Source organism: Camellia sinensis, chromosome 2 (assembly GCF_055761805.1).
Source record: "Camellia sinensis isolate YWXY chromosome 2, ASM5576180v1, whole genome shotgun sequence".
Lineage (NCBI taxonomy): Eukaryota > Viridiplantae > Streptophyta > Magnoliopsida > Ericales > Theaceae > Camellia > Camellia sinensis.
This window is the reverse complement of record NC_138962.1, coordinates 116283893-116428071: the sequence shown is the minus strand read 5'-3', so window position 1 is coordinate 116428071 and position 144179 is coordinate 116283893. Positions and strand designations below refer to the sequence as shown.

The following is a 144179-nucleotide window of genomic DNA, read 5'->3' as shown; positions in this document are numbered from 1 at the left end:
AAGGATCCTCCACCAATGTTTTTTTTTTATTTAATATTTTAGATTTAATTTGTATAACTCAATCGAGGCATACACAAATGGTATTTTCAATCGAAAGACAACAATGATTATTTTATATAAAAATTAATTCCAAATGACCGATTACATCATAAAAATCTAGTTATTTGTGTAACGCCTCTAAGTTATTAATATATGATAATTCTAATTAACTCATCAATAATCCTCAATCCTCATTAATTGTGAATCCTTTACAATTTAACAATCATATATGCATATTCAAGACATTTATTCTAGAGATGTAAAGGTTTCGCATGCCTTCATACATTCATAACTTCCAAGACAATAATTTACAGCATGTAACGAGAATTTAACAGAAATTAAAACACAAAATAATGTCCCTACGAGCCACACATTCCGAGGCTTAAACCTGGTTATAGAGTAATGGTTTTCTAACCCATACAAATATAGCCCTTGACTTATCAAAATAAAACAATAAAAGATAAGAGCCTCATGCTCCCAAAACAATTCTCCACGCCTCTACCATGACAAGATCACAACATCTTTTTTTGTAACAATTCCACTAGGGTGAGCACAAAGCTAATAGAGAATTCTTAAGAAAATATATACATTTTATACGGTCTCATGAGACGAACGCACATGCCATGTCATGCTCAAATAGTTTTTCTCTTGAAAAAAAAAAAAAAAACTCATGCACAATACTCATTTGAAAACATAATCAATCAAATGAGCTCACAGGGGTGGTAAATACAACTCAGGCAAATCTCCAAGGCTAGTGTCTGCAAGTAGACGTATCAAGCACTACCAAATCCTACTTTACCGACTACTAACCGAAAGGCCTAGGCATCGACACGCGCGAGTTTCTGGTCTTCCACTATGGACACTCAAGCTAACTTAGTTCTCAAACTACACCCCCTAACCGGATTTACCCCAAACGATTCAATAACAACATTTGTTCCACAAAACCATTTATGTTTCAAAAGTGATCTCAACAATGCCAGTTCAAAAGAAAACAATGATAATGAAACTAAATGCCAATGCAATATATATCCATGTTGATGCCTTGGACTTTCTCAAATTTCTTAATACTTTCTTATTTCATCCTCACAACCTTCTATTGTGATCAAGTTTTACATCTCTACTGAATATATATACACAATACATAGTCCAAGAGATAAATAAAAACACCTCATCAAATACATTTCTTTTCTCTTTTAATCAAATAAATCTCAACATGATAATCATCATTCCCAATCTTCATCTTTTAAAGATAAGTATAACGATATACTATTCATTATTTTCTAAATATCAATTTCTGTCTTACATGGAATTTCAACAATAGGGATGAATATATCAATTTTCTCATTATTTCTAAAAAATGAATCCCAACAATTTGTGATTTCACAAAATTTCAACTTTTTCCTAAATTTCCAAAATCTAAGGTTTTCACAAAAAATATATAGAGAGAGAGTTTTTCATTTTGAAAGATTTTAAGCAATCAGAAACCCCAACTATCATACAGCTCATATTTTTCACCAATACAACATTTTCCTCAACTTCCTCAAGTCTAGGGTTTTCACAAAATTATTTCCTCATGTTTGAAAAGATTTTTGCTCATAAAACTCCCAAAACATTCTCATAGTTCATAAATTAAAAGATTTGGTGAAAGTTTGAGAAAAAACCCTCTTTGAACAAAACACAAATCTCATAAAAATCAAACCCTAACTCAATACACTCCAAACAACATCAAAATTACTATAGACTTGCAAATATATATATATATATATATATATAACTTAAAGAAAATCTATACCTCAAGTTTTAGAAGAGGAGAAGGAAGAAAACCCCAAAAATTGACATTGTTGGATTTCGATCTCTACCGCCCAAAACATTCCTCTCGAGATGCTCGTCAATTTGGCCTCAAGAACTATGGCCAAAAAGTCTATAGATTTTGCTAGATCAAGAGAGAAAAGAGAGAGGATTTAGCTTTCTATTAAAATAAATGAAATGAACTGAGGGGGGCTACCACGTAGGTTGCCTCTATCTTTTATTTATTTATTTATTAGGTAAATTACAATTACCTCCCCTGAGGTTTCTGACAAATACAGAGACCTCCCCTGTAGTTTCAATAATTATAGAAACCTTCCATACTTTAACTGACAATATCAAGATTTCCTCAATTTGTCAATTTTGCACAAACAACATTACTTGCCTATAGAGAATAACCATATTACCCCTTCATTTGAGGGTGAAAAGATGAAAATACCCTTTGTTCCATCAGAGTCATCTTCATCAGAGCCTGAGTTTTGAAGCAAAGAGATGACCCTGAAGATGTCCCATTTAGGGAACCCATGATGGAATTAATTTTTTTAATCAAAATAAGCAAGACCCAGATGATAAAAAGCACTAATTTAGATATATAGATGTAGAGATTAATATATAGTAATATAGATATATATATATATATATATACATATACGTATATAGATTTTTACAGATTGTAATATATATATATATATATATATCTATATATAGATATATAGATGTAGAGATTTATACATCTGTAACAAAGAGTTCAATAAGTATTTGAGACCAAGGAATAAAGAATAGGGGTTCTTTTCTTTTCCTTTCTCCTTTTTTTTTTTTTTTTTGTGGGTTTCATCCTCTGCCATTTCTCATAGATGAAACAAAAGATTTTTTACTCCATTTTTTGTTACCATTGCTACAACAGCAGGCAATAGTAGCAAACCCATAACAATCTTTACATATACCATATTTTACAAAAATAGCCATAAAATTAACAATTAGAAAACCCATAACAATCTTTATAGATACCATGTTTTATAAAAATAACCATAAAATTAACAATTAAATATTACCTTTATAGTTATATATATATATATATATATGTTGGAAAAATAGTATCAAACTATATGGAAAATATAATTTTAAAATATGTAAACGGTCTTTAGGCAAAACCAAAATTGAAATAAATTGACAAATAACATAACAAAACTTACAGTACATAAATAGATAAAACCTAATCGAGTTAAGTGTGTGACACTCTTTCCTTAAGACAGATTCATCCTCCCATCGGTGCTTAGGATTCAATGGACGTCTATCTCCCAGGATACAACGATCAATGTCTTACACTAGCAGCACTACTACGCAAGCTTAGCGAACTTCACTGTGCATGTACTCTTTTTATAGGAAAATTAGGCTCAGGAAATATGAAGAATAAATGCAAAGTGAAGAAGAAATGGCAATTCTCTATCCAAATTGAAGTGAAGGAGATGGAATTTATAGATTCGTCCCTGAAATGTTGTGACCCTTCAAAAGGACACACCCTTTCATCTCAAGAGACACAACCATTGGAGTAAATTTTAATTCAAATTTTCTAACAATCCCCTACATGAATGAAATTTACAGAAAGGACATGCAACAACATGTAGACAAAGAGAAAGTACATTAAAGAAATACCCTGCATCGAGATAGGTAGCTTTTGGTTTTGAACATTCCCTAGTGAAAGCCTATCGAACTTACTAGCTAAACAGTGGACGTGATGCCTTCAACTGTTCAACCGTTTGTGTAAGCTAAGATAATAGAATTCACACAGAATATCTCCAAACACAGTTTAGTTCTTAAGGTTGTGCCCGTTTTGGCCTTGGGCATCTCCTGGTATTTCATGAGTGCTTTAGAGAAATTTGCCTTATCAATTCTCATAGAAGCGGCCCCTTCACACTTATATAGGTGATCCTTATTTCGAGTCTCTTAAACACTCCACTTGAAAGATATTCGTCTAGAGTTTTCAAGATATAAGTGATCATTAAAAGCATAGCTTACCCTAAGTTCCCTGCATACAACACATGTTGCAGATATCACTCTCATCATAGGAATGGAAAGCAGTTAGACTCCTTTAGTGATTTCTGGCGAGCCACACATAACTTAGTTGTCCCTTTGAACTTAGTTCTTGGGATCTCCAGTCATCTAAGTAGGGTTACCATTATGATGACTTTGATGTAATAGGCTTTAATCACATTCCCCTCGATGAACTTTCCCTCATTTGCTCTCTGGTCAAACTTTTTGTTTAGCGGCCGCTATTATTTGTTTGACCTTCTCAGTTATATATCATTGAGTAGTTAGTGGATCCATTATATTATCCTTAGACAATATTCACAACTGAAAGCAAATGTCCTACGGTGTTTAAGTCTTTGATTACATTGAGACTTACCGCTACTCTATGTCATTCTTATTTTCAAATAATAAACATAGAGTTGTTCCCTAGGAGTTAATGAAACCCTTCTTTTTGCTTTTACTCCAACTTTGTCCTATAGAAAGAATTTGAGATTCATATTATCGGAATCGTTACTTTGGTAAAATCCTCCAAGCACCCCCACATTTGAAGTATTCTAAGGAAACTTAATTTCTCTTGCTGATGTATAATTACACAAAAATATTAATACACGCCCACAATTATGAGGTAAATCAGAATATATCATTAATTGGTGTGCTTAAACAAGATGTAAATTGCTTTGTGAATATAATCACAATACTATTTTGTCTAAAATACAATTAGACTTCATAACTTTCTTTTGCAGTACAAAAGAAAAATGGCTAATACCGGTTGTGGCCACAACACTTTGTCAAATAACTTTTCTTTAGCCATGCATTATTTCTTTTTGTTTACTGCAACCTTTAATTCCAATCTCAACATGGAATATAAATATCACTGTATAATTACATTTATATCTTATTTGTCTTATCCAGTATTGGTGACTACGTCGACAATTACCAAAAGCGTCTTTCACCCATGAAATATTTTAACTCATATAATATTTCATTACGGAGTTATCGGTCACCACACCAATTTCACAGTCATTATTCCAAAAAATAGTTAGAATTCCTCTTATGTCAAAACACATAAGTTCACATTTTTATCAACACTTAGATAAAAAAATTTGGCATCCATATATAATACACCACATACCAAATCGATATATCAAATATATCAATTAATGACATCATATCACAAAGAATTGTAAACATTAATTATCAACTCTATAACAATGTAGGCATGGACACAAATAAATTTTAAATTTTCAACACTGAAAACCAGTCAAAACTGTTAAAAACAATTTCTAAAAACAATTCCAGAATTAAAAATCAGAAAACAAATTTAAACAAAAATTTCCAGAGCTGGAAATATAGAAAAACAGTTTATATATCAATTTACATAAATTAGAAATTCTAATAATTTTTTTTTTATTCAAAAAATATACCATGTACATAACAAATACTTTATATTTTCTTAGGTTTCAAGAATTCACAAAAAAATCATACCTAATTTTTATGATTTTAAAAATACATTCTTAAAATTTTCATAGAATAACTATTCCTTAAATCCAAAACAGGATTTTAAACTTAGTTTTTGAGTCTGATCCTGAATCCATTTAATGAATTTATTAGATTCAGAATACTATCTAGCCCTTATAAATAAATAAACCATTAGATTTGATATTTGGATGATTATCCAAACTCAATTCAACATTTAAGGACCCTACTTTAAGTTCCAAACAATTTGGGTTGTAACCATTATTAAATGAAAACGTCACCTTTGTATGATAGGTTGGTACCCAGTTTTGGAAGACTAGCTTTCATTTCCTCAAAAGTAATTGTTCCACTGTTATCCGTGTCCATGGATTAGAACATTTCCTTCAAGCCAACAATTTCTTCTTCAGAAAGATTTTCTACAATTACCTTTAGAGCTACTTTTTTTGAGTTTGTTCATTGCACGGAATTGCTTCATTCTAGTTAAGACAGCAATATCAAGAGGCTTATCAAATGCTTGCCGATTGGTTTCTCCGTTTCCAACGACGGATTCAAAGGCATTAACACATCATTGGCCAATGCTCTCATTAAGTACATTGACCCGCCAAAAACAAAAACTGAACCAATTATAGCATGCAAAATGTAATAAAGAGAGACAAAGAAGCGGTGGACTCAATCTCCAAGTCGGCGTTCCGAAACTCGTAGTTAGACTCCATCGAGTCCAAGTAAATACGCCGGCGTCCCCTTCTTCTTCTCATCATCATTCATCTTTATCAGATTGCTATCAATTGTTGTAAATCATATCTCAAAAACTTCTCAGGGTTTGGTATTGCAGTCATACAAAATCTACATCTAAATTCGTCGAAATCCGATACCTTTGCCGAGATCTGACACCATTGCTGGAAGAACACAAAGCCTTTTTCCTACAAAAGATTATAAATCAAAGAACCAACCTATAATCGATCGATGTTCAGAGATCATCGACTTTAGACATGATCGAGAGCCCACTCGGTCTCGGCTGAAAATCATCTCTTCGTTTCTACTGATGCGATGATGGCTTAATCAAATGCGCCAACGCTCGCTTCACTAGATCGTCTTCAACTGTTCCAATCCGAAAGAGTGAGTTCGCCATCGCCGATTTGATTGAGTGTTTAACTTAGGCGAGTACGAAATGGAGTAGCTAGTGTTGCAATTCTTATAAAGACTATACCGGAACTATCTCGGATGATTCATCGGCAAAAACACAGAAACAAATTCTATCTAAACCAAATGTGGTTTGGACTGAAACAACAATTTATGTAAGCCAAACCAAACAAATAGAAATTTGTAATTTGTAATTATTCATATGAAGGCAAGATTTTGCTTTTACAAAGACAAACAAGAAGATTCTCAAACCAGTAAAATAAATCTATTGATTTAATATTTGACAAGAAAATCAACCACTTATCGGAAACAACAGTTTTTTTTTTTCTTGATACAAAAAATCATATTTAGAAAAACACATTCAATTTCTCAAAATCTGAATAACGCCAAATTTGTTTTGTTGTGTCTAAACAATTATGGTATACAAACTTTTCAATAATAATCGGATCTTGTTTAATAATAGTTCCAATTCTGTTTAATCAAAATTTTGAGTGTATAAAATAATACGAAATCTATATAATATAATTGCACGGTATAATTACCCAAACACATACAAAAACAAATAATTATATTTTCCCAAAAACCATAAACAAGATCAAAATCTGTCTTAAGATTGTTGAAAAATAGTACCAAACTATATGGAAAATATAATTTAAAAATATTTAAACGGTTTTTGGGCAAAACCAAAACTGAAATAAATTAACTAAATAACATAACAAAACTTACAATACATAAATAGATAAAACCTAATCGAGTCGAGTGTGTGACACTCTTTCCTTAAGACAGATTCATCATCCCACCGATGCTTAGGATTCAATGGACGTCTATCTCCCAGGATACAACGATCAATGTCTTGCACTAGCAGCATTACTATTGTAAACCTAGCGAACTTCGCTGTGCATGTACTTTCTTTATAGGAAAATTAGACTGAAGAAATATGAAGAATAAATGCAAAGTGAAGAAGAAATGGCAATTCTCTATCCAAATTGAAGTGAGGGGGATGGAATTTATAGATTCTTTCATGCCTCTTAAGAAAGGTTGTGACCCTTCAAAAGGACACACACTTCCATCTCAAGAGACACAACCATTGGAGTAAATTTTAATTCAAATTTTCCAACAATATATATGTAAATCTGAGATAAATTAAATAATTTTAATCGAATATAACGTACACACACACACACACACACACATATATATATATATATATATGTTGCATATATACAAATTAGATAATACTTGAGGGTTGTATTAAAGAATATGGGCTTTTGATCTTTGAAATGTCCATCGATCCAACTATTTTCTATTTCTGAGCATGGGCGGTGGTGCATCAAAGGCAACCGAATCGAACAACAAAGCTGCCATAAGCGAAGGTGATAGTGGTAGTGGTGATGTGATTGTCTACATCCAATGCTCTATTGGCTAAAGTTCTTAGTGCAGATCAGCCTCTACTCCATCGTTGGATCCTTCAAGTCCATCACCGCCTAGAACTGCGGCATCCCCGTTGAACAACAACGCCTCGATGACGACGATAGAGAAGAAGCCTCCTCGGAAGTTTCCACCGCCTTGGACCCAAGAGGAAACCCATTTTGAAAGAACTTGGAAGCCTCTCAAATGATGCGGCCGCCGGAGTAGCTATAGATTCAACTTTCTTGGCTTCTCCTTCTCCCATTATTATATGTGTATACATATTTATATATATGTGCTAAAATTAGTAGTATTCGAAAGAACTTAGAGGCAAAAATAGAGGGACGAGAGAGAGAGAGAGACCCAAATCAAAAACTTGAGGGCATTATAGAAATTTCAATTTTTATCTTTGATGACATCAGTAACTTTTGTTAGTTGCATGAATGACAGTCAAAAAATCGAGAAATCTTGATATTGTCAGTTAAAGTAGGACAGGTTTCTATAATTATTGAAACCATAGGGGAGGTCCATGTATTTGTCAGAAACCTCATGGGAGATAAGTGTAATTTACCCTATTTTATTTTATTTTTTTAAAATCCATATATATATATATATATATATATACGTGTACACTTATATATAATTCAAGGTGCATTGTACTAATAATATTATAAGAGTTTGTAACATAGATTATAAAATGGTATAATTTTTTTCTTATCACAAAATATATATTCATTTAATAATAGACACCATAAATATTTGTAACTCTCATGGTAATAAAATAACTAATAACCATAACGATAATAATAACAACAATAATAGATGGTTATAAACAAGTCATGATTCAATCAATTGAGTCCAAAATGATGAAATTTAATAATCCAGAATAAATCTCCAATTGAGATTAAAGTATAAAGTAATTTAAATAGACTCGAGGTGGTCCCACCATTAACAAATTAAAGATAAACTAAAACAATATAGTTTGGGCTAATTAAATAAAATCCCAAAAATTAAATTTATATCCACATTTAACACTCAAGACCCAAGAATAATTAAAACTGAAAAAAAAATTTGCCGAGCGAGCCTTACAAAGTCGAAATTGAAGAGTAATATAATTTGTTTTCACCAATTTAAATAGAATGGTCCATGCAGACATCCATTTTGACTAGCCTTAAGGCTTGTGCACTCTTTTCTGAATACCTAATGATGAAAACTGAGATGTGATAATCTTATGAGTTCTTCAGTAGGAAACCCGAGAGTTAAGCTTTAAATCCCGACCAAGTACATGTTTTGGCCAAAATGCTTTTCAACTAATTAAAAACCTTTTTCAAGGTGTGTTTGGTTGCGCAGTTCTAGACATTTTCACAATGTCCCGAGGCTCACATTTTCAAAACTCAAAGTGTTGTCTTTTTTCAAATAGACCGAGCAAATGATAGAGTGGGAATAAATGGAAATGGTAGAATCCCCTGAAATACCTGTTTCTCTTTTCAAATTATGATAACTTTACCTTATGGATCCAACGATGTATTTTCCATTTGGCCAGACAACAATTCATGGCCGGGTGAAAATGTAGTTGGCCGAATATATAATGGTATAACCAGCTGAATTGTCCAGGAATAGAGCATTTTCAGAAATTTCGGTCTTTTTTGCGAGGTTTCCACAAATATCTGAGATATTTATGTCCAAAACTCTATAAATAGAGGATGAAACCTCATTTCAGCAGGTCAAAACTTTTGCCCAAGGCTTAGAGAGAGATTTGAGAGCTCTCTTCCCATACTTCATCTTCAACCTTCACTTTCCTAACTTCAATCATCAAAACTCCATTAAAGCTTCACTCCAAGCTTTTTGCTGAGGATTTAAGACACTCTAAGCTACATCTAAAGGACCTTGAGGTTACCAAGAAAGAGTTTGGGAACCAAGAAGTACATCCTCTTTAAGAAGTGAAACTTTTGAACTTTTTATCACTTTCTCTGTCTTGTTCTTCATTTCTAAGCTCTGAATTTCATTGTTTGCTTGTTGTAATCGTGTGATAAGTCCCCATGGATGTGGTTGGATGTAGAAAGTAGCCACCTATCTATTGAGTTGATATTTTCAATACTTTTCTTTAGCTTTGCTCTCTTTTTCTTGTTTTCTAGAGATATAATCCATTATTGTTGTATTTATTGGAACCTTGTGGATGTGGTTAAGAATTAAATAGTAGCCATCCATCCACAAGTTTCACTATGTAGAATAAATTTTTTCATTTTTTACACTTTCTCATCACGTATCTCATTATTCTAACATATTGGTCCATCTGTTTCAACCCATGCTCAATCTAAATGAGTAGAGGTGGTTGTTTCATGGAGCTAGATGGATGATCATTGAGATTTGATGTTGAGAAAGTTGTTATTTTTCATATTCGTTGATTTTTTTCTTAGAAGTTAAGTAAGAGGTTTTGGGTCAAAGATGTTGAAAACTCTCTTCTTAATTGTTTGTGAACATGGAAACGGGTGGAACATCCTTGTTCCATGAATAGAAGAAGAGTCTTCAATAGCCTTTGATGAATCTCTCACTTTAGATACAAAGCTTCCACTAAGAAATGGTAGGCAATAACCTACTCTCTCCAATTGATAACATAGATTTGGATACTAACCTGCCCTTATTCACAAAGAGATGATTGTAGGTTCCTATCTATTTCTTAGGTTTGAATTTCTTCTTGTTTAATTCATTTAATTTGATGAATTGTTGTAGAATATCTATTGTATATAGACATAGTTGTATTGTTAAGGATTGAGGCCTATCTACCTTCTCCTTAAGTGTTCTCTGCAATAGGGAGAGGTAGAAGAGATGAGCACCCCTTAGAAAACATACTTTGTTTCTGTTTTGGACCTTTGGCACCAAATAAAGTTTTTCCCAAAGGATATGCCTGCCTGGACATCTTTTTAATCGACCAAATGAATTTGTGTATGGCCAGATGGTTTCTCAGAGCAGGACAAGACAGTTTCTGGAGAGTGTTCTCCTGCCGTTTTAGAGCTGCTGTGTATAATTCTTTGCTTATTTTAGTATGATTTGTTAGATTCAATAGTAGTTTGGCTAAATCAATTAATTTGTTGTAAATAATCTCCAACCCCACGTCTTTTATTCAATTCATTTGTTGTAATAATCTCCAATCCCACGTCTTATTCATTTATTTGTTGTAATAACTTCTAATCCCTCGTCTTTTTATCCCTTTCATTTATATGCTCTTCACATATGTTGTAAAGCATCACGTTTTATTTATCATACTTATGATTTGCATCAATTTTTCATGTATTTATGTACTGTTCATTTGCATTTGTGGGATTTATCATTTCCAAAATGACAATATGCATTATCTCATGCCTTGGATGATATACATGTCATATGTTAGTAACAGAATCTCTAGATACATTTTGTGTATGTATTGCATTAGCTATCTGTATATAAGATCATGCATATATTTCTAAGACATTCTTTTACTTATCATGGAGTACTATGTGAGCACTTTTGCCTTTAGCATATTGTATGTCCATGTTATTTATCATATCTATTGCCATACCATGATGTTAGATGCCTAAGTGGAATATCTGTATGAATGCCAGTGGATGAATGTTGTGTTGCTTGTGTTGGAATGCAGCTGAGTTTTATCCTGTTGAGTTCTTCTTTTTTTATTCTGAGTTGCACAAAAGTCTTTTCCAAAATGCATAAAATCAAAGCATAACCAGAACAAGCAACGCAGTCTATATTTATTTTCCTCAAATAGTAATGTTAGCATTATTAAAATCAGAACATGGATATATGAAAACTATAAAAATCACATCATGACTTAGTAGAGGCTGATCTTTTAATTGGGTGAGTAGGGGTACTTAATTCATGATCTTCCTCCCTCATACCTAAGTTCTTGAGCCGAAACATTTTGGTTATGACGGACGGTGACCTTTAGCACGAGACATGGGTTTCCTAGTTTTTTCAAAAGATTAGGTAGCGATTCTGAGATCTGATGATGTAATCCATTTGTGGACAAAGGTTTTGTAATAAAATGGATTTTCTGCACAAATTGTCAAATCTGGACTCTCATTTATGTTTCACATGGCACTTGTGAAACTAGATCAGGAGATCGGGAGTCCACACTGTTACGTGCACTCGGCAACCCTGAAAAGGCATCCCACAATCCATCACACATCAACTATAATCATAATGACAATGTAGTTGAACAAATTTAGAAATTCATATCACTCCAACTCCAACCAATATTTGAACCCACAAACATATTAAAATGTTACTAAACAAGTACCCAAAAAAAATTAATTAATTAAATAAATCAAATTTGCTTTAACTCATTACAATTTGATTCGCAAGAAATATCAAGCTTTTATCGTGTCCGGAGTCTACGATAGAACAAGAGATTATACAAAACAAAAACTTTTCTCAAATAAATAGACCAAATAATCAAAATAATCTGACATTAAAAGCCATGATTCAATCATAAAATATTTATAAAGAAACTATTATGGTTACACCCCTAACCTTAGCAAAGAAAATTAGAACACCATAGAAAAAAAAAAAAAAAAAAAAAAAAAAAAAAATCTGTCTTGTAAAACAATTTGTGGAATGATCCCCTCATTAATGGATTTACATCTATTTGTAGGGAATCTTGAGGTGGTAAATTCGGACAGGTTCCTGCATCAATTTGATTAGCATCATGCATCTAATAACATTTCTACATGCCATCATCCATCAAATAAGATTTGCTTCATCCATCAAATTGAATTTTCCTTATGCACCATCCATCATCATCCATCCATCCAATAACATTTTTTCATGCACATGATTCACCTCCTTTAACTAGCCATGTGACGCTAGTTGTTGCTAAGAAATTACTAGATCAATTTGACTTCTATCTCTTCATTTCATTTTCTTTAATTGTCAATTAGCCTCAATCTTTTTCCTAATTACAAATTATTTTGCAAAAAGTAAAATTAAATTATTAAACTCTCAATTAAAAATAAAATGAGGGATTTAGTTTAATAAAAGTGTATTAATGATTAAAAAGAATAGAAGAATTTTATACTTTTAACCATTTATCATTTCTAAGTGGTGGGTTTCTCATTCTTTAATTAGATATCGATTGTACCATTCAATTTCGATCCAGACCAACTGGTAACGATGCATATATTTTAATAATAGTTTACTTATTGTTGTTGGCAAACATTAATAAGTCAAGTTGAATAATGTATATGCAAATGTAATGTACAATGTGTAGCAGCATGACAAGTTGCTTACGTGTCTAATTCCACATTACAAAAATAATATCATAGTTTGTACAAACTAACAAATGGGGAGAAAAAAAAAAAACTAAAACGTGTCAGTGGTGTGTGTTTGGGATTAGGTGCCTCAAATAGATTGTTACAGTATATATCATCTAAAGAAAATCAAAGATCCGAAATATGATATGTAATGCCCCGATATTTTAATTTATATTATAATTACCACCCCTTCATTATTGTCCAATTACATGATATAAAGTTGGGATTAGAGAAATAAAGTAAAGTACAACAATCTCATGAATCAAAAGTATTTCTCCTTCTCATTATAACGGTACGAGTCAGACCCAACCCTTTCATGTTCTTGGATTTGGGATCCGATACTTTTTATTGTTGTAAATACTCATTCTTATCTTGTTGTTATTCGGATTTAGTTGTTTGGAGTTGTTGGTTGTCTGGCGAACAGGTTGGGAGTTAGTTTTCAAGAGAGTTACCGTCTGTTTTTTTTCTTATTCGCTCAAGCAATGCTTTTGTCACTCAAGCGGTCTTTGAGTTCTCTTAGCACTTTTGCAGGCTTGCAAAACTACTAGGAGTAGGGTGATCTTCGTTCGAGTGGTCTTCTACAGTTTGCAAAACTTCTAGGAGGGGATCATTGTGCGTTTGAGCCGTGTTTTGGTGCTCCAGCGATCTGTACATATCAAGTCAGGAAAAGGTCCTTTTTCTCACTTTTTATTTTTTTTCCTCTCTCTCTAAAACACCCCAAAACCTAATTTCTTCACTTTCTCTTTAGTTCTTGTCTAAACACATCAAATACACCCAAATCCCTCGTCGCCCTAGTGCTTTGGAAAAAAGTGTAGAGTGCGTAGATGTGGTCGTTTTAATTGAAGAAAATTCAAGTTTCAGGTTTGTCAAATCTTGTATCTTGTTTGTCAACTCATCTAGTCTTGAGGTATGGATTTCTTCAACTTTCCATATGATTCTTAGCTTCATTATGTGTTCCTTGTAAAATATTGTGATTAGGAGTTGGGGTTTTGATTTAGGGTTTGGTTTTTGAAATGTAAAAAAAGGATTTTAAAATGGGTTCTTGAGAAATGTTGTGGGAGTGAGAATATTGTTGAAATTTTGGTAATTCCTTCTTAAATATGTTTTTGAAAGCAAAAGATATTTTATTTGAAAAATCGTTAATGTTTGATCTATGAAAGAAAAAGGGAAGATGTTGAGTTTTGAAAAGGTAAAATGAATGTATTTGTTGATGATGGGAGTGTAGTTGAATATATATTATCACTCCCATTTTTAAATTTATGAGATTATACTTGTTGGAAATTTATCTGTTGAGTAGAGATATCTATTTTGGGCTATCGGTGGAAGATAGTTTTAATTGTTGTAGAAATTGCATGAAGATTAGGTTAATTGAAATCAATTACTTATACATGTTGCATTGAGCATTGTTTCATACTCAAACATTGAAAATTTATTGTTTCAAGAAAAAGAGGTGTATACCTTGGTGAATCTGGTTAGAAAGTGTGGTTGTGGTTTATTATGTTGGTGTGTGTATCCTTAGTGAAAGTCCAAAAACCCGCACGGTTAGGTATCGATCCTTCCGATTAGTACTGGTAAAATGGTTTTGGTAGTGCATATATAGCCTACTAGTAGATACATACTTAGACATTCCTAATGTTATGTATCCACTGCCCTGTTTCTGATGTAAAACGTATTACTTTTATGAATTGAAATATAACTACGGCATTACATTATTTTGAAAGAGGAAACGTAACGTTTTGGTAAATAGCATGCATATACATTCACTATATGACTTTGTTAAGCTTCATACATTGTGTTCAAGAACCTCTATTGGGTTTTAGCTCACCCTATGTGGAAACACAATTTTCAAGTGCTGATGATATGCCTCTACCAAGGACGTGGCTTGGGAGGACCTTGGAGCCGAGAGTTTCTTTTTGTTTCTTTTATGTAAATATTCATTGTACAAGCCTTGGGCTTTATATGTATGGAGTTTAACTCATTTTTATTGTTCCTAAGCATCGACTTGGAAAGATGTAGCCTATAAGGCATTAACTTATCTGTATTTTCTTTTGTTCCAGTTCCTTCATATGCTATGGATTCAGGATATAGGATTTATGAATGTATACATGCATATGTCATCTTTTGTATGGTAAAAGAGAATCAATGAAAGATTAATATCACGTAAGTTCTGCTTTTTCTATTGAATATTATGAGGTAGGTAGTTGTTATTATTTTGGGCCATTACACTCATTAAACTTCCATAAGAATTGCATTATGGTGTTACATCATAGTTTCTCAAAATGGAAATAATACAATAGTACTTCAAGAAGTGAGAGAAATATAACAAAATGCCTTAAGGGCTTACACTTTTCAAGACTAAGGCCTTGATTACACAAAAGAATGGAACACTATCTCAAAATAGTCAAGCTCGGTAGCTGTAGCACATAACATCAAAGTGAGCCTTCGTGCTCCATAAAAAATCTCCACTAGGTTCTTAATGGGGTGGTGGCACATTATCATGACATGTTGAATGTTTGTCCATGATATATAATGAGCAATGACTCCTAGTAGAAACATATTTAACATTGTATGTAAATGTTTGATATGAATATGATCATGCCAATGCAAGTGCCATGCCAAAATCCATCATTTTCCCTTTTAAAACATGATGCTTAATGCACATTTGTTAAACCAAATCCAACATAAATCATGGGGTAGTAAATATGCGCTAGAATTCCAAGGTAAGAGCCAAATACACATATATAGATTTATATTTCAAAATAGTCCCACATTTATCGGCCTCAGCACAAAATGACAGTTGAGCACCTAAAACAAACATTTTCCCACATTTACCGGCATCAAGCACAGAAGGGCAATTGGATACCTAGAAAACATTTTTCGCATTTATCCGGCATCAAGCATGCAATAGGGAAATTAGGCACCTAACTCCCCATGAGGGTACAAATAAAATACTTAACTCACTTTTCAAAACTGACTCAACTGCCCTGATTACTACGCCATTTACCTCCTTTGAAAGTTCCATCACCTAACAATCAACTATTCCAAATTTAAAACCAAGCGATATGAATGTGATGCATGAGTTGCAAATGTTTCAATTTACCTAAGGTTCAATTTATTTCCACTAGAATAATTAATGTAGTAGATAATCACAATAAACTCTACAATTTCCATAATCATCAATAGCGCATCATCATAATTTGAAATTAATAAAACTCCAATATTTCCATGTATTTCCATACCAAATCAGCTTCAGTTTCACCAAACAACATCAATTAATTTCAAAATCTCATAAATACATTTTCCAAAACCTAGGGTTTCATAAAAATTGGGGGTTTTCTCTCATTTCTTCACCAAATCTTCAAAACATCAACTATTACCATTTTACATGCAAGTATATTAAAAACCTTTTGAAAACTTGAGTGAAAATCCCATCATTATTTTACTATAGTATCTTTTAAATCAAAAATCTCTAACTCATGCATCATTATAACTAGAAAATTACCAAATAACCATATCAAAACATAGATATACAAAGCTAAAAGTATTCCCACCTCAAAAGTTAATGACAATGAAAACACGATCCAATCGGCTCAAAACGTTGCTATCGATGCACTCTACAATCCACTTCAAATGAGCAAGGCGAGGAAACGATACAAAGTGAGGTAGATCGAAGGATTTGTGAAGTTTTGGACAAGTTTTAGAGAGAAATAGAGAGAATATTAGAGCAAGAGGGAGAGAAGAGAGACAGAGAAAGAGTGCGTGAAAAAGTGAGGAGAGAGAGAGAGAGAGAGAAAGGCTCTATTTATAGTGCAAGGACAAAAAGTGGGTTTTGGGCCCACAAATATGACCTAAAAGGTAACTTTTAAGCACAGATTTTGAACAGGCTGCTCGAGCGCTCAATTCTACTTTAGAGCGGTTAAGGAAAATTGAACAAACTGCTCGAGCACTTATTCTTGCGCCAAAATGGTGAAAGAAGGTTTGCAAAATCTCAAACTTTTGCAGAGTAAACTGCTTAAGTTCTCATTCTTGCGCTAGAGCAGTAAATTTAAGCTCTCGCTATCTCGAGCCTCGAAATTCAAACCTAGAAGGGTCAAAAGACCACTTGATCGCTCAAACCTGTGCTTGAGTGAACTATGTAAATTAGTCTAGGTGTTGAATCTTCAAATAGACATAACTTTCTCATCCAAACTTTTTTTTGGACAATTCAAGAGTATAAAATGAAGCCCCAACAACAAGCCACCTTATGGCTCTATTCTTACACCAAAATTCAAAATGTGTAAAGAGAAGGAGTCAAAATAATGAAGATTCAATAACCAAACAATGAAATTAAGCGCATCCCATTAACTTATAGAACACAAGTGTTACATGATATGAGAATGTTAACTACATTAACTATAATTTTGGTATGTCGTTAATGTTTGCAATGTAGACATGCGACAAATAATCATCATGTACGTATATATCATTACTCTTTGATGTTGGTATGCCATTGCGTGTATTAAATGGAGTGATTTTTCTTGTCATGAATACCACATTGTATGTTGTTCAATTGCATCATGCGTATGTGATTATATTAACATCTTCTTACTTGTTTGTTAATGTGATTACAGATGTTGTAAGGAAAACAAACTTGTGAAAGAGGTCGAATAACAGAAAATGAAATGTTGGACTAACTACATTGCTATTGAAGATGATTGGAATAAATAGGCAAGGTCGGATCCTATTCAAGTCGATAAAAAAAACGATTCGTGATGTTAAGACCCTAGTAATCGACCCGCTAAAGTTGTACTACCGATCGAACATTGCAGGCATGGTCAAAGCAGTGACCGCATTAGGATGAGGTTTGAACACCTCCAACATCTAAAAAAGACACCATTTTGGCTTATGTTCAATGCCATGTTGACAACTGTGATAACCCAACCCGTACTCTATTTAGTTATACATGTGATTATGTGTTTGATTTTTAGGGGCAGGTTCGAGTCATGACAGAAATAGAATTGAGGCAACATGATTTCAAAAAATGTGACAAGGTGGTTATGAGGATTGTTGTCACAACCCCATCCCGCCCCTAGTAGAATGGTGCCGTGATGGCCAGTAATCCGAGATTACCAAAGGCCAACTTATAAAAATTCACATACAATCAGAGTATACATATGGGGCTTACATGTGCGGAAGCAAATTTAAATCTAAGTAGTCCATAAGAGCTGTGCATAGATCAAATGAAATGACATACATCTTAACATGGTTTACAACTTGGAAACAAATAAAACAAAGTACATGTTACATCTTGATCAAAAAGCTTCTCAAGCCGAAATATACAAAAGATATGAATTACAAACTAAGAAGCATAATCTTCAAGATGCTAACAAAACATGAATCCAAAACATCTTGCAAATAACATCTTAGGCGACACCGCCTTCTTGCTCGTCACCTACATATATATAAAGGGGAGGGTGAGCTTGGATACTCAATGAATGATATAATTAATAAAGGTTTGAATGAATGATATCCGAGATCTTTATCAAAACAATACATATCATAGCTTGTAACAAAACATGGGATGAATCAAGTTCATCAATCAAAGTCTTTCAAAGCTTCTTGGATGTTTAATAACATCTACATAATACAAAGGATGACATTCCTGACAAAACAAAGGAATAACTGACCCGAAATCGGAGCACACCCATTCACGACCGTTGGTGGCCGACCCGAAATCGGTTAGACAACCCACTCGGAAAACCGTCAGTGGCAAAACGAGGGAATAATCGTCTCAGAATCGAAGCACACCCGTTCACGACCGTCGGTGGCTGACCTGAAATCGATTAGACAAACCCACCCGTACAAGACCGTCGGTGGCAAAAGAGATATCTCAAACAAGGGTACTAGTTGCATTATAGTCCCCTAGCACTAAGGACTTTCCAAGAATGTCATCAAAACAAACATAATACTTAATACAAAAACTAAAGAATAATCTTTCATGCTTGATCAAATACTTTTCCAAAACGAAGCAAAGCTTTATCAAAACTTTATAACATAGCTTTATCAAAAATACCACTCATTTAGCTCTTCGGGTGTAGGGATTAAGGCAAGGATCTAAGACCTACAAATACATAATAAAAGTCCACTGAATGCATTTCAAGAAGACAAGAAGGAATGCTCAAAGATGGTTATGAAATGCACTTTCAAAACAAAGCAAAACATGTGTTGGGAGTTAAAACACTGTTTTTCTTCTAGGGAAAACATGCTGGGAGTCAAAACACTGTTTTTCTTCTAAGGAAAACATGCCGGGTACCAACCAGGTCTTAGAATAAATGCACAGAGATGATCTAGGCAAAAATGGCCTAGCTGGGTGAACTCAGGAGGTCTTGGCCGAGGTTCCACACCTCTTGGCCGAGGTGTGGTCTCCTAGGCCTAGGTGTGCGGTTGCCTGCCGAGATGTTACAAGGTGCCGGCAAGGGTGTACCATGGTCGGTCTAGGTGTGTGGTGGTTGGCCTAGGTGTGTGGTGGTCGGCCTAGCTGTGCATGCAAGATAGGCTAAGGTGCAAGTGATCATGCAAGGTAGGCCAAGGTGAGATACGATGCTTGGCCTAGGTGTGAGATCTAGGCAAGAGTGGGTCTCAGTGACCACACTTAGGCAAATGAAGTCTAGAAATCTGGGTTTCCTCTTAAAGAACATGAAGAACATGAATGCTAAAATCATAAATTTTATTCCAAAATTTGAGATTTCATGAGATGAGTTCAAAAACATGGACCTAAGTACTCGTACTTGGAGATTTCATGAAAACAAACATGAAAACATGGATCTTGATACAAACTTTTGGATCAAAACATGGTTTTTCTTCAAGAACACATGAACATCACTTTCTTTTTCTAAAACAAACTTTAAAGCGATGCATGGCTCATGAATCATGCTAGATCATGCAATTTGATCAGATTAACATAAAGAACAACAAGAGTAGATCAAGAATCTAACCTCAAAACACGGATCTAACGGTTCAAGGTGTGAAGATTAAGCTTGGAATCTAGCTCTCTCACTCTAAGAACTTCTTCCTCCATCCTAGAGCTTCTCTCTCTTCTAGGGCAAAGATATAGCAAATGATATGTTTTCTCTATTGCTAGCTGACTTAACCCTCTGCTGGGACACGTGGCAATGTCTAGTTGGATGTCCTCAAAAAGGTGCCAGAATGACAAGACAAGAGTATGACAAAGTGTGTATAACAAGTAAGGTGGCATGGGCACTCTGACAAGGCAATGATCTCTGATTAGGACATAGGCTTCGGCAAGTAAGGTCTCATTAATCTCGGCCAGGAAGGATAACACTTGGCCTAGCTATGCCATACCTCGGCCTAGATGTGCCACATCTCGGTCTAGGTTATACCAGTCCAGGAACAAGATCACTAGGTACAAGGATCAAAGATCTAGGACACCTAGATGATAGCATCTCGGCCTAGGTGATGCACACCTCGGCCTAGATGATGACATCTCGGCCAATATGCCTAGGTGATGGTAGAGGTCAACCAAAGTGGTTCCAGGATGGTCCTAGGTGTGAGAGGTTCAAAGGTGTGACCTAGGCTTAAGACAGCAAGGATAGATGACCTCGGCTTGAGATGACCTAGGCTTAACATGACCTAGGCTTGACATGACCTAGGCTTGAGATAGCAAGCAAGGAACAAAGCATGCATATAACACTTAGGCAAAACACATAAGCACAAAACAAGATAGGGACCTTTACTTAGGCAAAACAAGTCAAAGTCTACAAATGCAAACTTAACAAGACAAAATCATGCAAATGCACATGAACGTGGCTAAGACAAGAATGAGGGTTATTACAATTGTCCAATCATATGATCCAGTAAATGATTCATTCCATATCAGCGGAACATGTGAAAATGAGAAAAAAGTGACATATGGTTGATTTATGGACTGCAATGTAGAACTCAAAAGCTAGACCTCTCATTTGGTTGAAAACAGACATTCGATTTCATACATCGAAGGTATCCCAACATGAGCCGCATAAACTCAAAGACTATAAAGACATTGTTGCACAATGCATTAAGGGGGCACAACAAAGAGGATGCAAAAGATGTTGCAAAATTGTTAAGCTTGTACACATGCGTGAAGCTATTCTTCTCAACATCTAGCGAAATAATTGGATGGGCATTCATCCACATCATTAACGATTTGGACACAGTGAAGGCATATGATTGGACTGGGCTTATCCACAGCTACTTGATGAGGTCGATAAAAGATTTTCATCAGAAGTCAGATAAAATGATAGGATGCATCACTGCATTGTTTATAAGTATTACTACATTTAGTCCTTACGTTTATTTATTATGTACATATGTACATATGTGACTTTAACATTGGGCCAAATTTGACTTGCAAATTATATTTATGATACTTAATTTTGGCTTTGCGAGCACACAAATCTAGTGGTGGCAAAATGAAAACATGTATTAACATTGGCCAAAGGTTTCAAGGTATTCATGTTGCATGAAAGTTGTTACTATAACCACCAGTTATGGTCTAACATGCTTTGATTTATGTTGCTAACGCTGGTGATACACATGTGGTTTGTTAATAGGTGCACACTAATAGGTTATGGGCAACCACCCATGAAAGGGACTAATTGGTTGGGGATATATATGACGTGTTAATGTGAACCCAACTAGTGTCACTAATTTGGAGAGCAGCAGTTTGAGGGTAACTAATAGAGAAGGTATACACATTGAACCAGAAGTCCACATTAAGAATACAAATGTGAATTTTGATGGCAGTGAGAAGCACTTTGGCTTGAACAATGATGTATGTCACACAGATCGACTTGAACATCCGCCTATGGTATTGAAAACTACAATTGATAATAGTAGTAGACACCCAATTTTGACTGATCCTAAGATTTTGGGCGCTTGCAAGCTTCCCGATGATGAAATAGTAATTACTTCATCTTTAGTATGTTTGATGTTGTTTCGAGTTTCTAATTAAACCTATTTTGGCCAAAAATTAACTATTTGTGAAAATGACCATTTTACCCCGACAACCATTTTTAGCCAAAAACCAACTTTTTAATCTTAAGGAAGAAAGGAAAGCCCGGTTGTGCTTTGATCATAAACATTTTCCAAAATTAGTTGCTGATTTTATTAAAAACATTAATCGAAAAAAAAATCGGGTTTACTTGGGCTACAAGCAAGCTACGAGCATGGGACCCCACACTTGTCCATGCATGGATGGCACGTGTACCAAGGCAAGAGGTACGCACACACGTGCTTTTGTGCATGCGCACAAGCATTGTGCATGCGCACTTCCAAGCATGGCAGAGCCTCAATCTTGGTGCGTTCTGGAAGGAGGCGGCAAGAATGGGAAGCCCTAATGTGCTTTACAAGCTCCCCCTTTGTCTATATAATGAGCCCCTCCCCCTCCCTTTCAAAGGGTTGGAATTCTTAAAACTTTTTAGTGAATTTGATAGGAAAAGCAACCATATTCTCCCCTTATTGCCTTAGCTCCTAAAATAACACACCTAAATCAACTCCAAACACTGAAAATCATTCAAAGTCTTGAAGGACTTGAACTATAATCAGAACTTAAGCTTGATGGAGGCTTAGAAGTAAGAAAACCCTTATTTTCTTGCACTTTTCTTTGTGTGCTCTTCAGTTCTTGAAAACCAACAAGTAATTCCTTCTTTATTTTCAATTCCAGTACCTCTTTCTTTCTCTTTTCTCAATATATAAGCATGTAGGGTAGTGCTCATAGCATGATCATCATGTAACTCATGTAGTTTATCCGTTTTATTTACTTTTTTGTGTTATCTTGCATGTCTTCTTTCTTTATATTAGAATAGCATGTTTAGGGTTATTTAAACATATAGAAATCATGCATTAAGCCCGGTTTGATCATAATGTAGTTTTAGGGTATTTTTCTCTCTTTTAGTTATTAGTTGCTCTTTGTGCATAAGCATCACATTAGTAGCTTCAAAACGGTCTTAGGGTCATTATTTGCATGTATATTTGTATATTAGGTTCATATTTATTTTGTGTATTGCATGTAACACGCTGAAAGTGGGCATCCGGGTAAATTTCTCTCATCTTCATAGCATATGCTTGGTATTTGCATTGTGTTTTTCAATGAATCAAATTTTATGCCTTTTCTATGCAAAATTGATTGTTTTTGGTGTTTTAATAAATATTATTCATTTTAGTTCATGTTTATGGCCGTGGAACATTTAAAAATCTCTTTTATGGAGAAATAATCATTTTGTGGAAAATTTCTTTATTCACTGAATCTAGGGTAAATTATGCAAATGGTCCTTGTAGTTTACACGATGGGTCAATTGGGTCCTTGCTGTTTCAATTTGCTTGATTTTGCCCCTTGATTTAATGGATTGTGTCATTTTAGTCCAATAAATAATGGTTATTAAGTTTGGTGGATGGAAAGTCTACACAATGTTTCAATTTGGTCAATATAGTTTACACAATGTGTCAATTTGGTCCCTGTTGTTTTAAGTTGCTCGATTTTGACAGGGACCAAATTGACACATTGTGTAAACTATAGGGACCAAATTGACACATAGTTTGACTTTCCATCTACCAAACTTAACAATCATTATTTATTGGACTAAAATGACACAATCCGTTAAATTAAGGGGCAAAATCAAGCAAATTGAAACAACATGGGCCAAAATGGCACATCGTAAAAACTACAGGGACTATTTGTATAATTTACCCTTGAATCTAAAAGGAATGGTATTTATTCTTTATTCAAATCAATTAGTTTTAGGTTAGGTAAAGGTTTTTAGGTTCAAAATGATTTGTATGAATAATTAACCACTAAAATCATAAAATAGAGAATTAGTAAAGGCTAATCTTTGAATTGAGCAAAGGGGGTGTTTTCATTCAATGATCTTCCCTTTTTGTACCTTAGCTCTCGAACCTAAAAATCTTTGGTTATGACAGATCAGGTGTTTAGATTAGTTTTCATTATTAAAGATTTCTTAATTCCCTATTAAAAATTAAGTGGCAACTTTATGTTGGTTAAAGCAAGTTGACATAGCATTTGGGTGGAAACGTGCCTAATAACCAAAAAGGCATGGTGCCCACAATGGCCACACTAAGTGTAACGAATAATATTCTGACATTGGGATAAAACTAAGAAAGGCCTAACATTCAATTATCAAATTGGAGCTTCAAAACAAGAAAATGAGTGATCTTACATCAAGGTTACAAGAACAAGTAGGAGTTTTGAAAAATGCAAATAAGAAACAGAAGACAGACCTATTTGTCAATTTCAACAAATGCATTGAGATGAAAGATGTTAAGATAACCCACCTTAACTGGATTAATGCTAACCTGAGGGTGACAATCGACGGTCTTGAAGAACAACTAGACTACTATGTTGTCCGCAATGTTACCCAGACAATGTGTATTGTGAACATGGATGTGAACCCGTCATACTTTTGCAATGTTAATGACATGGTGGAGCAGAACATCCACAATGTCACCTAAGTAGTTATTGCTTACAGTGATGATGAACAAATTAATGGTTATAATGGATCACACCAATGCATGACAACAACATTGTTGAAGATGTATTATGGCATGGGAATGTAGAAGTCATTAAAAGTGCATGACAAAGTGTAAAATAATTGACGAGCTGTAGACATCCTTGATAAGAACATCAAAGGTAAGGCTGAAAAGAACGAAAACTAGGCGTGTAAAAGGATCGGATTGGTCCGATTTTAGAGTAAACCAAGGCTGGTTCCTATAGTTCGAGAAAAATTGGAATCGTAACCTAACTGTTAAACTTGTAGAACCAGTCCAAAACCGAACCATAAAAATTGATTTGGTTTGGTTCGATTTTGTAGTTCTAGAAATTTTATATAAGAATAAATATAATAAATATTTTATATTAGTAAACAACCTAACAATAATTAGTTTAGTTAAGTTGGTCATAGTTTATCAATTTTACAAGGAAGATTAGTGTTCAAATCTTATAAGAACTATTTTTTAATATTAAAATGTAAAAAAATAATAAACAAATATGTCATGGTCTGGTTCAATTTGGAACCATAACCAAAACCTTAGAACTGAGGTTCCACCATTTTAGAACCAAAATCGAAACTAATAAAAACTAGACCAAAATTAGCGGTTTGGATCGGTCTACTGGTTCAATTGCTTATTTTGAACACCCTTAACAAAAAATGTTAGAATATGACTAGCTTGTTGTACGTGGGAGGATGAAGAAGTTGATTTATGGTAGAAGTAACCACGTCAATTGATGAAGGTGATTGTAGGGACAAATCAATTGCGTTTGAAGACATAATTAATGTTGATGATGTTGTAAAAAATGCAAAGACGTGGTCAGGTTTTGAATTGAACAACTGATGGGCAATGTGAAAATTACTATCAGAGCAAAAGAAAGACAAGATAACAAATGCATACTACAAAGACGGGGATAGGTATATATCTTGTAATGTTACATTTTTAAACATAGGAATGAGGTAATTGATGATATGTTTCGTTGATATGTTATTAATTGTTAGGGACGTACTATAGGTTAGGAGTATAAGTGATATTTTCATCTATTTCATGAATGTGAAAGTGATAGTGATAGTTCGTCAAATGGCCATTAGACACAATGTAAGTGATTTGAAAAAAGTGATCCGGATTGTGTTTTGAAGCGTTTTAGATCTTAGACCCGACTTGCCTATGTAAATTGGAATCCATTACATTATACTTGTATTACTTTTTGAACCTTGGGAATGATAGGTTAACCTTGACACACAAGAATGATAAAAAATAGAGCATGGATGAAAGAGTTATGTCTGTTTGAAGTTCGGGTACCAAAGTTATCAGCTTAGTTTGCTCAAGTGCACTTTGGACTGCTCGAGTGATCCGTGGATCTGGACAGCTTAGTGTGAATTCTTTATTTACAAACTTATTCATAATCAATTGTACATTTCCTTTCTCCCTCCACCTCTCCCTATTGCTTCTTCCTCTCTTCCTTCCATAATCGCAACCCCTTTTCCCTTCCTGCATGGCTCAGTTCCTCACATGTGTATGAGGTTCTTGGTTGCCTATCTCACATCCCTAACAAAGCAACAATGGGCTTACTATTTTCTACACCATGGAAAGTTTATAGAAATTTGAAACTTTTATTAGTTGATCATGACCTTGCTTTCAATTAATGAAACTCTTTAGGCGTATATGTTATGTTTGGAAACTAGCCACCACATGGCATTTCCATCACAATTATATTTTGCATGAAGATAGAAATTTGGTGAAGCAGATACACAGATAGACTTGATTGCAACTTATCTTTTTCTTTGTGCTCTTTTATGTGTCTCTCAACTAGATGAAGTGATGGGGAGCGATCATGATGGGAGGAGAGAGCTGACGAGGTGAAAGTGGGATGCAATTGTTGAAGGATTAGAGGGATAGGATTTGCGATGGTGGCGATTGTGGGCACCGTGCCTTTTTCAAGTTTAAGGCACATTTTCCACACCAATTCGCTTTGATCAACAAAGAACCACCACTTAATTTTTAAAGGGGAATTACGAAACTTTTAACAACAAAAATTAAGTTAGGGATCAGTCCATCACAACTAAGAAAAATTCCGGATTCAGAAGTTTAGGTACAAAAGAGGAAAGTCATTGAATGAGAGCACTCCTTTTTGCCTAATTCGAAGATTGGTCTCTACTAACTTTCTATTTTATGATTTTAGTGGTTAATTATTCATACAAATTCATTTTAAGCCCTAAAACCCTTAACTAACCTAAAACTATGTGATTTAAGAAAGTGAGAATCACCTAACTTAGATTCTATAAATAAAATCACATCCTTTCCAAAACTAGAGATTTGTTACCAAAAATGGAATTTTTAAGGATATGATATACTTATGAACTAAGCCAAGCAATATTTATGAAAGCACACAATTTTGCAAAGAAAAGAATAGAAATTTACATTATTAAAACGACAATACAAATGGCAAGCACATGCAAAGGAGAAAGAGAGAAACTTACCCGGATGCCCACTTTCAGCCTGTTACCTGCATGCATAAAATAAACACGACCTAAACATATAACTAACCATACAAAAATGATCCTAGACCCAGCTTGAGGCTACTAAAATGATGAACATGCACAAAATACAACTAACAAATAAAAGCGAAAATGTAAACCAACTACATGATGATTCAAACTAGGCCTAAAACATGATTCCTATATGATTACATGGTCCTTAATATGATGCTCTAATAAAATAAATAAAGCATGCAAGGGAAAGGCATAAAAGCAAGCATACTAAATAATTACATGATGAGATAATGGTCTAACACCCTAGCATGAAGGAATACTGAAAAATAAAGCTAAAAGATACCAAAATATAATAGGTAAAAGTGTTTTTACCTACTGGTTTGCTTAGACCGAAGATATACGCAAAGAGAATAGCAAGAAAAGTCGATTTCCTTGCTTGCAAGCCTCCCTCAAGCTTAGGTTCTGAGTTTGGTTATTTAGAGTTGCTTTGGGGTGTAGGAATTTTGGAGCTAAGGGGAAATGAGGGAGAAGCGTGGTGTTTCTCTCTTGAAATCTCACAAAAATGGCTCAATATCTTAACCCTTTGAAAAGAAGGGGGAGAGGCTTTATTTATAGGCTTGAAGAGGCGTGGGGGGCAAGCTAGGGCAACCATCATCGTTTCCTCTACCGCCTTCCACTAAAAATGCACCAAGATTGAGTTTTCATATTTGTCTCTACTACGATTGGATGTGCGCACCAACAACTAATGTGCACACTCACAACTAACGTGTGCACACACATTTTGCCTTGGTACACATGACATGCATGCATGCATGCACAAGTGCAGGGTACTACGCCCTTGGTTTGCTTGTAGCTCAAGTAAACTTGAATTGCTTTCTAATTGATATTTTTGATAAAATCAGTCACTAATTTTGGAAAATATATTTAATCAAAGTACAACCGGGCCTCTCTCTCTTTCTCAGGCTTAAAAAGTTAGCTTTTGGCTAAAAACGAGTCTAGGGGTAAAATGGTCATTTTTTGCAAAAAAAAATGATTTTGGCCAAAACGGGTTTATACAACAACTCCAAGCAACTTTAAATATTTCAAAGATGAAGCAATTACCATTTCATCATCGGGAGGCTTGCAAGCGTCCGAAATCTTAGGGTTAATTAAAATGGGATGTCCATAGCGATAAAAAGAGAAGTGTCTACAACATTAGCAGGGAAAGAGAATTACCAATAATTTTAACTAACCAATAAATAAGTTTTTAAATAAAGATTTTAAAAGGACTTTTTTCCATTTATTGGATTTACTTATAAATAGTTTGTCATTTATTAACTTACCCATAAAAATCCTTCTAAAAAAAGAAAATTCGATTATGGTTATCTTACGGGTAAGGGAAACAATTACTGTATTTTCTCACTATTATGTTTAGATATATAAGAAAGCAAAAAATATGAAAGATGAATATAGGTGAGATTTTATTTCGGGACTTGGAAGATGATACTAACATTATATGGAACTCGATGACCAATTGTATGAGGAGAATTTCAAAGGAAGTCCTTAGAGAGTCGAAAGAAAAGGGACCCAACTCTAAGGAAACTTGGTGGTGGAGGGAGAAGGTTCAAGCAGTAGTAAAGACGAAAAAAAAGTGCTTTAAAAAATGGCAGAATGATAGAATTGAAGAAAACCTTAAGAGCTACAGATTGGCTAATAAGAAGGTCAAAAAAAATAGTGAAAGAGGCTAAGTTGAAAGCCTATGATAACCTATACACTAGACTAGATAGCAAGGAGGAAGAGAAGAGAATACACAAACTTACTAAGATGAGAGAGAGGAAAACAAGAGATTTTAATCAAGTTAAGTGCATTAAGAGTGAGAACTCTAAAGTGTTGGTAAAGGATAAAGAGATTAAGGAGATATGGAAGAACTATTTTGAGAAGGTATTAAATGAAGAATATGGAGCAAGGTCAAAAGGAGAGGAAGTAACCAGTAATAATAAAAACCAAGACTATAGGTTATATCGAAAGATTAGGAACTTTGAAGTGGAGATTGCACTTACGAAGATGAAATCAAATAAAGCTTTAGGACCTAATGATATTCCTATTGAAACTTGAAAATGTTTAGCTAAAAAGGGGGTTGCTTGGTTGTAGGTTATTTACCAATATTTTGTTGTCCAAAAAAATTCTAGGGGAGTGGAGGAAGAGTCTTTTAGTGCCAATCTATAAGAATAAAAGAGATGTCCAAAATTGCAAGAACTATACAGAAATCAAACTAATGTGCCATATAATGAAAGTGTGGGAGAGAGTGATGGAACGTCGATTGCGAGATATAACAGAAGTGTTAGAGAATCAATTTAGATTTATGCCGGGTAGGTCAACAATGGAAGCGATCTATCTTTTGAGAAGAATAACAGAAAAGTATAGAGAAAAGAAAAGAGACATTCATATAGTTTTTATCGATCTTGATAAAGCATATGATAAAGTGTCTCGAGATATAATTTGGTGGGTGTTAGAGAAAAAAAAGGGTGAGAAAAGGGTATATTGATGTAATTAGAGACATGTATGAAGGTGTGGTGACTACTATTAGATTACATGCTAGAGAGACAAGTGAATTTCTAATTACTGTGGGGTTACACCAAGGATCAACCTTAAGTCTTTATCTTTTTGCTTTAGTTATGGATAAGCTGACGAGAAATATTCAGGATGATGTGCCATAGTGTATGCATTTTGCATATGATATCGTGCTAATAAATAAGACTAGAGAAGGAGTTAACACTAAATTGGAGACGTGCAGAGAAACACTTGAATATAAAAAATTTATGATAAGTAAAACTAAAGCAGAGTACATGAAATGTAATTTTAGTAACAATAATAATAAAAGTAGAGAATAAGTGAAGATTGAGAACCAAGAACTACCTAAGAGTGAATATTTTCATTATTTAGGATCAATTATCACAACGGTTGGTGAGATTGGAGCGGATGTGATCCATAAAATTAAGGCTGGGTGGTTAGTAAAGGAGTGCTGTGTGTCTAGGGTATTATGTGATAAACGAGTACCTACTAGACTAAAAGGAATGTTCTATAAAATGGCTATTAGACCAACAATGTTGTATGGGGCAACATGTTGTGCAACTAAGAAACAACATGTAGATAAGATGAATGTTGCTAAGATGAGAATGCTAAGGTAGATATGTGGCAAGATTAGAAAAGATAGAATTAGGAATGAGTATATTCGTGAATGGTAAGAGTAGCACTGATAAAAGATAAGTTGAGAGAGAATAGATTGAGATGGTTTGGTCTTATATAACGGAGGCCAACAAAGGCAATAGTGAAGAGATGTGATACAGTGACGGTAGATGGAAGTGTTAAGGGAAGGGGTAGACCTAAATTGACGTGGGTAAGTGTAGTAAATAGAGATATGAATCTCCTTAATTTGACTAACCAAATGGCTGTTGATAGAGTTGAGTGGAGAAAAAGGATTCCTGTAGCCAACCCCGTTTGATAGGACTTAAGACTTGGTTTGGTTTGGTTTTTTGTTTCTTAATGGACAATATTCTTAATATTATATAAATTTTTAGGGCATTCGGGCAATAAAATCCACTTTTGGGATAAAAGCCTCAAGCTCTAATCTTTTGGGGTCATATGGACAATAAATTTTATTTCATAAATAAGCATCGGCAACCCATAATCAATAACACAAGAAATTTAATTCCAACTTCATAATAAAGCAACAACTAGCAATATTCTATTTATATATACAGATATCCTTTGTATTTTGTTTACAGACGTAAAACCCACTGGATTTGATGGGAATATTGCACTTTTATTTTTGTATTATGCTAAACACGTAGCATAACAGGTAATCCCTAACACTGTGTTTGGAAACCTAGGTGAGAGAAGAAAATAAATGATTACCTAAGTTATAAGAGAAAATAAAAGAAAAGAAATTATTGTGATTTCTCTCATTCTTGTTTGGATAAGTAAGAAATAAAAGAAAAGAAATGATTGTGATTTCTCTCCTTCTTATTTGGTTAGATTTCATAGGAGAAAATAAAAGAAACTACTTTATGTTATATTACCAAAATAACCTTTTTATATTTTGTTAATAATTTTATTTTTTTTATTTTTACAGGGACAAAATTGGTATTATGAAAATATAAGAATCTCTTGGTTTCTTTTCTCTCCCAATCTCTCCATTTTTGAGAAGATTGAAAATGAGGGTTATAAGATAAATGGGTTTCTCTCTGTTTCTCTCAATTTCTCCCAATTTATCTCCACTTAAGTTATCCAAACAAATAAGAGAAATGCATATCTCTCCACTTGTTTTATTTTCTGTCCAAATCACTCAATCCAAACATAGTGTAAATATGAGCTTCACAAACCACAGAGATAATACTTTACGAAATTGATGTTTAAGTTCATCTATCAAGTTCACGAGACAGTGATTAAACATCACATGAAGTGAACTATAGACTTGATATAGTTGTCAAGTGCTAATAAACAAGCCAAAACAAACAATAGGCAGACGTAGAAATGATTGGATAACACAAATATTTTCTGGAATATGAGACTTACAGGTTGGTGTGGAGGAGGTTCGATTAGAATTTTGGTTGTCAATTGTCGTCATCAGTGCTGATTTGGAGAGAAGAGAGAGAGTCTCTATTTTATAAGAGAGAAGAAAATGCGATGTTTGTGTGGTGAAGAAAAGAAAGAAACCCTAAAGACAGATGATGTACTTATACATTTACCAAGATATTATATTAAATATAATAAATTAAATATTAATCGAGTCGGGCCATAAACATAAATCCCAAATCCAGCCTATTAATTTTGTGGGCTTATATTATTAGCCTAGCATAGCCCTATGGGCTAAAAAATTATTCCCAAACCCTAAAAAAAGAGGGCTGGACTAGGCGGGTCGGCGAACCAATATCCATCCCTACCCACACCTATCTATCTATTTGTCCACATTACATATTTGTTAACCTGTCTATTCAATGTCACCTATTTGTCCAATTATATGTTCACATGTCATTTATTTGTCTAGTGCCACCTATCTGTCCACTTATTCTATCAATTTGTCCATATCATCACCACCACCAACCACCATCTCCAGTGGCTTGTCCAACAGTCCAATGATGATGGGTAAAAATAAAAAAAAATTATCCTTCAAAATTATAATTTGTCATTCTCACTAAACAATTTCATTAATCATATCTTGACAACCAAAATAAAACAATTATTGAACCTAATGCCATACACCTCTCTAAACTAGATTTATTTACAATTTTTTTTATTTTTTTATTTTATTTTTTATAATCCAGTCGGCTTGTTTCTTACCAATTTTCACTACTTTTAAATTTGGTAAAATCTTTCTCATAATTTCTAACCTAATTTATAAACTAAACATGAGAAATAATTATTTTTGTAATTAGAGAAATAATTATTTTTGTCATTATTTCTTGGGAAAATTAGTCTAAGGTCCCTTTCCCATTTTTAGTAATGGAAAAGATTCACAATATTATTTTATGATGTCTAAGGTCCTTCAGATAAATTTGATATATCTCACACCTTCAAACCCTCACCCCCTCTCTCTCTTTCTCTCTCTCTTCTCGCTGCTCTTTCTTTTTTCTTTCTCTCTCACTCTCTCGTCGATCCAGCTCGCCGGCCAATCTCACTTCGTCAAAGACGTCGTCCTCTCTTTCGACGGCTAGTTCGCTCTCTCTGACAGCTGGGACTCCGAGCTCCGCCTCTCGGACCTCTCCACCGGTATCACTGCTCGCCGCTTCATCAGCCACTCCAAAGATGTCCTCTTCGTCACTTTCTCCGTCGATAATCGCCAACATGTTGGAATGCTAAACCTGGTTCTAAGCACTACTCAACGTTAAAATGGTCGACGCTAGCATTGAAACAGTTGGATGATAATGCTTAAACAGAAGGTTGAGTTCCCAAAGAACTGAAGCTAGGGCACTGCTAAGATTTGGGTCTGAGGCATAAGGTTGATACTTTTGCAAGTAATTAAATTAGTCATTAGTAAAAGGTCTGGGAAATTCAAATGAAGAGCCCACCAGTTCAATAGAAGGTTAACTACATAACATGAATAGAACAGGTATATAATCATACGTTTTGGGGAATACACTCGCTACAAGTATAAATTATGCATATACAAGTATGATTATATATATACACATGTGTGTGTGTGTGTGTATAAACTGATGTAGTGTATGATTATATATTTTGATAGGTATATATATTTGGTTGTTCAAATTTCTCCTATGGACCAAGCCAGGGAATTTCTCTGGACTAACCCAGAGAAAATTCAATTCAAACTAGAGAATTTCTCTGGACCAACCCAGAGAAAATTCAGTCCAAACCAGAGAATTTCTCTAGACCTACCCAGAGAAAATTTAGTTCAAACCAAAGAAAATTCAGTCTAAACCAAAGAATTTCTCTGGACCAACACAGATAAAATTTAGTTCAAACCAAAGAAAATTCAGTCTAAACCAAAGAATTTCTCTGGACCAACCCAGAGAAAATTCAGTTCAAACTAGAGAATTTCTCTTGTCCAAACCAAAGAAATTCATTCCAATACACGAAGTAGAAGTAGCGATGTTATACATGATGAGCTCTTGATTCGTACTTCGGAGTCGTTTTCTGGGTTGCTTTTGTTTGCCATTAGGTTTCTTCTGTTCATGGTGGCATTTGTTAAGGATAGAGAGTTTCAGATCTTCTTTGCTAAAGAGTATGTGCTTCTTCATGTTACCATGGCGATTTGGAGAGTTTACTTTGAGAGGAAGCTTGAAATACTCGGCCATGATTGGCTGATACAGGTTGTTGGAGACATTCCATTGGCACGTTCATGGGTATTCTTCCTTGTGTACTCTTGGAGGGAAAAGTATAATTAATTTCAGTAGAATTGAAATGTCTCTTTGATAGAAATAGAAACTTAATGTTTAGCTTTGTACTTTTTGAGGCATTTTAACTAAATCGAAATTTTTCTAGAGAGAAATAGAGAATTTCTCTACGTTCGATTTCTACTTTTCAACTCCAAATTGATTGTTCTTATTGCATTTATAGTTCTGACCTTAGATTTTTTCTGCGTTAGTGATTTTTTCAACAAAATCGAAATTTCTCTAGAGAGAAACATAGAATTTTTCTAGGTTTGAGAGAATTTCTCTGGATAGAATTTCTCTGGGAAGTTCAGAGAAATTCTCTAGATGAAATTTCTCTCAATCAAATTGAGAGACCTTAGACATTATGAAAATATTGGATGTCCTCTATGTTATAAAATCTTAATACTAAGGACCCTAAAAAAAAAATCCCTTATTTCTTAACAAATCACTCTATTCAATCATATTGTCTAATAATGAATGATAAATTATACTCAACTCTCACGAGATTTGAAAAAAGACAACAAGTCTCACTGTTTTAACATAATTATATTAGATTTCCTTCAAAAAGCTTTATTAACATAACACATAACACTTAACTCACTGTTCATAAATAATTGATTAGTTATATGGACAAATATATATATATATATATATATTAGTGTGATGCTAATATATATATATATATATATATATTTATTTATCCGGAGATCTTTGCGTCATCACCATTAATTATGATCACACTAATTTTACTAAAATTATTATAATTTCTATATTTCCTCCAAACTTGATGGAATGTAAATGTAATTTACCCAATAATAAAATTAAGGTAAATTACATTGATCTTCCTTGAAATTTGAATAAAATACAATAAGCTCCATAAATTTGGCATAATTATACTTAGCTACCATAAGATTTTATTTCTTATAACACTTGTCTCCATTTTCATAAAAAAATTGTTAATCATATGAATGAAAAAATAATATCGTCACATCTTTCACACTAAAGTATATATTTTATCTTGTCTATTATTGTATTTTCATACCATTTGCATTAATTTAAGTTTTTTTAACCTTACTAGAAGGAAAGTCAGTATAATTATATCAAAATTGTGAGATTTATTATATATATTTTTTTCAAACCTCAAAGGAGGTCAGTGTAATTTACCATAAAATCAATAAATCAAAAACTATTAGAGTAAATTATACTAACCTCCCCTAAGGTTTAGAAAAAATACAATAAACTCTATAATTTTGACATAATTACATTAATCTCTTTTTTAGTTAGGTTAAATGAATCATATCAATGCAAATATTGTGAAAATACAAAAATAAGTAGCATAAAGTGGGCGTTTGTTTGGGGTTCGCTTATTTGGTGTTTTTTTTTTAGGCTTATTTTCATTTTTAGTAATTTTTTTTTAAAAAGAAAAAAGTTGTAAGTTTTTTAGATTCAACTCGATGAGACAAATCAAAAATAAATAAAAAATAGTGGTTTTTTTGGCTTTTTCAATATTTTTTTGGAATTTTTTCATTTTGTAAAACTTTTTAGATTTGTCTACATAAGACAGACTGAAAAAAAAAATTGATTTAATTTTGAAAAAAAAGTCACTAAAGATAAAAGAATTTGAAAAAAGATATGATTTAAAGGTCATAAAGTTATTAAAAAAATTAAAAAGCTTATAACTTATACAAAAAAATAAAAATTATTTTTTCTCTTTACTTTTTACACATCTTTTTATAAAAAATTAAAAATTTATTTCAAACGTATTAATTTTTTTACCTTATATTTTAGTTAAAAAATCAAAAAATTACTAAAATAATATGTTTCCAAACAAGACCTAAGAAAAGACATATAAAAAAATAAAAATAAAGAAACGATATAACCAAAATATGTCAATAAATTAATAAACTTGCTTTTTTAAATGTTAAATTAAACCTTATAAAGTACAATGACCTTGTCTAAAAAATTGACTATTTTAATAAATTAAAATTTTTATGTTTAAAAAAATGGTTAAATTTTTTTATAATTAAATATAATATTTATAATAAAAAAATAAAATAATTATAAATTTAATATGACATTTTATCTTATTAACTATTTTAATATATTTTATCTTTTCATAAAATTTAACTTAAAAACAAAATTTTAACTTTTACCAAAGCAAGGCCAAATATATTTTACGCAAACTATTATCCACTGCAGAGGAACCGTATCTATTTCTCACCAGGCATAGTAGCCAGCCATACATGTATGCCTCACATTTGGGTGTGGAAGCAGGGATGGCGATAGCTATGGTTGCATTTTCCCACTCTTCTCCATCACTCTCCTCTCCTAATCCGCCTCCTCGTCCTTCTCTTTGCTCCACCAAAACCCATTACATCTTCTCTACTCCACCACATGCATCTCTCCATCAATTTCACCGTTGCCGCCTCTATTCCAGTGTTACTCCCATTTCAATTTCAAATTCAAATTCAAATTCAAATTCTCCACCACTCATAAGGGCTTCTTCTTCTTCTTCTTCTTTGTCAGTTATCAGAGACCCGATGGTTCCTCCTTACAATGTACTCATCACTGGCTCCACCAAAGGTTCGCTTCTCTTGATTTGCGTAGAAATCTGACCACTTTTAACTAAATTCTACAGTTTTTTTTTTTTAATATTTTTTTGTTCTTTCTTTTTTATTTTTCCAACTGTAATGTAAGGACTGTTCATTTCCTCAAATTGAAATTCTTTTGAATTCAACTTTTATTGGTAGTAGGAGTTCTCCTATTGAATTTTACTTCATAGCATAAAATGAAATTGCTTTTGATATTTTGCTTTCATGAAAATCAGTCAGTTGTGGGGAACCAAAAAAAAAAAAAAAACTGAAAAATTTATCTTTAAGGCTGTGTTTGGTTTGTGAATTTGACAAGGGAAATGGAAAGAGAAAGGGAAATAGAAAGAAAACAAGAAAGAATGGATAGGATTCAAATTCCAAGCTATATTTCTGGTTGAGTTGGGAAATGGAGAAAGAAAACAGTATAATGCGGTGTTTGGTTGGGTTATTTGGGAAGGGATTTGGAAAGAGAAAGGGAAAATGTAGGCGAAATATAAATAAACATACTTACATTTCACCTAGTTTCACACACTTTTCACTTTTCTATTTCCAAATCCCTTCCTAAATCCCCCAACCAAACACAACCTAAGTGAACTCAAAAGACAAAACGTGAGATTGCATTTCTCTCTCACTTTCTTTTCCCTCGTTTTTTTTATTATAACCAAACAAAAAGTGGGATTGGATTTCCTTTTTCTCTTTCCATTTCTCTTATCAAATCCTTCAACCAAAATCTGATTTAGTTGTACAAGGGCTGTTTGAGAATGTTAAAAAGTGTGACAGTGTTCATACCAACTTGGGTGCCCAATGGGTGTGTTGTTAAAAAATGTTATGATAAAGTTAAAAATTGTGATCAGATGTAGGCTTTATATAATGGCATAGATAATGTATATTGTTAACCATACCCACAAAGAAATGGACAAAACAAAATGTTGATATATGTTCCCACATTAAAATGATAATAATTAAGAATTTTGCAACTTAATTGAGCAATAAAAAAAATAAGAGTTTCAATAGTTACAGTTTATAACTTGGTTGCCAAATGTTACAGTTGTAATTTATATGTATTTTTGTTAGAAAGTAGTAAAAAAATGTGCTCAAAACACTTGTTACAAGAAGCCACGTGTAACATAGTTATTTAAGGAATTTAAAGCACTTATTGTAGTAAATTATTGCCAAGGTGTGGAACCAAATTTGATGTCCTTGAAAAGAATTTCCCTTAAGATATGTCAGGGCTGAAATTTATTATTTCAGTTATGTGGAAGCTAAATATTTCACATCCATTAAAAAATAGACTAAGAGCAAATCTTTAGTTTCTTGTGTTTGAAATTTCCCATACCATGCGGTGTCCTGTTGAGTTTAAAAGCAGATTAACAGATGAACTTTTAGTTACATGTGGGGCAAAATATGGGAAATTTCTCTACCAAGCATAGATATGGAGTCAATTACATGGGCTGGGCTGTTTACTGGTACGCAAAGTTTTTAGAGAATGAGACCAACATTAGAGAGGTTATTGACAGTTTGGAAACATTTTGGATCATGTAGATTATGAATGTGTGGTGTACCAAAAAAACAAAAGATTATGAATGTGGGGCACTTTAGGTCCAATGAAAAATTAGTGGGATAAAGCTTTGGGATCTTACACTTTTGGTGTTATGACCACGGCTTTCTACAAGAGCACCAGGGGTTGAATCAAAATGACAGCAAGGCACTGGTGATGAGCCTAGAAAGAAGAAAAGGACAAATATGGAATTTCACATGGAGCACATCTAAGGATTTATTTGATTATGTTTAGGTTTAGTTTGAGTCTAACTTTTATGTGTTTTATACATCGAATGCTTAGTCATATAGTGTATATAAATTGAGTCAAAGTAATGTTATTTTAATATTATCTAGAGTTCTAGTTGGTCTAGAATTCTTAGTTGCTAAGCTAGATTGCTAGTCCTTATAGAAGTAGGAGAGTCCTTCAGTCTATAAAATATGTGTAATCCCATTGATTCAATAGAGTTGATATTGTGGGTGTTTGGGAAGTTGCTATTTTAGTAGCCTATTTTAATAGGCTAAAATTTGAACTCGTAGTTGGAGGTGATGTTTGTGAGAGAAGAAAGTAAAATGATTATGGATTTGATGTGACATTTTGTCTTATTAGCTATTTTAGTCTATTTTGTCTTTTTGTGGATTTTAGCCTAAAAAAAGCTAAAACTTTCTTGCCAAACACCCCCATTATGAAGAATTGATATTGTATGTGTGAGATTTGCTTAACCCTTGCAAGGAAAAGCTCGTGGTTTCTTTCTTTCTTCATCATCATCTTCTTCTTCTTCATGAACAGACCCGGTTACTATTTCCATGTTCAAAGTCATAAAACAACTCCTTTTCAACCCCTAAACCCTAGCCAATCAAGTTCAAATTGTCCCCAATCTTTTCCATACCCTTTGGCCTCACCCTATAACACCATAAAATTGTTGTTGTCCAGAAAATATTGCGACTTGCAACAAGTCCGGAAATCCTGCAATTTGCAACTTTTTGAAAATCAAATTCAAACAAACCTTTTCCAGCTAACTTTATTCTCCCTCTTAGAACCCTAAACATAGAAGTTATCTATAACCAAAACCCTTATAAAGTCCACTCTTGAGCAGCCCTGGGCTAAGTTTCTTTAACATCAGGCAGTGATTGCAAATTATTTCAGAATTACTATAATTGAAATAAGCTGATGATATATCACCATTGTCTAATAAAAAGGAACATCAGTAGTGTAGTTGTCATCTCATTCGGGCGGATAAGAATAAACTCTTACGCATCATGCTTGATGTTGAAGAACTCAGAATTTTGCATTCCAAAGATCAATTTTGTTCAAATAACAGATTCTTTGTGTAATGTTTGTGAAGTCACCAATTGTCCCAAAAGCTAGCTATTAGGTAATGGGCCCGATGGGCCCAATAATATGTGTCAAGTTATTCAATACCCTCCCTCACGTGCAACCCTGCCTTGTATGTGGAGAGACAAAGTGAGAACCTAACAGAAGTAGAAGCAAACAATCAAACAGAGAAAAATCCAAACGGGGACAAGATACCAAATGCTGATGGAGAGACTAGAACCCAAGACCTCTCTTAACCAATGCAATGGTACCATGTTAAGTCATTAATTTTTTCAAAAACTTAAGATATTAGGAAATGGCCCCAACAATGTATATCAAGCTATTCAGCAATGTTATAGAAGTCCTAGTTATAGTAATAGCTGTTATGTGGATGCGGAATTTACCCCGCACATTAGTACGTTGTGATCAATTGTTAATCTCTGCGAATGGCGTCGTATGACTTGAAACAAAAGAACAGTGAGCTCGCCGACGGGTGTGTGCCGGAAAACCCCTCCGATGCCTAAGTTAGAATTAGGGATCAAATTTGGGAAAAGCTCTCTAGAGTAGTCAAGTGTTTAGAATTGCATTACCTCTCTTAGGTCAAACTTTGAGTCTTTTGTATCTAGAGCTGCAAACGAGCTGAGCTGAGTATCAACTTGTTCGAGCTTGGCTCGAGCTCGAATTGAGCTTCAAACAACTAAGCTCGCGCTTGAGTTGTTGGACTAAAACAAAACTCGAGCTCGGTTCATGTGGACTTTACAATATTTATGCTCTTTTAACAACCGTAGCAAAGATGGCCTACTGGCTTCCCTCAATTATATAGAGCTTCTTGTGCCTATTGAATGTATGAAGAAAAGATGTGGGACTCTTGAACCATCGCAAACTTGCACACGTCATTTGCAATTTTTTTATTTTATTTATTTATTATTTTTTCTGTGAAGTTCATTCAATGGCTGTCCCCAGCTCTAAGGATAAGGAAAATTGAACTAATCTCACTCTGTATAAATTGTTTTCCATTATGTTACCTTTCCATGAACAGTGGATTATTTGTTTATTATTATATATTTCTTGTTGACTTGAAGTATGTAAAATGATTAACTTCATTGGCATTTTCAAATTTAAATTTTTTTGTTACAATATATATAATATAATATAATCGAGCCGAGCCGAGCTTAATCGAGTTGAGCTCACATTAGATTGAGCTCAACTCGTTTAATAATTGAGCTTGATAATAAGGCTTGAGCTCGACTCGGTTGGTAATCGAACGAGCTTGATAGTTCGGTTCGTTTATAGCCCTATTTGTATCCTTTCGCACAATAGAGTCCTAGTGGGGACTCTAATTCCCTTTAACAACTCCCACTAGGGGTCTATCTCTTAGGCCCCGTTTGTTTTGGGGTATAGAGGGAGGGATGAGATTAGGATAGAGGTAGGATTCATTTAATGTTGTATTTGTTTGTAAATTTGGGGAAGGGATTGAGATGGAGGAGGGGATTAGATTGGACCTTTGAAAGGGTATTGGGATGGAGGAGGTGGAGGTGGTATTAGAAAAATAGTCCGCTGGACTAGAAATTTTTTATTATTATTTTTATTTATTTTTTAATTTTTTACATGTTAGGCATTTTTTTGAACATTAATGTTTAATTTTTTGTATTTTTTCTTAAGTAACAATCATTGTTTTATTTATTTTTTATTTTTTTTGAATTTATTTATTTATTTATTAATTTTTTACATGTTGGGTATTTTTTTTTGAACATTAATGTTTAATTTTTTTTTTATTTTATATTTATTTTGTATAAAAATAATTTAACAATCCCTACACTAACGACTATCATCAAAAAAAATATAATTTTATTTAACCCCCTCACTATCAATCCCCTCTCTAACAAGCCCCTCACTATTAATCCCTTCACTATGAATTCTCTCCATTCTACCTCTGAAAGCAAACGGGGCCTCAAAGGGTATCCTTAGACACCCTGACCTGACAGGCCTCTGTGAAGCTTACCCGCCTCTAAGTCGTCAACCGGGCCGAGCAAACCATCTGCCCGGTTGCTCTCCATTTAAATAGCTCCTTAGTCGTCCTCCTACTCATTCCGGCCTAAAGGCAACCGAGTATAAACTAAGCCTAAAACTGTGCAACTATGTCCGGCTAGGATCTTCAACCTAGCATACATTGATCGGTCAACTTCCATCACACAAAACACCAATTGCGAATGCCAAGTTTGCTAGGTTCTATCACATGCCACGCCCAATAGCTAGGCTTCGTTTGCCCGGCCAAACGTGGGATATGACTCATGAGTATTGCCCAACCCAATCCATTAGGCCAACATAACCGTTGCCCGGTCCAAGCTCAAGCTTTGTCTGTCTAACCGGCCCAAGTACGTGCTATGTTTGTCTGACCAGCCTATAACTCAAAGCTTCACTGTGATTAGCCTAGCCCAATACTCACAATTTGCCCTCTCAGCTGTCATGGCTAATGTAGGTCAGAGCTTCTAGGATGGTAGGTCTTTCTAGTTATTAGTGAAATTTAATTTTCAGCTATTCCCATGGTGTTGATTTTTCCCAGTTGAACAACTGTCAACATGTACCTCCGCATAAATTGATTAGCTATTTTTTTTTTTTAATGAAAAAATGCTATGGATATCTTACATTTTCTTTTGAAATTTTCAAATTGTTGTTTTTTCTCAAAAATATGTGTTGATTGCTTAGTAGAAATCCTTTATGTCATTTTATCTGTATGGGAATTCAGGACTTTGATTTTCTTGTTTTGGGATAATGGAGCCTAAATAGTCACGTGAGATATGGCTAATGACTCCCCAGTGTGAAGGAGTTTGGGGTAACATACGCATTTCTTTGAATAATTTTTTCCCACTGATTCAGTTAGATGAAGTGTTTCATTGATTTACTAACAGAAAATATGTGAAGAAGAAAATTATGTTCAGACTCTCTCTCTCTCTCTCTATTTTATGTGTGTATGCACATATGCATGTACTAGAAGTGGTGCACCTCACATTGCGTGTGTGTGTGATGTACTGCTGCAGTTACATAAATGGTTGATTTTGAATGGTGAATTTTACGACTTTACCTTTACAGTTGAGACAAACAAAAGTAAGTTTTTCTACCAGTTTTTCTACCAGTTGAAAAGTGGTTTTTGTTGGACAATTTTGAAAACGAAAAAAGTGTCAACATCAAGCTGATCTGACCTGACCTGACCTGTTCACTTTATGATGTAGTATAGATATAAATTCAGTTTTTTTGTTTAGTTGGTAGTTTTTTTTCCTACTTTATGTACTTATTTTCACTTAATTCAGGAATAGGGTATGCACTAGCTAAAGAGTTTCTAAAGGCAGGTGACAACGTCATAATTTGCTCAAGAGCAAGTAAGGACTGACTTATCAGGCTTGTGATCAAATTTTTTCTTCCATAAATTTGATTGTATTTTCTATTATTTGTATTGTTGTATGTTTTTCAAAATGTTGGTTTGATAGTAGGAATGGCAACGGGCCGGGGCGGGGCGAGGATCACACTCCCTATCCCCGATCCACGATCCCGATGGTAGAAATTTCCCCATCTCCGGTCCCAATCCCCGATGGGGAGCCTATCACCACCCCCGCCCCCGTCCCCCAACGGGGATCGGGTTTCCCCGACCCCGATAATTCCCCAGCTAAAGTACAAAAAAAAAAAAAAACAACAACATAAACATCCAACAACAACAGATCTGAGCACACACGCTCATCAACATTGTTTTCTTCATCAAATGTAAAAAATGTAAAAAATAAAAAATCAAATGTAAAAAATAAAAATAAAAAATAAAAGAGGCTTCGGAGATCTGAGATCTGAGGAGAGAGAGAGAGAAGGCTTCGGAGAAGAGAGACGAGAGGCTTTCCATGGACGTGATGAAGTCTTCAGTGAGCCTTTCCACCGGCGTTACTTACGACCGATCTAGCATCCAGACCTGGCTCGACAACGGCCACAACACTTGCCCCGCCACCATGCAGGTCCTCCCTTCCACTAATTTTGTCCCTAATCTCACCCTCCGCAACCTCATCCATCTCTGGTCTCACCAGTGGTGGAGATCGGAGGAAGGAAGGCAATGATGGAGATTGGCGTGAGACAGTGAGGTCGGAAGGAGGGAGATCGGCGTGAGGCAGTGATGGAGATCGGAGGGAGGGACATCGGAGGAGGGGAGGGTTTTACACAGAGAGAGAGAGAGAGAGAGAGAAAGAGAGAGACTAAATTGGGTCAAAACAAAATAGGAAACATATATATAGGGAGGGGTATAATTGTAATTTCAGATCGGGGGTAAATGGGGAGGGGGCCGGGGCAGGGCCGGGTATCACCGTCCCCGGCCCGTGGGGAGTTTTTTTGGGGGGAAAACCGTTCCATTCTGGGTCGGGTCCCCGTCGGGCCGGTTTCAAATTGCCATCCCTATTTGATAGAGCTCTTGAACTTTTGAATTTAGTTGGTATTATTTATAGCAACTTGCATGAGCTCTAGAACTTTGACAAATTCTTAAGTTCATTGAGGTAAATTGCCATTTGATCGTGGAGAGACATGTTGAGAAGTTAGAGAATAGTCAGTTCCCTCTCATGTAAAAAAAGAAAAAAGAAAAAAAAGATGAAAGAAAGAGAAGGGAACAGTTAGTTTCCATGTAAACTCTTTAAGGACATTTTGGATATGTTTTCAAAAGCATTAGTGAAGTCAATATCAAGTGATTTGCATCTTAAGAAGCTGACCACTGGTGATACTCAGGCTCTAACTTGAGGAATTTGCATATAGTTTATGAATATTGTGTACTACATGGGTCTTTTTTGTTCTTCTTCTATGTTAGGGTACTTCAAGTACATGGTCAACATGTGTCAGCCACTACATGTCCTGTTTGGGACTATGAGTTCAGGATTTTTTCTCCTCTCTCTAGAATTTATTTTTCACTTTTATGTAAGAAAGCAAGGAGTGCATATCCACTTACAAGCACGGATACAAACACATGACACTTTGATTTTCAAAAAAAATTAGGATGTGGACACGATGGGGATATGACAAATTTTTATATATACTCCCTCTGTTCCAAATTGTTTGTTCGGCACAGAAACCAACTTAACACATAGTAGCTTTACTAACGACAACGTCGTTACAAATCAGTTCCTCTTCATAACCATAATCATCAAATTCTTTATAGTCCAACTTTTCACTTGTTGATGCATCAAAAGGAAAAGCACCTTGGTTATCTTCTGGTTGTATCTCTTTGTCAAAGATAGGAACGTCTTGATCCCAACCTTGTCCATGGTCAGTATTTTCTTTCATTTCTTCTTCACCAAAGATGTACACTTCATGATCCAAGATGGAAACATCTTGATCGTAGCCTTGTTCCATGGCTTCTTCATTAATGATGGAAACTTCATCATAAAAGCTTGGTACAATCACCTCCACACCAAAGAGCACCCTATGTTGTTCAACATCACAATCTTTGTACCAGCACTAGTCAAATAACCACCTTGGACATGATTATAGAATGGTTGTCCAATTGCAAAGATGCCTTGGCATCGATGTCCAGAACTTGAAACACTCTTCCTTTGTTCATGTGATTGGAAGGTAAGAATTGCTCCACATGATTCTTCTTCATTTTCTCCCAACTCCTAATCTTTTCTTTGCCTCGTTGCCTACAAATTGTAGTTGTTTCCAACAATCAGAGGCACAACCTTTGAGTCTTTGAGACACCAACTTCACCATCTTTCCTTCTGGCATATCATAATACTCGAAAAGACTCTCAATTGTATTCAACCACTCCACAAGCACAAACAGATTACAGTTCCCATGGAACTCGGGAAACAAATCATCTTTGATGTTGTTCTCTTGTTTAGAGCCAAATTCATACGAACACACTCGACGCCAATGCAAAGCACCAAGATGATTCTTGGAACCATCATTACCATCGATTGGAAGTTGCAAACGTTGCACTTTTCCAATCAAAGTAGTAACTTGTTCACTCAATTCTTCAATCTCATTCATTTGATCTTGGTTTTACTGTAGTTCTATTCAATTGAGAAATTCGTCTCGGTTTCTTTACCCAAATTCAGAGCAAAGACCCTACCATGACCACCTATTCTTCTTCTACCTTTTTGAGCCATAGTACCCAATCAAATAAGGAGACAGAAAAACCAGTAAACAGCAACTAAAAACCAGAATTTCAGAGCAACTAGGACCAGCACAAGAAGTTGAAAACCAGTCAAACAGAACTCAGCACAGAAACGTAGAATCTCACAAAATCCAATCGGGCAGGTCAAACCAAGACCCAAGCAGATGTTGTGTTTGTTTGTCTTTCTGGGGTTTGCCCTGGTTCGTTGTAATTGTGTTTTTTCTTGAAAATTTCTTGGCTTACAGCAAAAACATAATGATCAGTGTTTGGAGCAGCTTGACTAAATTGTTTTTGCAGCTGAACGGGTGGAGTCTGCTCTTCAGGACTTGAGAGGGGAATTTGGGGAGCAGCATGTGTGGGTACCTCCCTCATGTCTTCTTAAGCTTTTTAGTTATTTATTGTTTTTTTCTTTTTGTTGCAAAAGATGCTGCGTCCTTTCTTTTTTTCTGAATTTTTTTCCTTCTGTTCTTTGTTAATTTTCCTGTAATTTCTTTTCGAGGTTCCAGCTCTTTACTTCAACCCTAGTTCTGATTCAGTTCTTCCATCTACAGGGTACAAAATGTGATGTAAGGCAGGGGGATGATGTGAAGAATTTAGTTGCATTTGCAAAAGAAAAACTGAAATACATCGATATATGGGTACTTGATTTTGATCATTCGTTGTTATTTTGTGTTAATTGTTAGATATGTGTAATATAGTAACAAAAAGTACTGCTGTGCAAACAAATTTTTATTTTGATAGAATTTTCATACATAATGATTTGGCTCTTTATGGTCATCTCATTTCCAAACTAAATACCCATCATCGTGGCTTATAAAAGAATGTCACTGCCGCATCTTTCTGGGTGAAACTTTTGCAACATTTTTGGTGACACATATCTTTGTGATACTTTTTTTACTTTATTTTATTGTAGACAGTTACCTCTTCTTCTAAAGTCAGTTTTAGGATTACCACGAGACAGGAAATTTATTGGTTGTACTCATTACTCAAAGACTATGACCATGCATGTCCTTTCTAGCTAGGCGATTATAGGTTTTACTTTTTATGGAACGTAGAGTAGCTTGATCTCATAATTCAACTAACTGATTTTGCTAACTTGGGAAACAAAGATATGTCAGTGACAGCGGGCAAAAAATCTTTAAAACATTTGTGGTGATGTAAGTTTTCAGATGGTCATAAAAACGAATTGGGTTGAGTAAGTAGTTTGGTATTACCGGGATATTTGATCAATGGAGTTTTGAATTGGCAATACTCATAATAATTTTCTTGCTTGTGGACCCTGAATGTACTCCTTTATTCACACACAGACCGTATGTGATTTTGTTCGGCTTATTCCTTCTTCATATGTAATTATTGAATAAGTAGGAAAGGGTGGAACTTAGGCCATTCCTACTTGTTTAAATTATCCTTTTTTTCCCTTCTCCCACTTCTGCTGATCTTATGCTGTCTTGAGTTTCGTTTTCTTTTTTTCCTCGTTAACCAACAGGCCAATAGTCTAGTACCCTCTGTTGAAACTCCAGCATTGACTTGGTGATCTACTAGTTCCTATCTTGGTGTTATCTATCATCACTTGAAATGTTTTTTTATTACCTATTGTTTACTTTTTAACTTTTGACCATTGACTTTTTGCAATTCCATTTTTGCTACCTTCTTACAAAATCTTGAGAATGATGCAGATTAATAATGCAGGATCAAATGCTTATAGCTATAAACCACTGTCAGAAGCTTCAGATGAAGATCTAATGTAAGATGTTGAGCTTTTTTTTCTTTTTTCTTTTTTTCTTTTACCTGATTCGATGCAATGTCTTTTTTTTTTTATTTATATATATAATATATATATATATTTATTATAAAATAAATGATTTGGACACAATTTTATGTACAGTGAAGTTGTCACCACAAACACTCTTGGTTTGATGATATGTTGTCGAGAGGTAAAAAGCTTTCTGAAGTTCTCAAGAGTGGCATTTGTCAGGACTATGCTCATGAGTTATTCTTATATAGGCAATAAAGATGATGTTGGACCAGCCTCGAGGGGGTCATATTTTCAATATTGATGGAGCCGGTTCAGATGGAAGGCCAACGCCCAGGTAGTTTTGTTTCTCTTCATTGTCCAACAACTAGTTCAATTATCATTCTGTTGAATGGGGTGTTGTAGACATACTGCAAAATTAATCTAACTGGGATCATGGGGAACTTGTACCCATTATGGCCCATAAAGGGATGGGTCTACGTTTTAATTGTCTGTTTCTTGGGGGTCTCTTGTATTACAAACTTTTGATCATTGGAAAATGATTATTCTACTGCTTCCTTTGGACTTTCAATAAGGCCATTAATAGAATCATAGAGAATTGAACTTTACTTGCATTATGATATGCTTTGTCTTTTGTGTAACGGTTATATATTGCTTATAATATTAAAGAGGTGAAGCCAAAGTACATCTACATTGATTGCAAATGTGTAATAGGCTATATTCAGTAACAATGGAATACAAATATATTTACTGCATCTGACACCTCCCTCAAGTTCACGATGGATATTTGAAGCATGTGTTATTTAGTGGAGATTCAGCAAGTTAAAGCAAACGATTGAAAGATGAGCAGTAAGACTATCCCAGCAAGGAGTAATGACCATTTTATATTGTTGGTCTGATTGTGAATACTGTAGTAATAGATAATGATCACCCTTGTTAATCACACAAAGGGGTTGGGGGGAGGTGCGTAATGTGGAATGGTTACTCCCAAGCAAGACAAATGTTGCAGCAAAAGTATCACGACCCAAACCCGCCCCTATAGGTTTAGTGCCATGATCGGCCAGTAATCATAGATTACTTATCCCCTCTAAACAAAAATCCATTTAAAATAAAGTACAAGGCTTAGCGGAAGTATAATACAACATATATAAGTTATCCATCGAGCCGTGCATACATGGAGAAAGCAAACTTTGTATCATAAGCAAACGTTCGTACATTATGCACAAACATCACATAAGTTCAAACAACCAAATTTTATAGTTATACAAACCCCAAAATATACACAAACTCAAAATCATTTATCAAGCAAAAGGGGGTTCAACTAGCATGGCTCCACTTGAGCCTGATTACTTCACTTGGAAGCTCCTCAAAAGGCTAACCCGGGTAGACTCGAGGCTTTCTTAACTTTGATGTTCAGCTTGCCCACCTATATATATATAAATAAATAGTGAGCTAATGCCCAATGAGTAATAACAGGATAAAGAGGTTATATGAATGAAGTTCAATACCATTACAAATATCAATCTTAGCATCAATAACCATTTCATTCAAACATGTGGCACATCCAATAGAGTAACAATGTTTTAATAACAATAGGACCTCAAGGGTCAATCAATATATCATATCCAATGTGACCATTAAGGTTTGATAGCAGAGGGCGAGGGGCAATGGGCCATGGTATTAATCCCCCAGGCAAGGGTCAATCGGCCATGGTATTAGTCTCCCCCAAGCAAGGGTCTCTAAAGGATGCAATGAATACATTTTTAAGAGGGAACTTCATTCATTCATAAGAAACTAGAGTTTCAATAAACCATTCGATGAACAATAATAGTTTTGATAAATCGTCATAACGTTTCAATAAACCAATCGTTTCAATAAGCCATTCAATCATTCATATATCAATTTCGCTAACAGTAACATTTTCGAAAATAAACATTACTTGAACATATCTTTATAAAGTTATTACTCACTATGGGTTATGTAGTCACGAGGTCTCGGATGTCCACCTATACAAAACACATAACAAAAGTACAATTGGAATACCGTTCGATAGCCGTTCCGCTTTAATTAAATTTTCCTCATGTGTTTCTAACTCATTCCATGTTTATATGAGTTCAATTGGTGTCTACGAGTACTTGAAATGACATGAGGATGCAGGTATGCACTTAAAAGTGTTAGTCAAACTTTGCTGAAAATAGGGTCTTTGCTCGAGCAGGGTTTCAAAAATAAGGGTGGTTGCTCGAGCGCAACTTTTGTCGCTCGAGCAGTCTGCAAACTTGGCAAAAGTACTAGTTGCATGAAATTTCCGCTCGACGATCACTCGAGCTAAAGACTGAGTAAAAGGTGTCCTCGCTCGAGTGCCACTTTGGCCACTCGAGCGGTCTGTAAAATTCATAAAACTTCTGGGAGCTCGATTTTTACGCTCGAGCGACACTTTCTTCGCTCAAGCGAATAGGCCGAATTCTGGAATTTCCAGAACTGTGTTTGAAGTTCAAATTTGGTATTCAAAGGTTTCAAACTCGTGTTTTAGGTACAAAAATATGAGAAAATATTATAAAACATAGTTAATTTGGAACCAATTGCTCAAAATCATGGCAAATTCTTAACCAAAAACTTCAACTTCAAATTATGAGGCAAGTTGACTCAAAGTGAGTTTATATTTCTTCCAAACATAATCAAGTGACATGAGAAGTATGAAAACATGGAGGACTCGTCAAATTGAGGTGTAAATGTGCCATGCATGTAGGAATTTCATGAATTCTAACTCAAATTATGCATGCATGTACATGATTAACTCTTATCTTCCAAATTCAAGGTGATTGAAGCATCAACTTAACAATTTCATGCAAATGAACTCAAAACTTAGATGAATTAAATTCCTACATGCTTCTTCTTCAAAGAATAAGGTTAGAGATCATGCCTAGGGCTTGACTTCAAGTATGTACTAGCTTAAATCCCGAAATCATCCACAATTTCCTTCAAATTCTCCTTTCTCTCTCTCTAGATGTTGAGTTCCCTCTTGATCTTTTTCTCTAATCTCAGCCAAAGGATGTATATATGAGCATATAAGCCTATTTGACCTATTTATATGGTGTGATTAGCTAGCCTAATCAAGTATGATTAAGGTTAAGTAATTACGCTCAATTCTAACTAATTTCAATTAGTTTATTCTAATTATTTTGATCTAAATCAATTTTCAATTAAAGTTTTCATAAAATTCTAAATATTCTAATTAGTCTATTAAGTTATTCAATTTCAGTTTTTGAAGCCGTCTTGACTCTCAATTTTTGTCTTTAAGTTGCCAATTCGAATAGATATTCCATGTAATAACAGATAACTATAGAATTAAGCATGCAATCACACAATTAAACACATAATCATGCAATTAGACTTATTGAAATAATGTAATTGTCACGACCCCATTCCGCCCCTAGTAGAATGGTGTCGTGATGGCCAGTAATCCGAGATAACCAAAGGCCAACTTATAAGATTCACATACAATCAGAGTATACATATGGGGCCTACATGTGCGGAAGCAATAAATTTAAATCCAATTAGTCCATAAGAGCTGTGCATAGATTAAATGAAATGACATACAACTTATCAAGGTCTAACGACTTGAATACAATTAAAATAAAGTACAAAATACATTTTGATCAAAAGGCTTCTCAAGCCAGCATAAACAAAATACATAAAATACAAGGCCAAGAAGCATGATCTTCAAGACGCTACAAAAATGCGAATCCAAAACAAGTTGCAATTAATCATCTAGGCGTCGCCGCCTTCCTGCTCATCACCTACATATATATATATAGAGAGAGGGTGAGCTTGGATACTCAGTGAATGATATAAGTAATAAAGGTTTTGCATGAATGATATCTGAGATCTTTTTCCAAAACGATACATATCATAACTTTACAATCAAAATGATGAATCAAGTTCATCTATCAAATTTTCAAAGTTTCTTGGATGTTAATAACATCTACATAATATCAAAGGATGACATTTCGGACAAACAAACCCACGCGAAAAACCGTCAGTGGCAAAACAAAGGTGCAGTTGCATTATAGTCCCCTGGCACTAAGGACTTTCCCAGAATGTCATCAAAACAAATATGATACGTGATACAAAACTGGGGACAATCATTCATGCTTGATCAAATACTTTTCCAAAACAAAGCAAAGCAAAGCTAAGCTTTTATCAAAACATTATAATATAGCTTTATTAAAAATACTACTCACATAGTTCTTTGGGTGTAGGGATTACAAGCAAGGGCCTAAGTCCTACAAACACATAATAAAGTCTACTGAATGCACTTCAAGAAGACAAGAAGAGATGCTCAAAGATGGATATGAAATGCATTCTCAAAACAAGCTTTACATGACAGGAAAGGATCTCGGCATTTCTTTCAAAACTAGGTCAAGTCAAAGCAGAACATGCTAGGAAGTTAAAACACTGCCTTTTCATCTCGGGAAAACATGCTGGGTACTAACTAGGTCTAGGCCGAGGTCCCACGCCCCTTGGCCGAGGTGTGTTCCCGACGACCACATTCAAGGAAATGAAGTCTGGAAAAATCTGGGTTTTCCTCTTGAAGAACATGAAGAACAAGAGCATGAAATGCTAAAATCATAACTTCATTCGAAATCTGAGTTTTCATGAGATGAGTTTGAAAACATGGACCTAGGTACCCATACTTGAAGATTTCATGGAAACAAACACAAAATCATGGAACTTGTTACAAACTTTCGGATCAAAACATGGTTTTATCTTAAGAACATAAGAACATCGTTTTCTCTTTCTAAAGCAAGCTTTAAATCAATGCATCGCTCATGAATCATGCTAGATCATGCAATGCAATCGGATCAACATAAAGAATAACAAGAGTAAATCAAGATTCTAACCTCAAAACACGGATTAACGGCTCAAACTCTAAAGATCAAGCTTGGGAACTAGCTCTCTCTCACTCCAACTTCCTCTCCTCTTCCTAGAGCTTCTCTTTCTATCATGCAAAGGATATGACACAAAATGATATGTTTCTAACACTGCCGGCTGACTTAACCCTCTGCTGGGACACGTGGCAACGGCTGATTGGATCTCCTCAAAAAGGTGATAGATTGATAAGACAAGAGCATGACAAAGTGTAAGCAACAAGTAAGGTGACAGGGCACTTCGGCGGGTACTGATCTCGGCTAGGACAAAGCTTCGGCAAGTAACGTCTCAATGATCTCGGTTAGGAAAGACAACACTTGGCCTAACTGTGCCACACCTCGGTCTAGGTCGTACCAGTCCAGGGACAAGATCACTTTGGTATAACATCTTGGCCTAGACAATACACATCTCGGCCTTGGCGATGAACACCTCGACCTAGATAATGACATCTCGGCCAACATGTCAGGGTGAGAGTGGAGGTCAACCAAAGGGGTTCCAAGATGGTCCTAGGTGTAAGAAGTTCAAAGGTGTAACTTAGGCTTAAGATGACCTCGGCTAAACTCACACCAAGTAAGGAACAAGGCATGCAAGCAACACTTATGCGAAACAAATCAAGGTTTGAAAATGCAACTTAACAAGACAAGATCATGTAAATACATGCAAGCATGATTAGAGTAAAGTGAGGGTTGCTACAGTAATATATTAGTTCGGAGGTCGGGGTCATCACAAAAAGTATAGCAGCAGTTAACTGCTAATACTAGCTAACAATATGATAATCTACTCCAACACCATTAACTCAACACTCTTGTCCATCCTAATAATCCCTAGTCATGTTGCTCTTGTGCATTATAGAGTTCAGTAGTATGCCAGAAATGTATGTATGCCAAATGCAGATTGCTGTCTTCATGACCTCTTTATGCCACTTGTTATAGATTAATAGTTTCTTTCTTTTTTTCAATTTTTGTTTTATTTTTCTTTTGTGTGTGTATATATATATATATATATATTTGTGGTTAGAAAGAAAAATATTGTGGTATGTTGCACATAATTGTTGGTTACAGGCTGTAACGATGGACACTTGTGAAATTCATATACCTGGACCTGGTAACTTGAATAATGCCTTTACCTAGTAGAACTTGCAGTTTTGGGGGTCATATTTTTATATGATTGTTACCTTTTTATTTTTTAGATTTGCTGCATATGGGGCTACAAAGCGCAGTGTGGTGCATCTGACAAAATCATTACAGGTATATGCTGACCTTGTTTTATGAAGTCATATCTTTTGTGTTACTTGGAAGATAAGATAATCTTAGGCATCCTTTGGCAGTTAAATAAAAGGTTAGCTTATTGGCTAAAAATAAGTATAAAAACAACAAAAAAACTAATGCTAAAAATGCTAGTTTGTCTGGTAGATTTCTAACTTTTTTGGATCTTCTAATGCCTTTTTAGCATAAGTAAATTTGACTAATTTGGGCATTTTGGTGGGAAATGGTTTTAGCAAATGAGCTAAGGCTTGTTTATTTATTATTTATTTTTTTAGCTAATAAATTGGCTTTTTAGCCATAGCCAATTGAAGCTTGCTTTTTGACAAACATGTGCAGGAAGCTTATCACTTAATAAACCAGTCTTTTAGATTATGACTCTAGATCTTAATAGCGACTCATATCCTTTTGTTTCCAATTCACGGTTTCAATATTCACGATGTAATACAAGATACCCACTAAAATAACAAAAGAAAATGTCAAAAACTGCCATAAATTGCCACATGGCAATTTCCTCGTTGATTGAATGCCACGTGGTGATAGGAAGGTGATGAGTTGGTGATTTGGTGGGCCTAACGAAGTGGAATGGCGGCTGAACATGAGAATGTGATTTTATTAATAAATTGTAAGAAATAATGTATAGAGAAAGAGAGAGAATAAATTGTATGTATTATTATTGATTGATATATTGATATCTATTACAATGATTCATGATTCCTATATATAGAAGAGGGTGAGTGTGTAGTAGGTAAGGAGTAGGTGAAGTGGAGGTGGTAGTGGTGTAGTGGGTTAGGTTTAGTGGAGTAGGTGAGGTGGTAGTGGTGTAGTGGGTTAGGTTTAGTGGAGTAGGTTTAAGTGGGTGAAGTAGGTGGAGGTGGTAGTGGTGTAGTGGGTTAGGTTTAGAAGAGGGTGAGTGTGTAGTAGGTAAGGAGTAGGTGAAGTGGAGGTGGTAGTGGTGTAGTGGGTGGATTTTAACAGCCCCCCGCAAACTCAAGGGGGATAGGAACTAACCAACTTGAGTTTGGAGAGAGTAACAAAACAAGAAAATACATAAAAATAAAAAAGGATAGGAGACACTGTATGGTCGTGCAGACCATTGGTGAAGACACTGGATGGTGGTGTCATAACGTTGTAGAGGACACTGTATGGGGGTGTCATAACGTTGTAGAGGACACTGTATGGTGGTGTCATAACGGTGTAGAAGACAGTTTATGGGGTCATGTCGGACCGTTGGAGAAGACAGTTTATGGGGTCATGTCGGACCGTTGGAGAAGACAGTTTATGGGGTCATGTCGGACCGTTGTAGCAGACAATGTTGTGACAGTTTACGGAGTCTTGCTGGACCCTTGTAGAAACTAACCGGAATCAATGTCGGGACAGTTTATAGAGTCTTGTCGGACCCTTGTAGAAACTAACCGGAATCTATGTCGGGACAGTTTACAGAGTCTTGTCGGACCCATAAAGGAGCTAACCGGAATCAATGTCGGGACAGTTTACAGAGTCTTGTCGGACCCTTGTAGAAACTAACCGGAATCCATGTCGGGACAGTTTACAGAGTCTTGTCGGACCCATGAAGGAGCTAACCGGAATCAATGTCGGGACAGTTTACAGAGTCTTGTCGGACCCTTAAAAAGTCGCACCCTCAAAAGGTGTGCCCAATCTATCAAAAGGCGTGCCATCAAAAGGCGTGCCCAATCCATAAAAAGGCGTGCCCAATTCATCAAAAGGTGTGCCGGACATGATGGCGAGGCACGTGGGCGCCTTGGCTTGCGCGCCCGTTTGTCGTCTGGCAGCAAGTGGCGCGCGATACGCGTGGCTGCCTCGGCTATTTAACCAAGACGAAGGCTGAGGCTGAGGCATACCATTCTGAAACCTCTGAAACCAACCCTTCGCTGAAAAACTCTGCCTCTTCGGAGAGAGAAAATCTGTAACACTCTGTTGCCCAGAAAAATGGCCTCTTCTTCCCGGAGTCTGCTCACTCTCTTTCCCGACCTGAACGAGTCAACAAGAGAGATAACTGGTGCGGTGGCCAGTGAACCTCAACCAAACACCGCTGGTTTTGCTCCGTTGAACTTTCCGATGCGGTCTGTGGAGCAAAAAATGGCAGGGCAAACAGATATTGAAGCCAATCAATATACACTGAAGTCATGTGTGGAAACCATGACTGCGGTTACAAATTTGTCGAACCGGCTGCAGAGTAGGACAAATGAGGTGCAGCATTTGAACGGCCAACTGGCTCTGCTCCAGCGCATGTATAAGGATGCGCGAGCAGAGATAAGCGTGCTAAGGGCAGAAAACAAGGAGCTGAAGCGGAAGGCCACCGTGATGTTCCGATTTGGAGGTCCGCCGTATGCTGCAGTGGAGGAGCAGGGTGTAGTGATCATGCCCAGTGGAGTGGGAAACACGGAGGCAACACCGGCAAGGGCCGCCCAAGACGGTGGCAAGAAGAAAAGACCGGCGGAATAGGCGAGAAGAAAAATCCCACTGTTCCGATTTGTGTTGGTTGTGTTTTGTTTTGTTTTGTTTTGTGTTTTTTTATTTTTATTTATTTTTATTTTTTTTATTTTTTATGGTGTAAAATGCTGATCGGGGTTGATCCCCGGCATGAAGAAATGACAAGTTTGTAAAATGTTGTTTTTTTTTTTTTTTTTTTTTTTTTTTTTTTTTTGGAAGTGTTTTGTTGAAAAAATAAAAATAAAATGAAAGAAAACAAGGGAGAAAGAAAATAGATAAAAAATATTTATAGATGGATTATATGAAAAACATCAGTGCGATTGTTTCAAAATAAAGTGGGGTATTTAAAAAAGAGGAAAAGTGACTTGGAAAAAATAAATAAAAATAAGTGATTTTTGAAATCAAATGGAGGAGAGAGAGGGACAAACCCATGTGATAAAGTGGAGAGAGAATGAGTGGAGTATGGTAAGGGTTTCATCCAAAGCCAAAATTCCTGCAGCGAATCACTTCGCAAATCCTAGCATGAGCTTTTTCTCTTTCCAGGCTTATTCATGAATTTCCTGGTGATTTCAAGAGCCTCTGGTGGCATTGTGGCAGAGAACACCCCAACTTGGATTTTGGGTGGCAGCAACTGAGAACACCCCAACCTGGATTTTGGGTGGCAGCAACTGGAAAATATCATAGATCTGATTTTTAAAAACCTCGTGACAGCATTTCATCAGCTTCATCCAAGACAAACATTTTGATGTAAACAGGGCGAAGTGATTGTCTCCGCAACATGTCAAACACACGACCAGGAGTACCAACAACAACATGAACCCCACTGGAGAGAATGCGCTGATCTTTGCGCACACTAGTCCCTCCAACACAAGCATGAACCTTCACACTTTGCTGGGCAAGTTCAAGAGTGGGTGGAAGAACCAAAGCTTGGCACTCAACCAAGCTATAATCTAGCTGCTGCAGAATTCCAGAGCAGAATGTTGCAGTGTTTCCAGTTCCAGACTGTCTCGTCATATGAGGTGAAGAATTCTTCTCCATCAGCCTCACACATGACTACAGTTGCACAAATCTTTGTTGATTTTATCAGCGGAATAGGTTGAGGTCCGGCGGGCGGCTAAGGTGAGGTTGCCGCCCGCCGGGGAAGCGAAAAATACTAGGTTTTAAACCAGCTCTGATACCATGTAAGAAATAATGTATAGAGAAAGAGAGAGAATAAATTGTATGTATTATTATTGATTGATATATTGATATCTATTACAATGATTCATGATTCCTATATATAGAAGAGGGTGAGTGTGTAGTAGGTAAGGAGTAGGTGAAGTGGAGGTGGTAGTGGTGTAGTGGGTTAGGTTTAGTGGAGTAGGTGAGGTGGTAGTGGTGTAGTGGGTTAGGTTTAGTGGAGTAGGTTTAAGTGGGTGAAGTAGGTGGAGGTGGTAGTGGTGTAGTGGGTTAGGTTTAGAAGAGGGTGAGTGTGTAGTAGGTAAGGAGTAGGTGAAGTGGAGGTGGTAGTGGTGTAGTGGGTGGATTTTAACATAAATTGACTAAGTCAATTAATTATTTATTGAGGATAAAGAGGCCTCAACCGTTTCCTACGAGATAAGAGTTGGTTGAAGCCCACAAGATGCCCATTTCCTTAAATCAAGCAAGGTGGTTGATCCATGATTTGATGAGTGGATCACACGAGGGGATTAAGAGATTTAGTGGACCAACAAAAGGTACAAAAGGGGCAAGCTAGTTGTTAGTGGTCAAAGTGACTGCTATTTTTGAGGCTCAAGTCAAGAAACATGGGACAAGTGGCAAGACCTAGAGCTGCCACATCATGGTGGTTGGAACAGAAAAGGGAGCCCTTTCAACACTACAAAAGGACTCCAAGCATGACATTTGAAAGGGTCCAACACCAAACACTCAACCAAGAGTTCATTCACACATTATCTTAGCAATTTTTCAACCAATTGTCTTTTACTTAAGTAATTCATATCTAGCAATTAGTTGTTTAGCTAAGTTAGCCTTAGATTAGTCAATTGTACTTCATTTTCCATTAATGCAAGTACAATTCTAGTTTAGTTTATTTGTACCTAGAAAATTTGTTAAAAGTCCTCTTCATTGGGGCAAGATCCGAACCAGTGGCAGTTCCTCTTAGCCACACACAATCCTAACCCTGTGTGAAGTCAGAAATTTCCAAAACATTCCTAACCTTGGACCAGGTTCATAGGTCCTAGCACCCTCGCAATCCATTCATAGTAAACACAAGCCAACGTGTTTGCTCTTAGTTTCTGAATGACAAACAATTTTGGCACGCCCGGTGGGACGCTAGGTGTCTATTTTACTAACGTCATTATGGTTGGTAGAGGTAGAGGAAAGAATGTTGCAGGTCAATCAGGAGTGTCACCCCCTAAAAGTTCAGGATCTGAGCAATTTAGGCCTTCAGAAGTGCAGTGCAATCCTGAGGGAGTCTGGAGTCTTAGATGTGACAGAAGCCAACTGAGAACTTTCCCTGAAAATTTCTCATTCCTTGGCCACTCCCCTCCAGGAAATAAGGCATTCCTAGACCGATTTGGTGAAAGCTATCACCAATATGATGGCTACTTTTGGTGTCAGGGTTTCTCCGGCCCCTACACCAGCTCCAGTTTTGCCTGCAACAAGACCGACCAATACCTTTGCAAAGCAGAATCCTCAGAGCAGGCCAGTTGCCACTTTTCAAGCACCCACCGAAGTTGTTCAAGCCTCTTCCTTCAATAACCTCACACTTGGGGGCAAGGGGGGCAAGGTGTTGAACTTTGGGACAACTTCCAAGATTTCGCTAGTAAGAAATTAAGACTGCCAGAATTTTCAAAACCCCCAGAAGCCTCAGAATCCACAACATGAAGATCCTCAGAACCAGAGCTTCCAGAATCAGAACCAGAACCAGAACCTTCAGAATCATAATCTGTAGAATGCCTAAGGAGTTGGTCCTAGGCCCATGCTAAATGGTCTGCCTCAACCCTAAGGAGCTTCGTTAGAATTCAACCCATTGTTCGGTGCTCATTCTTGAGCAGAAGGGACAAAATTATGCTGTAGTTCTTGAACTAAGGGGGCACAATTTCTATAATCAACCACCATGTGGAGCCTATCAAGGGCCATACCAACCAAATCTAGCCATGAATTGGGATTAGGTCATGGAACTTATCCTGGAACAATTTGGTTTTGCTCTCAGACATGTCAACAGGCCCATTTATGAAGGATATAGTTTCTAATTTTGTCACCAAATTATTTATTTGATTTTTTGCTTTTTTGTTTAAGTCAATATTTAGGCCTCGTTTGGGAACAGGCTAATTTAGTAACTTTTTGGCTATTTGGCTAAAAAGGTAGGTAAAAAAAACTTGTATGTTTGGGATGACTTTTTGGCTAATTACGAAAAGATGTGCAAAAAGTAGAGAGAAAAGAGAATCTTTGACTTTTTTGTATAGGTTGTTGGCTTTTTGGCTAATTTAGTAACTTTTTGGCTAATTGGCTAAAATAGCCTCTTGCCAAACGAGGCCTAACCCAAATTGTTTATTTTAGATTCTATAGACTCAACTTTGGTTTCTAGATAATTTTGATTTATTTTTTAATTTTTGTCTAATTTAGAAAACCAAGAACACTTAATATCCGTAATATTATTTAAACTGAAACACACACAATTTATATTTGCAGACTCTTTAGTAATATGCAAACTATGGTCATATTTATTATTAACATTATTTTTTGTATTTCCAAAGCATGTTATATCTTCACGGTTAATTGCCATTATAGATTGTTGTTGGTACCTAAGACCCTCCTAGTGTATATATCCGGTGCCTAAAACCTCTCTTTATGATCTTAAAGACTTAGGCCTGGTTTGGGGTGTATCAAAAAAGTCAAAAAGTTACAAAAAAAGCAAAAAAGTTATCACTATTCACAAATTAAATATATTAAAAAATTAAAATACATAATATTTTAATCAAACAAAATTTACACAATTTTCGGGGCTGAAATGACCTTGTACTACTGTGAGAGGGAAAAAAAAAGAATTACATATATAAAATCACTAAGTTTGACGGAAATGTTGGGCCCGTGGGAGCCCACCATAGGTCTCGTTTTGATAATCCGAACCGTTCAATGTGTAGAACTCGTCCAAAACTATATGCCTGTAAAAAATCACTTTGATCGGAAATCGGTAACTACATAATCAAATAAGTTTTGTATAAAAAATGGATGGTGTTATAGTTAACAGTTGACAAGAAAAACTAGCACGATTAGATAGCTATTGATATCCAATCAATATGATTTTTTACAAGCATATATTACTCGACGAATTCTACATATTGAACGGTTCCGATTAGTAAAACGGGACCCGTGGTGGGCCCTCATGGGCCGAACAACACCGTCCAATTTATGCCCAAAAATGAGAGAATCAATCTCCTACACTATACCCTCTTCCGCGTTGCCCTTTACAGTTGACCGTACGGGTTATTCTATCTATAACTTCCCCTATACACTTATTTATACACATTTTTTCATAAAAAGTTACCTAAACATCTATATTTTTTCCCTCAACTTTTCAGTCCAAAAAGACAAAAAGTGCACGTATTTAGGACATCCCAAACAACCCCTTAATTATGGCCAATAGTCAAAAGATCGTAATGAGTATATAGGCTTTGATATACACTAAGCATATAGGTTTTACAATAACTATAAATGAAACAAATAATTATGAAAATATAAAATACAAAGGATACACAATTAAATACTAAACTTGACTAAATAATTTTTATTTTTATTTTTATTTTTTTAACATAAAGCACACCATACACATTTATATATATCAAAAATTTAGATGTAGAGAGAAATACTTACATAGCTTGATCTTGCTTTCAAAAGTTCTTCACCAAGCTCGGATACCAATTACAAAACAAAAAGGAAAAAAGTTTTTTACTATTTTTATTATGGAATTATGATGGAGTTATGGTGTTAAGAGAAGTTAGAACTAAGTAGGCAACCAAAGATGGAGAGAATTTACATACATTATTATGTTGGTTTGAAAGCCAATTTATAGACTGTATCTTACATATACAAACAAAAAAGTCATCAAGCCTAACCGTAGGCTTTTTTGATTTTCCAAAGGCTAGAGAAAAAAAAGTCCTCACATAATAAATACATTGGATAAAAAGTTTGAACAACAATAATGATAATGACTTTTTAGTTCACATCTTCTGACAATCTTCTACAGTTTCTACAATTATATACATTGGTCTAAAATTACAGGAACATATTTTGTCCAAAGTACGAGATTTTCCTGATACTCTTGAAAATATAACACAATTACAGAGTTTATCAGGCATTTTAAATTATGGACGAAATTTTATCAAAAATCTTTCAAAAATAGAAATTCTTTGGTTAACTAAATTAAAGAAAAATGCTATTTTTGAATGGACAGCAGAAGATGTTGCTTTAATTAAACAAATTAAAGAAAATGTTAAAACTTTACCACATGCTTATCTTCCTAAAAAAGATGATAAATTAATTTTAGAAACAGATGCCTCAGAAGCATACTGGGGATGTGTTTTTAAAGCAATACCAAGTAATTTATGGCATGATAAAGAGAGACCTTTATAAGAAGAATTAATTTGTGGATATAATTCTGGAACATTTAAATCAAATGAACAGAAATATATTATTTTTGAAAAAGAATTACTTGTAATAAAATTAGCAATAAAAAGTTTTCATATTTACTTAGCCCCAGAAAATTTTATTGTACGCACTGATAATAAGGCAGTAAGAGATTTCTTAATCAATAAAAAACCTATTGAGTAAGGAAGAAGATTAGTCTGATATAATAAAATTTCTGAATATACTTTTGAGGTAGAACATCTTAAAGGTGCTAACAATTTTCTTGTAAATTTTCTTAGTAGAAATTGTTTCAAAAAATTAAATTACTGAACAAGTAATTTTAATTTTTGCAAAAGACCTCTAGATCAAGAGGAAACAACGGACAAGGGTAAATAACCCGCTCAAGGAGATTGGGTGACAATAGCTAAAAAAGCAATCCCTAGACAAGAAAAAGTTTATGTTGTGTTTGCAAGAAGACAACTTGGAATTTACACAGAATGGAATGATTGCAAAACGCAAGTTTGGGGATTTTCGGGAGCAAGCTATAAAGCATATGATAGCATGATCAAAGCTAAAAAAGCTTTTTACAGTGCACCAACTATGCCTGTTTATCAAAAGAATTTTTGTCAAATGAGAACTAACCCAGTTCCAACCAATATTCAGACACTTAAACCACATGAATCTGAAATAAAAGATTTTTTCAACCTCGGTATATCCAGATAAATTTATACAGAACTCAATGGAGTTTGGAAAACTCACATTGTAGACAACAAAGTGAAATTTCGAAAACACATGGGAGTTCTGGCCAACAAATTAGCTGAGCAAACATCTAAATTAAAAGACTTGCAAAATCTTTGTTTCAATATCCTTAAACAAATGAATTGGAATGAAGATTTTAATTTTGAAAAAATAAACAATTTTCTTCAGCTGTCAGACCTCATATCAGATGAGTTTTCTGATTTAGTTTTTGAACAAATAAAAAGAATGTCTTTTTGAAAAAGCAAGAATTTTGCTTCTGTTAAAATTGTTGTATTATTGATTGATATTGTTGATCTCTATTACAATGATTTATGATTCCTATATATAGAAGAGGGTGAGTGTGTAGTAGGTAAGGAGTAGGTGAAGTGGAGGTGGTAGTGGTGTAGTGGGTTAGGTTTAGTGGAGTAGGTGAGGTGGTAGTGGTGTAGTGGGTTAGGTTTAGTGGAGTAGGTTTAAGTGGGTGAAGTAGGTGGAGAGTAGGTGGATTTTAACAGCCCCCCGCAAACTCAAGGGGGATAGGAACTAACCAACTTGAGTTTGGAGAGAGTAACAAAACAAGAAAATACATAAAAATAAAAGAGGATAAGAGACACTGTATGGTCGTGTCAGACCATTGGTGAAGACACTGGATGGTGGTGTCATAACGTTGTAGAGGACACTGTATGGGGGTGTCATAACCATGTAGAGGACACTGTATGGTGGTGTCATAACGGTGTAGAGGACACTGGATGGCGGTGTCAGACCGATGTAGAAGACAGTTTATGGGGTCATGTCGGACCGTTGTAGCAGACAATGTTGTGACAGTTGTGGTGACAGTTTACGGAGTCTTGCTGGACCCTTGTAGAAACTAACCGGAATCAATGTCGGGACAGTTTACAGAGTCTTGTCGGACCCATGAAGGAGCTAACCGGAATCAATGTCGGGACAGTTTACAGAGTCTTGTCGGACCCTTAAAAAGTCACACCCTCAAAAGGTGTGCCCAATCTTTCAAAAGGCGTGCCATCAAAAGGCGTGCCCAATCCATCAAAAGGCGTGCCATCAAAAGGCGCGCCCACTTCATCAAAAGACGTGCCCGACAGAAAGCGTCGAGCCATCAAAAGGGGCGCCTGACACGCGGCGATGCACGTGATTGACAGAGCGCGTGTCGGCCTCGTCGTCTCTGTCTTTATAAACCAAAGCGAAGTCTGAGGCTTGGAAGCATAACAAACCAGTTGAAACCTCTTCGTTCTCTGTAACATTCTGTAACCAACCCTTCTCTGAAACACTCAGCAACCCAAAAACATGGCTTCTTCTTCCCGTTCAGCTACCCAGAACATAGCCTCTTCTTCCCGTGGTCTGCTCACTCTCTTTCCCGACCTCAACGAGTCAACAAGAGAGATAACTGGTGCGGTGGCCTGTGAACCTCAACCAAACACCTCTGGTTTTGCTCCGTTGAACTTTCCGATGCGGTCGGTGGAGCAAAAAATGGCAGTGCAAACGGATATTGAAGCTAATCAGTATACATTGAAGTCCTGTGTTGAAACTATGACTGCGGTCACAAACTTGTCGCACCGGCTGCAGAGTAGGACAAATGAGGTGCAGCAGTTAAACGCCCAACTGGCTCTGCTCCAACGCATGTATAAGGATGCGCGAGCAGAGATAAGTGTGCTAAAGGCGGAAAATAAGGAGCTGAAGCGGAAGGCCACCGTGATGTTCCGATTTGGAGGTCCACCATATGCTGCAGTGGAGGAGTATGGGGGAGTGAACGTGCTCGGTGGACAAGGAAGCACAGAGGCAACACCGTCAAGGGCCGCTCAGGACGGAGGCAAGAAGAAGAGACCGGCGGCAGAGTAGAGAAGAAAAATCCCACCTGTGGATGTGGTTGTTTGTTTGTATTTTTTTTTTTTTTTTTTTTTTTTTTTTGGTATGGGGGAACATGGTGATCGGGGTGAGCCCCGACATGAATAAAATGAGTTTGGTGTGCAGTTCTTCTTCTGTATCTTTTGTTTGTTTGTTTTTTTTTTTGTTTTGTTTTGTTTTTTTTTTTTTTGACTCAGACCCATGTTTGCCGGATGGAAGGCTAAAAATAGAGAGGTAGAAAATAAAGTATAAAAGAAAAGAAAATTGAAGAGAAAGGTGTGAATGTGAAAGGGAAAAAAAATAAAAAATAAAAAAAAAGAAAATGTGATTCGTTTCTTTTCAAAAGATGGATTAAAATAAATATAAAAAAAAAAAGAAAAGAAAGTGGAGTGGTTCAAAAGATGGATTAAAATAAATATAAAAAAAGGAAAAGAAAATGGAGTGGGAAACAGGAGGGGAAAAGGAAGTGGAGTCCATGTTTGTTTTGTGAGTGTGTTGAGTGTCTCCATGTGTGTGATCTGTGTGGAAGGAGAGAGAGAGAGAGAGAGACCCACGTTGACTCGGATATAGGAATTGGGTTTGTGGGCATAGGCGACGATGAAGAGGAGAGAGAAGAGGCCGAGGGGTTTGTAGGCGACGGCGGTGATGAAGGCGTTTTTCAGGGAAAGAGAGCTGGAAGGTTAGTGGTTCTCTGCTCCAACAATCTTCCTATTACATTTGTTACCTTTAAGGATTCACAAGGAGCAGAGACTGCAGTCCTCCTTTCGGGAGCAACAATAGTTGATCTATCTGTCACTGTAACTCTGGATCCAGATTACCAGCTTCCACTCGGTGCTTCAGCACCACCCCTTAAAACAGGAAATAAAACTGCAGGTAGTTCTGAATTTGCATTTCGGAAAGCAGAGGATGTAGTCAGCAGCATGCTTGCAAAGGGCTTTGTCTTGGGCAAAGATGCGGTCAACAAAGCCAAGTCCTTTGACGAGAAGCACCAGTTGGCTTCCACCACCACTGCTAAGGTTGCTTCTTTTGATAAAAAAAAATTGGGCTTAGCCAGAAGATCAGCATTGGAACTTCTGCTGTTAATGACAAAGTTCGGGAAGTAGATCAGAAATTTCAAGTTTCTAAGAAAGCCAAATCAGCATATTCAGCTGCTGAGCAAAAAATCAGTACTGCAGGATCAGCCATAATGAAGAACAGGTATGTATTTACTGGTGCTTCGTGGGTGACAGGTGCATTCAATAAAGTTGCTAAGGCAGCTGGAGAAGTTGGCCAGAAGACGAAAGAGAAAGTGGGAACGGTTGAAGAGGAGGAAACAAAGAAAGAAGAGTTTCTAGTATGTGTTTGTGGTATGTGTTGAAAAATTCCAGCGGGCAGCGAAGGCAAGGTTGCCGGCCGGCTGCCCGCCGGAAAGAAAGGAGTATAGGCCTAAATCTTATAGCTCTGATACCATGTTAAAATTGTTGTATTATTGATTGATATTGTTGATCTCTATTACAATGATTTATGATTCCTATATATAGAAGAGGGTGAGTGTGTAGTAGGTAAGGAGTAGGTGAAGTGGAGGTGGTAGTGGTGTAGTGGGTTAGGTTTAGTGGAGTAGGTGAGGTGGTAGTGGTGTAGTGGGTTAGGTTTAGTGGAGTAGGTTTAAGTGGGTGAAGTAGGTGGAGAGTAGGTGGATTTTAACAGCTTCCAAAAGAAATTTTTCTGTTAATCAAAAATTAAGTTGAGGATCATCGTGATAAGATTAGACAAATCTTAGAACAATCTTATGATAAATTAAATCTTAAAGACGGAATTCCCAAAATAACTATCATGGCAAATCATGACATGTGGTATTTTGAATATATAGATTGGAGAATAACTAATCAAGTTATTTTTAAAATTTTAGATCCAATCCAATGGCCAATGATCATCAAAGCAATGCTCTCATGGGTAGTAAAAGGCTTCCGATGGAGTAAATATTTTACTTTCTCGATTTCCAGCACTGTTGGTTGGTGAGAACGAGAACATTTTTTTCAACCATACCAGATTTGGTATCTTAAAGAAACTGAAGATTTTGAATTTGAAGATAATTATTTAGATGAAGATCGCCGGAGAGAGCGATTGGAAAATATCCAAAAACTTTCTTTGACAGAATATTGGATTGACAGTCTAATATTTGTTTTATAGGCAACGTCCAATATCCATGGCTCAGCAAAATTGCCATTTATGGTCACAGATGGTAGAATACTGTCTGTAACTCATTTTCCCATAACATATCAAAGGTCTCTTACACAAATTAATGAGGCTTTTGACATGTTATTAAATATCAAAAAAAGAAATAATTTGGATCTTCCGTTGGAACTAGCCATGACCGCGGATGATGTAGAACATTTTTGAAATGAGCAATACAACTAGGATCCTGATTCCCCTCCATCAGAGACTAATGAAGAATATCACAATCTCATCAACAGGATGGAAGCATAGTGGACCCCACTATCACATGCAGTTGTCTACTGATCGACTCCAACATTATCCAGGACACGTGGAGCAACCTACATTATTAGGCAGAGAGTGGTTAGACAAATCCTTTCAGCCGACGCTACATGCCAAATTAGCTCAGCCAAAACTTATCTATAACAGTTTCTCTCTTTGAAAACCGGGGAGGGTAGACAGTGTATATAATTATGGAAGTGTATATAATTGTAGAAACTGTAGAAAATTGTCAGAAGATATGAACTAAAAAGTCATTATCATTGTAAAAATTTATGTATTATTGATTGATGTTTATTGATATTGATTACAATGATTCATGATTCCTATATATAGAAGAGGGTGAGTGTGTAGTAGGTAAGGAGTAGGTGAAGTGGAGGTGGTAGTGGTGTAGTGGGTTAGGTTTAGTGGAGTAGGTAAGGAGTAGGTGAAGTGGAGGTGGTAGTGGTGTAGTGGGTTAGGTTTAGTGGAGTAGGTGAGGTGGTAGTGGTGTAGTGGGTTAGGTTTAGTGGAGTAGGTTTAAGTGGGTGAAGTAGGTGATAGGTTTTAACAGCCCCCCGCAAACTCAAGGGGGATAGGAACTAACCAACTTGAGTTTGGAGAGAGTTACAAAACAAGAAAATACACAAAAATAAAAGAGGATAGGTGACACTGTATGGTCGTGTCAGACCATTGGTGAAGACACTGGATGGTGGTGTCATAACGTTGTAGAGGACACGGTATGGGGGTGTCATAACGTTGTAGAGGACACTGTATGGGGGTGTCATAACGTTGTAGAGGACACTGTATGGTGGTGTCAGACCGATGTAGAAGACAGTTTATGGGGTCATGTCGGACCGTTGTAGCAGACAATGTTGTGACAGTTGTTGTGACAGTTTACAGAGTCTTGCTGGACCCTTGTAGAAACTAACCGGAATCAATGTCGGGATAGTTTACAGAGTCTTGTCGGACCCATAAAGGAGCTAACCGGAATCAATGTCGGGACAGTTTACAGAGTCTTGTCGGACCCATAAAGGAGCTAACCGGAATTAATGTCGGGACAGTTTACAGAGTCTTGTCGGACCCTTAAAAAGTCGCACCCTCAAAAGGTGTGCCCAATCTTTCAAAAGGCGTGCCATCAAAAGGCGTGCCCAATCCATAAAAAGGCGTGCCATCAAAAGGCGAGCCCAAGTCATAAAAAGATGTGCCGGACATGATGGCGAGGCACGTGAGTGCCTTGGCTGGCGCGCCCGTTTGTCGTCTGGCGTCAAGTGGCGCGCGATACGCGTGGCTGCCCCGTCTATTTAACCAAGGTTGATGCTGAGGCTGAGGCAGACAAAAAACTTCTGAAAATCCTCTGAAAAAAACTCTTCCTTTACTGAGAGAGAAACTCTGTAATACTCTGTAACCAACCCGTCTCTGAAACACTCAGCAACATGGCCTCTTCTTCCCGTCCAGCTACCCAGAACATGGCCTTCTCTTCCCGTGGTCTGCTCACGCTCTTTCCAGAATTGAACGAGTCCACAAGAGAAATAACTGGTGCGGTGGCCAGTGAACCTCAACCAAACACCTCTGGTTTTGCTCCGTTGAACTTTCCGATGCGGTCGGTGGAGCAAAAAATGGCGGTGCAAACTGATATTGAGGCCAATCAGTATACTCTGAAGTCATGTGTGGAAACCATGACTGCGGTCACAAACCTGTCGCACCGGCTGCAGAGCAGGACAAATGAGGTGCAACAGTTAAACTCCCAGCTGGCTCTGCTCCAACGCATGTATAAGGATGCGCGAGCAGAGATAAGTGTGCTAAAGACAGAAAACAAGGAGCTGAAGCGGAAGGCCACCGTGATGTTCCGATTTGGAGGTCCACCATATGCTGTAGTGGAGGAGCAGGGAAGAGGCAACTTGCTTGGTGGTCTAGGAAGCACGGAGGCAACACCGGCAAGGACCACCCAGGACGGAGGCAAGAAGAAAAGACCGGCGGCTGAGTAGAGAAGAAAAATCCCACTGTGGGTGTGATAGTTTTGTTTTTGTTTGTGTGGGTTTTTTTTTTTTTTTTTGATGTAAAAGTGTGATCGGGGTTGATCCCCTGATATGAATAAAATGACAAGGTTGTGGAATGTTGTTGGTGTTATTTTGTGGTGTTGTTTTGTTTAATAAGAAAAATAAAATAAAAGAAAATAATGGATAAAGAAAATAGAGAAAAATATTTGTGGATGGGTGATAAGAAAAACAGCAGTGTGATTTTTTTTTTTTTTTTTTTTTGGTGGAATATAAAATAAATAATAATAAGAGAATGGAAAACGGGTGATGCTTACTAACAAGGGATAGGGAAAATATATTATAATAAAATATATATATATATATATTAAAATAAAAGAAAAGGGTGAAAGAACGTGGATGAAATAAATTAAGAGAAATGAGAGATATGATTAAAGTGGGTTTGAAAGTGGGAAAAGATGAGAGAGAGGGAGATAGAGTGGGTGCATGATGATGATGTTGGGTCCATGGAGAGAGAGAGAGAGGGATGTCCAAGAAGCTTGTGCTTTTGACAGTTACACATTACCCAAGCTGTATGTGAAGATGCATGTTACTGTCTTACACTTCTGCAGGCTTGGTATTCTTTGTGGGGCACTTGCAACACGTGACATTGAAAATTGTATTCGAAAATGATGACATCTCCAACATGAAACGTCTTGGAAGCAGCCCAGGCCTTGTAATCAATATTCCCAATGATGGTTCAACCAGCGGAGTCCCCAACCTTGTACACTGCTGCCATTGAAACCTTCAAGCCAGCAAACATGGCTACCAACAACAGAGCCACAGCTCTACACCCCACACCCAAATCCATGGCTAAGAGAGAGAGAGCAAATCGGGAAAAAAACAGCAGTGACGAGCAGAAAAGCAGCGCCAGAAACGCCAACGACGACGACGAGTAAGAGTACAACCACGGATATGTGAGAGGCGAGGTGAACGGCGATAGAGGCTAGACAATGATGCGGGTGCCGCCGCCGACATAGCGGAGGAGGGGTGTAAGAAAATGTTGAAGAAGTCAAGGTATGTGTAGAAAATAAGCGGAATAGGTTGAGGTCCGGCGGGCGGCCAAGGCGAGGTTGCCGCCCGCCGGTGAAGCGAGAAATACTAAGGTCTTAACCTTGCTCTGATACCATGTAAAAATTTATGTATTATTGATTGATGTTTATTGATATTGATTACAATGATTCATGATTCCTATATATAGAAGAGGGTGAGTGTGTAGTAGGTAAGGAGTAGGTGAAGTGGAGGTGGTAGTGGTGTAGTGGGTTAGGTTTAGTGGAGTAGGTGAGGTGGTAGTGGTGTAGTGGGTTAGGTTTAGTGGAGTAGGTTTAAGTGGGTGAAGTAGGTGATAGGTTTTAACAATCATTATTGTTGTTTAGACTTTTTATTCAATGTATTTATTATGTTAGGATTTTTTTTCCTCTAGCCTTTGGAAAATTAAAAAAGTGTTAAAATCCACCTACTCTCCACCTACTTCACCCACTTAAACCTACTCCACTAAACCTAACCCACTACACCACTACCACCTCCACTTCACCTACTCCTTACCTACTACACACTCACCCTCTTCTATATATAGGAATCATGAATCATTGTAATATATATCAATATAAATCAATCAATAATACAATTCTCTATTTCTCTTTATACATTAAATTTCTACATGGTATCAGAGCAAGGTTAAGCACTTAGTATTTTTCGTTTCACCGGCGGGCGGCAACCTCGCCTTGGCCGCCAGCCGGACCTCAACCTATTCCGCTTATTTTCTACACATACCTTCCCATCACTGCCTAAATCCTCTCTCTTGAGGCCAATGTGAATTCCTCTTCTTCATAATCTGCACTAACTGTGGCATCTTTTCCTGGGGCAAACTCTGCAACCCAACACTCAATCTATGCTTCTCCTCCATGCTCATTTGCCTCTTGTTAGGATCCTTCGCCTTCGGCTTTGGTTTGGGCTTCGCCACAGCCTTGAGCTTCACTGCAGCTTTCAGCTTCACGGCAGCCTTCGGTTTCACAGCAGCTTTTGGCTTCGCAGCTGGCTTGGCCTTTGCCGCTGGCTTGGGCTTCACAGCGGCTTTAGCTTTTGGCGCAGCAGCTTTTGACTTAGCCGGAGCCTTCTTTTCCTTTTTCGCTTTTACAGCCTTCGGCTTTGCAGCAGCCTTCGGCTTTGCTTCCCTCTGGTGGCTCCCCAGGTTCCACCTGAGCTGCATGATTCATTTATAGCTGCAATTGATAAGGGAAGTATTAGAACAATGCCCAATAGAAGTATGCCAGCTGCTCCTTACCCTTCTCCTGGAGCACTATTAATAGGTGATGCTTTCAACATGCGTCATCCTTTAACTGGTGGAGGAATGACTAGAGCCCTGTATAAGGTGTTTTGTGCATCTCCTGATCAAGCAAGAAAGGAAATGCGTGAAGCATGTTTTGATTATTTGAGCCTTGGAGGTGTGTGTTCAACAGGACCAGTGGCTTTACTCTCTGGTCTAAATCCTAGCCCATTGAGCTTGATACTCCATTTCTTTGCTATAGCCATATATGGTGTTGGCCGTCTCTTGCTACCATTTCCTTCCCCTAAGCACCTGTAGATAGCAGCTAGATTATTTTTGGGTGCATCGGCTATCATTTTTCCCCTCTTTCTCTCACATGGGCTTGTCCCCTCTCTCTCCTCCGTTTGATTTCAAAATCCATTATTTTTATTTATTTTCTCCAAACCACTTTCCTTATTTCCCCCATCTTTCATTTTGATTTCAAATATATTTTTATTATTTCTTTCTTTATTTTTCTTTCACATTATTTTTTAATCTTTTTCAAATTCCATTCATACCATATAGCTTTGCACACCAAACCATCTTTTATTCATCTCAGGGATCAACCCCGATCACAATTTTAACAAAAAAAAAAAAAAAAAAAAAACCACAACAACACAAACCACAACACCACAAGATTTGTTTTCTTTTCTGCAGACGGCCACCCACCGACCTCACTTTTTCGCCTATTCCGCCGGTCTTTTCTTCTTGCCTCCGTCCTGGGCGGCCCTTGACGGTGTTGCCTCCGTGTTTCCCACTCCACTGGGCACGATCACTCCACCCTGTTCCTCCACTACAGCATATGGCGGACCTCCAAATCGAAACATAACGGTGGCCTTCCGCTTCAGCTCCTTATTTTCCGCCTTTAGCACACTTATCTCTGCTCGCGCATCCTTATACATGCGTTGGAGCAGAGCCAGTTGGGCGTTTAACTGCTGCACCTCATTTGTCCTACTCTGCAGCCGGTGCGACAAGTTTGTGACCGCAGTCATAGTTTCAACACAGGACTTCAATGTATACTGATTAGCTTCAATATCCGTTTGCACTGCCATTTTTTGCTCCACCGACCGCATCGGAAAGTTCAACGGAGCAAAACCAGAGGTGTTTGGTTGAGGTTCACAGGCCACCGCACCAGTTATCTCTCTTGTTGACTCGTTGAGGTCGGGAAAGAGAGTGAGCAGACCACGGGAAGAAGAGGCTATGTTCTGGGTAGCTGAACGGGAAGAAGAAGCCATGTTTTTGGGTTGCTGAGTGTTTCAGAGAAGGGTTGGTTACAGAATGTTACAGAGAACGAAGAGGTTTCAACTGGTTTGTTATGCTTCCAAGCCTCAGACTTCGCTTTGGTTTATAAAGACAGAGACGACGAGGCCGACACGCGCTCTGTCAATCATGTGCATCGCTGCGTGTCAGGCGCCCCTTTTGATGGCTCGACGCTTTCTGTCGGGCACGTCTTTTGATGAAGTGGGCGCGCCTTTTGATGGCACGCCTTTTGATGGCACGCCTTTTTATGGATTGGGCACGCCTTTTGATGGCACGCCTTTTGAAAGATTGGGCACACCTTTTGAGGGTGCGACTTTTTAAGGGTCCGACAAGACTCTGTAAACTGTCCCGACATTGATTCCGGTTAGCTCCTTCATGGGTCCGACAAAACTCTGTAAACTGTCCCGACATTGATTCCGGTTAGCTCCTTCATGGGTCCGACAAGACTCTGTCAACTGTCCCGACATTGATTCCGGTTAGCTCCTTCATGGGTCCGACAAGACTCTGTAAACTGTCCCGACATTGATTCCGGTTAGTTTCTACAAGGGTCCAGCAAGACTCCGTAAACTGTCACCACAACTGTCACAACATTGTCTGCTACAACGGTCCGACATGACCCCATAAACTGTCTTCTACATCGGTCTGACACCGCCATCCAGTGTCCTCTACACCGTTATGACACCACCATACAGTGTCCTCTACATGGTTATGACACCCCCATACAGTGTCCTCTACAACGTTATGACACCACCATCCAGTGTCTTCACCAATGGTCTGACACGACCATACAGTGTCTCTTATCCTCTTTTATTTTTATGTATTTTCTTGTTTTGTTACTCTCTCCAAACTCAAGTTGGTTAGTTCCTATCCCCCTTGAGTTTGCGGGGGGCTGTTAAAATCCACCTACTCTCCACCTACTTCACCCACTTAAACCTACTCCACTAAACCTAATCCACTACACCACTACCACCTCCACTTCACCTACTCCTTACCTACTACACACTCACCCTCTTCTATATATAGGAATCATGAATCATTGTAATATATATCAATATAAATCAATCAATAATACAATTCTCTATTTCTCTTTATACATTAAATTTCTACAAAAAGCCTACGGTTAGGCTCGATGACTTTTTTGTTTGTATATGTAAGATGTAGTCTATAAATTGGTTTTCAAGCCAACATAATAATGTATGTAAATTCTCTCCATCTTTGGTTGCCTACTTAGTCTCTAACTTCTAACTTCTCTTAACACCATAACTCCATTATAATTCCATAATAAAAATAGTAAAAAGCTCATTTCCTTTTGGTTGGAAATTAGGTTTCTCCACGTTTTGTGTGGTTGCGTGTCTAGTCAGGTGGATCCAAACTTGTTTACCCTTTTTAGATTTTTTAGATGATGTAATTGGTTGAGTTTATTTTGTTTTCTCGTGGGTTTTGGGCCCCCCTTCCCTAGGGTGCTGCTTTGTATTTTATGCATCTCCTTGATGCTTAGTCTTCTATAAAATTTTATTCGTCACAAAAAAAAAAAAAAAAAAAATCCGTTTTTGACATGATAGGCATTGAGGGACATTTTGACGCTTGTCATCATGACGGTGTCGGCGTCACTCCAGCTGTAGACCTGACTCGGACTCCTTAATGGAGGGATTTGATTAGGATGTCATCAGCCCCTTTTTGAATTTCAAATCTCTGCTGCCAGAATCTAGCACCAGCTTCTTGAAGAAGCTTTATCTTCTCAGCACTGGACTATAAATATACCCTAAGCGTTGCCTTGATCTCACTTTTGCTCATCCATTTACTTTGATGCCTCTCTTTCTTCTCCCTACCTTCTTCCGTGGCTGCCAAGAAAGTTTTCACTTCTGAGAAAGACCCCAAAACTGTTGGGCCTTTGATTGATGACCTCCTTAAGGACAAAAAGCCCTCCATCTTTAGTAGGCCTTCCTCCATTCGATCTTCTCTCCACTGCAAACTAGGGCTTGGCCTTGCCTTCGCCACTGGTTTTCCTTCATACTTGGAGTCATATTACCCCTGCCTTGAGAAGAAATTACCCTTTGAGAACTCAATCCCTCTTGATTGGAGTCGCTACAATCTCCCTTCTCCCTTTCGGGTTTGACACTCCCCCAAACTTGAATACATGGCTTGGCTAGATCACATCGCAGCAGCGGGGAGCCGTCTTTGGAAGAATGCTGGCATTTATGACACCATCATGCTCAGTCGTGGCAACATTCGCCTCGACAGAGCTCTGTTCTTATCCATCTCTCAGTTTTGGTCCATTTCTACCAACTCCTTTCACCTTCGAAATGGTATGATGGCCCCAACTCTTCAAGATGTTGCTTTCCATACTGGATTTCACCCCCATGGCGAAGAAGTTGACAAATACGTCTATCCTAACAAGAAGAAGCTTTCCTACTCTGGCTTTCTTTTTGCTGTCCAGAAATCTTCAGTTGTTTCTGACCATGAACACATCTCCTTCCTGATCTATTGGTTGAAAAAAATTGTCTTCTGTGTGCTTTCCCAGAAGATCACAGAGGATTTTACTGAGCTGGCCAAAGCCCTGTCCCTAGGGCCGAAAGTTGGCCATTGGTCCTTTAGTGCTTGCCCATCTCTACAGAGGCATGATGGAATTGATCTCCTCTCGCCATACAAACGGTTCTGGCCCCTTCTCGCTCTTGCAGTTATGGCTCTGGTCTTACTTTCCAGAGTTTGCACCAATCATTCTTGACCCGGGGCCCAACTCAGAAAGTTTTGGCCTCTGTTACTTAGAGGCCTATCCCAAAAAACACATGTTTGAAGCCTGCTTCACCTTCTTCTTCAAGAAAATGGTCACAAGAGAAGCTTCTGACTTGCTGCCTTTCTCTCGCAGCTCTGTTCCTGCTTGCTTGACTGCTCCTCCCTCTCAAGCAACTGGCCAGCAAGATGAACAGTTTGACATTTGGGCCAGCTTACTGATTTCCAGAGACTTGCCGTTCGGCCCGAGTTATTCGCCCAATAACAGCAAGTGTGGCTTTGAGATCTATAATGCTTCTCAGTTCGCTAGCCAATTTGGCATGTCTCAAATGATTCATGTTCCTCCTTACTGCTCCCAGAACGACACTTTTCTGGACAGGTTTGTCCTAAATAACTTAGAAATTGAGGCTCTAGGCAATGTCTTCCCAAGCCTGGAAGATCTGGACTTTTGAAGATCATATTCAAATGTGATGTGTAAGTTTTTGACCATATTCATATGCAAAGTAGTCCTCTACATAAGTAGCAAAACATATGTCAAGAATGGATATTGATGTGATTCATGGATCAAGGCAAGAAGGGGGCAGGTAATCAAGGCTTAATTCAAGTACTTCCTTAAAGTCTAAAGACTATACTTGAAGGGGGCATTGTTTGTAACCTTTTTGGCAAAAATTGCCACATGGCAATTTCCTCATTGACTGAATGCCACGTGGCGATAGGAAGGTGATTTGGTAAGCCCAATGAAGTGGAATGGCAGCTGAACATGAGGATGTGATTTTACTAATTAAGTGACCAAGTCAATTGATTATTTATTAAGAATAAAGATGCCTCAACCGTTTCCTAGGAGATAAGACTTGGTTGAAGCCCACAAGATGCCCATTTCCTTAAATCAAGCAAGGTGGTTGATCCATGATTTGATGAGTGGATCACACGTGGGGATTAAGAGATTTAGTGGACCAACAAAAGCTACAAAAGGGACAAGCTAGTTGTTAGTGGTCAAAGTGACTGCTATTTTTGAGGCTCAAGTCAAGAAACATGGGACAAGTGGCAAGACCTAGGACTGCCACATCCTGGTGATTGGGGCAAAAAAAGGAGCCCTTCCAACACTATAAAAGGACTCCAAGCATGACATTTGAAGGGGTCCAGCACTGAACACTCAACCAAGAGTTCATTCATACATTATCTTAATAATTTTTCAACCAATTGTCTTTTACTTAAGCAATTCAATTCCAGCAATTAGTTGTTTAGCCAAGTTAGCCTTAGATTAGTCAATTGTACTTCATTTTCCGTTAATGTAAGTACAATTCTAGTTTAGTTTATTTGCACCTAGAAAATTTGTTAAAAGACCTCTTTAGTGGGGCAAGATTCGAACCAGTGACAGTTCCTCTTAGCCACACAGTCTTAACCCTGTGTGAAGTCAAAAATTTCCAATGCATTCCTAACATTGGACCAAGTTCATAGGTCCTGGCACGCCCCCTCAATCCATTCCTAGCAAGGTTTTGAAAAGCGGTTGCAGTCGCTGTAACGGTGGCGGTGACATGGTTGTGGTTACGAGGTGTAAAGGTCGTAGTGTAACGGTTGCGGTAATCAAAACCGTGAATTTTTTTATTTTTCGCACAATTTGAACAAAACTTACCGATACGCATATTTTTTTTCCATGATCATATTTATTGGGTTAAAAATAAATATTAATAAATTTTTGTAAATTTTTAAGTATGATTCAATATATTTCATATTTTTAAATCACTATAAACTGAGTTTTTTACATTTTATTTTAATAATTAATGACTTTATATTATACAAAAAATCAATCACTAACTATTATGTATAAGATAAACAATGATAAAAGTAAGAGAATAAATAAGAGCCTAAATATATATATACATATTTTAACCAAGCCAAATAGATAATGATCATACTTATTATTATTATTATTTTCAAACAATATATAGATAACAAAATGGTTTAGTGATAGTAGCTGAATAGAATAGCATAGGTCTTACAGCTTCAACAAATCAATAATATGTTCTTCATCTTTCCTCTTCTCTCTCTCTATCTCTTGCTCCTCCATTTTCTCTCTTTATCTTCCCTCTTCTCTCTATCTCTCTTCCTCCATTTTCAGTTTTTTTGTGTGTTTTTTCGAAAGAAACAGTTTGGAACCGTTACGTAATGGTGCGTAATAGGCCGTTACGGCTATTACGGCACCGTTACGACCGCTATAGCAGCCGCTACGGCCGACATGCCTGTGAATCTCGATCACACTACAAAAGCGGCCGTAACGGTTGGCGGTAACCGCCAAAACCGTTACGTAACGGCGTTACGTAACGGTTGCGGCTGCTTTTTGAAACCTTGATTCCTAGTAAACACAAGCCTACGTGTTTGCCCTTAGTTTCTAAGTGGCAAATAGATTATTTTGTTTTGTTTTCTTTTAATAGCTGAGTGACAAACAGATTCTATATGTTGGATCAATAAGCCATATTCAATTGTGATGTAGGACAAGATTCTTTGAGTTTCTATATTTTTATTTTTAGTATTTTGAGATTATTGTTTTATTAGGAATTTTATAATTTGGTAAGGAATAGCATATAATTATTGAAAAATGATATAGATGCCGAATTTTTTGTCGATGCCAATTGCACTGAATAGTTACCACATATGTCGGTTTCGGTCGAATAGGTTGCACCAACAGCAGGACTCATAATTATTAGGTTTTTTTATTTGAGTTGATTTAGTTTTCCTATTTTACTGCCTTCTTATTTTCCAAGTATTTGTTTTCTTTAATGCTTTCCTAAAAGAAATCCTTCCATTTTTAAATTTTATCATAAATAATCATGTAAGCTTAAAGGCCAAAATTGTTCATTATTTATCAATAAAAAGTTCAGACTTTTGTCTCTCTTTGTTGCTAGCGGATTCCAGTTCCCTATGGATTTGAATTTTCTTCAACATGCTTTCAGTTCGCCTCAACTGGTGTAAGAGTGAGGATTCCCATGCCGTGTTGAAGAAAACTCGAATCCACATAAAACTGTTCGTGTCTATGGCATTAATTGTGATGCCTACTCCAAACGTACGACATAGGCATCACCCATGCTACACCAAACACTGAGCAAAAAGCCCCATATCTTTAAGGCTACCGAGCAATCCGGTAAAAGATGATTCACTGACTCTGCTGCTCTCTTACACATGTAACGCCAATCCATCAAAAGCTTTCCCCTTTTCCTCAATTTATCAATGGTAAGAATAGTGAACTCTTCCAGGTTCTTTTATATTGTGATTCATGAAATTATTTGGTGTGGGAATTGAATGCACTTACGATGGCTTAAGGCCTCGTTTGGGAATTGGCTATTTTATTTGTCTTTTCATTTTTTAACGAAAATGTGTAGTAAAGTAGAGAGAGTGATGTGACAACTTATAGTGACTTTTTGGCTATTTTAACCAAATGCCAAACTAGGCCTAAATATTACTGGAACTCACCCAAGGGGATGTAGCCAAGGTTGTCATTGTGTTAATTGCTTCTACCTACAAATCCAAGACTCCCTGCAAACTTTTGATGTGGGACTTAACACATGCCAACACGAGTTGGGTGTTTACAATCCCCCCATGCTTTCTCATTTGTGAAGGGCCCAAACACCACACGAGTTGGGTGTTTACAATCCCCCCATGCTTTCTCATTTGTGAAGGGCCCAAACACCACAATGGTCCCGTTTGGTGTAACTGTTAAAACAGCTTATAGATTATAGCTTAACAAATTATAGATTATGACTTTAATTAGAAGTTGTTAATCTGTTTGGTGTAGCTGTTGGATTATAAATTTAAGTTGCTGAGTAGTGTTTGTCAAATATGCTGTGAAATAGCTTTTTCAATTAATTTTTATTTTTTGTTTGTCTACATTTCTCATAAAAAAAATAATAACAATAATCTATAGTCCATTTGAGTCTTTTTCTATTTTTAAAAAAATAAAAAATAAAAAAATTTAGGAGTATAACCATAAATTAACATGTCCACAGCAGAAGCTGATAATCAGAAGTAAGGGGTGAGCAGCTTCTCAGAATCAGTTTTTTTGAGTTAAAATAAGCTGTTAGAATCAGAAGCTGTTTGAAATAAGTTTAACCAAACAGTCCAAGATAATTTTTTCAAAGCTAAAAGCCATAAGTTGGCTCTGAAAAGCTGAAACAAACGCCCTCAATTAACCCTTGTGGTTACTTCAAATACTATGAACGACTAGTAGTCAGCCCCAGAACAGAGTGACTGTGTTGTAGTGTCCTTGTTAATATATCTTATTCTCATTTATTTGAATATGCATACCTTTGTACATATTTATCCATCAGTCTATTGTTTTTAAGGTTATTAATAATAGAAATGTTAATTGGTTTTCCTACAGGCAGAATTACGAATGGATGATGTTAAAAATGTGATAGTGCATAACCTGTCGGTATGTTTTGCTTATTTTTTTAAATCTTTGATTTTTGTTGTTTCCAGTTATCAATATTGGGCCTCCTTGACTTTGATTCAGCTCTGCAATATCTGATTTTTTTTATTTTTTATTTTTTATTTTTTGATTTTCAAACTTTCTAATTGTGCTGGCAGCATAATGTTCCATGTTGGTTTTGTTATATCCTTTTTTTTTTTTTTATGTTTTTTTCCCGGGTAAGTAGTATCTTTTATATTGCATATTAACCTTAATGAATCATTAAATCTCTCTTCTCTTTTTTCAATGAAAACTGTTTGCTTGATGGCTGCTTGTTGGAATGTTGACGACTTTATCTCCAGAATGGGATGTTTTAGCCACTTAATTAGCACTTCTTTAGCGAATGGCTGGGTCAATGCAGAGGCAGTTTAATGTTAAAGTCAATCAACTTGTGATTCAAATGTGTTATGGAAGGATGAAACTAAAGTATATTAGATTTTGTGACATTATTTATTTATTTGTTTCTTGGAATATATTGTTCAGGTTTTAAAATGCTTTCAGAAAGTCCTACAATTATAGAAAATTTTCAGAATGGAAGTGAAAATATTTTTTGTTTTTTTTTTCAAAGCAAGATTTAAAATGATTAAGCCTTTGCTTCCGGATTCTGATCTGCTACTCCTTCCGCATTTGCCAATGGATGTGCATGACGCTTCTCCATGATATCTTACTATACCTTGCAAGCTCTGTAACAGAGTTTTAATGTTTCTGCTTTCTTAAAAATATGTGAATAAAAATACATTGGCAACACAACATTTGGATGAGTTTCTTCTTTTTCTTCAAAAGAGAATTTTGAAAGTGATATATGACATGCTTTTCATTTTACATGCATTTGATCCTTGAGTTTAGGAAATTTTGTTGATATTATTTTTAATATATAGCATTCGTTAAATGGTACTGAAAGCATGGCCATGTTCTCACTTATATATCTAGTTATTTAATGATACAATTGTCTACAACTGGACACATATGTCATTGAGAGTACAAGTATAATGGTCTTGTAATTGATGCTTGGACCATTATGCCTCCTCACGCAAAGCTAGGATATCATTAATGTAAAGAACATTTAGTCATTTTAGCTAATTATAACAGCATTATGCACATTTACAATGAATTGTTGATACTTGTTATGAGGAGAAGAAGAGAGTGTACCCCAATTGCTAAATGCTTACATAAGTTTCTTAGTTTTAAGACCAGTTTTACAGATCAAGGGCAAGTTTGGGAAGTTTGATAATAGTCAAAAAGTCACTCAAAAAGCCAAAGAACCATACAAAAAAGTCAAAGATTCCCTCTCCTCTCTACTTTTTGCACTTGTTTTTCATAAAAAGTCAAAAAATCATTCCAAATTATATTTTAGCCAAAAAGTTACTAAAATAGTCTATTCCCAAACCAACCCTAAAGTAAACTGTTAAAGTATCTTATGGTGAAAGTTCTACAAAATAGGTCTAAAATGTTGTGATCACTACTTGGATTTCCCATTATTTTGTGTACTTTGATTCATTGCTCCCTGCAACAAGCATCAGTTGGATGATGTCACTGAATTGTGATTTGAGTTCATATCTTTGATCACATATAGATACTTGAGAGAAGTGTGATTAATATGACAAAACATGGCAGGTAGTTTCTTTTTTTTTTCCTTTTAACTTTTTCCTGGTGGGCAGTGGGTGGGGTTGACCCTTTCAATGGGGAGCAAGAAAGGAGGGAGTGCCATAGAGGCATAGGCAGAGCCATTATAGTGCGAGTCGGGGCCATTGCCCCACTGGGTTTTGGGAAATGTTTTTTATTATTTTGTTTTATGGTTTTATTGTTATTGTTATAAAGTTTCCCACTGAAATTTTGAAAATGTCATTCTTACCTATAGTTTTAAAATTATATAGATTTATCCAAACTAGAATTCTGAAATGTTTCTGCCTATGTTTTAAATTTATTTTCAATTTGCCCTTTTGAAATTTGGTTTTTGCCCCTTTGCAAATTTGTGTATGGTTTTGCTCCAACTGGACAAAAATCTTGTCTCTGCCTCTGGTGAAGGTTGTTGAGGCTGTTCACACTTAACTTGGTGTCTAGATGTTATTGGTGAGCAAAGGGAAAGATTCTTTTTTGTCAAGTTACTTGGTGAAATTGGATTCTTGGGTCAAACAAAGTAGATATTCTTACACATTAATGAGGTCATCCTAATGAAACTGTCTTATTGCTATTAGTTACATATTACTTTCTGGTGCGGCTGTAATTGTTAGATAGCTTGATATATATTGTTGGGCACATTTTCTAATAGTTTAGGCTTTTGGGAAAATTGGTAACTTGACATGGTATCAGAGCTCTGGTTGAAAGAGGTCTTGGGTTCAAGTATCTCTATTGACATTTGGTATTCGTCCCCCGTTTGAATTATTCTTCTCTATTTGGTTGTCTGCTTCTCCTTCAGTTTGGTTCTCTGTTTGTCTCTCTACATACAAGCCGGGTTGCACGTGAGGAAGGGTGTTACATAGCTTGATATACATTGTTGGGCCCATTTTCTAATAGCTTAGGCTTTTGAGAAAATTGGTAACTTGACAATAATTACTGTTTTTTTTTTTCCTTGTCTTATACCTATGTATATAAGTGTATATTCATGCACGCTAGCCACATCATTCCACTGAACTTGAGATGGTTTGGTCATACACAATGGAGACTAACAGATGCAATAGTGAAGAGATGCGATAGAGTGACAGTAGATGGTGGTGTTAGGGGAAGGGATAGACCTAAATTGACGTGGACTAGTGTAGTAAATAGAGAGATGAACCTGCATAATTTGACCATTGAAATGGCCTTAGATAGAGTCGAGTGGAGAAGAAGGATTCATGCAGCGGACCCCATTTGATGAGACTTAAGGTTTGGTTTGGTTTGGTTTATTTTGTTTACATGGATTTAAGCATGTTTATTTTTATTTTTATTTTTTTTGCTAGATATAATGTTGGAGTGTAGATTGTTCACATATTAGTCATCTATTATCTTAATAAAAATTCTCAATTAATTTTATAAAAAGTGTGTATTGGCTCTTTTATTTAATTTTTGGTTCAATTATCCCGTCAACTATATTGCAAGGTTCATTTCCTATTCCAAGCAATAGTTAGCTTAAGTTTTTTGTTGACCCTAGTGAAAAAAAATTAAAAAATCCTAGAGATGCCACTACGTGTATCTGTTATAACTTATAAGCTTAACGAGTTCAACAACTAGATATTAATGGGCTTTGCAAATTTGTAGTACTAGAGATTTTGAGATACAAGTATGACCTCCTTCAATTGTATAATGCCCTTTATGCTTGTTATGCCACATAAATGCTAAATCGTTGTTACATAATTTTCCCTCTTGTTGGCTGCAGCCAGGAATGGTAACAACTGATCTTCTGTTGTCTGGAGCTTCTACAAAGCAGGTAGAATGTGTATTGCATATTTCCTTGATTTCTTTTGTGAAACTTTTGGATCAATCAAGTGAAAGAATTTTATTTATTTCAGGCCAAGTTTTTCATTAATGTTTTGGCAGAACCGGCAGAAGTGGTAAGAGTTTATTGATGTGGTGATCTACCTAAGGGAGTGATGTACAAGCAGTGTTTTTAATTCCTTGTTTTTGAGTTTTAGGTGCTTGCTGTTAAAATCCACCTACTCTCCACCTACTTCACCCACTTAAACCTACTCCACTAAACCTAACCCACTACACCACTACCACCTCACCTACTCCACTAAACCTAACCCACTACACCACTACCACCTCCACTTCACCTACTCCTTACCTACTACACACTCACCCTCTTCTATATATAGGAATCATGAATCATTGTAATAGACATCAATATATCAATCAATAATAATACATACAATTTATTCTCTCTCTTTCTCTATACATTATTTCTTACATGGTATCAGAGCTGGTTTAAAACCTAGTATTTTCGCTTCCCCGGCGGGCGGCAACCTCACCTTAGCCGCCCGCTGGACCTCAACCTATTCCGCTGATAAAATCAACAAAGATTTGTGCAACTGTAGTCATGTGTGAGGCTGATGGAGAAGAATTCTTCACCTCATATGACGAGACAGTCTGGAACTGGAAACACTGCAACATTCTGCTCTGGAATTCTGCAGCAGCTAGATTATAGCTTGGTTGAGTGCCAAGCTTTGGTTCTTCCACCCACTCTTGAACTTGCCCAGCAAAGTGTGAAGGTTCATGCTTGTGTTGGAGGGACTAGTGTGCGCGAAGATCAGCGCATTCTCTCCAGTGGGGTTCATGTTGTTGTTGGTACTCCTGGTCGTGTGTTTGACATGTTGCGGAGACAATCACTTCGCCCTGTTTACATCAAAATGTTTGTCTTGGATGAAGCTGATGAAATGCTGTCACGAGGTTTTTAAAAAATCAGATCTATGATATTTTCCAGTTGCTGCCACCCAAAATCCAGGTTGGGGTGTTCTCTGCCACAATGCCACCAGAGGCTCTTGAAATCACCAGGAAATTCATGAATAAGCCTGGAAAGAGAAAAAGCTCATGCTAGGATTTGCGAAGTGATTCGCTGCAGGAATTTTGGCTTTGGATGAAACCCTTACCATACTCCACTCATTCTCTCCAACTGTTCTAACTTTTTATTTTTATTATTATTATTATATCAAATAATCAATGCACTCATGTTCCCCACTAACAGTGTCCACTTTTGACCCAAACCATTTTCAATCCATCATTTCTCCTTCACCTTTTACACCCCACTCACCGACTCTCTCTCCACTTTATCACATGGGTTTGTCCCTCTCTCTCCTCCATTTGATTTCAAAAATCACTTATTTTTATTTATTTTTTCCAAGTCACTTTTCCTCTTTTTTAAATACCCCACTTTATTTTGAAACAATCGCACTGATGTTTTTCATATAATCCATCTATAAATATTTTTTATCTATTTTCTTTCTCCCTTGTTTTCTTTCATTTTATTTTTATTTTTTCAACAAAACACTCCCAAAACAAAAAAAAAAAAAAAAAAAAAAAAAAAAAACAACATTTTACAAACTTGTCATTTCTTCATGCCGGGGATCAACCACGATCAGCATTTTACACCATAAAAATAAAAATAAAAATAAAAATAAAAAATAAAAATAAAAAAACACAAAACAAAACAAAACACAACCAACACAAATCGGAACAGTGGGATTTTTCTTCTCGCCTATTCCGCCGGTCTTTTCTTCTTGCCACCGTCTTGGGCGGCCCTTGCCGGTGTTGCCTCCGTGTTTCCCACTCCACTGGGCATGATCACTACTCCCTGCTCCTCCACTGCAGCATATGGCGGCCCTCCAAATCGGAACATAAAACTGGCCTTCCGCTTCAGCTCCTTGTTTTCCGCCTTTAGCACACTTATCTCTGCTCGCGCATCCTTATACATGCGTTGGAGCAGAGCCAGTTGGGCGTTTAACTGCTGCACCTCATTTGTCCTACTCTGCAGCCGGTTCGACAAATTTGTAACCGCAGTCATGGTTTCCACACATGACTTCAAGGTATACTGATTGGCCTCCACATCCGACTGCACCGCCATTTTTTGCTCCACCGACCGCATCGGAAAGTTCAACGGAGCAAAACCCGAGGTGTTTGGTTGAGGTTCACTGGCCACCGCACCAGTTATTTCTCTTGTGGACTCGTTCAGTTCTGGAAAGAGCGTGAGCAGACCACGGGAAGAGGAGGCCATGTTCTGGGTAGCTGGACGGGAAGAAGAGGCCATGTTGCTGAGTGTTTCAGAGACGGGTTGGTTACAGAGTATTACAGAGTTTCTTTCTCAGCAAAGGAAGAGTTGTTTTCAGAGGATTTTCAGAAGTTTTTTTGTCTGCCTCAGCCTCAGCATCAACCTTGGTTAAATAGCGAGGCAGCCACGCGTATCGCGCGCCACTTGACGCCAGACGACAAACGGGCGCGCCAGTCAAGGCACTCACGTGCCTCGCCATCATGTCCGGCACATCTTTTTATGACTTGGGCTCGCCTTTTGATGGCACGCCTTTTTATGAATTGGGCACGCCTTTTGATGGCACGCCTTTTGAAAGATTGGGCACACCTTTTGAGGGTGCGACTTTTTAAGGGTCCGACAAGACTCTGTAAACTGTCCCGACATTGATTCCGGTTAGCTCCTTCAAGGGTCCGACAAGACTCTGTACACTGTCCCGACATTGATTCCGGTTAGCTCCTTCATGGGTCCGACAAGACTCTGTAAAACTGTCCCGACATTGATTCCGGTTAGCTCCTTTATGGGTCCGACAAGACTCTGTAAACTGTCCCGACATTGATTCCGGTTAGCTCCTTCATGGGTCCGACAAGACTCTGTAAACTGTCCCGACATTGATTCCGGTTAGCTCCTTTATGGGTCCGACAAGACTCTGTAAACTGTCCCGACATTGATTCCGGTTAGTTTCTACAAGGGTCCAGCAAGACTCTGTAAACTGTCACAACAACTGTCACAACATTGTCTGCTACAACGGTCCGACATGACCCCATAAACTGTCTTCTACATCGGTCTGACACCGCCATCCAGTGTCCTCTACACCGTTATGACAACACCATACAGTGTCCTCTACATGGTTATGACACCCCCATACAGTGTCCTCTACAACGTTATGACACCACCATCCAGTGTCTTCACCAATGGTCTGACACGACCATACAGTGTCTCTTATCCTTTTTTATTTTTATGTATTTTCTTGTTTTGTTACTCTCTCCAAACTCAAGTTGGTTAGTTCCTATCCCCCTTGAGTTTGCGGGGGGCTGTTAAAATCCACCTACTCTCCACCTACTTCACCCACTTAAACCTACTCCACTAAACCTAACCCACTACACCACTACCACCTCACCTACTCCACTAAACCTAACCCACTACACCACTACCACCTCCACTTCACCTACTCCTTACCTACTACACACTCACCCTCTTCTATATATAGGAATCATGAATCATTGTAATAGACATCAATATATCAATCAATAATAATACATACAATTTATTCTCTCTCTTTCTCTATACATTATTTCTTACACTTGCTTTATTTCAATAGTCATCTGAATTCATGATTATGGATTGTGATGTTCGATGAAATAAATCATATGGTTAGGTTTTCCAAATAGGCAAATGCACATACAAGACTTAGAGATGGACCGTTTAGACACAACATTCTAGGCTATGATCAACTACTGACTGAATTATGTGTGAGTGCTCAAATGAATTTGGGAAGAGATAAAAGAAGAAAAAAAAGAAAACCAGACTTTTGAAGATCATATTCAAATGTGATGTGTAAGTTTTTGACCATATTCATATGCAAACTAGTTCTCTAGATAAGTAGCAAAACATATTAAAGAAACGAACACACAATTGCAAAATATGCATTGAAAATGTTATAATTTATGTATCATTTGGAACAATTATATTCTATTTTGTTGCATTTCCTTTTCTTTTTGCAACTCGCCCTGTGTGTGCATGCGCCTGTGTGTTTATGCGAGTGAGGGCATGCATGTAGGTAGCAGAGTACCTCGTCCCAAACATCAGATCTGTCCCTGCCAATGGATTGAGCAAGCCCACTTACATTCGATTCCTTACTGGCTTGAAAGCATTCTCTCAGATATTCTCAGTTAAGTGGAAGAAAAAATGGAAAGAACATTTGATTCTTGGTTTTCTATATTTAATTGTGGTTATTAATCCTTTTTTTTTTGGCCGTATTGCGTAGAGATTTGCTTTTGGTGCTAGGAGGAATCGATATCTACTTGAAGATTGATGAGGATCAGAGGTCTAATATGTCCATACAACATATTTTCTTTCACATAAAATTTGCTGCTCTCTCTCTCTCTCTCTCTCTCTAGCTTTTATTTGGCTGTGGCATAATTTTTGTTTCTCAAAATACTTTGAATTATATGTACTTAAGGAAATTGTAAAAATGATTTAGTATATTATTTTGGGTGACCTTACTTTTAGTTCATTCTGTAATAGCTTACTGTTTTTTTATGGCTGTTAGTGAACTTTAGTTGTGTTATTGTTCATTGTTAGCAAATTGATTCTCTTTGTTTCTTATAATTTGTATTAAATGTTTCCCTTTGTCTCCTCAACAGTCTTGCTACCAAACAACAACGGGCATGTTTGGTACTGTTTTAATTTTCATTGCCTTTTATTTTTGTGTTTTAGAAAACAAAAACAATGAGAAGTTCAAAAACACTGGTTGTTTTCAATTTTTTGTGTGAAGACAATTTTCAAAAACTTAGAAAACAACTTAAAAGTGTTTTCTCAAACTTGGATGTTTAAAAAACAAAATTGAAAATAGTTTCAGAAACAATTTATCAAACAAGCTTTCCATGTTAGTTTTGGCATATGTATATATATATATATATATATATGTATATTTTCAAGAATGGAAAACAAAAGAATGAAAACAACGCCAAATGCTTTGAATGCTACTTGCTTTTAGGACTGATTTTTCTATGCACTTTTTAATGATTAATTTTTTTGTGATGTATTTTACTGGTTACCGATGTGCGTGTCTTGGACCTTGATAATCGAAATTTCTTAGTTTTTACAAAGCATTTGCATGCAAATGGCACAATACCTAATACCAAAAATCAATTGGACATGGAAAGTAAATTGAAGTATGTGGTTCATATTCATCCGGAGTGTGGCTGTCACGCCATACCAGAGAAGAATTTGGATCACAAATTTCAGTCTCTGAGTGTGGACAAATTTCATCCCCCGCGTTGACAATCGCTAATATTAAGACTAGATGGTCCTCTGAAGCTCTAATAATACACAAATTTTAAAATGTGAGACACCAATTCCATCATACCAAACATTGGGAATGCACAACAAAGGCGTTTCATGTCATTTAGCGTGGTTGTGCCCCCGATCTGTAAAATGCACACAAATAAGTAGAGAGCATCATGCCCTGGAGTTTGCAAAGCAATAAAGTTGTCAGTTACAGCATGGAAAACCATTACAACAAAGATAAAAATCTTAACTGACGGATATAAACATATAGGAAAAACTTATAGTTCCATTTAGGACTTCTATATTTCATAAATAAAATACATAAATCAAAATGCACATAGAGGTCATTTTTCCTACAGTAAGTTTGCAATCTATACCCTCCAAACATGAAAGTATACTCTGTACCTACCATTTAGAGTTTGTACAATGCACAACAGACAAATTATAAAAATAAAAAATAAAAAAAGCACAAGGAGCTCAATGTTCATGCAGTTGTCCTTTAATACCATCCACCCAAATACAAGTTCATATTTGCTTACTGGTCAAAACTTGCAATCTCCAAAATTGAAACAAAACATGATGACTCAGATCTTCATGGCTATAAAACTCTCCCAAGTTCAACCAAGTGTTCCTAATACCTAATACCCAAGTTAGACACAGTGAAACTCCCCTTTAGCACTGGCATTTGATGAAGTCAGACAAAAGGACCATTTCCCAAAAAAATGACAATAAATATGAGAAATAGTGGGTTGGCCAATGGAGATCATCTCATTTGGGAGATCCGTCTTGCTTCAATATCCTGGAGTCTAAGGGTTACTGCTCTTTTGTGGGCTTCGAGCCCCTCAACTTCAGCCATGGTTGCCACATAGGGGCCAAGCTTCATCAAGCCTTCCTCTGTCAATGATTGCACAGTCATGTACTTGAGGAAAGAGTCTAGTGACACGCCACCATACATTCGTGCATAGCCGTAAGTTGGAAGGACATGGTTTGTCCCACTTGCATAATCCCCTACACTCTCAGGAGTCCACTCCCCTAAAAAAACAGAGCCTGCAAAAAGGATATCAACAACTAAATTTATACATTTTTGTTTTATGATGCCGGTAATGAAATGGCTAAGCTGAAAGTAAAAACTCAGATGGGATTAAAAGCTGGGACTTCACTGGTTCTCTCAATCATAAAGGCAGAACAGCGTAAAAATAAGTATAATATACCATATATGCTTTTGCAGATGATGTTATTATTTTTCCAAATGGTACGAAGAGATCTTTGCAGAATTTGATGCCTTTGTTGAACGAATATGAGAAGCTTTCTGGGAAGATGGTTATAAAGGAGAGGAGTTGTTTTATTCTATCTCTGAAAGCTACAGCTCAAATTATTTCATTAGTTACAGGATTCGATCCAAAATCACTTCCCATTACATATTTGGGATGTCCTTTGTATATCGGCAGGACAAAATGAGCTCTTTTTGATAGCACGGTCGATAAAATTAGACATGATGGGTGGAAATTTAAACTATATCTATGGGTGGCCATTTGGTTTTACTGAGGCATGTTCTTCAATGTATGCCAATTTTTAAGCCTATGCCTCTAGATCCTGCCATTCATGTTATCAGGCACAACCAACGTATTTTTTTTGACTTCTTTTGGGAAAGAATCAAATGCGCAACGCTCAGTGGGGAACAATGGGAGGGCTTTAGTAGCATTCAGAATATGGAGACAGCTTTTGGTATAAAAACTGTAGTAATCTTTCGGTGACTCTCTTTGGGCTAGATTCAAGGCTGTTTAATATTGTCGGACATCTCATCCTTCTAAAGCAAATGTTTCTGTTTTGCCCTCTCATGTTTAGACGTCCATGCTTTTGGTTAGATATATAGTTAAGGACCAGAGTTTTTGGCATTTGAATTCTGGTCAGTGTAGGTTTTGGTGGAATGGATGGCTCTTTGATGGGCCTTTAACTTCTTTCATTACTTCACCAGCCCAGCTAGAAGGTTTACAGGTTCAGCAAGCTTGAAGTGATGCAGTTAGTTTCCTGGGATGATAGTTTTCTGATGCAACTGCTTCCATTCGATCTTTTTCATAAGGTTAAAAAGTTAGGATTTTGTTTAGTCTGCTTCTTTGGATAAAGCTAGTAGGATGCTGTCATTGAATGGGTGCTTTACATTTCTTCAGCTTGGAATCCGATTAGAAAGGTTAAACCTAGGATGTTCTCTTTCTCAAATATTTGGCATGCTAACATTCCTTTAAGGTTCTCGGTTTTTATGTGACAACTTTAAATGATATTTTACCAGTTGATGAAGCTATTCAAAGGAAGGGTGTTTCTATTGCTTCTCATTGTGTTTGTTGTAAAAATCCTCCTGCCACAGGATCTTGTGCTCATTTGTTTTTGTCTAGTGAGTTATCTTCTTTGTGGCATTCTTTCGGTGTGATTTTTGGTATTAGAGTTGGATCATTGTCTCTTTGCTTGAGGTTGAATGATTGGTGGTTGCCAAGAACTCAGGAAGACATGAAATTCCTGCATTAGTTTGTGCAATTTGATTCGTTGGGAGATTTGGAAGGGCAGAAATAGGGTGCAATTTGATGGATCTGGGTAATAGACTATTCTTGCTTAGAGCTACAGTCAAAGGTTCTCATTTATCTGCTAATCCCTCTACAAGATTGATGTTTTGCACGTTCCTCCACTTATACAGAAAATCTACGGTGCTTGTAGTTCAATGGAAAAAGCCCATGTTTCCATTTGTGAAATTGAATTGTGATGGTTGTAGTAAAAATAAATCCTCATATGGCTAATGGTGAAGGGATTATTAGAGACGCTAAGCCTGCATACACTTTGTATATCAAATTTCATCTCTATAGCATATGCTGGAAGCTTTGAATTATAGAGTGATTCATTGTTACCAAGAGGCGAACAGTGTTGCAGATGCATTGGCATACTGGGGCATTGTGAACCAAAGCAATTTTCTTTTTCCAGATTTCAACCATTTCCCTGCTTTGGTTAAGGGTTTTGTGAATTTAAAGATGACTGGTTCTCCTGATATTAGAGTTAGGTAATTTCATTCTTCCTTCATGCATTCGTATTTTTCTTGTGCTAGTCTGACAGGTAAGGTTCATTGATATTAACCTTCTTATATAACAAAATGAAAAATAGAAGAAAGAGGGAAAAATCCTACTTCGAGGGGGGAGGGCCTCTTTTTTGGTTAACCAAACTTCCGTAACTTTAGAAGTCAACATGATATTCAGCATAACTTCACAAGGACAATATCTTTTTTGGGCAAGTACAAGAACAATATCATCACTTGAAAACTTTTTGTGTTTGACTCAGAGAAACCTTGTTGTAAAGTCATTGCCAAAAATCAATCACCAGTGATTTCATTTTGATTTTGATTTCGATTTCGATTTTGAGAACTCTCATCGACTTGAGAAACTTTGATGTTGCCTATTTGGTATAGCTTAGCATTCGTCACTGCAAATGTCTCCTGCATTTCTTTGAAAATTATTTCTTGGCCTGTAAGTAAAGAACTAACCAATGTCTCTAAACAATCTAAGTGTTGTTCGTTCCTCCATGACTGGCTCTTATACCAATTGAAATAAAAATATAAGAGAGAAAAATAAAATATCACTTCGAGTGAGATGACCTCCTGTTGGGTCAATTTGAAGAAAACCAAACCTACATGACTTCCCAATGTCTTTTTTTTTTTTTTTTTTTGGTACCCATTCTTCCCAAGAAGTAAATTCATACTATTGAACATATTTCTTTGTTGTTTGATAACTTATTTATATAAAAGAAATAAAGATTACAAACTATACCCAAGAGACCCACTACCACTACAACGCCTATAAACCTATCTATTAATCCTAAATAGATAATTCCAACTTTAAAACAAAATTAAATCTAAAACAATTACGATGGTAACATTCATTATGTCCCCTTCTCTTTCTGTACCTCTTTTCTTGGTTATTAGTAAAATTTCCCCCACGCCCCAAAGGTTTTCTTTAAAAAAACATTGGTATATATAGGTGGTGTTTGGGAAGAATTTTAGTTGGGTTTTTTCTCATTTTTTCCACTAAAAGACAAAAATCTTGCAAAATCAAAAAAAACACATCCAAACAAAATATCACATCCAACTCCATAATCATTTCACTTTTTCTCTCACAAACATCACATCCAACCACAAAAAAACCCAACTATCTTCCCAAACACACAAATTTTTTTCTTCAATAATATCCTACATCTAAAAAAACCTACATAAAAACCCACTTCCCAAACACCATCATAATGAAAAAGCCTGTCAGTAATAGATTAGGGGAAAAACTAATAATTATAGTCAAATTGAGAATCCTAATTTTGCAAATCGCGAATTGAATCATATACAAAATCTTAAGATTTGCCAAAAACAATAAGAAAAGAATATGTTAAACGATCATATGTATGAATAAATAAAATAAATTGATTTTGACAGATGCTATACAATAGTTTTAATATAAGAACATGATTACACCATTGAAAAGACAGCCTTCATAGCAAGAGATGTGGGTCCAAATCTCACCAACCTTAAAATTAATTTGTAACCATCATCTATTTTCCTTACAATAAAACGTTGGACCAAGAAACTATAAAAAGCGTAGAATAAAAAGAAAGTGTAAATGGGACTCCTTAATGCAGTAAAACCTAGAGAGAGAAATTGAGGGAAGATAGAGAAGGTTGAAGGTTAGGGAAAAGGAAATTTTGTCCCAAAAATACAAGATTCAATCTGTTTGATATTATTTTACCCTTTTCATGTGTGGGGATTACCATAAAGCTTGCACCGATTTACAATTAGTTTTCCCATTTCCCATTTATCTAATATATATTTTTTATTAAAAGTTTTTTTCTTTTGGTGGGTAATTTTTTTTTTTTTTTAATTAAAAGTTGAAACACTTTAAAAGGTGTGTATACTAATTATTCAAAAAAAAGTAGTGGAACTATTAGGTCTGACTTAACTGACATATGTCATGTTAAACCATGTTTATTTCGCCAAAATAATGAGATAACTCATAATTGCAAGTTAATTTAGCCTCAAACATCCTTAGAAATTATTTGACCCTCTTTGCAAGACAACACCACGAAAAAATAAAAAAAAATAAAAAAAGAATGTTAAAAAAATGTTGATTCTGTTTGGATTTGACTAGATTATATTAACTCTTTGATCAGGAAAATAAATAACTCATAAAAAAATATTGGTAATTTTAAATTCAAACACTCTAAGAAGTTGGATTATGAAATTTTCACCAAAAAGATGTAAAAATGGTCGGAATCTGATGAACTAATCACTGTGTTTGGTTTGAGTTTTTTGGATTAAGTTTTTTGAAAATTGAGTTTTTTGATTTTCGTATTTTTGTTTTTAGTGAATATTTTTAAAATTTTAAATATTTTTTTTACTTTTTTAGATGCACCTTACTTAGATGTGTCTAAAGAGTAAAAAAATTGTGAAAAAATATTTTAAAAAATTAAAAAATACAAAAAATGTACTAAATTCTTGTATTTTTTTGTATTTTTGGTATTTAGTGAATTTTTAAAAGATTTTTTTTACAATTTTTTTACTTTTTAGGTGTATTTATGTTAGGTGTCTAAAAAGTAAAAAATTTGTATAAAATGTAGAAATTTAATGTATAAAAAGAAATGCTTGTATTATTGATTAATATAATGTTATTGTGTATATTACAAATGGTGAGTGGCTCATTATATAAGAGAGGGTGAGTGTAGTAGGTGAGGAGTAGGTGAGGAGTAGGTGGTGGTAGGTGATGGTAAATTTTAAATGCTTGTATTATTGATTAATATAATGTTATTGTGTATATTACAAATGGTGAGTGGCTCATTATATAGGAGAGGGTGAGTGTAGTAGGTGAGGAGTAGGTGAGGAGTAGGTGGTGGTAGGTGATGGTAAATTGGTTGTAGGTGATGGTAAATTTTAACAGCCCCCCGCAAACTCAAGGACGATAGAAACTAACCAACTTGAATTTGGAGAGAGTAACAAAACAAGAAAATACATAAAAATAAAAGAGGATAGGAGACACTGTATGGTCGTGTCAGACCATTGGTGAAGACACTGGATGGTGGTGTCATAACGTTGTAGAGGACAGTTTATGGGGTCATGTCGGACCGTTGTAGAAGACAGTTTATGGGGTCATGTCGGACCGTTGTAGCAGACAATGTTGTGACAGTTGTTGTGACAGTTTACGGAGTCTTGCTGGACCCTTGTAGAAACTAACCGGAATCAATGTCGGGACAGTTTACAAAGTCTTGTCGGACCCATGAAGGAGCTAACCGGAATCAATGTCGGGACAGTTTACAGAGTCTTGTCGGACCCTTGTAGAAACTAACCGGAATCAATGTCGGGACAGTTTACAGAGTCTTGTCGGACCCTTGTAGAAACTAACCGGAATCTATGTCGGGACAGTTTACAGAGTCTTGTCGGACCCTTGTAGAAACTAACCGGAATCTATGTCGGGACAGTTGACAGAGTCTTGTCGGACCCATAAAGGAGCTAACCGGAATCAATGTCGGGACAGTTTACAGAGTCTTGTCGGACCCCTAAAAAGTCGCACCCTCAAAAGGTGTGCCCAATCTTTCAAAAGGCGTGCCATCAAAAGGCGTGCCCAATCCATAAAAAGGCGTGCCATCAAAAGGCGTGCCAAGTTGTCGGCGAGCGCCGAGCGACGCATGATGCGCGTGGCTGCCTTGGCTATTTAACCAAGGTTGATGCTGAGGCTGAGGCAGACAAAAAACTTCGGAAAATCCTCTGAAAAATAAACTCTTCCTTTGCTGAGAGAGAAACTCTGTAATACTCGGTAACCAACCCGTCTCTGAAACACTCAGCAACATGGCCTCTTCTTCCCGTCCAGCTACCCAGAACATGGCCTCCTCGTCCCGTGGTCTGCTCACGCTCTTTCCAGAACTGAACGAGTCCACAAGAGAAATAACTGGTGCGGTGGCCAGTGAACCTCAACCAAACACCTCTGGTTTTGCTCCGTTGAACTTTCCGATGCGGTCGGTGGAGCAAAAAATGGCGGTGCAAACTGATATTGAGGCCAATCAGTATACTCTGAAGTCATGTGTGGAAACCATGACTGCGGTCACAAACTTGTCGCACCGGCTGCAGAGCAGGACAAATGAGGTGCAACAGTTAAACTCCCAGCTGGCTCTGCTCCAACGCATGTATAAGGATGCGCGAGCAGAGATAAGTGTGCTGAAGGCAGAAAACAATGAGCTGAAGCGGAAGGCCACCATGATGTTCCGATTTGGAGGTCCTCCATATGCGGCAGTGGAGGAGCAGGGGGGATTGAATGTGCTCGGTGGCATGGGAAACACGGAGGCAACACCGTCAAGGACTGCACAGGACGGAGGCAAAAAGAAGAGACCGGCGGCAGAGTAGAGAAGAAAAATCCCGCCTGTGTATGTGATTGTTTGGGTTTTGTTTGTTTGTTTGTTTGTTTTTTTTTGTTTTTTTTTTTTGTTTTTTTTTTTTTTTTGTGGTGTAAAATGGTGATCGGGGTTGATCCCGAGATGAATAAAATATGGTTTGGTGTGCAAAGCTATATGGTATGAATGGAATTTGAAAAAGATTAAAAATAATGTGAAAGAAAAATAAAGAAAGAAATAATAAAAATATATTTGAAATCAAAAATGAAAGATGGGGGAAATAAGGAAAGTGGTTTGGAGAAAATAAAGAAAAAATAATAGATTTTGAAATCAAACGGAGGAGAGAGAGAGGACAAGCCCACGTGGGTGTCTTGGCCCACGGTTTTGTTAAAACCTGCGGGTTTTTTTTTTTTTTTTTTTTAAATAATAAGAATAAAGAAAAAATAAAGAAATAAAAGAAGAGTGGTGTTTGGTCAGACATGGGGGTGATCAAAGAGAATAAAAAAATAGAGGGTGAGGAACATGAGGATATGGGATAAAGACCAAAAAAAAAAAAAAGTAATAATAAAAAAAGTGAACATATTGATGATGAAAAGTGGGAATGGGAACCAACCCATGTGGGTGTGTCTGTCTTTCTCCCTGTTCAAAGCTATTCACAGGCTGGGACCTATTATGATCCCATGTATCTACTTGAGCTCCAGCTGTGGCAAAGATATTACCCTCCCATTGGTGATCAACAGCCCAGAATGCATTCTTCCAAACATAAACCGCCAATGGCTTAGCTGCTCCAGACTGGTCTGGTTTTCAGGCATATTCTCCTATGCCTCCACACGGGTTCTTGGCATCAATCCCTCAAGCCTTTTGCTATTCCTTCCCCTAATGGCATTGCTGAGGCTTCTGGGAACACGCCTAGCAGCATGGAAGCTGATGTTAAGTTATCTGAGGGGAAGGAAAAGCTACCCATCAAGAGATCTAAGGGAAGTTGGGGCAGTTTGAATATGATTACAGGAAAAAAAATAATGAACCTGGTAAAACCTCAGGAGGATCTGCTAATGGAGTCTATTCCAAAAAGTGATGACAGTGGGAGTGAAGGTTCAAGTGAAGAAGAGTGAAGGTATGTGTAGAAAATTCTAGTGGACTAGGTTGAGGTCCGGCGGGCGGCCAAGGCAAAGTTGCCGCCTGCCGGTGAAGCAAAAATACTAGATTCTAAACCTGCTCTGATACCATGTAGAAATTTAATGTATAAAGAGAAATGCTTGTATTATTGATTAATATAATGTTATTGTGTATATTACAAATGGTGAGTGGCTCATTATATAGGAGAGGGTGAGTGTAGTAGGTGAGGAGTAGGTGAGGAGTAGGTGGTGGTAGGTGATGGTAAATTGGTGGTAGGTGATGGTAAATTTTAACATAAAATATTAAAAAAATTCAATAAAAACAAAAAAACACGGAAAATAAGAGTGTAGAATTTTCTGAAAATTGTTTTTAAAAAATGGGAACCAAGCAAAGTGAATAGTTTCAACAATTACATGAATCGTAATACTTGAATCAAATTGTGAATTGTGCAATTCATTAACAACTATAACCCAAAGATGGATCGTAATACCCACATGGATCTATTCAAGAATTGTGAATCAAATCATGAGTTGTAAATTTTTGGCAACATAGATAATAATATTAAAAAGAAAAAAGAAAATTACTGAATGGTAATTTTTTTTTTTTCCAAAATTTACATGTTTTCATATATAAAAACAATAATGAGAAGTTTAAAAACACCCATTGTTTTCATTTTTGTGCAAACACCAATTTTTGAAAATTCACAAAATAATTTAAAGGTGTTTCCTAAGAAAGAGGGGGTTTTAGAAAGCTTGGCTGAAAACAGTTCTCCAACGCCAAATAAGTTTTTTGTATCATTTTATTTATTTATTTATTTTTAGGAGAACATAAATTATAAAGGCCTTGTTTGGGAAGAAAATTGGGCTAAAATAGGCTAAATTATCCAATAAGACAAAATGTCACATTCAATCCATAATCATTTCACTTTTTCTCTCACAACCATCAAACCAACTACAAAAAAAAGCCAATCAACTTCCCAAACACAACTTTTTTCGCCAAGCTAAAATAGCCAAATAGCCAACTAAAATAGCTAATTTCCCAAACAAGGCCAAAATGAAAACAAAACCAAATGCGCCAAGTGTATAACGTGGAGTGATAATTCAAAGCAACAACACAAATTAATAACGCTTGTTAAAATGCTTATGGCAAAATGGCTTAAGAAAATATAACTATACAAAATACAGATAATAAAAAAAAGCACAAGAAGCACTATACCTGCATTCTCAATGAAACTCTCCCATTTCTCTGCATCTCGCACATTAATAATCAGATGCTCTGGGGCATATAAGTTTGAAAAGGAGATCGCCTAAAAGTCACAAAGAACAAATTTAGCTACAAGAGTCAATGGGACAAAACTTCCCGCATTATAGAAAGAAGAATAATACAAGAAAATGCAACAAACTAACAAGATCACCGTATAGACACGTTTATAGTGTAGCATGATGGCATAGACTATTCCCTTTGCTTCTTCTTTTTATCGGCGTAAGTCAGTGGTTAGTTGTTAGATTAGCACTTGGGGGGTGTTGAACTCCTACCCTCTCCTTGCAAGTACTTAAGTCTTGCCCACCATTCCACCCCTAAGAGTGGAACCCAAGACCTCTCTCTCCTTAGGAGAGCCTTGGTGGCCAAAGGGTAAGCCACTTAGGCTCCAATCCCTTGGTTGCATGGACTATTCGCTGATGCATCTTATTAACACCAACTAAATTTTGCTCACGCTTTCCATTTTATATCTCCATGTTTCTTATGTCCCAATGATAGTTTTGACCCTGCTGTTTATAGTAACTTGTGAAGGATAAGCTTCCAATCATGGTAGCTAGAGTTGCTATGTATGTAATAATTTGGAATGATAAGCATGCATTTAAAAAAAATTCTCACGCAAGCAAGTTGAAGTAAGCAGATGACTACTTCATATAGGGAAGTTAATGTGACAATAACAAGAACAAGAAGGCTAACCTCAACCGTATCGCGAGCAAAAACAGTGAAACTGTGACCCAGTGCTTTTGAAGCAAACTCACCCCTTGGAAGGCTTTTGCACTGCTTGCTGATTTCCTCCTCAATAGCCCTTATATCCACACCATCCCCAGCAATTACAAGAACAACTTGACTATCAGGGCCATGCTCAGCCTGAAAATCATGAATGATTACTTGAGAGAACAAGTAAGAAACAAGCTGGGATGGAGGTTGTTTTGGTAAACAATAGCAGTGATGTGAAGATGCAAGCACATATTTTCAACACAAATTAATGGGGAATAAAAAAAATCCAAGTATCTGAAGTAGTTTTCCTTAATTTATTATTGAGGATTAATTTTGGTTGCTTTATTTTCTAGCTTATGATGTGGAATTATCCACATCCACTTAACTGTCACATGCTAGTCATACAACTACTCAAGTGCCATGACAGGTGGACCTATTGTAATGACACCTTAGCAAGGGGATGCTTAGGTTGGACTGTAGATTAGAATCCTATAAATACCCAACTTAGTCATGGGTGGGGTCTTTTGGCTGAATAAAAAAATATAAGGTGGTTGCACTATCTTTTCCTCACTACTGATTTCTTCTTCCTCACGGCTTCTCTGCCTCTTTTCTCAGCTTCTTCTTCTTCTTTTCTCTGTTTCTGCTTCCACTTCTCTTACATCTTCTACTCATCTCTCAGATTGCCTAGCTTCTTCTCCCCAACTTCCACCGTTGTGGCAATTGATGGATTGAAGGATTCTCAGGGATGTTTGTTGCTTCAGTACTTATTGAAGGACTGCATTAGAATCCATGTCCACTGGTTTCAAGAAAAAGTTCATCACATCTTTAAGTCCTATCCATGACTATTGGCCAGTATCTAGCAACCTCAAAAATACCTATGATAAAGTCACAGAAATAAAAAAGCTTCACAATAAACTGCAATAATAACTACTTTAAAGATACACCATTTGAAATACAGAACTCCAATTTTAAAACAGTTTTTAGTTTTCTTTTTTCCTCTAATATAGAGCTATGGAAACTTCACCAATGGACCTGAATACTAATTGATAATGAGCAACACCCTCACACCTGTTAAAGCAACAACACAAGACCCCCAGGGGGTTAGATAGATTTTGAATATCGCTAGACTTCTTCAAATTTTCCTAAACCATAGGCATTATCAACCAGAGTGAACTGGCTGAAGTTCAATAGCATTCACCAGAAACTGAATGTTACAGCAAAATTATATTCCAGATGTTAAAAACAGAAAAATCAAAGAAACTGATTCACCCATTAAATTATTTATCACAAACTAAAGCAAAAATTTCAGACATCAGTAAACACCTGGGAAAGCAAATCCGATGCTATATGAATGGGATTGGCATGTTTGTCAGCAATGACAAGAACTTCTGATGGTCCTGCAGGCATGTCAATGGAAATCATAGCCTCACTGTTCTGTCGAGAAAGCAAAAAAAGAAACCATTGAGTCAAGAATAAAAAAGAACCAGTTTAGGTTTGCTGAAGTGAACTTATTAATATAAAAATGCAGTCATAAACAAACAAATTCTAAGAGTCATATATAAGAAAAATAATGCATACTTGGAGAATCATTTTAGCAGCGGTGACATACTGATTTCCAGGCCCAAATATCTTCTCAACCTGCAGATTATGACAAATTAATACTAGTAAAGGAGTTGTAGATATATATCTCATGTATGAAGGAACCAAAAAACAAAAGCTCGTGAATAAAAGGTATTATGTCTTTCTCCATTTGAAAAAACAAAAAAAACTTCTCTCCTGTCCAAAAAAAAAAAAAGAAAAAAAAAAGTACAAACTTTGATTAAGTTCCGTATACATTATATTGCAAGCTCAAAGCATGCAAATGCAGGCTGATGAGAAACTAAAGGCTGCTTCTAAAACACTTCAAAAGAAGCACACACTTTCCAATCTAAGAACTACATGACCAGTCATATAATAGATGAATACCCACATTGGCATCCCCAAATTTTATCTATAAGCCTTGTCTTTTATCCTATGAAGCATGGATTCTTTTAGAAGGGAGCAATACAGATAGTCATTGGATATTCGTGGATATCCAATTCTTCCTAAACATATCCATAATTTTCTTTAATTTTGAGAAGTGTCGGATACTTTTCAGATACTATAGGTCATGTATCTGAACTATTATGAAAATGATCTTGTAATAATTCTTGGATAGGCATTACAGTAGAATTCTTAGGATAGAATAGAAGAAAAGTTTTTTTTAATACTTTGCGTACTTCTTAGAGTAGAAGAAAACATTGAGATTAGAATAGTACCCTGCTTTTTTTTAGAATGTCAAATTGACATATCCTTAATGTGTCATACTTGTTTTCCATATTTGTACGCACACAATATATAAAGTAAGGATAAATAAGAAAATATAATGATACTAAGATCAAATTTCAACAATTAAATAAGTAAAATTGCGTAAAATAATTTTGCATATAATGCTTTTAAGTATGAAAAGGAAAAGCATAGGAGCAATATAAACAGTAGAAATGAAATGAAACTAAACAAGCTGATAACACCCAGGTAACAAACAGAAGAATGAAGTTATGCTACAGCCTCCAAAGCAGAAAACCCTCTTTTTTAGGACAAGCCTAAGATTTGAGAGATCATTATGTGGAAGCAGGTACCTTGGGGCAAGATGTAGTTCCCCAAGCCATGGCAGAAATAGCCTGCGAAGGTTACAACATGTCAAAACTCCCCAGAACAAAAGCTTCAACATAAAAAAACACGGGAACTCATAGTGTCCAAAATCACAACATAAGTGATCCAGCAGGTCTGATTTACAACCTGAGCTCCTCCAGCTTTAAGAATGTGAGTCACACCAGCTTTCTTAGCACAATAAAGTACTTCCTGCAAAAAGGCAAACATTAGCTCTAGGTAGGTGATTTTCAGCAGGTACAGCTATACAGCCTTGCCACATGCCTATGCCATGTCATCGCCTCATCAGCCACCTCAGAGGTCGGACCCAATGACATGTGGTCCATGCGTACAGCCCCACAACCAAAGGACAGCAGTGTAGAGACAGCGTCATATCACCTGTGGGTAAAGCACGCTTGCCCCTCAGCTGAATGCGCACCCTCATCCGCAAAATACCAGTTCAGCTCACTATGGCTCACCTACATGACCTCTGCTGAGTGGAACTCCAAGCCTTGGAAACGTCATGGTATCTAAGGTAAGAGTAAGGCCTAGGAACACGGCTCATGATCGCTAGAAGATATGTAGTTTGGAGGTTGGAGTTGAGGGCTTGTTAGGATGAAGCGGCAACCTTCCCGTGGGATGTTGCCCAAACCTTGACCAATCTTACAGAGAGTATCAAATATAAGAAAATGAGATTGTTTACCAAGAGTCTGCACCCCGAAGAGTGTATCACACCTGAGACTAAGGCTCTCCTTTTACAATTCCTGAGGTTTAACATACCTACCTCCTCACATCCCATGATACAACCCCCATGGTCTGATCATGGAGGAGGTGCTTGAGAAACCTCCGACTTGTCAAAGCAAGGAGGTTGAGCCACCTATCCCTGAGCCTTGAAGTTGCGCTTGGCTTAGCTAGCTTCCCCTTGGCTCAGACTCTCCTATATAAGGAGATCTCCATGCACACAGAAAGGCATGCAATCATCAACCTCTTTATCTGGTTGATCTCAAGATCCTCCACTGGGTCTCTCTCTTTTCTCTCTCCTAGGTTGCCTCACCTCTCACCTCCCCTACCTCTGGTGGTGGTCTCTAGCCATCTCAATGCCTACCATCTTCCCAGAAGGTTCCTCATTAACCACCTCACCATCCATTCGTCCACAATATCATTATAGGATATCACATCATGGTAAAACAAATACCTTGCAGATGCTTCCATCCCGAGTAGGGGGAGTTGCAAGAACAACAGTTTTACACCCAGCAATCTGTGCAGGCTGGAATACAGAATAAACTAAATGTCAACCAAATCTGATGAGCTGGGCATCAACAATGAAAACCAACAAAACCATCTGATGAATTAGCAAAGCAATCTGATGAAATTTAATTGACATACAATTGCAAGCATCAGAGCTGTTGAAGGTAAAACTGCAGTTCCCCCTGGCACATAAAGACCTACAGAAGCAATGCTCCTTGCCACACGTTTGCATCTAACACCCTGACAGGGAACACGGAAGTTCTCTTGCAAACAAAATATTCTACAATATAAGAATGATTTAGTGTTATATTGCTTACTTTCATGTTTTCAACACTTCTCTCAGCTGACTTTTGTGCAACGTGAAATGCATAGATGTTTTGATAAGCCACATCAAATGCTTCTCTAATAGCTGCATCAAGCTGGATTAAGGAAACATAAATAAACATATGTTAGTGCCAGAATTAGCAAACTAAACCCACTGAAGTCACAATTTGCATACCAAAGATTCAGGCAATTCTTTTAAACAAATGGAAATGGTATAAACCAAGAGCCCAAGTAGTACAAGCTGAAGCCTAAGGAATTTTCAATGTAGCCTGGAATCCAACTCAAGAAACGAAAGTACTGAGATCAAGTCATCCCACCTTAGGGCCACCCTCAGGGATTAACCCCAGTAATTGAGCCGTGGAAGTGGGATTCAGACTGTACAAGTCTGGAGACCAATCCAGTGCTCAAAGAGTCACTAAAACCTTAGTAAGGGAGGGAGGGAGGGAGGGAGGGAGGGAGGGAAAGAGAGAGAGAGAGAGAGAGAGAGAGAGAGAAGTCGGAAGAACCTGCATTTTAAGGAGAATTCTATCTTGTTCAAAAGGATATATTTCATATTCAAAAGAATGCTCAAAATATAGAAATAACTACCTCTGGATCTGGAAGTTCACCCACAGTTTCAACTATCTTGTCAAATTCAACTTTGTCAAACTTTGCAGTATAGCTGCCAAAAGAACATTAATGTATCTCAGTAGGAACCTCACTACTAGAGGAACTCAGTGTTGAAACAAACAATTCAATTCCATAAGTCTTTATTAATGAGAAAACAAGTCTCTAAAATGCAATTTAGAAGAAGCACCAACTCTTTAACAGCAGCATCACCTCTGCACCTGACATCATCAACAATGGGATTCACCTGATACAGTATCAACACCACAGTCCAGCAGACGTTTAATAAGTCAGGTCAAAAAGATCAAAGCAGCAAACAAAGGAACATCTTTTGAACCTCTTTACCAGATTGAAAATGGATGAGAAATCAATACGAGGCCGAGCCTTGAGTCTATCAACCTCAGCCTGAGTAAGCTCTGATAGCCTATAAGATTTCATTGAACATCTGATAGTATTATGAGATGATCCTGCAACACAGAAGGGGGGGGGGGGGGGGGGGGGGGTATATATCACACCATGAGTCATATTCAAAACCTATAGGCCCCGTTTGTTTGGGGTTATAGGGAGAGGATTGGGTTTGGTAGTGAGGAGGGGATTGAGAATGGGGTGTTTGTTTTGAGAGATAGGGAGGGGATTAGTAATCCCTTGGTATTAGTAAGGAAGAGGAAGGGGGATTGGTAAGGAGGAGGTAGAGATGGTATTAGAAAAATAGTGAGGGGATTAGAAATTTTTTTATTTTTTATATATTGAGAATTTTTTTTAAAATATAATGTTTAATTTTTTATATTTTTTTATTTGTTTTATTATTTTATATAAAAATAATTTAACAATTCCTCACTACCAATCCCCTCACTAATAATCCCCTCACTATGAATCCCCTCCATTCTATCTCTGAAAACAAACGGGGCCATACAACTCAAAACATAGTCAAGCACTATAGGTTGAGTCACTTCATAGACATAGTTACACACAAATCACTTGAAAAGGATTTTGCAGCTCATATGCAAACCTTCTTAGTAGATCAGGACCAGCTATTTGAAAAATACAATGCTAAAGAAAACACTACATATAAGAGCAATGCTAATTAATAAAATAAAATACCAAAAAAGTTAAGCATAGAAAAAATGAGAATGTTGGATAAAAGATTGTTTAGAAAAGGAGATCTAGAATAAAATAAGAAATGATAACATCCGTGAGAAGCTAGTAGTAACACAACATAAAGACAAAATGAGGGAGTCGTCAGAGATGGTTTAGTCAAGTGCAAAGAAGACCATTGACTGTCATTGTGGTGTGTGAAGTACAAAGGAAATAAAGAACCTAAAAAGACTCTGACAGCCATTCCCTTATGTTCATTATATTATTATTCATGAAAAATTGAATCATTAGCGAGGGTCACTAAGCTGAAGGGGGACAATAATATACCTGCTCGCAAGTTTGAAAACCTATGTTGCATATATCTTTGGCCACCAATTATTTGAAGGTGACGAGTCTGGTGGTGGTATGACTTACATAAGTACTTGGTCCAGTTAACAGAAAATAGTTGACAGTCCATCAGCACCTTCAATAATATCGAAGATAGATGAGTTTTTAGAGCTACAACTAAAAAATCAAGGCAAGCCTACATGATAGAACAAAAATCTACAAATACAACGTAGAAAATAAACAACAATTAAATGTTAGATGGTGACATAAAAATCCAGGCAACTATAAATGATAGCACTAAAAACCTACAAATACAAAATAAAATATAAACCAATTAATTATTAGGCAGCACCTTTACTACTAGCGAGCATTTCTGCGATCCAATTTATTTCAAGAATCTTTACTTTCAACATCTAAAGAAGAAAAGCTCAACGAGTATTCAGCTTGAGATTACTGGGATAGGAGGCCAATCCCATTTCAAGGTCTCAGTAAAAATACCTTTGAAGTACAACAATTTTTTGAAACCAAAAGTAATAATGAAAATAATAATACATAAAGGGGAGAAAATCAAGGAAGAGGAAATGATGGAACCAATTTAGGAAAGACAATTCATTAGAGAGAGAAAATCCTAAAAATGGATACAAGAGCTCTAAGCTCTAGAATATTCAATATCAAAATATCATAAACTGAATACTAGAGAGACCTAACCACCTATTTATAGGATAAAAGACCTAACTAACTCTAACTAACTCTTATAGTACTAAAACATAACAACCATACTGATTTTAACTACATCAGACTTCCTCTCTAAAGAAAATAACTTGTCCTCAAGTTGGGACTACATCAAAATGACTCAAGACCACGACATCAACAAAATGACTCAAAACAATGACTCATGGAAGCATAATAGACATGCAATAGCGAACAAGACTAAATAGTTGCACATCCTTATTCAAGATCATCCTAGCAAATATCCTTCCATCAAAACAAATTCTCATTTATGCACCTCAACTGAAGCCATGTTGAGGTGTGAATAGGCCACCCATGTAGCATGCAGTTTTGGAAGCAAAAAATCATCAAAATAACACTTCTCGCATGGCCTAAGAATAAATTCATCCTTCTTCCACGAAGTTGGACCGGGTACCAAATCAACACACAAATGTCTTTAAAGATAGCGTAAGAGGCATTTCTTGGAAGCAAAGATCATCCAACACCATGAAACTTCAAATTCATGACTCTCCACCACAACTTCCTTGGAATCTAGAAAGGCGTAGAAGGTGGGATTGCAACCACTTCATGGGAAGCAATGTAAGAGCAAAACTTGCTTCATCTACAAGACTTTCGTCATCTTCAAGGACACCTTCACTCTCTACAAGGTCATCCGCATCATCATAGTGGTCAAGGATTGGGATGCTTCCATATTCACAGCCATCAACTTCTTCTTCATATTTATGAACATTGACTTCATCATAATCCAACACCCCACTCATTGATTCATCAAATATGAAAACATCATCATACCCTTGTTCCTCATCAAAGCTACGAACATCTTGATCACTATATTGTGTTTGATTATAATCTTCTTCCACATCTTCTCCACGAAAGATGGAAGCTTCAACATCAAAGATAGGAACAGTCGTTTCACAATCTTGCCCTTGATCACTACTTTCTTCCACATCTTCTTCATCATAGCTTGGTTGAATCACCTCGTCACTAAAGAGCATCTTATGATTACGTCTATCATCAAAAGTAGCTTTCCTTCCAACATTAGTTGAGTAACTGGCTCGGAAGGATAGGTGTCCGATTGCAAAACCGCTTGGGTAGTTTGGATATGAAATCGATAATATATGCTTTTCTAATCGCTTGCTTTAGATTATAACACATGTTAGAAAATTTGCATGTATGATTCAATGCCATGATCATTTGAGAACAAAGCATGATTTTATATTGCACTATATGTTTTGGAGAATATGAGAAATATTATGTTATACTTGTGGGTATGGAAATATTAATTGAAAATCCCTCGTGTAGGATGTTTAGTTGAAAATGTGAGATTTTGGGAAATATCAAGTTTGATAGAGAAATATAGATTTTGAAATGTAATTTGGGCCATTGAGCATCCACGTTGAAATTGAGAATATTGTAATGAGAAACGTGTTTTTTGAGAAAATGGGTGAGCCTTGAAATGGTTTTGTGACATTGGAATAACCTTAAAATGGTTTTGAGAATTAAACCTTGAGTACAACATTCTGGGGTTAGTGCATTGTGAGCAAGTTGGGATAAATATGCTCCTCAATGAAAGCCTAGAAAGTTGTCAGAAGTACATGCTAAATGTCCTTTGGGTTAGTAGCTTGAGAAGTGGGGTTAGGCAACAACGTAAAAATCGTTGAAAATGGAAGTGGACAATGATGTGTGTCAAGTTGAAAATTAGAGCCTTGAGCTCATGTTTGTGAAAATGGAACTAAAAATGAGATTTAATAAAAGCAAGGATTGTAACTTAAATTGGTTTTGTAAAAATTAATTGCATTAGTAAATCATTTTCAATATATATATTATATTACACATGATCATAGACCTTAGGATTGCATATTGAGCATGTTAGTCGTACACTTCTACTAGGCTATATGCTCACTCCATTGATATTTTCAGGTGTTGCTGAAGATCTAAAGCCTTGAGGTGGCACAAGATCTTTTTTGATTTTACGTGTGGCCGCAAAGCCATTTGTTTTTTTAAGGCCATGGGCCTCTTTTCGTGATGTAAGGCCATTGAGCCATTTGTAGTTGAAGGCTAAGGACCTCTTAGTTTGTAAGCCCTTTAGAGCATAATTGATAAATTTCACGTATAGAACTCACATATACACATGTTTATTTTGATATAATGAATCAGATATAGAGTTATGGAAATGTGATTTCAATAGTGAACATGACTATGACAATGTATGAAATGAGAATGGAAATGGATTTAGGACTATATGTTAGAGTTAATCAATGGCATGCTTTTAATTATTTGTAGTTAGAATCGCATATCATTGGGTGGTGGTTGTTAGTCGGAGTGACTCTTGTTGCGTTTCAGACAAGTTGAGAGCTTCTTTGTTATATGCGTTAACTTATTGACTAAGACTGCTCGAGCAATTGTCGAGCGGTCATTGTGACCTAAGCAAAAATACTGGAACCTTGGTTTTAGAGCTTGAACGATCCCTTGTTCAGTCAAACAGTCTTTCTCTTCATCCAATTGGAGATGCTACGAGTTTGTTTTCATAGATCAAGCGGGGATCAGTCCGCTTAAACAATTGACTCATTTTGAACAAATTTGTTGACTTTTCAACCTTTGACCCTTTGACTTGGTCAACCCCTTTGGAATTTTTTTTACAATTCTTAGGCTACATTGACCTTTGAAGCATCCTTACTCCTTTGAACCATCCTTATCATGGCCTCGGGTCACGCATGACATACTAGTCTCATGTTTGACAACAACTCCATCTATCACAACACTCTCCACACAAGCTTGTATAAGTTGCTAATTATTTGTTCAATCAAGAAAATGTCGTCAAATAGACTCCACGTCCACTTGCTACTAAAATCTTATATAGGTTGTTAATCATCTGTTCAATTAGGAAAATTTTGCTTGATTGACTTTGCCTGCAATTAAACCCAAGGTGCATCCGTCGAAGACATGTCTTTTACCACTGATTGAACCAGATTGCCAATCACCCTTGATCTCCTACAATCAAACTTGGTCACCTTGATCAATCCTGATCTCCACAATCTATTTAATCTCGTCAAAACATTCAGAATCTGAAAATCATGAACCTACGGGTGAAATCCCAACGCTTGAAAACCCTAGGGAAAGCCCTTGCCTTGAATCCTTTTGCTACATGTATGCTGATCTAATAGAAAGAAATTACGGTTCGTCAATCTCCACTTGCATCACACATTCTTGTAACAATGAATTATGAATCTTAACTCAAGGTAATCTTTCAAACCAGTGACAACCTCCAAATCACTTTTCTTTGCATCGAACTCTGTGCACAATGGAAAGAATTTAAGCATTGAACCTTACCTTGATTGCCATGCAACACAATATAAATTGGTCCTTTCCTTTCTCTCAGTCAAACATGTTGCCTCCACCAGATTTTTCTAGCAATTAAAATCACAACTCTGTTTATTTCCTTATTCTGAGATCAAACGACGCAATCATTTTTCTATTTTCTATGCAAAACAACTTTCTTGATCGATGCCATGACCTCAGATTGGCTACCATAGTTTCGAATAGACTACCATGGCTACGTTAGAAATTTTACATCCCACAAATGTGAACAGAAGCACACCTATGCATAGACCAAAGAGAAAAAAAACACCAAATTTTACATGGTTCTACCAAAGCCTATCTACATCCATGAGCAGTGTTTTTACAGCCTCAAGACACACCAAGGCGCGGAAGGTCTCTTGGGGCCTAGGTGCAAGGCGCAGAGCGAGGTGCGGGCTTTATTAAAACAAGGTGCACATACTTAGTAAAAAATAGATAAATTAACTTAGACTAATGATTCATAGCAGGTTAGTAGTAAGACAATTTTTTAAAAAAGATTAAAATAAAAAAATAAGTAACTAAGACAAATTATAAAATAATTCTCAAAGCTGAAAGTGCATATTACATGACATTTCAATTTTCAAAGATAAAATAAGAATAAGACAACCAAAGAAGCAAAAAAAACAGCGAAGAGAAGAAGAAGAAGGAATCGAAGTCCAAGTCGAAGAAGAAGAAGGAATCGAAATCGTATTCGAAGTCGAAGTCGAAGTCGAAGTCGAAGTCGAAGATGAAGAAGGAATCAAAGTCGTAGTCGAAGTCGAAGTCGAAGAAGAAGAAGAAGAAGAAGAACTCACCTCAAGACGAAGTCGGAAGTCGAAGTCAAGACGAGCTGAAGGGAAGAGTCGAACACACCTCAAGATTTCTTAGATTAGGGATTTCACTCGGGTGCAAGCGGGGTTGAAGCCCAACCCAACCCAACCCAACCCACGTTGGGTTGACAGGTCCGTCCAATCCCGAATCGTAACTGAGCTGATTTTTGAGGTACCTAAATTGCACATAATTTTTAATTTTTTTATTACAACTAAATTAATTAATTTGTTAAAATTATATTATTTATAAATTTTTTTTAATAAAATCACTAATAATATTAAAATTAATAATTTATATAATATAAAAGAGATATCGTTATGATGGTTTTTATAATTTATAAGTGAGAAAAAATAAATAAGTAAAATGTTATATTGTATTACAGTAAGATAAAAAATTAACTAAGTACTGGTGTTCGACTCAAAGCCAAACCTACACTAGTAAAGAAGCTAAAAACTCGGCTCAATGACCAAACACTTGCTCTAAGGCAAAGCAATCAAAGTGGCTCGCCCTAATGCTAGGCCCAATCTGTAACGCTCCGAAATCAAAGATAATAAACCATCTATAATATTAATAAATGACGACGATGTATAAGTATAGCCTTTTTGAAATAAGTATCCTTCCATTTCGTATAATTCCATGATACAAAAGGTAGTACATGCAGTTATACATTCACAAGTCCTAACCCTAAATCTATAGCATACGTTACAAGTTAAAGATATGGAATAAGAGTTAAAATAAATAAGAAATGTCCTAAAGGCTTATAACTTTTCAAGACAATGTTCGATTACAACAAAAGTAAGTTTTAGACTCAATACAGGTAAAACCCTAAGCTTATACAAAAATAATTACAACAAGAAAACAAAATGAAGCTCTTGCTCCAAGTCCTCCAAGTTATTGCCTTGGCGGAGGCATATCATCAACACCTGAAAATGGTTTTCCCACATAGGGTGAGCCAAACCAGTAAAAATAATCCAACACAGTATATAAATCTTAACAGAGTTATAAGGTAAATGCATATGTAATGCTCATGCCAAAACATTTTCATTTCTCCTTCCAAAACTATACAGTGGTAAGTGTATATCTCAAATCATGATATCATTTCTTTTACAATAGAAAACAGGGTAATGAAAACAATGTTGTGAATCTCTAGGACGTGTCTGCAAGTAGGCTACATGCATTACCAATTTGTCATTTTTACTAGTATTAACCAGAAGGTTCGACACCTAACCGCGTGGATTTCTAGTCTTTCACTAAGCACACAGGCCAACTTAATATCACACCACACTCCTATCTAGATTCACCAAGTTATTTACCTATTTTTCCCAAAACAACAACATTTTCAAATGTGTTAAACATGCAATAATGCTCAATGCCATGGATGAGAAAATAGTTTCAATTCTTTTAATTCTCATGCAATTTCTACAACAATCATAGCTATCATCTACCGATAGCTCAAAATAGATATCTCTAAACAGATAATTAATTTCCATAAAGATAAACTTTTCAAATTCCAAGATATGAGTGGTAATACCCAACTCCACCATCCTCATCAATATCAATCCAATTTCACATTTTCAACATCAATTCTATTTATTTATACAAAATCAACATTTGATATATTTAGGGCGAAATTCCCTTTTCTTCCAAAATCAATTCCAAGTATCAAAACCAACCATTTTATCACAACTCAACCTTATTTCTAATTCCACAACCATTTTCAAGAATCCATTTGAAAACCCCTCTTTTGATTTTAACCCAAAACCCTAGATTTGTCCAAAAATCTCCAAATTATAATATTGCTTTAGAAATAACAAATAATTAAGTTAAAAATCATAAGAAAGTGTGGAGAATCTCTACCTCAAATCTAGAAGACCAAGGAAAGAGAGAAAAAACCACCAGCCGATCCAACTTTGCTCTAATTAGAACGAAACCCTTGTTGTGCTCTACCTTTTTATCAAAGGAACACGGGTGAAGAAATTAATGGATCTAGGTGTATTTGTAAAGGGAATGTGAGTTTTTGAGAGAGAGAGTGAGAAAGAAAATAGGGTTTTCAAATGTTTAGAGATGAAAAAGTGACTAAAAAAGGTGACTTTACGATTTGATATACGCGCAGACCGCTCAAGCGCAAGAAGTGTTGCTCGAGCTACCAAGCACAATATGTGAAGCCACTCGAGCGAAGAATACAAACTCCCAGAAGTTTTACAGACAGAGGACCATCGCTTGAGCTTAAGAAGTGCCACTCGAACCAACACAGCTCGAGCGCAAGAATGACCGCTCGAGCGTAGAATGCCAACTTTCAGTATCTTTACAGGCCTGCAAAAGTATTGAGAGTTCTCAAAGACCGCTCGAGCGCAAGAAGTGTTGCTAGAGTGAAGAAGCCAAAATCTGGGTAGAAACTATTTTGAAAAACTAACTCCCAACCTATTCCAAACGCAACCAAGGCACTCTAATAACCAAACTCAATAAGGAATAAAGAGAAATAAGACATGAACAATCACATAAGACAATAAAACTTGCATCTAGAATATCAAATGGGTCGGGTCTAAACTAGAATCACTATACAATCTAAAATGGACTAAACAACATGTTGGACAACCACTCCAAAGTGGGCCGAGCAACATGGTGGACCTCCTGGTTAGGCAGGAAACCACTTGGAAGTGGGCCAAGCAACATGTTGGACCTTCTGGTTAGGCAACCACTTTGGGCTCACAAGAGACAAACAACTCTGATCATCTCCCTCTGTTTGAACAGAACGTGGAGATATGGAGGCACAGAGAGACAAGGTGCACATATGGCAGACCTGTACCTGAGAAATTAAGCGAAGTGGTCATCTTCTTCCAATAAGAGATGACAACGAACAAGACAAATGAGACATGCGACGGAGATAGAAGATCTTGAAGGACAAGTAACTTTTTCCTAATAAAAGGTGAGCACTATTCACCCACAAGGCATTCAAAATCCACACACTTAACAAAGACACACTCTTTGTATTCTCTCTTCTTCTTCCTCTCCCTTAGTCCCTAACTTTACCATCGGAGGGGTTTCCGACCAAACCTCGGTCAGGCAGCCACACCGTTTGTTTCTCTGTATAGATCTTTAGTTCCCGGAGCACACTGTTCTTCCACAAAGTTCGACCCTTCTTCATAGTGTGAAAATCACCCCCGCACAATTGGCGCCGTCTATGAGAAGACCACTACTTGCTTCGTGACGAACTCCGGTGATGTGAATTGAAAACACACCCCACTCAGGGTTAGCAGAAAGGTCTTCAATGACGGAGATGACCAAAGATAAGGGTTTGGCATTCCCTTCAGCGCACGATGACCCTATGAACCATGACGACGAGACACCTCAAGGTGGCGGAGCGACGTCGTGTCCTTGCCGTCGAGTCATCTCAACATTTTTTTACTAAGATGGACCACCATGACCGCATCATCGACTTAATGGATCTGGAGATCACTAAGCTTCGCACCCAATTGATGCAGTTCATGATGACCACAATGGAGCAAAGAAAGTCCGTTGAAGGACCATCGCAAAGGAGACGCACTCCTTCGCTGTCGCCGCCGCCGCCTCACAAGCTGTAAGGTCCCGGTATCCCAAATCGGGAATAGAGGGAGAATTCCTGGGCTATAAAAAGTAAAAACTTGGACCCTTATATAGCACCGAGGCCTTTTTCCCAAGTGGTGAAATCCCTAGCAGAACTTTCTAGTTAAATGTGCTTAGGCTGGAGTAGTTTTGGTATGGGCGACCCATTAAAAAGAATAAATCCGTGCGGGCGTGGCCTAAAAAGAACAATATCGATGACATGTAAAGGATTTGGGTGTTACAAATGGTATCAAAACCGACTCTCTAGAGTATCGAGTATGGGTTTCTAGCATTTCACAGTGCATATAAACGGGCTTGTGAGCTAGCAGACTACTGCACGAGGACGTGCAGCCCTAAGGGTGGTGGATAGTAAGGTCCCGGTGTCCCACATCGGGAATGGATGGGGAGTTCCTGGGCTATAAAAAGTGAAAACCTACACCCTTACATAGCATTGAGGCCTTTTTTCGGGTGGTGAAATCCCTAGCAGAACTCCCTAATTAAGTGTGCTTAGGCTGGAGTAGTTCTAGGATGGGTGACCCACTGGGAAGAACAAATCCATGTGGGCGTGGCCCAAAGCGGACAATGTTGATGACATGCGAAGGGTTGGGGCATTACACAAGCACTCTAGCCGTGAACCTGTCTGTGGAGAGCGTAACTAACCAATTTCGATGAGTAGTAAAGGGGCCAGTAATTGGACAGATAACCTCCAAAAAAATAACCCACAAGAGGACTCTCATAAAAGGCCAAGGACTATCAGCCGCCTATTTAAAACCCTTACTTATTGTCGCTATGAGTAGTCGCACGATTTGAGAAGTTGGCTGAATGATAACACAGAAGAGGCATGACAGCTACGCAAGGAAGAAGAACGTCAACGAGAGAGGGAGAAGGAGCATTGACTCGACAGGGACTTGGACCAGTCCATACACCAAGGAGAGCATTGCACTCTAGATTGATCAGTGTCCACTCCCTTCACCCAGAGGTAAAAGTTGTAGAACCTCTACGGAAGCATAGCCTGCCGAAATTCATTCTTTATGACAGGAAGACGGACCCTCTGATCCATATTAGCTATTACCGCCAGATGATGTCCCTCTAAAACCACAACGATGAACTCATGTGTAAAGTTTTCCTTTCTAGCCTTGGAGAACTTGGGCTCTGATGGTTTGATAAACTCCCTGTTGGTTTAATCTATGGCTGGTCGCAGCTCTCTGAGGCGTTCTTAGCCCGATTTGTCTCCAATAGCAGAGTCCCAAACGAGTTGGATACCCTATTCAATATCCGAAATGATATTGGAAGGAATATGGCGACTTTAAGGAAAATATTTACAACGAACAACTAGTTGTGCTATACTTCAAGCAAGGCCTACTTCGTTCACACAAGCTAAGACAATTATTGACAAAACGACCTGCCCCTACTATGAAGGACATAAGGGCCCGAATAGAGCAGCACGCTCATGTAGAAGATGATGTAGTTTCAGTACATGTGGTGATCACTGAAAAGGTCAAGCTGCTTCAGCTACCTAGGACTGAGCAATCAAAGAGGGATGAGCAGTGCAAGAACTATAGCCGAAAGAACCGCACTACAATGGAAAACAAGGAGGAAATAGCCAAATCTTACAAAGGCATCACTACAGTCTTCAAAGAGCTGATCTACAGGCTCGTTAAGAAACTTAAGGGGGAAAGCCTTTTTCGTCTGGCCCATTAAGATACTTGGGGACCCCACTCGGCGCAATCAGATACTACATTACACCTATCACCGAGAGAAAGGACACAAGACGCAAAATTGCAGAGCTCTTATGTAAGGCCCTGTAAATTTTACTTTTTGAAAAGTCCTTTGCTTTTAAATTATTTCCTTGAAGTCCCTCAGTTTCTTAATCAATTGCAATTTTAACCCTAGGATCAAAATACTTGCGCCAATTGAAAACTCGCAAACCCTAATCGATTTTGGTAACGTAGAAATCAATTCTAATACCCTAATACTGATTAATTGACTCTTTAAATGTGGAATTACCACTCGAAAATCCTGGATTTTTCGATTTTCATCATGTTCGTCAGTAAATAGCCTTTTTATTCAAAATAAGAATCCAGACCGAATTAGACTCTCTATCCTAATTTAATTTAATTCTACACTAAAATAAATGTTCTAATTCATAAATTAAACCCAAAGCCCTCACATTTTTATTAAATAACAAATTGACCCTAAACAAGAACCATTATATATATACACTTGTACCCTAAAATCTATTTTATACACCATACTTTACAATTCCCAACATTTGTACACCAAAAAACAATAAAAGAAGTCCCTCAAATCACCATTTATGGTTGGCCATTACCTATATAGGTGCAAGGAATGTATTTTTTGAGACAAGTTTGCATAAATTATGGAAAATATCTTTGACTTTGTACAAAATTTTATATATATGTGTATATATAACTAAGTTGGTTTGATTAGGAGGAAAACCCTAACTAGATCATATTTAGGAACCTAATTAAGGCCTCTAAACTTCCACTATTCGATTGGATTCAAACTAAATCCAAGACATTCCATTCAATTCCAACCAAAAGGCATTTTGGACCTTTCACACCAATTTTTCTATAAAAGCAACCCCTCCCTTAGCATTTTACATCCAAGAATACACGCGCGCACACACACACACACACACACACTATATTCAGCTGAGAGGGAGAGAGGACAAGAGAGTGAGCTTTGGTGGTAGAAGAAAAGAGAAAAGAGAAGAATTTGTGCAAATACTTGATTGCCTAGTGAAGTATTGATGGTATTCTTGTGTTAAATTGTGCAAACACATCTAAGGCTTAACTCCCTTAGATGTGTTTTGATGGTATTCTTGTGTTAAAAATGAAAGGAGTTAAGCCTTTGATTCTACCATTCTTGTATTTCTCTTAATCGGTATAAGACTACCTTTTTCTATATCAATCTCTCAAAATTTCCAAAGGCACACCTTCACCTTAAATTTTTGAGTTTAATACATATTATTTAGTATGTTTTCATCACAAGAGAAGTGGAAAATTTTCCGTAGTTGACCTCTTTTCTCACAAACTTTCCTATTTCAAGAATTGTACCCAAAAAAATTGGTTTTACAACCAACTTTTAAAAATTATAGAAAAATGTAGAAAACTTTTTTGGACCTCAATTTTATGTAAAGATCTTCCTTAAGGAGTTAGCTTTTAGGGAAAATTGGTTTCATTGAAAAAGAGTGAGCAGTTTGTGAGAACATCCAATTTTCATAACGGTCAACAAATCTGGATAGAGCTGGAGTATTTCTGAAATAACTAAAAATCTAAAAAATCTATTCCATTTCCAAAAAAATGTTCTAAAAACTAGATAAAATTCTCTACGAACCATAGGAAAGCCGGATTTGGGAAAAATCTGAAATAGTTCTTTTAATCTTGATCTTTAAGTGACTCTGAATCTAGAAATTCTGTTTATATTGATGTTTTGTGCTCTTGACTTTATGAATGTGCTTACTTATATATAATCATGTCTTGGTATGATATTATACATGTCATGGTCATGTATTTTGTTTGACATTTGATGATTCTTACACTTATACAAATTTATTTTCCTTCTCATTTGTACTAACTAATTACAACAATTAATCTAAACAGAAAACTTAATGGGGTAGCTAATGGGGTTTTGACCGCATAAGTATTGTTATGAGATGAAGTTATATTCAAATTGAATCAGTTTGTGGGATGTGTTCCCCTTTAAAAGTCGAAGTCTTGTGCAAGTGGTTGTATCGGAACCCTTGAATGAACCTATCGTATCGGGACCCTATGTGTTTGTGATGGCTAAGGTTGGAAGGTTATGGGCAAGACCCTTATTTTACCGTCTCTTTTGAGGTCCTTGGTTGGTGCTACGCAGTATATAATCATTTGGTAGGCATCCGGGGTAAGATTTTGAAAAGCAGCAAAAGAGGGGGTATACCGAATAATCCGAGTCCAATTCTTGCGGTTGGGAGAATGAAATCTCATTGGGAGATTTCTAGAATGCTAACATCTAACCTTGTAATCCTTTATTATTGAATGATTATCATGATTTATTACTTGCTTGTTATAATTGTGATGGTGTATTGGATTGGGAAAAAAAGGACGAGGTGTGTGTGCGTTTACTGGACATTCAAAGCTCATGGCGTTTCATGCCAGGTATTGAAGACTATTGGATCAGTCAAAGGCAAATTTGAAGTATTTGAAGACGTATGGCTATCCTATGAGAGTTAGGAACAAGTTTTGTAAACACGTTATGAGATTGTAAGTGATTAATTGCTTGTTGTATTTAAAGACATGATTTTGTAATTATTATATACAACATTTGTAACCTATCATTATACTCCGTCAACTCATGTAGGCCTTGTGTTAATACCTTGTCAAGATTTGTCAAAAAGATAACTTTGCTATCTAAGGTGGTTGGACTTAGAAAGAAGGCTATATAGACTCCTCCGACCTTCTTGGGATCTTACTTGGTTATTAGCCAAAGGACTCATTAGTGACGTTTCTTACTCTTGTAACCTTAGATAAACCCTGTATTTATTTGTTAATATATTCTCTGATATTCTTGATTTTTTGGGGCGTCACATCTCAAGCAACACTTGGAGGACTTAGTTACAGCAGGCCACCTCCAACAATGGATAGAAGTTGATAAAATAAGGGAAAAACGAGGACAAGACCAAGCCCCTCCTGAAGAAAACCATGCCCCAAGGCTGGTCATCAACGTTATCCATGGAATGACCGACCCCGAAAGGGAAAACGCCCTTCGAGGCAAAATCTAACGAGCCACCCACCTTTAATATGTAATGTCAATAGGACCTCCTTCCAAAAGGTCCAAGACAAAAACCAGGCCTTCATGGTTTAACGTCGTGTTTATCGAGAAGGACCTAGAAAGAATCCAACACCTCCACACCAATGCTCTCGTTGTTACAGTTGGTGTGGCCAATAAGTTAGATGTGAAACGAGTTTTGATTGACCAAGGAACTGTCGCCGACATCATTTATTATGAGCTTTTCAAGAAGTTTGGCCTCAGCGAGCAACACCTAACACTTGCCATCTCCCATTTGGTTGGCTTCAACTCGCAAACAGAATGGCCGCTCGGCCGGATAACTCTACCTATCATAGCTAAATCCAAGGTGGTCTCTGTTGACTTCTTGGTGGTAAACACCCCATCTCCCTACAATGCCATCATTGGCTGACCTTGGATTCACCAAATGGAGGTAGTCCTTTCTACCTATTCACTTCCCAACCAAGTATGGAATAGAGGAGATTCACAGAGACCAAGTGGTGGCCAAACACTGCTTCATTGCTGCCATAAAAACCAAACAAGTTTGCGACCAAGTACAGATGGTAGAAGTACTTGACTAGCCAGTTTTGGAAGACGCCGGCAGAGTGCCAACCAAGAAGACGGTAGAAGACCTAGACATGGTCTTGGTAGAAGAAGGAAACTCAGACTAGTTCTTCCTACTTGGCACTGTCCTCACTGTCTAAGAGAAAGAACAATTATTGGCTTTACTCCGCAAAAACATCGAAGTGTTTGCCTAGTTGGCCTATGACATTCCTGGGTTAGACCCCAATTATGCTTGTCATCGACTCAACGTCCAATTAGGAGCCTGACCAATTGTTCAGAAGAGTAGACAGTCATCCGCGTAACACACCGATGCAGAGATTAAAGTGTTGGACAAACTTTTAGCTGTTGGAGTCATTTAAGAAGTGTAGTACCTAAAGTGGCTGTCTAACACCGTCGTGGTGAATAAGAAGAATGACAAGTGGAAAGTTTGCATTAATTTCATTAGCCTCAACAAAATCTTGCCCCAAGGATCGCTTCCCTCTTCCACGAATAGATCAACTTGTTGACGCAATGACTGGACATGAGCGCATGAGCTTTCTAGACGCTTACAGTGGCTACCATCAGATTCCTATGTTCGGCCCTGACCAGGAGAAAATAGTTTTCATCAGTCCTATAGGCACTTATTGTTACAAAGTGATGCCCTTCGGCTTGAAAAACATTGGTGAGACCTACTAGTGAATGGTCACCAAAATGTTCAAGGACCAACTCGGTAAAACCACGGAAGCATGCATTGATGACATGGTCGTCAAAAGCAAGTTGGCTAAGCACCATCTAAGGGATCTTGAGCAAGTTTTCGAAATTCTAAAGACCCACAAGCTTCGATTCAACGCCTTAAAATGTGCCTTTGGAATAGGATTAGGGAAGTTCTTGGGGTACACGGTGACTAGACAGGGCATCGAAGCCAACCCTGACTAAATCAAAGCCCTCAAAGACCTTGAAGTGCCTACAAAGGCTAAGGAACTCCAGAAACTTGTTGGCATGGCTGCAGCACATAACCGTTTCATCAGTCGGTCCTTTGATCGGATGAAGCCTTTCTTTCAACTTCTAAGAAAGCTAGCTTTGAATAGGAAAGCCAGTGCTCTGAAGCACTTGAAGATTTAAAGAAGTATTTGTCCTCTCATACCCTTCTACCCACCCCTGTTGCCAACGAAAAGCTCTTTCTTTACTTGGCTGTTTCTAATCATGTCGTCAGTGCAGTGCTAGTTAAAGAGGATGTAAATGAGCAAAAACCAGTATATTATGGTAGCAAGACTCTCTTAGATACCGAAACTAGATACTTGCCATTGGAGAAATTGGCATATGCTCTATTAATTGCCTTTAGGAAGCTTGTTCACTACTTTCAAGGACATACCATCAACGTCCTCACTAAATTCTCTCTCAAGTCAGTGTTTAGTCCAGCTGATTTCTTAAGCCAAACAGCGAACTGGGCGGTGGAGCTTGGAGAGTTTGACATTAAGTTCCAACCTCAAACTGCCATTAAAGCTCAAGTCTTGGCGGACTTTATTACAGAATTTACTATGGAACCAACTATCCCCTCCGAAGGGAGCTCGACCTTAGTCACTATAGCTGCCCAGCACAAAAGGTAATCCCCAGCCGAAGCATGGAAGCTTTTTATCGGGGACGTATGGATGCTGTTTATGGATGATTCTTCCAACTAAAAGGGCTTGGAGCAGGAATTGCCCTTATTTTCCTTGAAGGATTCATATGGGAACATGTCATCCGATTGGGTTAGAAAGCTTTCAATAATGAAGCAAAGTATAAAGTTCTACTAGTTGGCCTGTGAAGTGCTGAACACTTCAACGCGGAGGAGCTACTTGTCTTTAGTGATTCCTAATTGGTGGTCAACCAACTTTCTGGCATTTATGAGGCTCGCGATGAGCAGATGACACCTTATGCAAAATAAGCCAAAAACTTGATCAGAATGTTCCAGGCCATCAGAGTAAAGAAGATTAGCCGAGAAGGAAATGGTCATGCTGATGCCTTAGCTTGCCTGGGTTCCTCAGTCAACTCTAGAAACGGTTGCAAAATATAGGTGGAATATGTACCCTAACCAAGTATTTAGCTAGTTGAAATGGTCCTCTGCATTGACTCGGGCCCAAGCTGAATGGACCCACTTTTGGCTTTCTTGAAGAATGGCACTCTTCTTGAGGACAAAAAAGAAGCGCACAAGATAAGGCACAAAGCTACTCGGTTTTGGATCTCTCAATCTGGCAAGCTTTACAAGAAGTCCTGCATGGGTCTTTATCTACTCCGTGTTCACCCAAGTTTGGTAGAGAATATGCTTTACGAGATCCATGATGGAATCTGTGGAAGCCACATTGGTGGTCGGTCCTTGGCATACTGAGTCCTACTACACAGGTATTGGTGGCCATGCATGCAAAAAGAGGCTCAACAGTATGTCCGCAAGTGCTACAAGTGCGAAAAGTTTACTCTTCTCACTCACCAGCCAGCCAAAGCCCTGACCTCCCTCACCAGTCCTTGGTCATTCGGTCAGTGGGGCTTAGACATTGTTAGGCCATTGGCCAGGGAAACTGGTGCAAGTGACTACTTCACCAAGTGGGCGGAGGTGGAGGCCTTGTGCAAGATCAAAGAAACGGACATTAAGAGGTTTGTTTGGCGTAATGTTGTGACTCGATTCGGCATTCCCAAAGTTTTTCTCTTTGACAATGGCACACTTCGGCTTACCCACAAGGCAATGGCCAAGCTAAGGTATCCAACAAGACGATTATCGATGGGATAAAGAAACGTCTTGAAAAAGTTAAGGGCAAATGGGTGGAAAAGATACCGAATGTCCTCTGGGCCTACCGAATTGCTCCTCGCCGGTCAACCGGTGAGACACCTTACTTCCTTACTTATGGGATGAAAGCAGTCATCCCTTTAGAGGTTGGCCTTCCTACCATCAATTCTGAGATCTTTGAGCCAGTAGATAATGATGAAGCCATTGCCCAAGCTCTAGACATGGGTGAAGAGTGCAGAGAAGCTGCCCTCGTTTGATTGGTAGCTTACTAGCAATAGCTCACTAAGAGCGTCAACAAGAATGTGCGTCCAAGGCAATTCTTACTAGGTGACTTGGTACTTAAAAAGGTGATGGATCACAAGAAAGTTTTTGAACAAGGGAAACTCGGTGCTAACTGGAAATGACCCTACAAGGTCACTTCAGCACTTGGCAATGGCACATACTATCTGGCTGATTTAGCAGGAAAGGTAATCACTATACCATAGAACATTGACAACCTAAAGAAGTACTTCCAGTAATGTAATTCTTAGAATGAAGTACTTTCAGTAATGTATTTCTTAAAACATGCCTTAATGTAATCAAAAGTTCTAAGTATTAATGAATGGAAATTTGCTTTATAGTTTGTCTTTATTTACTTGCGTTATACATTGTGCTTGATGGAGCAAATTGGCCACAGGTCTTAACTCAAGCCAAGCCTAGATGCTTAACCCTTTGGTTGGAGCGGGGTGCCAAATGGTATAACTTGGTGGACTTTGTGCCAAGTATCGTTACATGAAGCACGATCCACATTCACAATTCGCGCTCAAAAAAATGCCGAATTACACTCTACGATGGGTTAAATCAAGCCAAAACTTGACCAAGTCAAGTGGCGGCCGAACAATACAATGCTCGATTAGGGCTAAAACTAGAAAAGGCCAAAGCTTCTGCTTGGCTGAATGATAGAAAACTTTCTACACATTTTTTTCTCTCATAAGGCATGAAGCCTGATCTGACTGAACAGATAGCCTTCTGAGCTACATAGCTCATGCTTGGCTAAGGGCATAAAAAACTCACTTTTACTCAATTTTTTCTAAGGCATGAAGCCTAGTCAGATCGAACAGATGACCTGCTAGGCCACAGAGCCTTTGCTCAGCTGGGGTCAAACATTACATACAAGCAAAAATTGAAGATAAGCGATTTAACACTTGTGAAAATATAAGAACTAGTGCATTGATATGAAACTTTAGTTACAAAAAAGAGTTCGGCCTTACAAAAGAAGAAGTCTAGCCGACCGAACTTTAAGACAAAAAAGAGTGCAAATTGTAAGTTCAGCACTTTGCAAATTTAGAAGGTACTTCATTACAAACGGGAGCTTGGCCTTATATCATAGCCCATCTGACCAAGCACCAAAGCAAAAGTTGAAAATGTTTCATTAACTCCAAGTTTCATTACAAAAGAAGGAACTACTAAACCAAAAGTAAAAGCAAAAACTCGAGGCAACTTATAACTTACTCCTTGTGTTGCTCTTCCTCATAGTGTCCCTCCTCACGGTGCTCCTTCTCTGTAGGATTGATAGTTTGCCCAACCAAGGAAGAGCTCAGAGGAGGAGAAGGAGGAAGATTAGAAGGATCAACATTTGTAGCTCCAGCCCCCTGAGACCTTCTCCTCCTAACTCTTGCAGCAGTCTTCGAAGGGACTGGAATATCGTCAATATCATAAAAAGGAGAAGTCTCTTCCACCTTAGCAGCGTGCAGGGCCCCAGTCTAACCCTTAGTAAAGATCTTGTCCCTCAACTTCAAGATTTCCTCTAAGTAGGTCTTTTCGGCCTTATCCATCATCCCTTAATAATTAGCCTTCAAAGTAGCATCAGTATCGGTAGCCCTCCGTTCGGTCATGAACATCATCGCTTCGGCCTTTTTCTTTGCAACATCCATGTACTTTAGATCCTCTCTGATTGCCTTTAAGGACGTATCAACGTCGGTTAACATGTTGAACGTCTTAACCCACTCTTGCTCCTTACGATGTTGTCTTTCATCTATGATGTGTACATGTAGACGCGCCCGTGGGCCTCACTACAGTTCGGACTCAATTTGTGTTACGGTTCTTAATCTGAACCAAAGAGTCCAAATCCGACAAATCGTTTTGAAAAATAGATTTTTAGAAAGAAGTGCCAAACATGGACTGCTTCGCCAGATACAGAGTCGCCACCTAAATATTTTTATGGGTGAATTTAGGAAACCCTGACTCGGTGCCAAAGGCCACGTGTCCGTCATCACTAAAGTTGTCTCGGCTCGGGAGCTTGGGTACGATTGGAGAAGGTCAGCTATGAGCACCCCATCTCGCCCGATCCGAAGATCGGCCTCTACTAACCGTGATATCCATTTTTGAAAACGTTATGTGTTTTTATTCCGGTTATTAGCCTAGAATTACTATGTTATGCGCACAGCAAATAAGTATAGACCAAATTGCCTAAATTGAAACAAAACATTTCATACTTGTTTTGAAAATGGTTTGCTACTCGCAAGTAGGCTGAAATGTAGGTTTTGCCACCCTCAAGTGGGCTTTAGAAAAGATGGTTTTGCCACTATCTAGTGGGCTTAAAACTCACAGTTTTAATGCATTATCCCAATTTAGTTAATTCAACCTCCATCCACAGGCATTCAAGCAGTTATATCATATAAGCAGGTAGCCTCATGTTAATCATGCTATTGTGGCAACACTTACATGCATGCGGTATGCTAAAGCATAAATACTTACCTAGTACTCCGAGCCAAAACAAAAGCTAGTTAGTAATCAATGCATGATCCTAGCTCATGTTAAGATGGCTAATGCAACACATACAAGATGCAACTACAATAGGCTCGGCTAGTCTATAAATGACATGTGAAAATGCACAAGTAGCATGTATTCAAGTTAGATTTGAAATACTTATGCAGTTAGTATGATGTGCCAAGCCCGGTGTATGTAAGACAAATGTATGGATGCACGCATGCTATCATAAGGTATGCTAATTTAAATATGTCCTAATACTAACCATCAAAAGCAGGTAAGTAAAAGGGAGAAAGAAGTGAGGGTTGGAAGACATGCACACACGCACCCACACTTATTACAGATTTGCCCTCGCTCGGAAGGTCTGAATAAATATTACAGTCCGAATGAATAGTGCTAAATTAATTATTACAGAAGTTCCAATTAATTAACAATTTAAACAAAGAATTAAAGTGGCCACAGCCCCTGCCTCGAAATGCGTGGATGATGCATACTTGACTCGTCTTGCCTAAAAATCCGTACCATGCCACTGTTGTCTCTGTTTACACTGCCTTGCTCCTCCGAAAATTATGCAACTCCCAAGATGCACTCTTTGGACACTGGGAAGCATCACCGACCAAGTGGAATTTCCACCGGCCATGTCCGGATGGTTATCGACCATTTTTAAATCCATCGGCAAATGATGAATGGCCGGTCGGCAGTATAGGTGGCCGGCCGGCCAAAGATTCCTGCAGAACCTGTTTTTGACAGGAGCAGAGGGCAGACAGTGCATGGCAAGAAAATTCAAAGCAATGTATGCATGGTCATTCTCCCTATCATGCAATGGACTCAAGGGAGCATGGCCCTCGACCCTCGGGCCATCAATCACATACTTCAATGCATGATGGCCCAAAAGCCAAGTGTGCAACTTCGATATCAAATGAAATGCAAGCACAAAACACATCAAAGGGCCCCAACCCCTATCATGGTTGGTCAAGAGGCAAGGGAATGCACAACGATGCACATGCGACCTAAGAATGCAAACAAACATACGAACATGCAATGCAACTACATGGCACACACAATGCTAACAACATAGCATGTACAACGCATTGAAATATGACATACACAATGCAGGATGGACTTACACTAACATGAATGGACCACAGCCACACTCACATCAGTAGCCATTAGGTGAAAATGAGACACTCGAAATGCGTACACACATGCACGTAAACCGAGGACCAAGCCTAAGGCATTAAATGCCACTCTACCAAAGCATGGCAAGGCATGAAATATGGCATACAAACATGAAAATTTTAGTACTAAAATATGATGCTAAACAGCCCCGAAACATGGAAAAATGGCACCCGATGCATGAGACGAAACCTAAAACTCGAAACTAGGCACATGGAATGACTTATAGCTATACAAAGCATGCATTATTTGATCATGAAACATGAAGAAAGATGCAAGACAGTCCCAAAACATGCATATTTCCAGTTTATAGCAAGTCTCAAAAATGAACACAAATAGGGCTAATCTATCATGCAAAAATGACCCTAAAAGAGAGAATAGAGACAAGGGACAACAGCTGACCTCAAACAGAGGAGAGCCCTTCAACAAAGTTGAAGAGGGGCTCAAAACAAGACATTTCACAGTTTATGACCAAGTCCAAAACAGCTCACAAGTAGGGCTACAATATGATGTAAAGAAAGGCCCTAAAAGAGAGATAGAAAGCAAGAGGCAGTATCTGGCCTCAAACAGTGAAGATCCCTTCAACAAATTTGAAGAAGGGTTCAAAATAAAGCACTTTACAGTTTGGCTCGAAGCCCAAAAATGCTTAAAAACAAGGCTAACATATCATGCAAGAAATAGCCATAAAAGAGGGATAAAGGGAAAGGGGTAGCAGGTAGCTTCAAACAGAGAAAGACCCTTGATCAAACATGGAGAAGAGCTTGAAATATGACTATTTCCAGTTTTGGTCGGAGCCCAAAAATGCAATTAACAAAGGCTAAGAAAGCATGCAAAATAGAGCTAAAAGAGATGGAAAAGAGACTTACCCTTGTAGCCTAAGTCTTCAACAACTTTTGATCCAAGAAATGGTGCTCCTAGCCTCTGAAAATCAGCTTCAAAGGGCTGGAATGGAGGGTGGAGGTGTGGTGCTATGTGTGGTAGTGTAAAGGGGGCAAGAGCCTTAGGATTTGAAGGGTTTGGGAAAAAGAGATAGGGAGAGAGATGAGAATTTTTAGAGAGAGAGGGAATTTTTTTTTCTTTTCTTTCAAGTTGTCTCTCTTTTTTTTCTCTCCTTGTGTGTCTCTTTGTCAAGAAGCTTGATTGATATAGAAACATATCAATCTGTAGCTCCTCAGAGCTCCCACGTCCAGGCATGGGCTGGGGTATGGCCTGGAATGACAGCTGCCAGCTGTCTACAGAAATATATGTTGAAAACCACATTTGGCCGGCCGGCCATCAAAGTGGTCGACCGGCAGTCAAATTGGCCGGCCGGCTATCACATTTGGCCGATGGCAACAAGACACAGACGGTGGCCTCAAGCCACGGCCGGTGGAGTGTAGGGATGTCCCAAAAGCCATTCCCTGCCCTCCAAAGCAAAAGCACAAGTGTTTAGTGCAAAACCAGACACAAAACGGTCGAGTCGAGAGATTCTGAGGCAAGGCGCGTAGCCGAGGCCTCCAGAAACTCAAGACGAACACAAACATGGATGATCACCGAGTGTTCAAGCGGTGACGTCCAAGTCTTAAGGACGGTCAAAAATGGGGTGTCTACAGTGTCCTTTAAAGGCACTGCACCAAACCAAGGTGTCATATTCTTAACATAACAAAATTTAAGGAAATGACTGTAGACACCCCATTTCGACTACTTTTAAGACTTGGGCGCTTCACTCTGAACACTCGATGATGAAATGTTATGCTGTGTGATCGTTCAAAATCTTCAGCAAAATGATTTGGTTTCAAGTTTTAAAACCTAAACCTTGCACCCCCTTTGGACCAAAGCCTTATTTTTTCTAGCTCGACCACTCGAAAAATACTGGCCAGAAGATGGCTGGCAGGCCACTTTCATTGGGTCGGCTGGCCATGTTCAGCGTAACAGATATTTTGACAACTACCAGCTGCTCCCATATACATGCTTTGGACCAGCTGTCTCTTTTACAGATGTTTTCGACGTGAGAAGCTATTTTTTCATAAATATAACACCCCCTTCCTGGTTTGGGGTTAGAAAAATTCTCCAAAATCCTATAACTTGCCCAACCTTCTTCTCTACCCTTATGCAATATAGATACACAATACATACACCTTACGAGCTCAAACTTGAAGCTTTTGCTGAGATTCTTGAACACAATTTCAACTCCTTGAGAGTGTTTAGCTTGAGGTTTGTGAACTAAGAAGAACATCCTCTCTTTTCTCTCTCTTTTTCTTGTATTTTCATAGTGAGTTCAGAGTTGTTTTTAAGCTTAAAATGTAATTAAAACTATGTTAAAAGTGAGTGAGCTAGCCACCATTTCATTAGCTAGTTCACTTGTTGTGCACCCCTTTGTTTTTCTTTCATTTTTTACCTTATTTTCACTTCATTTGGTTAAATTTCAATACCTTTTCAGCATTGCTTTTAGGTTATTTTTGTGTGATATAACTTGAATATGGGCTTACAAAAGGGTCCTAGTCCTTCCCGTTACATGTGCTCTTACTTCCTATGCTTTAAATATCATATTTGTGGCGGGGTTGTTGTCATGACCCCGAACCCGCCCCTAAAAGTTTGGGTCATAACCGGCCAGTAATCTATAGATTACCGAAGGCCTCAAACGATTGTACAAAATATTTATACTAATGGAGCCATAAACAAAAGCATATGATAATGAGAAGTCTATTGAGTTGTGCCAATCATGAGCAAAATTATAAAGTTAACCTCATAACACATTAATACATTTACATGCCCAAATAAAAATATAAATGCCAAAAGAAATTTGTACATATTGTTTACAAACCCAAGACCATAATAGCAAAACAAAATAATGTCAAAGTATGGTGTGAGTCAAAGACAAAACTCAAACTCAGAGGCATGACTCGATTGGGTCACAAAATAGCTCCTAAAGTTGACTCTAAAGGTGTGCTCCATACTGCTGATCACCTACATGTGCATACATAATAATGGGTGAGCGAAGCTCAATGAGTAATAATACAGTAAATCAATATAAATAGATGATCATAAGGTTCTCATAATATCCATAATCATATAACAAGTGGCCTCGGGCCCAATCATATAACAAGTGGCCTCGGGCCCAATCGTATAATAAGCAGCCTCGGGCCCATATTGCACATGTCATATAATATTAATCAAGTTTCTTCATTTCGATTAATTTACAATGTCGGCACCATTCACCAGTCATGGTTCGAGGTACACAATACAGAGCATATGTGTACAATATTACTACTTATCATGATTTAGGCCTTAATTAACTTGCTGAATTACATACAGGACAATCGTCAAAGATTAACATTATACATAACATTTATAATGAATCATTAGCTTATATAAAACGTCCAAGACGGATCATAGACAAGTAACAGTTATGGAGGGTCAAAGTACATTTTCCCAATTTATCATAATCGTTGCTCAAAAGGAAACTCATTCATTCTTATCAAAACATTATTTTAGAAATTTGCCATAGAATAATTACTCCGAAAATTTCAAACATATTTTATCATTTCGGAAACACTCGTCAATGCACATAATTTACACAAAGCATAAGTTTCACAATTCCAAAGTCTTTCATATGAAAATACCATTACAAATAAATTACTCACAGTGCTTGGTCGGATGACACTCCTTAACAACTTAGTCTGCAGAAACATAACCAAGCATAACATTTCAAAACACATTTCCTTCAATTCACTCAATCGATTTATTCATTACATAACTGTTCACCCGTTCCCCATTCTTTAAATTCTCTCAAGTGTTTAATGTTAATCTTCTCTGTATGTAAATCACGTACAAAGAATGTGCCAAAGATGTACTTTAAATGGCTGTAAATGTTCATGACTTAAATTAATGTTTCCAACAGCAATTCCATGTTTACATATTTAAGGTTTAAAAAAAATAGCAAGAAGCAAAAGGAAACTGAGTTACGGTAGGAAATGACATGAAACGGTTAAAAGAAAATAAATAGCCTTCACTAATTTGAGCATATCTATTTGCGTGCTTAAAATTTAGATGTGAGACCAATACCATTAGAAACTAGACTTTTAGGGCTTGAATTTAGGCTCAAAAATTGCTTAAAACGGTGTCCGGATGAAGGAGATATGCCTTTTGAAGTTGGGCTGAAATAGGGGTTCCGCACGTGCAGAAGTTTTCACCGCTCGTGTGGCCCAAAATCTGCTCGAGCAGAAACATTGGCCGCTCGAGCACCCAGTGAGCAAAATGTAAACCTCTATTTTTTTTCATGTTCCACTAGTGTGGATCCCGTGGCCACTCGTGCGGTCTGGGCAAAATCAGACAGTATAAAAATGGTTCAAAGATGTAAACTTCGCAAACTCATTTCCAAGTCCAAACCAAAGCAAAACTCACTGAAAAACGTGATATACTAGCATGATTTAGGTATAATTCCACATTACACACATCAATCTTTCCTCACCATTAGATTTATAGTCTCATCTTTTCACCAATCCATGATTTACATATACAAGCTCAAAATATACATATCTATGAATAATCTTCCAACAAATCTTGTTTGTATGAACCAACTAAAGTTTATATCATGGATCACTCACAAGGATGAACTCAAATCAAACAAAAATGGAGAGATTAAGGTTCAATTTCATGTATTTAGCTCAACCATTACATATCTCAAAACCTTAGTTCAAAATTCTCAATTTCCTCTTGATTTCAAGCAAAAGATGAGATATACACAAAGATTTCAAGTAGATTGACATACCTTAGTTCAAATTTAGGGTTTGCCCCTTGAATCTCTTGCAAAATCTTAGTTTCTCCTCTTCTTATCTCTTTAACTCACTCAAGGCTCTCAACAAGAAATAAAGAACCCAAGAGCTAGATATACATATATGACTTAGGCTCATAAATCTTAATTTAATCATTACGAATCATAATTTTTCAAAATTTCACCATAAGCTCTATAAATCATGCCAATCACAGATATGAAGTCGGTTTTTGTTTATCGTGCCTTTAAGGCTTTCAATTTTCAGTTCAAAGTTATAATTGCAACAGATATTCCTACGTTCAACAGACATTATTCCAAATTCACATAATTCACATACTCAACTTGCAAATTCATATCAAACACATAATCACATGCATAATTAAGTAGAGTACGGGTTGGGTTATCATAGTTATAAGTCCTCTCAGATTTGGCGTGTTTAAGATATAGCGGCCAATCCATTAAGTTGATCATTTTTAACTTTCCTTGTGTAACTTGGACCATTGTGGTCGTGGGAGGAGTAGAGCTTAGGCTTAGCCACCTCGCCACAAGTTTACTTATCTAGTGTAAATTTCTCGCTTTCATATTATTGTGGTCCACCTTGAAGCTAGGTAGTAGTTTCTATTTTCAAAGTGCTGAAAAATCTCTTATCGATCATTTTCGAAACATGAAAATGGATGTCTCATCTTTATTCCATGAAAAAGAGGAGTTGTCAATAACTTTGGCTAATTGTGTGTTTAAGCTTTGACAAATAGATTTTTTTTTTTTTTGTCTTTCTTTTCTTACTTGCTTTGTTGTTCCTAAAGAGCTCTTTCTTGAGAAGTGTTGAAAACTCTCTCTTAGTTCCAATTTGAAGCATGAAAATGGATGTTTCAACCTTATTCCATGAGTAGAGAGATGAGTTGACAACACTTTTGAGTTATTATCTTTTTCTATTTTGATTACTCTATGATCATCATGTACTATCTTGTGACTTGATGATTTGTGAGTAACACATATCTACCTCTTCCTTGAACAAGTTCATGATAGGAAGGAGGTAAGGAGCACAACACTTTTTTGTGTGTTTAGCCAACTCTTTTCCTTTTGCTTTTAAAGATCATCATGCAAAAAATTTGCAATGATTGATGATTTGAGAAGCAAACCTACTCCCTTCTTGAAAATCCTCATGACAGGAGGGAGCAGGAAGGGTGAACAGCTTTTGGAAACCCTCTGTGTTGCTCTATCCCAGTTCTCCTATAGCAGGGGATTCCTTAGAAATATTGGCCAGCCGACCGGCCAAGCATGTTGTACGGCAGTGGTATTTTCTAACAAAACAGAGTAGATTTTGAGAACAAAACAAAACTATTTTCTGACTGTAAATAGAGCAGCTTCTGACAGCAAATAGAGAGGTTTCTAGAGGCTGTTCTCGTTTGTACGCATGCGACTCACTGCTCATTCAAGTCCATTAGATTAGCTTTGAGATTCATATTATGTAATTAATTAGCTACTTTCATTTGAACTTGTAATAATTAATTACTTCATTCATTTGTGTTTGTAATAATTAGTTAATTAGGTCATTCGGACCCTCTTGTGCAAGGGCAAACTTGTAATATTTGTATGTCTTCTAACCCCCATTTGTTTCTCTCTTTTATTTATATGCTTACCGTAGTTGTATGTAGTATGATGTTTTTGTTTCATCTCATTGCCATACTTTGCATCCATTTTTGCATACATTAAGGTTCGGTTCATCATTTTTGAATATCATTATCATTTCTTACTTACTTGAAAACCTGCATTACCGCATGCTTTAAGTTGATCCATATGACATGTTAATAAGCCGAACCTAATAGTTGCATTAGTCATGTACATTGCTAGGGTCATGTATTTTTCTAATTGCTTTCTTTTTCTTTAGCTTATCTCGGAGTACTAGGTGAGCATTTTTTGCTTTAGCATATTCATACGTGTGATTTTTACCATCTTAGCATCTTATCATGAGGCTACGTGCTTACTCGAAATAAACTGTTTGAATGCCTGTGGATGAAGGCTATTTTACTTGCAATGGGGATCATTTTGATCAAATGTATGTACGAGCTTATTTATTTCCTTTTGAGTTGTTTACACTTGAAACTCTTTTAAAATAAAAAATCATATAAAATCAAGTCATTTCCAAAGCAAGCGAAACAGTTAATACTTGTGTGCCTCACATAGTATTAGCTTAATAAAATCGAAACAAGGATATGGCCCCGTTTGGTAGAGCTGTGGGAAAGTAATTATAGCTTATAGCTTAACAACTTATAACTTATAGTTGTGAACATAAGCTGATTTTTGACTTATCAAAAAATAAGTTGATTTTTGACTTACAAAAAGCTATAAGCTGTATTGTTAAGCTGAACCAAACATATCAAAATAGCTTAAATTAAGTTAAAAGCTGAAATAAGCTGGAAATAAGCCCTACCAAATAGGGCCTATATATTGTTGATAAAAATCACATCATAATTGGTAGAGCCTGATCTTTAATTGGGTGATGGAGGTGTTCTCAAATCATGACTTTCCCCTCTTATACCTAAGTTTCCAAACCAAGACAACTTTGGTAATGACGAACAAGTGGTCTTTGGTATGAGTCACGGGTTTCTTAAATTTCTCAACAATATTTAGGTGGTAACTCTAAAATCTAGCAATGCAGTCCATTTTTGGCATCTCTAATGATTAATGAATTTTCTAAGATTTTTCGAATTTGGACTCTCATTTGTTTTTTTTTTTTTTTCCAATTCACATTGCACTTATGAAACCAGATTCAGAACCACAAGAGTTTGAACTGTAGGGCTATCATATCCGATGAGACTAAACCCCTCCGAGGAGCACAAAAAAGCAGCTACAATGACAAGGAACTACAAGAAGACTTACTACGGTTAGCATTTGCACTGAACCCTTAATCAACACGTCGCTTGAAATTTTTTGCTCAGCCATGTCCAAAGGTAGCAACAATGCCTTTGATAAGTTAAAGACCAAGTCGTTTGAGTAGGTTGTGCTGTTCGATGTAGTGATTGCTCAACCGTCAAGCACCCATTCTTTAACTGAGCCTTGCTCATTAGAACCCCCAGTAACTTTTTTACCTTTGGACCTCTTTCTCTTTAAGGCTTTATCAGCAGGAAGAGCAAGAGTAGCAACGGGATGAGGAGCATCATGCTTTTTTCCATCATTGGACCTCTCGATCGGGAGAGAAGGAACTCTTGTGTCGACCATCGAAGTATCTGGAAGGTCTTCATCATCAGAACCAAACACTAAAGCCTCTAGATTGAGCTTTTGGTGGCGAGCCATCTCATCTGCTAAGTCTGGCAACGAAGAGTAACCCCTACTAAGTGATCCGCTTGATGAACAAGTAACAGCAGAAGAGGGAGCTCTGGTGGTATGGCCAACTTGCTCTTCGGTTTCTATTTCAAGTGAGTCCCTGAAGTCATTTACTTTGAGTTTTCGTTGGATAAGATATTTGTAAGTTCACACATAGTTAAGCAAATGTGGGGCTGACCGATCTTCGTACCTTGGTGTAACTTTGATGTCCCTCAGATGCTCTTTCTCCGGCCTTCTTTTTAGCTTCTTTCAACCTGCAAATAAGAATAACAACACTTAGAGGAAAAAAAAAATCGTAGGCAATAAGCGAATGGACAAAAGGAAACTAAAACGAAGAATGACCTGGGTGGCCATTCTCTCGTGAGACACGCTTTGATCGGTCTACCTCCTCGGCCGCAAACTCCCAATTCCCTCCTACTTGAAGGAAATCAGAGTTATGTTTGTCATTATCGGGAAGTTCAGTGACAAGTTGGAGGTCCAATGACCGAACTTTGACATAGTAGGTTTTACCGCCTTTATTATGAGACAAGGAATAGCAATGAAGGATATCCCAAATACTCAAATCCAAGTCCAAGAGGTCATTCAAGACTGAGACGCCGTTTACCACTCTAAATGTGTTCATGGATATTTGCATTGGGGTAAGTTCAAAATAAGAAAAGAATCGATGCAACAAGGGGTTCAACGGAAACCTAACACATCCCTCTACGATGGGGACAATTAAGAAGGGCATTGTGGTGCTCTTACATGACCGATCTGCGTCCACTACCGCCAATGTCAACATGACATCGTTGGGAATGTGGTATCTTCAGCGGAACTTGTCCATTTCTGCCAGAGTGTCCACTAAATTCAAAAACTTACCCATGGGAGGTGCGACGTTCCACCAAACTACACTAAGGACAACTTACAAGGTTGAAGGTACAATGGCTGACCAAGCAACTACATGCTAAACAACTCTTAATGTTGTAAGTGTAATGCTCAACAAAGCCAAAAATTATAAAGTGAACGTCAAAGCCCAAGACATATGAACGACACTTTCTATAAAAAAGCAGACACTTGACCAAAACAATAATGGTGAAAATGGAAAGGAAATACACGGGTTCAATAACTTACAGTGCCGAAACCAAACGGAACACGATAGCAAGCGTCTTCGACAAAGCAATCCCACTAGCAACCAGGAGAAAAATTGTGAGCTCACCGAAAAAATGGAGAAACCACCGGAAACAGTGGTGAATGATCTACTACAAAAAAGAAAAAAAAAAGAAAAAAGAAAAAAGTGATAGTAGTTTGAAGACTTACAAAACCAATGTCAGTGATGTGAATCAACAAGTGATAATGGCAGACCCACTGCGAAAGAAGGAACACTGGTGATGAAAAAGTGACTTTGGAGTGGAGGCACAAGAAATGGTGCTGTAGGCTGGCAATATAGTCGGAGAAAATAAGAACTTTGGAGCTTACGACGTCAGAGAATGGCGAAACAAAGTAATGAGAGCATAATGGGAAGGCCATGGGCAAAGAGACGGCAGTGAGATCACTCCTTCACCATTGAAAATGTACTGTTCGAGATGCTCGTGAAGCCTAAACTAACACGAAGTAAATATGAGATTGATCTCTCTAACTTTGAATTTCTAGAGAGAGAACTAGAGGACAAACTCTCAAATTTTGAAATAGCTATTAAGTTCAAGAGAGAGGAAATGTAAGGATAAAATCAATTTCAGAGATTCCGTTCCAAAAATAGGTCCTGGTGTTTCTAGAGTCAAAAAGTGAGGAAGCAAAGACATGGGAAAAGTGGGTCAGGAAATTCAAATTTCTAGAGTGAGAAAGTGGTGAGACAAGATGGGTTTGCTTATTTTCAAAAAAACTCTAAGATAGGCTTGCTTTCAAGTCACGTTATGAGCAGCAATCAAACTAATTAGATATGGACACGTGATGGTTCGACAGTCGGAGTGAGTACATTAGTTAGGGCCAAGCTTGAGGTCTAGCGACAAAGCCAAGATAACGGCCGCTCAAGCTACGACGCTCACAAACGGGTTAGCTGAAGCACTTTAGACTGAGCTAAAGGGCACTCAAAACAGTGACGACCAAGTGTGAAATTGGCCCAGCTCTAAACTTTTCAGGCAAGTCGAGCAAGGCATGTGAGTGTCCGAAGCTCCATTAAGCAACTCGGCCGAATCAGCGAGCAAACAAGTTATGGAAGTTTAGTTTTCTAGTACGAAAAAGATAAACAAACTAAGTCATCGATGCGCCGACCAACTGAATGACAACAAAGATGATCGAACAAGAATGAATCGAGCAGAACTGGAGATAACCGAGCGACGCAGAACAAGAACTTGAAGACCGAAATAAAAAGACCGAGTTGGGTAGGTGTTGTGTGTAAATTAAACAGGAGTTGCTCAGCTTATCAGGTGTTAGAGTAGGCCTGACCGAACAACAACATCAACCAAACAAGCATGACTGACCAATATCTGAAGAAATGAGCTGAACAAATAAACGTACTAATTACGCTCGAACAAGAAAATAGCACATGATCCGCATGACCGAGCAGTACCTAAAGGTGGGACCAAACTAATGAACTAACGGACCAAGCTACAACTTCATTAGACATAAATAAGGTTGGCCAAATTTGACAGAGGACTGAGCAATGCAAAGTGCAGGTAAACCGACAAGGCAGACCTATGATCGACCAGCAAAGGCAGAGCAACAAGCAATAACAGATGGGCCAAACCCACTTTTTAACAATAAAGAGCTGCACGGATGGTTGACATACCCACTGTATGTCCAACCAAGGCCAAAAGAATGGATGTGTATGTATGCAAGAAAAAGCTTAGGTGGGACCTACCAAGCATACACTAGGCTGAGCTACAACTCAATCTAAGAAAGACCAATCATGCAATTTGAAACCCATATCAAATTACAAACCTAATTTAATAAAGCATGACCATGCATGAAAAGTCAAAAGCAATGGGCCCAACAAACACTTAGGATAATTGTTTATACAGGTTGAAAATCATCTGTAATGAGTTGAGAAAAAAAAGAAATGCGGTGCTCAGTGGATATTAAGGCCCACCTAACTTGTCCATACAAGATCAAGTATTTGAATTAGCAAACACAAAACATGGCAGCTAAGCCAACTTTCATACAAGCTTAGCCTGCTAAAAAATTATGGGTGGGTCGAGATGCTCTTAAATATTTACATATAAATATATAAACGTAGTTGTCTTCTTTTGAATTCGAGGGCTGAGATCTGTCTATAAGCACGAAGGCCAGAGTACATTTTAAACAAATTGGGCTGATGTATAACAATGGCTTTCACTTAATAAATTTAAATGCAAGCTAGGGGGCAAATGAAGTGGGATAAAATTAACTAAGTCTTAGTGTTTGGCCCAAAGTCGGACTCGCACTAGTAGGGGAGCTAAGGGCTCGCCCCAATGACCAAACACTTGCTTCAAAGTATGGCGATTAGCTCTGCCAAATACTAGGACCAATCCGAAACGGACTGAGCAACATGTTGGACAACCACTCCAAAGTGGGACGAGCAACATGGTGGACCTCCTGGTTGGGCAGGCAACCACTCCAATGTGGGCCAAGCAACATGTTGGACCACCTAGTTAGATAACCACTCTGAAGTAGACCAACTTAAAGAAGACCAATTCACTGAAGATCTTTCTTGGGCTCACACGAGATAAACAACTTTGCTCATCTCCTCTTGTCTATGCAGAACGTGGAGATATAAAGATGTAGAGGGACAAGGTGTACATATGACAGACCTGTGCTTGAGAAGTCAGGCGGAGTGGTCGTCCTCCTCTAATGAGAGATGACCATGAACAAGACAAATGAGATTGGTGGCAGAGAAAGAAGGTCTTGAAGGACAAGCAACATTCTCCCATAAAAGGTGAGCACTATTCACCCACAAGGCATCTGAAATCCACACACTTAACAAAGACACAATCTTTGTATTCTCTTTTCTTCTTTCTCTCTCTTAGCCCCTAACTTTACCATCGGAGGGGTTTCCGACCAAATCTCTGTCGGGCAGCCTCACCATTTGTTACTATGTGCAGATCTTCAGTTCCCGGAGCACGCTGTTCTTCTATGAAGTTCAACCCTTCTTCATAGTGCGGAAATCACCCCCCTCACATGTATTAATTGTGTATATAATATATATTTAATATAATCTAACTATATAAATTACTTTACTATCATTTAATGATTAATAATTTATATGTATATTCAATTTTTTATATATTTATATATATAAATCGGATTTTGGGTTGTTTGATATCTTTATCCGAACTCGTCTAAATTTAATTTGAGTTTCTGCATTTGTGTCTAAGCCCATACCGAATTTAAAAATATTTTACTCAAGTTTTAAAATTTTTTGGACTAGGCTCAAGTGGCTTGGGTTGAGTCTGTCCAAGTTGTACCCCTAGATTTCAATCGTCGATTGATTTGGGTTTGGCTACTGAGTTGTATGAGTTGTAATCCTATATAGTTGGAGCCTTTTGAAACACATATTAGAACCATAGATAAGAATTAAAAAAAAAATAAAAAAAAAGCTCACTTAGGTGCGCGTTTCCTTGCCTTGACAAGTTGCGGACAAGGCGTGTGACTTCCTCAACTTGTCTCGCCTTGGGTTCCTTCCTTTCAATTGCAACCCTTGTGCCTAGGCGCACATTTCACAATGCTGTTTATGAGTGAGAGAAGATTCACTATAAACCATATGGAGGTTGTAATCATGAGACCAAAAAACACTCAAAAACCCAATGTTCAAGAGTAGCTAATCCCTAAAGCAAAGCACACTTCACTGCTCATCCCCGATGAACCAGTGTTTTTTCATCTCCTTTGTTAAACTCTGATGTATTATTGATTGTTGTGTATATTACAAGATTGATTTGTGTATATTGATTACAACTCCTATATATAGAAGAGAAGGTAGCAGATTGTGGTGGTGCTGGTAGGGGGTGAAGTGGAGGTGGTAGGTAGAGTGGGTTAGGTTTAGTGGAGTTGAGTGGGTGTAGTGGGTTAGGTTAGTGGGTTAGGTTTAGTGTACATTAACAGCCCCCCTCAAACTCAAGGAGGTTAGACACAAACCAACTTGAGTTTGGAGAGAGTTACAAAACAGAAAAATAAACTGATAAATAAAATAAAACAGGATAGGAGACACGGTATGGTCGTGTCAGACCGTTGTAGCAGACAGTTTACGGGGTCATGTCGGACCGTTGAAGCAGACAGTTTACGGGGTCATGTCGGACCGTTGTAGAAGACACTGTGTGGTCGTGTCAGACCGATGTAGAAGACAGTTTATGGGGTCATGTCGGACCGTTGGAGCAGACAGTTTACGGGGTCATGTCGGACCGTTGTAAAAGACAGTTTACGGGGTCATGTCGGACCGTTGTAGAAGACAGTGACCGATGTAGTAGGACAGTTTACGGGGTCATGTCGGACCGTTGAAGAAGCTGACCGGAATCAAATGTCGGGACAGTTTACGGGGTCATGTCGGACCGTTGTAGAATGTTGTGGTGGTGTACCAAGGGGGCGACTTAGGGAGTGCGCCATGAGTGACTTATACATTTTTTTTTTTTTTTTTTTTTTTTTTTTTTTTTTGGTGTAAAATGGTGATCGGGGTTGATCCCTGAGATGAATAAAATAAGTGTGTTTTGCAAACTCGAATGGGAGGTGTGGTAAGGCAGAAAAATCAACTGGAATGAATGTATTTTGTTTTGTTTTTTTTTTTTTTTTTTTTTTTTTTTTTTGTTGTTGTTGTTTTAAATAAAAATGTAATGAAAAATTATTTGAAAAGGGCTTGCGCACTATCCGAGGAAAAGGACTTAAAATAAATAAATAAAAGAGGAAGTGAGTGCTGGTGTGGGGTGGTGTGAAAGTATAGAATAGAAAATGGTATATAATATATGGAAAAAAAAAAAAGCAAGATGTAATGTATTAAGAAAAGAAGGCATGGGTGGTGGCAATGAAATAAAATAAAATATGATGATATGGGTGGCCACTGAGATCAAACCATCAAATGGAGTTTGCACTAGGCTGACCGAATAGTGTGAACGGTGAATGATGATGTTTTTTTTTTTTTTTTTTTTTTTTTTTTTTTTTGGAAGATAAGAAAAGGGAACAAGACCATGTGGGCAGGAGTTTGAAAGAAATGATGGTGCAAATAAAGGAGGGACAAGGAAAGTGGCCATAGTGGTGGTATTGGGAGAGTGGGTGCAAAGTGAGAGAGAGAGAGTCCTTCGGGAAGAGAGAGAATAACACACATCCAATAGAAAGGGTCTGCACCTGCTGTAGAGTGTATGCCATATAGAGGGAGCTGACTGCAAACCAGAAAGATGAAAAGAGAAATGACGGTGTATATGACCTCTCTCGGGTTCTCTCTCTTCACCAAGCAAGTTGGACATTTTCCGGCCAAGTTCCATTGAAACCCCGATCTTGGATTGGAATGGTTGTGGATAGCTTGCCTTCCTTCTTCTTCTTCTGTCCTCTAATTCTGAGTTAACAACTAGAGAGAGAGAGAGTGGTCTCAGCGCAGAGGTGGCTCCCATGGGCGTTGCGGCTGTGATGTGGTGCTTCCCGTGGCTGCTGTGGTGATGGCAGCGGTGGTGTGAATGATGGTGAGGTTTCGAGCCATGATGAAGACATTCTTGGAGTTGTTGAAGGCTGGGAGGAGGACGAAACACACAACCCAGATGTGCCGGCTGTTTCTCACAGGAGGGGTCTAACACCTTTCGTTTTTGTTCCATTTGAAGAAGCTAGTTGTATCTGTGTGTGATCAGCGCGGAATCGCTGCTGCCAATATCCACCTCCGCGAACAGTGGTCCGTCGGTGGCTGGTTGATCTCGGCGGCGAGGTGGGTGACGGTGAGGTAGTGGTTGAAGGTGGAGAAGTCGGCGTGGCGCAACGCCGAGCTATCTGCGAGGGCGCGCGGAGGCGCAGGCAGAGCAGGCTCGGGCGAGGAAGCAGGAGGCCACGGCGGAGAGGAGAGGGGATGCGCCAGCGGAGGAGAGGCGGAGCTGTGGAGATGGAGCTGGAGATTACGGTGGCACACTGGTGGCAGCGGCGCAGTGCTTCTGCGGCTACTCTTGTTAACAAACCGTGAAGAGTGCATGGCTTGTGGCAGTTAGAATTCTATGTAGTAGTTCCGAAACATGCGTTGCTTTTAGCTATAATTGCTTCTCTGCTTGCTGAGGGGCCACAAGATTTGGCACGGTTATGGTGGTCTAATAATGATGGATGTTGGCAATGGTGGCACTATGCAATGCTTTGTGGAGAAAAAGATGTGGTCAAATTATGGAAAGAGTGGACTAGGTTGAGGTCCGGCGGGCGGCCAAGGCGAGGTTGCCGCCCGCCGGTGAAGCGAGAAATACTAAGGTATTAACCTTGCTCTGATACCATGTTAAACTCTGATGTATTATTGATTGTTGTGTATATTACAAGATTGATTTGTGTATATTGATTACAACTCCTATATATAGAAGAGAAGGTAGCAGATTGTGGTGGTGCTGGTAGGGGGTGAAGTGGAGGTGGTAGGTAGAGTGGGTTAGGTTTAGTGGAGTTGAGTGGGTGTAGTGGGTTAGGTTAGTGGGTTAGGTTTAGTGTACATTAACATCCTTTACATATATACAAAACCTTTCAAACTCACACCACTAAAATTCCCGTAACTGTCCTATTTATAGGAAAACCCAATAAATCCTAATTATCATATAAGTATTAAAACCCTACATACACAAATACATGTAAAAACCAATAATTGTATAGATCCCGCAAAATATAAGACACACTCAATATGTACCATTGCCAAAATAATAGAAATGAAACAAAAGTAAATAAATTTAAAGGCACCAATGGAATTGCAAATAATAGAAACTCTCAACTATCAAAAAATTGATTGCATGCCATCAAAATGGCCCCAACGGAGATAAAGCATTTGTCACCTCAAAAGTAACATGAAAGGCAAAGTTTTTGTTCATTCCATATGAGATAACCGAATTACTAGGCTCACTTCACATAGCGTTTAAAAAAAAAAAAGTCAAAAAATACTACATGTTTGACGATTCTATGATTTGAAGTCTAAATTTTGAATCTTACATAGCCAAGCTTGTTCACACATGTTTTAAGACTAAGTAGGGTAAAGCTAGACAATATGATTTGCGAAGTTGAATGTGGATTTTAAATTGTTGAATTTTTTATTTGATGCCTACTATTTCTTGATATTGATCACCGGTTGCTTTGAGTAAGATAGTGGAAGAACATATTAAAAGTTATGACGCAAATAGTTAAGGAAGTTTGTTTTTGTTCCCTATCAATATTGTTAGGGAATCGATTATTGTTTTGGCCTTGCTTTTAATCTTTCGATGTAACAATAAAATGTCATTTGTAACAAGTAATTTTGTTGACTGGTTAATTGATCACATTTTATTTATGAAATGGCTTGGATTTGTATGCCTGAATATGCCAAAATCATTTTATTAAATAAAATCTACTTATTCAAACTAATAAATGCCTTTTGTGTTTGAGAAATTCTATGACTTAGATATTTAGGCGGTATTTGAGAAAAGGAGTTTTTGGGGGTGAAAAAAGGCAAAATGGTGAAAAAATCCAATAAACAAATACAAACAAAAGTGCAGTACGTGTCTTGCTAGAACCGGTGATAATAGATTGCGAAATGATGATTTCGACCCTGTAAGTATTAAATAGTCACTAGTCGTTGCTTTCATTTCCTTTTAATTGTCAAAGCCACGTCAGCCCCCACTGTATTTGGGAAAAATTATTGTTTTAGGGGCAATTTAGTCATTTGCCATCACAATATGATTTCAAACACATTTTCAAATACAAAAACTAAATAGCTTAGTCCAAAAATCAAAAAATTAAAAAAGTAGCCTATTCCCAAGCAAACCATTATTCTCTCATTTATTAAATGTGTCACCAATTCTTATTAAGAAATTAGAAGAAATCTCAAAAAGTAAAGAAAAGGCAAAAAGCAAACAAGAAAGAAAAATGTAGAAATAGAAACAACTTACAAAATGAAGGTGATAAAATAAGAGGAAGAGGCATATGCCAAAGAAAATCATTCTTCTTCCCTTGTTTTAAGTTTGTGCAATAGTAATTAAAGTCTGACCTGATAACATGATTAAAGTTGTTTTCATCCAATAGTCACTGATAACATGAATAAAGTTGTTTCCAATAAATAGTCACTTCGTAATTGAACTTAGCCAAATTGTCATAACATGACGTACGTAAGAACATGTTGCATTGGTGAATATAAATGTGGATTACAGTTATAGTTCTTTCTATGCTAATATATAATTCCTTCTGTGTGGTTAGTCTACTTAGCAAAGTGTATTGATAGCATCTTTGAAATCTTGTCATGTCTCAACTAAATTTTTCTCTAAACTCACTTGTGATGTTTAGTTTTTATTTTGTAGGCCATAGTAAATCACTCATTAACGTGCAATTACCAAAGTGCACTTGAATTGTCTCTCGATACGAGGGTCTTTTTATAAATTTTTCTAGATTGATTTGAGAATAGATTATTTTAATAATTTTTTTATATATAAAAAACGTGTAAAAAATGGAGAGAATAAAATATTTGACTTTTTTTTGTATAATTTTTTAATTATTTTGCCTTTTTAATGACTAATTAACATTTTGACTAATATTTGATGTTGAAAAAGTCTTTAAAATCAGCCCTTGAGGGATTTAACTACACTTGCTAAATAAATCTTGACTTTTTATCTTATGGACAAAACCTTTTTTACTGGCTTTAAATAATATCTAAGTGAGAGAATTTTGGTAGACGTAGTTAGAACGCAGGGCAACTTTGGGGGTTGAAATATCAGAATGTCCAAGAAAAACTTGTTCAAACAAATCCAATGTCAAAGTAGATGGGAGCAAATTACTAAGTTGCCCTTTGAGTCATGTCAAGTCATGATGTCTCGCCTCTTCTTATGCAAGAATTATTATATAATATACAATCGGCCAATTTCTTTTATTAATTTGTTTGCAGAAATGATATATTTTTTTAATTTAGATGCTCTAAAAGAGTACTGATATGCGAAAAATCATAAAAAAAAAAGGACAAAAAACAAAAACGAAGGCCAAAACAACACATCACATGGGACCCACACACCAATTAAAACTATTAAAGCTCCTAATTTAGTGTTCATAATCTTTTTCCATTTGTTTAAATGGTTCAGGAATTGACTCAAATATTAATTGTGTGATTAAGTTTGAAATTATATAATGTGTGATTTATATGTAAAATAAATTTGAATCATTAAAGAATAATAATGAATAATTTTTAAATAATTAAATCTAAATTTATAATATTACTATTCACATTTTGGTTTTTTTGGAAAGGCTCAATATGAATAGAATGAGATGGTGGTACAAATATTTACGTCCATAGATCATGAAACATTTATTAATTAAAATGGAATATTAATTTTACATATAAGCACTTGTGTTTTTCTCTGTTTCTTAACCACTCATCCTCAATCAATCAGTATCACGACAAATAGTTACAGTATTCTAGAAACCTGTGTGTTTTTTTTAATAAAAAGATTAAATAACTTATTTTATGGGTTAGATTTAATATTTTGTTTTTTA

The 144179-nt window shown here is 37.2% G+C and overlaps 2 protein-coding genes, 1 long non-coding RNA gene and 1 pseudogene across 5 annotated transcripts; 3 read left to right on the top strand and 1 right to left on the bottom strand.

Moving 5' to 3' along the window:
* The first annotated feature begins 36296 nt into the window (after positions 1-36296).
* On the top strand, positions 36297-87545 carry LOC114320958 (chlorophyll(ide) b reductase NOL, chloroplastic). The gene is made up of 13 exons (XM_082915468.1): positions 36297-36684; positions 42852-42920; positions 45974-46035; positions 46228-46314; positions 47353-47420; positions 47562-47610; positions 47681-47766; positions 53548-53605; positions 79437-79487; positions 82876-82926; positions 83009-83050; positions 87017-87127; positions 87224-87545. The coding sequence occupies exons 1-13, from the start codon at positions 36345-36347 to the stop codon at positions 87269-87271; spliced, it is 1122 nt and encodes a 373-aa protein (XP_082771594.1). The 5' UTR covers positions 36297-36344; the 3' UTR covers positions 87272-87545.
* Positions 64690-65739, top strand: LOC145820732 (binding partner of ACD11 1 pseudogene; annotated as a pseudogene).
* On the top strand, positions 67029-67388 carry LOC145820297 (uncharacterized). The gene is made up of 2 exons (XR_014361563.1): positions 67029-67167; positions 67227-67388. It is a non-coding gene; the product is annotated as an uncharacterized LOC145820297 (long non-coding RNA).
* A 971-nt stretch (positions 87546-88516) lies between the features above and the next one.
* Positions 88517-110052, bottom strand: LOC114320957 (histidinol dehydrogenase, chloroplastic). Of its 3 annotated transcripts, none has more exons than XM_082915467.1 (15): positions 109881-110052; positions 105001-105136; positions 103924-104045; positions 103773-103825; positions 103561-103633; positions 102966-103067; positions 102787-102888; positions 102596-102667; positions 101551-101613; positions 101391-101432; positions 100312-100371; positions 100057-100167; positions 98713-98883; positions 97975-98065; positions 88517-89295 (listed from the first exon to the last, which is right to left on the bottom strand). In XM_082915467.1, the coding sequence occupies exons 2-15, from the start codon at positions 105128-105130 to the stop codon at positions 89012-89014; spliced, it is 1476 nt and encodes a 491-aa protein (XP_082771593.1). In that variant the 5' UTR covers positions 105131-105136; positions 109881-110052; the 3' UTR covers positions 88517-89011. The 3 variants fall into 3 exon arrangements, with proteins under 3 accessions (XP_082771593.1, XP_082771591.1, XP_082771592.1); XM_082915465.1 differs by lacking the exon at positions 109881-110052 and adding an exon at positions 109060-109131; XM_082915466.1 differs by lacking the exon at positions 109881-110052 and adding an exon at positions 105353-106742.
* Between the last annotated feature and the right edge of the window lie 34127 nt (positions 110053-144179).

Coding starts and splice junctions, on each gene's coding strand:
- LOC114320957 (XM_082915465.1), bottom strand. Junction 101,614..102,595: donor GGGATGGAAGCATCTGCAAG/GTATTTGTTTTA, acceptor GCCTTTTTGCAG/GAAGTACTTTATTGTGCTAA. Junction 100,168..100,311: donor CTGCTAAAATGATTCTCCAA/GTATGCATTATT, acceptor CTTTCTCGACAG/AACAGTGAGGCTATGATTTC.
- LOC114320958 (XM_082915468.1), top strand. CDS start 36,345: ATGTATGCCTCACATTTGGGTGTGGAAGCAGGGATGGCGATAGCTATG. Junction 46,036..46,227: donor TTGGGGAGCAGCATGTGTGG/GTACCTCCCTCA, acceptor TTCCATCTACAG/GGTACAAAATGTGATGTAAG. Junction 46,315..47,352: donor TGAAATACATCGATATATGG/GTACTTGATTTT, acceptor AGAATGATGCAG/ATTAATAATGCAGGATCAAA.